The 141,943-nt window shown below is 43.7% G+C and overlaps 4 protein-coding genes and 3 long non-coding RNA genes across 22 annotated transcripts; 4 read left to right on the top strand and 3 right to left on the bottom strand.

The window, feature by feature from the left end:
• The first annotated feature begins 7,577 nt into the window (after positions 1-7,577).
• Positions 7,578-13,323, top strand: LOC128788631 (uncharacterized). Its single transcript, XR_008431151.1, has 3 exons — positions 7,578-7,836; positions 10,208-10,258; positions 12,906-13,323. It is a non-coding gene; the product is annotated as an uncharacterized LOC128788631 (long non-coding RNA).
• A 30,566-nt stretch (positions 13,324-43,889) lies between these two features.
• Positions 43,890-62,190, top strand: LOC128788305 (uncharacterized). The gene is made up of 3 exons (XR_008431021.1): positions 43,890-44,427; positions 61,168-61,276; positions 62,077-62,190. It is a non-coding gene; the product is annotated as an uncharacterized LOC128788305 (long non-coding RNA).
• A 13,017-nt stretch (positions 62,191-75,207) lies between these two features.
• LOC128788916 (uncharacterized) lies at positions 75,208-77,795 on the bottom strand. Its single transcript, XR_008431259.1, has 4 exons — positions 77,750-77,795; positions 77,387-77,536; positions 75,974-76,107; positions 75,208-75,297 (listed from the first exon to the last, which is right to left on the bottom strand). It is a non-coding gene; the product is annotated as an uncharacterized LOC128788916 (long non-coding RNA).
• Positions 77,796-78,714: 919 nt separating this feature from the next.
• Positions 78,715-81,849, bottom strand: LOC128788921 (acrosin-binding protein-like). 2 transcript variants are annotated; one of them, XR_008431260.1, is made up of 4 exons: positions 81,770-81,849; positions 80,341-80,556; positions 79,861-79,955; positions 78,715-79,304 (listed from the first exon to the last, which is right to left on the bottom strand). XR_008431260.1 is itself a non-coding variant. In XM_053944275.1 (4 exons), exons 1-4 carry the CDS (start codon positions 81,420-81,422, stop codon positions 78,885-78,887), a joined length of 765 nt encoding a protein of 254 aa, XP_053800250.1. In that variant the 5' UTR covers positions 81,423-81,497; the 3' UTR covers positions 78,715-78,884. The 2 variants fall into 2 exon arrangements, 1 of the variants encoding a protein (XP_053800250.1); XM_053944275.1 differs by lacking the exon at positions 81,770-81,849 and adding an exon at positions 81,389-81,497.
• On the top strand, positions 81,532-85,912 carry LOC128788922 (uncharacterized). Of its 5 annotated transcripts, XM_053944276.1 has the most exons (4): positions 81,867-82,131; positions 82,239-82,344; positions 83,636-83,706; positions 83,874-85,912. In XM_053944276.1, the coding sequence occupies exons 1-4, from the start codon at positions 81,867-81,869 to the stop codon at positions 84,101-84,103; spliced, it is 672 nt and encodes a 223-aa protein (XP_053800251.1). In that variant the 3' UTR covers positions 84,104-85,912. The 5 variants fall into 5 exon arrangements, 1 of the variants encoding a protein (XP_053800251.1); XR_008431262.1 differs by lacking the exon at positions 81,867-82,131 and adding an exon at positions 81,532-81,741 and having other exon boundaries at positions 83,636-85,912; XR_008431264.1 differs by lacking the exons at positions 81,867-82,131; positions 83,636-83,706; positions 83,874-85,912 and adding exons at positions 81,532-81,741; positions 83,551-83,628.
• A 134-nt stretch (positions 85,913-86,046) lies between these two features.
• Positions 86,047-102,716, top strand: DDX11 (DEAD/H-box helicase 11). 6 transcript variants are annotated; one of them, XM_053944266.1, is made up of 26 exons: positions 86,047-86,312; positions 86,403-86,618; positions 87,110-87,196; positions 88,561-88,718; positions 89,804-89,846; positions 90,387-90,494; positions 91,023-91,110; positions 91,574-91,614; positions 92,345-92,497; positions 92,600-92,646; positions 93,425-93,504; positions 94,666-94,710; positions 94,835-94,902; positions 95,289-95,327; positions 95,792-95,915; positions 96,374-96,511; positions 96,971-97,083; positions 97,432-97,504; positions 97,871-97,974; positions 98,531-98,680; positions 100,583-100,651; positions 100,823-100,923; positions 101,334-101,418; positions 101,930-102,005; positions 102,161-102,315; positions 102,427-102,716. In XM_053944266.1, the coding sequence occupies exons 1-26, from the start codon at positions 86,169-86,171 to the stop codon at positions 102,454-102,456; spliced, it is 2,535 nt and encodes an 844-aa protein (XP_053800241.1). In that variant the 5' UTR covers positions 86,047-86,168; the 3' UTR covers positions 102,457-102,716. The 6 variants fall into 6 exon arrangements, with proteins under 6 accessions (XP_053800241.1, XP_053800239.1, XP_053800237.1 ...); XM_053944264.1 differs by having other exon boundaries at positions 91,574-91,776; positions 96,377-96,511; XM_053944262.1 differs by having other exon boundaries at positions 91,574-91,776.
• On the bottom strand, positions 102,703-140,826 carry WASHC1 (WASH complex subunit 1). 6 transcript variants are annotated; one of them, XM_053944273.1, is made up of 11 exons: positions 140,761-140,826; positions 129,818-129,971; positions 113,921-114,032; positions 113,069-113,215; positions 108,440-108,576; positions 107,380-107,515; positions 106,093-106,297; positions 105,438-105,599; positions 105,071-105,229; positions 104,410-104,478; positions 102,703-103,867 (listed from the first exon to the last, which is right to left on the bottom strand). In XM_053944273.1, exons 2-11 carry the CDS (start codon positions 129,964-129,966, stop codon positions 103,716-103,718), a joined length of 1,428 nt encoding a protein of 475 aa, XP_053800248.1. In that variant the 5' UTR covers positions 129,967-129,971; positions 140,761-140,826; the 3' UTR covers positions 102,703-103,715. The 6 variants fall into 6 exon arrangements, with proteins under 6 accessions (XP_053800248.1, XP_053800245.1, XP_053800246.1 ...); XM_053944270.1 differs by lacking the exon at positions 140,761-140,826 and adding an exon at positions 140,628-140,733; XM_053944271.1 differs by lacking the exon at positions 140,761-140,826 and adding an exon at positions 140,500-140,616.
• Positions 140,827-141,943: the final 1,117 nt, after the last annotated feature.

The raw sequence follows: 141,943 nt of genomic DNA, 5'->3' as shown, positions 1-141,943 counted from the left end.
ATTAATGGTTTGCAAAGCACTTTGAAATGCTCAGTTGAAATAGGCAAAGGATAATTAACATCATGTATTTATTTAGTGAGCTTTCCTTGCCAGGCACAATCTTCCTAAAATTCCCTTTGCAATAACTGTTTGCACTGCTCTAGGAAAAACAAAGCGGTTCAGCCAGTATGTTTTCTATGGGGAGACTTTTTGCTGCATGAATCAGGTGGTTGAAACTTGAAGAGAGTGACTGCCAAAACGAGGGACAGGCAGGTTTCTGAATGGGGTGGGGAAATGAACAGATGCACAAGTGTTCATGCTCCCTCAAAGTTGCATTCATTGTACAAGGCAACTTTAGAGACACAGCTACAAGGTTGTTGTTCACTCCTGTGCCTGGACAAAACAGGCCCCCCATTCCTTTGTAGGACTCATGTCTTACTTCTGTAGCACTTCTGTCATGTGGGTCAAAGCAGACCTCAGCTAGACAGCAACGTGTTCAGAGCTGACCTATTATTTCCGAGGGAAGTTTCATACCTCTCCTTCACTGTGCTTCACAAATTTTTCTAAATATGGACTGATGGCTTCAAGATCAGGACAGGAAAAAAACCTTAAGTCTGAATCACCATTGCCATAGTGAAGCTTGGACACCTGCCCAGGAAATGTCACAGATTCAGAAAGCTGCTCCCCCACCCCAAGCCCCTCACAGCAAATGAGGCAGCACACAAGGAAACACATCCTGCTGGGAATCTGTGTGGGCTCCTGGTCTGAGTGACTTGGTACACAGGCACATAGTGATAGGACAACTGAGAACAGTCCTAAGCTAGAAGAGGAGAGACTCAGATTGGATATTAGGAAGAAATTGTTCCCTGTGAGGGTGGTGAGGCCCTGGCACAGGTTGCCCAGAGAAGCTGTGGCTGCCCCATCCCTGCAGTGTCCAAGGGCAGGTTGGATGGGACTTGGAGCAATCTCTTCTGGTGAAAGGTGGCCCTGCCCACAGCAGGGGGTGCAGATACATGGTCTCCAAGGTGCCTTCCAAACCAGGCCATTCTGTGATTCCAGCTACTTTATGTAGCTGCAGTGTTAAGAGAGAAGGCTGAGTGTTAAGAATGGCTTGAATAATAAGCAAAATGCTGGTAAGAAATTGCTTATTCTTGGAATTCCAGGCCAAAATTTGGTCTTCACCATGAAGAAGCCAGAGTCATTCACTCCAGAAAAGCATGACTGCTGTTTTCACAAAGGCCCATCGATGTTGCATCTTTGTTCGCTTCCTCACTTCTGCAGGGAGATTGGGAAGAAAAATTCAAACAGTTCCTACAACATTTCCCTGGCATTCTGAGTGAGAAAGGGGAGGTTCAGCGCAAATGGGATTTTGAGGCCTGAACCAAGCAGACTTTGCCCAGTTAGTCTGTACAATAATAAACACTGAAGGTTGCTCTTCAGGCATATTGTGAAATCCAGCCTTGCAATGGGGAGAGAGACTGAGTAAATCACAACTGCATTTCCCCAGCTGTTTGGGTTCAGGAGCTCAGTTCTGTAGGTCAGGCCTTGAAGAATGGTAAATAAACTCAAGAACTGGAAAATTAACTCAATGAGCCCTTTGTACAACTCTTTCAAAGAGATCACATCATTGAAGAAAAGCATATATTGAAAAGGCTGCTTACAGGGTGTCAGATAAATCAGAGCTATTTAATTATATTGATAATTTTTTTTTTGCTTTTGCCAGCATTGCTAACCTGAAACTTTCATAAAATGTGAGCACCCTCAAAATAAGAAAATTGGCTTAAAAGTAATGGAATTAAAAAAAAAAATTAAAAACATAAGTTGAGTTCTCACTCTCCCTTCTGATGCTGTTGAGCAGGATGGGAACAGAGAACTCCAGATCAGAAGGCAAAGAAAATGAGCTCTCTCTTTATTTCAAATGTTCTGCTCTATATATAGAGAACATTGAGAAGACTAATTTCATTGGTCTTAGAGCAAAAACATGTCACACCATTGGTGTGCAGTGAATGATGCCCAGTAGCAGAACATATTTATAAACAATGTGAATAACAAGATAGATTAGAGAATTATTTACATTCTTTCCCAACTGTTTCCCAGGATCTCGCCTGGTTAGAAAACCTTTCTCTTTCTCTCTGACTGAGCTGAGAATACCCACACCCTTCCAATGACCTTCTGACTTCCAGGTTTTTAGATCTCCTCTCCAGGTTTTTCTCTATAATCACACAGATTGAAAATATGGTTTTGATGGGATTTTAGTGGGGTTTTTTTATCAGTTCAGGCAGACATTATAACTTAATCATCTGCCTTTGTCAAAGGAAGCTGTAAGAGCACCAGATGCTGAAAGACACCAAGCCAGTGAAGCCCTGGTGAGATCTCTTCAGTGCAGGGGTACAGGGATGGGAGGCAGGATGGGAGCCCATGTCTCAGCCTCACCTCCCGGACCACTGACCTGCTTATCAAACCCCCGTCCCACCTTCCCTCACAGCAGGTCGTGCCTTACTTCAGGATCAGCTTTGAAAGGATCAAAGAGGCTGCCTGCAGAGCAAGTTATTAACCCAAGGAAGGCTGGAACAGATCTCAGGTTGCCTCTGAATTCAGACGTTTCAGCTGGGAAGGTCTGGCTTGTCCCTTTCTTTGGCCGAAACCTCACACAATGCAGAAGTGCCCTCTAATGTTGTTCATGAAAAAGAAGGCCTGCATGTTCAAGCAAAGCTCCTGATAGCTGCAGGTGTATTTTTCTTGGGAAGCTGAATTGCTAGAGAAACAAAAGTTTTGGTTAGTTTAATTTGGCAGGACAAAAATGCCATCCTAGGGGAAGACTTTATTTAGAAACTTTATTTTTCCTCTGTTAATTTAGATATTTTATTGGAAAAAAAAAACATTTAAAGGTTCAAAAGTTCACAAGAGATTCCTTTTCTGTTGTATTTAAAATATATATATATATATATATAATTTCCCAGTTGGGCAGGACTGCTGTTACAGAGCTGTTGAACCCCAAAATGACATTCCATTAGTTTTTGTGCTATAGTTTGAATTTTTTTCTGTAAAACCTGTTTGCTTCATACAATATTCTTTAGTCCCAGAGCAAAAGGAAAAGGAAACTGCTTGCTTCTAACAAAAGTTCTGTCTTCCATCCTCAGTGGAATTAGGTCTAATGATTTTAATTGCTGAAATTTCCTTATTCTACTTTAGAAATACTCTTCACCATTGGAAGCCTGATCATGACATGAATTCTTCTTCTCCAGATAAACCCAAGAATGTTCAGCCAATCCCAAGGTCAGATGCTAGGTGACAACTGGCACTTGAAATCAGAAAAAAAAAAAAAAAGTAGTATACAGACTCCATGTCTGCCCAATGGGCAATGTGTCTGCAGGCTGGTTTAGATGTGGGAAATATTTCACTATGGAGTGAAATATGAATCTGGCTTTTTTTTTTTTTTTTTTTTCTGCTCAGGCTGAATTCACAAAAGCAAAACAATGGCTGCATGCAGAGCCCTTTAATATTATACTGAAAAACAAGATTCCTCTACCAAATATAGTATATCTCACTCTGGCTTTAGGAATAGTACAACACAGGGTCTGGTAACAGAGAGATGGCCCAGAAATTACAAAAATAAGGTTCAACAATAGCCTTAGAAAAAGAAAGAAGTCATAGAGGAGCCATCATCATCTAACTACATATAACAGACAGACCTGAAAACAAACAAGGAATGAGAGCCTGGAGGGAAGATATAAGAGCATAACATAAGATAATTAACAGAAAACTCCAAACAACACACACCACTTGGGACTCCATAAATATTGCCCTGTGTGCCTACAAGAATGAATGAAAAAAATCTATTTGAGCTTGCTTCTTCTGATCTCCAGATGGTCAGCATGGAGAAGGGCAAGAGAATCCATCAGAGCATCAAAAAATACACCTGTGTATAAAAAAAAAAAACAGTGAGTACTTTAAAGAGCAGTTTTGGGGAGTCCAGGATAAGGCTCCTGGCTCATTACATGAATTGAAGGACATACCTGTCCTGCTTCCTTCTCTGATCCAGCAGAAGATATGGTTGTCACTGGGGACACCGGATTGTTACTTGGGGGAGCCTGGAGCAGCCCCACAGAGAGCCTTGACCTTTAGAGGGCAGCTGGGAAGTATTACTGTGGGTGGTTTCTTAGTTTATATTTCCTCAGAGAATCCTCAGAAACTTCAAGCAGCTACAGCCAGATTGGATGACCGGAGAGCCTTTTCAATTCCCACTGTATAGCAGGTGAAACAATAAAAAAATGTATCAAGTAAGGAACATTAATCTGTATTCAGAGTCTTTTAATAGATGATAAATAAATATATCTGCTCCATTTCTTTGAATCCTACCCACTTGTGTTTAGCTATGTGTTTTTAGTGGCAACACAGTCTCCGTGAGCTGTAGGCCCAACAAAATCATGACCTGTTTGAAAAAAAATAAAAATAATCTGAGCAGGGATTTAAAAGAGGGTGTGGTGGAATGGTGAGGGTGAAAAGTTTGACAGTGCATCAATAGGCTGTTGGGACCTCCTGGCAAGCCCCTCATTCCCCTTCAGTGAACACATGATTTTTGCAGAGACACACTTTTGTTGCCACATTTTTGCAGCTTCCCATTTCAACCCGTGTTTATGCATTCCCCAGCAAGAAATCAAAAGCTATCCCAACGCTACCTCTCATCCTCTGAACAAACTTTTTCACTTAGGAATTTTGGCCAAAGCAGATAGAAGGCCACAGAATTCTAAATTTCAAAAAATTTTAAATTTCCCCTTAGTGTTGCGTTTACCTCCTTGTGGGAGAGGGATAGAAGGATATTTCCAAAGTAGCTTCTGGCCTGTGTGAAGCACAAGCTGTAAGAGACACCATCAGGAAGAGGAGAACAGTAGAGGAGACACAAAATTATAGAAATTAAATAAAGTGAAAGAAAGCTTGAGGCAGGCATGATGGGATAGTTGAGAAAATAGAAGATAGAGTATCCAGCTGTCCATCTGATGAGGAAGAGGGAATAAGAATCACCAACCAAACCCTGAAAAAAAGCAGTCTCAAAGCATGTGTTCCTTCCAGCTCACCACAATCTGTGACTCTACAATAGATGGTCCCTTTCACTCTTTATTTTCACTGAACTCCTGTGGATAAGGAGGGGATGAGAGCTGTTAGAGTTGTAGAGGACAACACGTGTTTAGCAAACCAGAGTCACCATTCGCTTCTTTGCCCGTGGTGATTTGCAAACAGGTTTCACAGCCAACACTCTGGCACTGTCTTCTTGAGCACTGCGTTGATGTCAAAAACTCTGCAAATAAGTTCAGTAAAAATGCAGGGTCTGGTACTTTGTTTTCTTGCAGTCTCTCTTCTTTCTCCTTGTGCTTACCCATTTTTTAGTACCACTTTTCTTGGAGCTTTTTTTAAGGATGTGGCCTCATATCTAGTATACAACAGAGGAAGGAAGAGTGATTCATAGAAAGATGACATTTTATGAGTGAGAAAGAATTAAATGTTCATTTCTATTTTGTTGTTGCTGTGGGGACATATTTTTATTTCTGAAGGATTTTCTAATAAATGCAGTATTTTTGTGTTGGCTAGTGTTGGAATCAGTGAAATCCCCTGCTGTTGATTAAAATACTTCCATTATCATGTTTGGGGTTTTTTGTGAATTGGGCATCACTATAGTTTTAGGAAAAAAGCTACAGTGGTTCCAGGCAGCTATTTTTCCTGAATTCCCTGTAGTGGATTCTTTTTCTCTAGGCAGGAAACTCTAACAACTCTAGCTGAATGGGCCAAAGGAAAGCAGTGGTTTTGTACACTTCCCTAACATTCATGTGGCTTGGGCCGTTCCAGAGGCTTGGAAGTCTTGCTTGGGGACTCTGAAACTTGCACTTTCAGAGTACTCAACAGACATTTTGGATAGATGACAACTGCCTCTTTTCCCTGAAGTCCTTCATTATAACTTTTCCATTAATATTTACTTTTTCTGGTCACCACATCTCACTGAAGGGTTGGGAATTTTCATTCACTGCTAAAGCTGTCAGTCAAAATTGCTGGTTTTCTGGACTGGTTGTTTTTTGTTGGATTTTTTTTTTTTTTAAGATTTTCTCGAGACACAGAATTAAGTAATTAAAGTTAGTGACAAAGTTCACATCATTCAAACACTTTTTTTTTTAATCTATTGTCTTTCTTCTGTGCAGTGTCTCCAATACTGACATGTCCCCTTGAGGCAGTCAGATCTGTTTTACCTCACCTTCATATTTTTTCTTTGTTTCCTGCCTTCCACATCAAATTAGAGATCATTGTCTTCATTTTCATACCCCTATGACAGGTAAGTGCTAACAAACTTACACCTGGGGTGAAGAACCAAACACCAGCAGCATGTAGGAAAAGAAGATCCTGGAGTAGTGGGGCAGAAGAAAATTAAAAAGAAGTCTTGGGAACTCGTATTCAATACATCTGAATGCTATTCCAGCACTCCTTCTCCTAATGTAAAATGTAATACATTTTTTTCCCAGGTTGTCTCCTCATTCCTGTTGTCCTGAAAGCAACATTGCTTCCTTAAGAAACTGGTGATTTAAAGAAAATATGTTCTGAGAACTAATTTTTTTAAGGTTGCAAGCCAATTAAGGATGCCTTCAGGCTTTCTCTATTTTTTATTTATTGAGCTGTAGTGGCCTGAAGAATATTGCTCTCAGTTCAATTTAAGATCATAATGAGAAAAAGACCACTGAGGACTGGGCCTTCAAATAAATCAGAAACCTTTTCTTCCTCTGTAAAAAGTAAGAGCAATTTAGAAGTCTCAATTCATTAAGTCCTTCAAAAAAATGTGACTAACACACCAAAATTATTAGCCTTAATTTTGTCATGTTGCTTCACTCAACTGCACTTGTGTATGTCAGCTGGCTCAGTGTAACCTGTCTGGATCATGACCAGAAATCATTTGGGCACAACAGTCAAGTCTGTCTGGGAGGTGACCCCACCTTTGTTGAATGTGCTAATCCCAGAAAGGCCAGAGGATTGTGTAAAAGACTGGAAAATCAAGGATCATCATGAGACCAGTTCACAAAAGTTACATTTTCATTGTCCAAGAAAGGACTTATCTTCTCTCTGAACATTTTTCTAGTGCAGATGTGTGGGAATACTTAAGCCACATGTAGCATCTGGTGAAAATAAAGATTTGTTTTGGCTGAACTGGCTGTATTAGCAGATAGAGATCCGGCTTTGAACTAGATCTTAGTTCATAGCCTGCTGCTGCCTTGGGATTAATTTCAGAATTTCTGTTTGTTTTTATTATGGAGAAATTACTTGCAGCTGATTTTTTAATATCTTTGCATTCTTCAAACAGGCAAGCTACTGAAAAGAGATGGGAAAATCAGAAAAGACTGGAAGTGACAGTAACTTCAGATGTTAACTCATCACATGGAGACCAGTGATAAGTGGTGTCCTAAAGGGGTTGGTGCTGGGGCTGATACTGTTCCACAGCTCTGTCAGTGACGTGGACAATGGGATAAGTGCACCCCCAGCACGTTCTCTGATGACACCAAACTGTGTGGTGCAGTCAGCACATTGGAGGGAAGGGATGGATCCAGAGGGACCTGGACAGGCAGGGGATGTGGGTCTGTGTGAACCTCCTGTAGTTCAACAAAGTGAAATTCAAGGTCCTACACCCGGGTCAGGGCAGTCCCCAACACCGACAGGTTGGGCAGAGGAGTGATGGAGAGCAGCCCTGGGAGAAGGACCTGGGGGGTGATTGCTGATGGAAAGCTCACCATGAGCTGGCCAGAAATCAACTGTGTCCTGTGCTGAGCCCCCAGCATGGGCAGCAGAGGAGGGGAGGGCGGGATTCTGCCCCTCTGCCCTGCTCAGGTGAGACCACCCCCCACCCTACAGAGCTGCCTCCACCCCCAGGGCCAAGCACAGGAAGGACAGGGAGCTGCTGGAGCGAGGGCAGAGCAGGGACACCAAGATATTCTGAAGGATGGAGGAGCTCTGCTGCAAGGAAAGGCTGAAAGAATTGGGACTGTTCAGTCTGGAGAAGAGAAGTCTCCAGGGGGACTTCATAGCAGCCTTCTAGTATCTGAAGGGGACCTACAGGGAAGCCAAAGAGGGACTCTTCATCAGGAACTGCAGAGGTAGAATGAGGAGTAATGGATGCAAGTTGAAAGGGGGGGAAATTTAGGTTGGGTATTAGAAGTAAATTCTTTACTGTGAGGTTGGTGAGGCACTGGAACAGGCTACCCAGGGAATCTGTGGATGTCCCATCCCTGGCAGTGTTCAAAGTCAGGTTAGCTAAAGCCTTGAGCAGCCTGGTTTAGTGGGAGGTGTCCTTGCCTGTGGCAGAGAGGGCTGGGAATAGATGGTCATTAAGGCCACTTCCATTCGTTAACATTCTGTGACATCACCTACAACATTTTTGTGTCAGTTTGAAGAAAGGGAGGGTAATCCTAATCTTGTGGAAGAGCTTGTGTTGTCTTGACAGGAGCTGGAGTTCTGTGCATTTATTCTCGCCATGCCGTGCCTTCACCACAGAATGTTCTTTTGATTTGAGAACACGTTTGGACTGCACCACTGCCTTCTGCTCAGTAGTGTCACTGAAGTGCACAAACACATTTTCAGTCTGTGTCTCACTGTCTTTTACTGTGACTCTCCTTTCCCAGGGCAATCTTTGGACTTCTGGACCTTTTTTTGCCTAACTTGGGGATGCAAAGTGAATGCTTACAGAGGCAGAGAGATGGGTAGTCAGATATCTAGTGTTGCCATTGATTGCTGCTGATTTATTTCTGTTTTGAGGGTCTTTTGCTTTCAGTAGTGACATGGAAAACACAGTGGGTGGAGGAGGAGGTTAGCAGGGGGAATTTGCACATAGAGGAGGGGAGCAGAGCAGAGCTCCTTTGTTGGCACAATTCAGGCTGGCCAAGCTTCATTGATGGAGAGTGAGACTTAAAAATCTCTTGGACTCTAGTTCTCATGCAAATAGGGCTGTACTTGCCCAAGAACCTCTGTAGCACCTAGAATCATAGAACAGAATATCCTGAAGGGACCCACAACGATCATTGTAGTCCAGCTCCTGTCCCTGCACAGCACAGCCCCAAGAATCCCACCCACTTCTCACTCTGGGATATAGTTGGTTGTCTCCTCTGTGACTTTCCTGCTCCTTGTACACAAGGTTACAAAGGAAGAATCCAATCCAGCCATGTTCCCTATCCCCATGTGAAGTCTTCCTACTCCCAAATAACCCAATGCACATCCCTGGATTAAAAAGAAGCCCCAAGCTGAAAAGCTGCAAGAATGCCTTTGCATCTTTGACACAGACAGTCACAGCTTCTGCTCCTCAAGGCTACTGTCTTCCCAACACGTCCACTGTCATGCAAGGAAAACAAGATTTTTTTTTTTTTTCTACTGGCACAGAAAAAAAGGAAATAAGTTTGCCTTTCCTCCCCTGGAAGGAGGATCTTGTGGGTGGACAAATGAGGTGGGAAATGAAAGTTATTTCTATGTCTTCACTCAATGTATAATATTCACACTGCAGTTGTTTTTGTTCTGTGACTCAGGTCAAAGATTTCAAAGTAGTTTATTATGCATCCACTTCACAGCAGAATCTCTTTGGATCTAACAAACCAAGAGTATGTCACCATTTGACCTTTTAAGCAAACTACAGCTTCCTGAAGAGAGGTGGTACTCACCACTAACACTAATGCCCAGGGATGTTATTAAGACAACAAAGCTTCCTGTTGGTTCCTTCTCTTGATTAAAATGTAATATTTCAAGTATTGACCACAATTTACAACATCTTCTAATCAGAGTCCGGGATGTTACCATTTTAATTGTAATTTGTCTACCTAGTGTTGTAGATCTAGAGTTGACCTGAAGTTTTAATTGAACTAGATTTGGTTTGAATTTTCAGATATAGTTTTCTGTAGTGCATGTAGTCCCACTGAGCCCACTTCTCCACTGAAAAAGGAAAAAAAAAAAAAAAAAAAAAAAAAAAAAGCATAGAAGGAATCCTTTAAGATATATCTACATTTATGCTACAAAAAATAGTAAAGCAGTAAAATTTGACCTATACACAAACAGTTTGCTTCCAGTCCATCTCAGAGTCTACACCAGGTGATTTCACATGGAGATATGTATCATGGAGTGCTACAGCACCCCTCTGAAGGACAGGCAACATGGGAAAGGCAATGCAACCCACAACTGTTTTTTTTTACCATTTTACATACTCCTTTTAATTCCACAGCCAAAGGCAAGTGAATCTGCAGAGACATCAGTAAATTCAATACTTCAAGAAGTAAGTGAATTCTTATCCTTCTGAAAAAAATATAACTATCGTCTTTTAGACCTGAAGCCACCACAGCACAGACTCTTGTCTCCCCTTACACTCTTCTAAGGACTTATGAACTTGGTTTCTACTCTGTATTAGCTTCAAATAATTGAGAAAAGTCCTTTTCTTGCCCCAGCTGAACTCTAGCCCTGTGATTTTACCAGTCCATGCAGCCTCAGCCACCCTGTAGCATACTTCACTTTTGAGATGCATGCAGCAAGGTTGTGACTTGGGGGCTACACACAGCTGTGACAAAGTTGTCTGATCCTTTTCAGGGCATATCTTCTGAGGGGACAGAAAGGGCAAATCGATTTATTTGGAAAAGTGCGAGATAAGGGGGAATATATTCAGGCCATCATTTCAGACAATCATCTTGAAATGCTAAAACTAGACTCGGTCTTGCTAGAGAACTGACCTGCTTGTTCATCACTCCTAACTTGGCATCTTTCATCAATAAGGTATTCATAGCACACTAAAATTAAAAATACTTTAAAGAAAGAAACTGGAAACTAAAGGGAAATAAGGCTTTCTGCTATTTACATGGCACTGTAGAGACAGACAAGGTGAGGAAATGTGGGGGAGGTCAGGTTTTGGAAGGTGTGGGAAGAATGGATTCTGTTTTGCCATTTTAGATTGTTGGCTGCTTTGCTGCCTACAAATTACATCTAGATGGAGAGTAGCTTAAGTTCAGAAAGGCAGAAAGGTGCCTTATGTTATTTAAACCTAAGTATGCAAAATAAGACATCTACCATGTTCTTTTTCCCACTGAAAGAACTCTCACTAACAATTATTCAAAGCAATCAAATATACAAATTAGTCTCTTCTCAGACTTAAAATTGCAGTAGTTCATAATTCTTAAAACCAAGTAAAAAAACAGCTAAGGGATTTGACAATTTACTTTTTTTTATTCTCACTCCTAAAATGCTGAATCCATTTCAATCCCAGCTGGGGACAAGGACAGCCAACAACAACACATCACTCCTAGCAGGATACCTTTTCAGGTCCTCTTCTGGGATGCATCAAATGTTGATGACCAAATTATGACCCTTTCCACTTCCCTTACTGAAAGCATAGCATTTTTGCCAACAGTCATCAGCCAAGGTTTTGAAAAATATGAGGCACAGGACTATGCCTAAGTTACTAAAGCAGCTTCCCCACAATCAGGCAGGTAGGTTCTTAAGCAGACCTCAAAGCTGTCAGGTACCTGTTATCTTAAAAACAAGATATGACTTAGGTATTGGTACAGGTTGAGCACCTTGGTGTCACCATCGTTCTCTCCGAAAACTTCAGGCTGGTGGCCTTAGCTCAGACACCCTTGACTTCCCTTACAGAGAGGTAGTGGCTTTTTTAAACAAATGCCCCCTGCTTTCAACAGCATTTTATCTGTACAGGAGGTGTAGTGTCAAATTTTAATGTTATTGTGGTACAGAGAGAATCTGGAGCAATCCTGTCTACTTTCCAAAATCATGGTGTGCGCTCATGGCTTATCCAGTGATACACTCAATATTCCCTGAAGGAAAATGAGACAGTGTGTGTCACTAAGGCTCACATAATTTCTACTGAGCCACTGGGATCTATTTCATTCTATTCTCCTAAGTGGGCAAAGAGTGATAATGAATGACCTAACAAAGATTCATAGGTAGAGCTTAAGAACCATTGAAATACTTATTTCAACAACTTTACAGGTTATTCAAGGCTTTCAGCCTTTCTTGTTCTGCAGAATTGGGTGGGATGGTTTATGGGAGTAAACTTCCTTGTGAGGTTAAAATCAAATTCAGCAGTAGCTGCTCCAGAAAAATCATCAAACTTTCTTCATCCCTCCACTTTCCAAAATAGGCTGGACTAAGGAGCAGGTCAGAGGTGGAAGGATACAACACAAACTTTCCTGAAAAGAAAGGCACATTGGAGGTTTTTTTCAACAATCTTTGTTCTCCCACTTGTTCTGCACCAGTCAGTTGTGAGAGCATCTGTAAATCTAGTTTTGCCTTCTCAAAAAGTAAATTAAGAATTGTATTGGGAACCTGATATGTGATCACTGAAAGAGATCTTTGAAGCATCTCAGAGGAGTGCAATTTAGATCATGAGGCAAAACCTGGAGTCCAGTAAACTCAGCAGCCTCTTGACAATTATCGTTAATACAATTTCACACTGCCGACACCTTGATACATTTTCCCTTTACTTCAGACTTTCCAGAAGAAAAGCACTCCCCACCTCATGGACCTTTTCAACAGCTGCGTAGGAAGAAAATGAAACAAATGAATGTTTAGTGTCTGGGTAGTGCAAATACTATTTTTAAACAAGATGTTACTGTAGGCTGCTTTTTTCACTTTTGATGACTTCTGCATCTGAGCAAAACCAGGAACGATGATAGCAAAATTTGATCAGCCACCATCATGAGGTGAATTTCCATGAATGACACCAATGTTTTGGCTACCAAAAAGCTACTGATTAAAACGACTCATTAACGAGGCACAGAATCATTCAAAGGATTTTGGACTTATTCTTGATGAAATGGTTAATGACATTTTTTCACCCTCAGCTGCTCTGTAACAGCTCTTAGGAATCCTGAAACTGAAAAATCTGTGTCTTATTTATAAATATCTTTTTATTTCAGTGGGATATACGCGCTGCTCCAGAAATAGTGAGCTGTTCCCAGCTGCTGTGCTGTTCAAGGGCTGTTGTAACACTGTTCATGTGTGCTGCAGTAGAAGATGAGTTTGCTTTAGGGACTGGTTACATGTGCTGAGATACATGACACATTGGCTGGCACTGGTTTTGATTTTAAAATCATAACAGAGAAACCACTAACAACCTTTAGCAATGTCTCAACTATTAAGGCTGCATAATAAGGAATTATACAAAATTTGTAAACTACACAAAACCCCAGTAAAATGTCAAAATTTATTACAGCTGTGGGATGAGGAGGCAACTAGTTGAACTGAAGGCACTTAAATTAACATGTTTTAATTAAGTTCAGATAAACTAATGACTTAAAAGCAGAAATCTATGAAAATGATCCAATAAACTATCTGAAATAAATGTTGGCACAACCACCTTAAAGATATATTTTCCTTAACATTTATATCATTAGCATAAAAGACTGTGTTAAGAAATCTGAAGAGAAAGTGCAAGAATGAATGGATAACATCTTAGCTACAGTCTTGTCATTGGAGGAAGACTCACAGTTCACAGGGAAAACACTGCCCAACAGCATCCCTCATGATGCAGTTGAAAAATTAATGCCTGATTGATTGCCCTGTCAATCAGATGTCCATCACTGGGTCATCAAACCAGCTTCTTTACCAAGCACTAAACTGCTTTCTTCAAATAGATTTATTTAAAATAATTTGACCCCTCCTATCCCTGTGGCGTGTCCTCCTTTTGAGCATGGTGTGTGGTTCTTTGCTTTGCATGGTCAGACAAAATTGCTTCTTTAATAAATCCAGAGATGGCATATGGAGATTGATCTTGTTTTTACTTCAGTACACTGAAGAGGATTAAAAAGAGTGGAAAAACTGGACTGAGCTACCATCATCTTCAGTTCTGCTGCAGAGAAATAAAATATCAAACCCTTTTATGGGAATGTATGTCAGATTCAAGAAACTCAACAAACAGGCTATGGCCTAAAACTAGTGTAGTCAGCTGTAACCAGGGGATAAACACAGCATAGAGCAGTGGCTCAATCCTGGTTTTGGAGAATTTTATGGAAAACTATGGCACATTCCATTCCTTTCTCTAGGAGCTCACACAGACATAAGTAGTGAATATCTTCTGGGAAATTTTTGGACAGCTGAGCTACTTGACTCATGAAGTAAAAATTTCTGTGGCCCCCCTCCCACCCTCATCTCATCCTCTCTTCTACTCTACTTCCTCATTTTCAAAATGGCATGTTGAACCACCTTCTGAAATGAAGGGCTACCTCTTAGTGAAAGACAGCAAAAGCAGGAAAGGGCCCCGCAGAATCAGGCATACAGTAAAGTATTCCAGGCTGCTGTTGCCCAATTCATTTTGTTTGCTTAGAAGGTGGTGCAAATACTTGTAAGCTTTTCCTCAGGTGCAAACAGAAGGAAAATAACTATTCACTCAAAATCTGATTAAGGATATAAAGTCATCCAGTCATCCCACGCTAGACTGACTCAGCCTGGTCTGTAAAATCCATGTATGAGCTTAAGGAAGCCACAGACTTACTAACACCCTAGTCTAACAGCTTTATCTAAAGAGAATGTTGTTTGGGTTTTTCAAAGCTGTTTCATCTATTTTTCCTATTCCCTGTGAAGTATGAGTTTCAGAGGAGAAGGCATTTCAGGGTAAGTTCTTGATCTAAAGGCCAGACCTAAAAGGCATTTAGCCCCCTAACATGATTTTGAGTAGTTTGTTTCCACTGGGAAATTACTATTCTACATGCTCTGAGTGGCATGCCAGTAAGAATGCCAGTAGGAGAATTTCAAGTGACTTTTGTATGCACAGTTAGAACCTTGTATTGTTGTTTGTGGTTTTTGGTTTTTTGTTTTTTGCTAAGCCAATCCTCAGTAGTCAGCTTCCTTTTCTCCTAATCTGCAGCTGCTTCACTGACTATCCATCATCTTTATTGCAGTGTCATTTCTATACGTCATTCTCTTGCACTAATCAGAAGCAGACCAAGTGGGAAAGAAATTACTCCACAGGGATGAGGTCTGGTGCTGTAAACGATATGTTGAACAAGAGTGGAATTCAATGCAAGAGACACTAGGCTTGTTTACACATGTTGAACTGATATCTTTTATCTGTGGGACACATTGCAGCTCTTTGTTGCGGTCATTTGTGGCCATCCTCCAGCACCACTCTGCAGCAAGCCTGTAAGCAGTGAACAGCCCCACTGCTGCCACTATTGTCATTAAGTAGCATAAAACAAATCACCCACCATGGCATGGTGATGAACTGGGGCCCAGCAGCCTGGAAACAGAAGCTGGTCTATGAGCAGTAGGACTAATGAAATCTAAAGATTCTTATTAATACATACCCAGTATGCCCTGTAACCTCACAGTGTAGGAACCTTCCCCACTACACGGAAGAACTTTCCCAAAAGTGACAGCAACTCGTTCCACCTTTCCCAAACCACACAATCCCATGTCATCTTCATCCTGTTTCACCTCCTACATGCTTTTGGAAGCCTTGCTACCTCAGCAGGAGACAGGCAGTACGGTGAGAGTGCCGTACTATGGCTTTCCTTGTCACTTGACTGACTGCTATTTCTTATTTGTGACATTCAACAGAGGCAGTGAGTGAAGGTCGAGTCCTGCCTTTAAGGTTCTGTCAGGGTATCTTCCTTCCTCCTATCCCCAAAATATCAACTTTTTTTCCCAAGTACTAACAGCTTACTGTTCCATTATGTCTATAATGAGACCATTATCCCTCTGTCAGGTTTTTCAGCCCTGGGTTCAAAGGTTGCCAGAAAGACGCAGATGGTCCAACAGGTATGATGGGTAAAGAAGTCTGTTTCCTTAGAAAACCAGGCTAGCTCATATTCTTCAGGTAAGACAGCCTTCACTGTAGTTGCTCCACCACTTTTGCCTTCAGAGCAAACTTTGTCACCTTATCAAATGCCTGTTTTGCAAGACAGGTGTTATTCATTAAGTGCTTGAAATACATCACCACTCTGAGCAGCAATACTTGGAATCAGGAGAATTTTAAGAACACCATTTCTTCACTTTTAAGCCATGGTGTCAGTAAAAGCAGGATCAGCATGACCAGATAGGAAATTACTGAGGAACGAAAAGAAAAACCAATAAAGTTAAGGAAGTCAACTAAAAAGAAATTATAACAAATATGAACAGAAGAACAACCTTGAAATAAAGAAAAGAATTCTTTAGATTGTGGTTTCTCCTTGAGCCATTATCAGTCATCTGTCAGGTTTTAAGAATTAATCACAAGATTAAAAATAAGTAGGAGCTTAATATATATAAACACCAAATATACTCTTTGTGGTTTGAATGAAACTGCATACCAAATAAAATGGCAATGTTTTCAGTAGGTCCTTCCAATGTCTAAATGGAAGATACTCTGTATAAACTTCCAGACAGTACTGGATTTTTTATATTTTTATCAACAAGTGTGTGACTTCAAAAGTGCAGCAGTGATTATTCGAAATTCCCAGTCAAAAACGTAAACAAAGGTATGTAATTATACGTAATTATACAAGTCTAATTTATATAGTTATAGATACACATATAAACACAGATAAAATACATAAACATAATCTGCAATGCTGCTGAAAGGCATGCTATGATCTATGAATTAATTATGTGTGTTTTGCACATAATAAGGTTTGCACTACAGATGCCAAACCTTCGAAGTCTTTTCACATACTAAGGCCCTAATTATTCAGTAACTACACAGCTGTTAAATGCTGATATTGCATTCATAAAGTCCACTGGAAATTTGGATTGTTGATGCAGTTCAGAAGTTTAGTCCTGAAAAGCTGGATGCATTGGCAGTGATATCACCAAGATGTTCTCACTTAGATACAAGGCTCTGATTTTGTCAGTCAGTTGCCTAGGATAACTCTTCATAAATAGGAAGACATTGGAAAGATAAAAGAACTCAGAAACAAAAAGTACATTGCTTTTCCAGTTACCTGAAGTGACAGCTTTTTCCTTGTGTACGAGTCCCATTCAAGGTCATGTTGGGCACTTTGTCCAAAGCTATAAGGAAAGATACAGTTTGCCATTCTTTTCCAAGAGCAATAGTAGAGAAGGAAGGTGTGAGTAAAGTAAAACTCATAAAACATCTGCTGAGGGAAGGAGGCTGAGCAGCACCATGCCCTGAAGCCTGGGAGGCAGGACATTAGGCTTCTCTTGGTGAAGAGAAATGGAAATTACAGATGTGAAGCTCAATAAAGCAAACCAAGAGGAAAATAAGGGAGGATTTGCTTTCTTCCCATTTAGGTGATTCTGTCTTATTTGCATCAGAATCTGGGTAGGTTTTTAGACATCTCCAAACCTATTTTATTCCTAAACTTTGCCATCCTAGACCAGCAATTTTTAATATTGATCCTGATACATATTGTTCTGAACTATCTAAAATATATTGAAAAAGCTTAAATTCTCTTTCATAATGGAGATGAACAAAATCCCCATGATACCAGAAGCCAGAACTGTGCAGCTTGACACTTTTGTCTCTAGTACAATAGTGCTCACTCCGAATTTCATGAGTCCACAACGCACTCTCCGAAGGACCAGGCCACCTCCACAGTTCCCCTTTTCCTAGCAAAACCAGGCTGTTGTCTATGGAGCCCACATGTTTTCTTAATGGTGACTGACCAGCAGCACAAAAATCTTGCCCTCTTCTCCTCCCCACTTCCATTCCTGAATTCCTAGCGAGTGACTCGCCTGAAGAGCTGAGAGTGCTCGTCAGTCCTTGCGCTGCAGCTGCCAAGAAGCCTGTGAATGGTGCTTGTGGTTTCTGTAACGTGGACACCTGCCCCATAAAGTCTGGCCTGAGACCACCAGCTAATCCTCTGCTGGCCACCTGACAGAAACACACAGCCATTCACCCTCTTTTCAGAGCGTGTGCATGTGTGTGCCTGTGTGCGCGCGTGAAAGGCTGTTTTTCTTCTCTTTTATTGGTCTTTTTTGCACCTGCTGCCAGATAAACAGCATGGGTTAATAGTTTGCTTCATGCCTGACATAATTTTGAGTTTATTAACTTGCCATTCTTTTTACTCTTGATAGAACCTGACAGGCAAGCAGACAAATACCTAAATTAACTTCGCTCCCAACTGGCACCTAGACAGGCCAAGAATAACACAGAGACAAAATGGAGGGGCTGAGGATGGTGGTGGAGTCAAAAAGGAGAGACGTGGGGAGAGCATGAGAGAAGGGGAAAAAATGAACTTTGGACCAGAGAAGTTTAAAAAAAATAATTATTCAAAGCATAACAACATGACAGAAGGCTGCCAGAAAAACCTCATCTGTGTGAGGAGGGCAGCACATACGCAGTGGGAAAAATTCAGACACACATTTGCCTCTGGGACAACATAGATTTAATCGCAAGGCAACTTCGTAAATGGAAATGAATGCAATGACCTCAGCTCAGGTCGCAAGAGAGTAGAAGCCCACCAGGTTATGAAACTACTGCAGAAATTAGCCATGTTTGGCAGCACGAGCTTTTGGGCGAGGACCAAAGATGAGCAAGTTCTGAGGATTTGATTTCATTTCAAAGGAGGGTGGTCTTTCCATTTCAGGGTCAGCAGCAGGACAGTGCAGTGGGTGTAGAGGTGGAAAGGGAAGCACACAATTTGGCTGACTGTCATGACCTCTGGATAATTGGAGATTTAACTTTCCATGTCTCAATACTCCCTGAATCTTCCCACACAGGCCAAATCACCAAAATAATAGATGGAGGAAAATCTTCCTAGGTGGAGGAAGGTAGATAATACACGTGTTATGACATTACTCCTTGCCACATGCCCTGTCACAACAGACACTAGCTATTAATGTCTGTAATACAAGGTGGGGGACTGTTGTTCACAACTGAAGCTGTACAGAGATAACGTGTCAGACTGGAAGTACTTGGAGTGTGTGGGAAGAGGGTGCAGTGAGGTTTGGTTAGGCTTGTAAAGAACAGTGAGTTATGTCTGGAGCAAAGGGGTGTGTGCACATGCACATGTACTTGGAGCCACAAGTTGTGCTTCAAATGCATCACAACTCCTTTGCAGCAATCACTGTGACTTCATCCCATGACCTTTCATGATAAGGCAAGGCAAAAGCAGTGAGAGAAAGCAAAATCAGCTGCACAGCCATAATTACAGGGTATGTGTGCTTACATCTAAAGTAAAGAGAATTAAAAGCTTGTCATGCCGATCAGAAGCAAAACTCCCCCAAAAGCGCACAGAAGTTTGTCAAACAGGTTCAAGATTGGGATGAAAAGAAGGCTTCAGAACTGTTCTCTTTTGCTCCACAAAAATTGTAATTTGGTAAGGTGGCTAGTGAGAAGCAATAAATTTTAAAAATGCAGATATATATTAAATAAGAGGTGAAATTCTACTTCTATGAAGAATAAGAGAAAAATGTTCTGGCCAAGCTTGTGAGTTTGCATTTGCAGGAATTGTATAAAGTACTGCCACTTTAAATGTTTTCTCAGGAGAAGTAAATATTTAATGTTATATTTAAATATCCTAAGTAATTACCCCTGTTCCTCTCAAAAAGTGCCCCACAGGGTATCTCAAGACTGGTTCTTTCTGATAGACAGTAGCTCTGCAGAGAGGCAGCTCATGCTGACATCCTGTTTCAGAATCTGCCAGTGAGCTGAAGGGTGGAGCATGATTGCTACAGCAACAGCACGTCCAGCTGCAAATGTACGTGCTACCATGAGTTTAAGCAGAGGACACATAGGTAGGCAAAAATACCTGTGGTGATAAATTACGCATGAAAAAATAAGTTGCCTCCTTCCTGCGGATGCTATCAAACCTACTTTGCCTGTGCCAGGGGCATATGGGGTATTTTAACATGCACAGAAGCACAAAATTACCAGTTGGATGCATGGTGCTTGGCCTTGGTTACTTGCTGAAGTGTGGAACCAGTCTTAAAAGACTTCATTGTGCTGTGTCAGTTTCATGTCACTTGAACTGAAGAAGTGGCATCACTGCTAAGGTAGAGTTTATAAGCAAGGCATTTCCTAAAAGTATTAATCTGTTTTGCACTGACTGCATTTTTGGGCTGTTTTTTTGCCCCATCTTTTTCCTCCTTCTTTCCCTAACAAAGAAATAAAAAGAAAAATAAACTTCTAGCTCTACTCTTTGCAAACTGGTTCAGAGTAATGAAGTACAATAAAACCACCAATATTAGATGTCAGCATAGCTGGAATGATAGAATGGAATCCATAATTTAGAGTATTTGCTTGCTTCCCTCTGTCTCCCCATTCCCAGGACATGGCTGTGTCTCAGAAATAGGCTGCCCATTGGAACCATGTGGTTATTTCCTATTCTAAGCACAGTGCTCACAATATATCCCCTTCTAATTCCTCAGAAACAAATGATTTCCCCTCAAGAGAATTCCTCTCAAGTTTTCTACCAATTAAGCTCAAAGCTTGCTTGGGCAGGTCTTTGATAGTTTAATTGTTGCAGTGTAAGAAATGGTGCAGTGCAAACAAAATGTTTTAATGCTTATGATGAAGCATCCACTACTCTTTGTTTTGATTTAAAGAGCTCTAATCTACGATGAGTACAATGCAGGGGGGTTGGGGAATTTCACTTTATTCTTTAATAGCAAAATTTCTTCCTTATCCCCTTATGAAGGAGGCATCAATAAATCATCTGCTTTTCATTAGGTTCACCATCATATATAGGAGATTAGGGGGGAAAAAAGCTGATAATACTTTGCCTATTATATCAAAGGCTTTAAAACTGTTGCCTTTTTATTGTTTATATCTGGATGAATAATTCTTTAGAAACAAAACACATTTCATAGCAGCAATACATTCAGCTCCTAAAACAAGAGTACTGGATAGACAATAAATGCAGCTTTAGTTTTTAACTTCTGATCTAGACAAGAGATAAGGAAATCACACTGTTTCATCATGATGTTCCCTAATTCCTTCACTTTTCTTTCAGAGAAGGAATCAAAGAAAACAGTGTTTTAGGGAATGAGGCTTAATAGGCCTGATATAGCCCTTATTGTATCATGACATTTTACCTGATTTTAAAGACCATGAAAATTCACTTAAGGTGATCAGGGACTGGTAATGAGCTTGGCTTGGCTAAGAAATAGAGTCCAGTTGGTCAACCAGATGAGGTTTGGCCATTCAGGCATTGTCATCCTAAGGTGTTGGATCAAGGTGAGCCATGCAGCAAAGCTCTGTGTGTATCCAGGTTCCTACAACAGCTTGTTGGGACACCTAAGACCCTGTTAGGTATTGTTTTGCTTAATGGACATAGAAGCCAAAGTGTTCTTGGCACTGTAGGAATAAGGAGACATTCATTCCCCTTGCCCTCCCCAAATCCAACATCTGAGTCTGGTGTAAAGTTCCTAGGAAATTACCCCAGTATGACTGGAGACTGAATGTGCCCCCCCTAAAAAAGCCAGTGGACACAGAAACAAGCAATAAGGCTTGGCTTTTTCTTTTTTCTTATTTCTGCAACTGATATATTAAAATGTTTTGAGCAAAGCTGTGAATAGAGGTAAAGCCCATATTAAATGTGACTCTGCATCTTAGACTGAAGTGTCATCTTTTCTGTTGCTCACCTCGCTAAAACTTTTGCCCCACACTTAACAGCCACCTCAGCCATGCCCTGAAATCTTATCCCTAAATCAGGACAAATCTGTCTGAGTTTTGGATTGATCTCAAGGATTCTCAGTTTCAAGTTGAAGCAGTTGTTTTGCCATCAAGCATATCTGTAGGAACATATCTAGTTTTCTTCCTCAACAACATGTACCTTCACACTTGATTAAAACTATTACATTTTAATCACTGAAACATTTAGTAGAGCCTAGTCTGCATTTTATAGACATGGTTGGATGAGCTTACAAGTTCAGAGTACAGTCTACTAATATAACAATATAAACCTGTGTTAGAATGATACTGGCATCATTTCTCAGTTATTTCCATTAATTTACAAGAGTAAACTCCAGATGTTGACTTGCTCTGTTTCAATATAGACATATAACAAGTAAAACTTGGGACATGAAACACCTTTCTCCCCATACCTGCTGAGTTAGAGTTTAGTCCTGGACCATTCAGGCAGCCAGGGTATCACCCAGATTTGAAATTTTCCATGACTGTTCCATCTGAAGACAAGATAGAAACTTCTATAACTGAAGGAGACAAACCTATGCAATGTTCCACTTGGTAATTCTACTGACTGATCCTTCACTTGCCTTTGGTCTAGTTTTCATTGTTTATTTGCAAAAGACAATAAAAATTTCTTTCTGTTCTGTGACATTGTAAAATAGAGGAGAAACATGACACAGATAAAGCACAGTTTAGGCAGGAAGAATAAAGTATAACTTCTATGTGTTTAAAATACGTGTGTGAGTACACCAACTCTTACGTGTGAAGGTGCAGAAAAGATCCAGAATGGCTGGAGAAAGCATCAATCACTGTATGTATGAATATGCAAAAGATTTTAAACATCTCATGGTAGAACTAAGAGATGCAAATAGGCTCAACCATTTCTCTTTTTTTTTTTTTTCTCGTCATCTACCTCCCCAAATATTATGTATTTTGCATGCTGTAGGAAAAGACATCTTTTCTTCTCTTCCTTCCTTCACTCAGTGCTCACTTCCATCAGGGTGCCTGGGGAGCTCTGTTGCATCACTGTCGCTTCTGCTGGCAGTCTCCGCAGGAGAAGCTGAGAGCTCCCGCATTCCCCACTGCCTCTGGCACAGGAAACCTATGTGCCACAAACTGCTGGAGATGTGGGAGGGTATTCTGAGGAAGTGCCACTGCTTTGAGCTACTTTACTTTTTCTTTCTAGCATCCAGTGTGACTGCTGACTGAGACAAAGATAGGGAGCCAGCTGGCTGAGCTGCTGTGCCTACTCTATTGTTCATCAAACTTCACAGAGACTCTTGGTTTATTTGATATTGCATAGAGTAATGAACAAAGGGGTAGACCACCCTGGCCATCAACATATCCAGGGGTACGTATTCATGAAAAAGGACAGACATGCTTTCTGCTTGTCCCCTGAAACCATCACTGTAGAGGGACTAATAAAGGGACAACAGCAGCCATAACAGCACAGCTGGCCAGCTGAAAAGGGGCTGTGGCACGGATAGATGGATTACAAAACCCTGGGGCAAGCAGAAGAGCAATCATGCAAGGCACTTACTCCATGTCTTATGCACATTTGAAAACATTTAGATCACAGACACTTTTTTGTGTGAGGTAAGAGCTGGATACTGGCCAGTGTTTTTCCATAGATGCATTGACAGGTAAATATGCCATGTGTAAAGGCTGGATGATGAAGCAAACCTGGATGATGTAGCAATTGCACAACTGCAGGATAGTGGTCTGACTGTGAGCAAGAAAGAGGCCTTGAATCACTTTGTTTCAATGTGGACCTCCATAATTATAATAAAGGCTGTAAAAGAAGTCAGGCAATCTATTTAAACTGCCTTCATTCTGTACATTCTTCTTGAATCACTTTGTTTCAATGTGGACCTCCATAATTATAATAAAGGCTGTAAAAGAAGTCAGGCAATCTATTTAAACTGCCTTCATTCTGTACATTTAGTAATACTTTTGTCCAGAGCAGTTTGTAAATGTCATTTGAGTGGCAACAATATTTTCCTTATTTCTCGTCAGTCTTTCCCAGCTGAATTTAATCTTAATACTCCAGGGTGTAAACCCTTTAAGTAATTTCTTTCTCTTCTAGTGTTTATATTTTTCAAGCTTCTGTAGGGTTTTACTTTTTTTCCCCTGGACCCCGTCCTTCCTCTGGCTTTACTTATTACCAAGACAGGTTGCAAACAAATGGTTGGTTGAATCCCTAAAGCAAGTTATGACAGACATGCATAAACCAAACATAAGTACCCACACCCTGAACTGCCCAGAGCATAGACAGGATGCAGCCAAGGCTCAGCAATTAGTGCTTCTCACTGCTCCAAACTTTGACACATAATAAGATGTTGTGACCTAGCTGGGAGTGTCTTGCTAATCCCATAAACTTTTTAGTTTTTAAATTACACAAATGCAAGAAGCTGCCACATCTCCAGGCTGTATTAAAATCTGGAGAAAACTAACTAAATAACTAACTAACTAACTAACTAACTAATTAAAAAAAAAACCACACCAAAACAAAAAACAACCCAAAAATCTCTTAAAAATACATGTTTTGAATCTCACTGGGTCTGATTATTTCTTTGAGCAACCAGTCAGATCTATAAAGTATGGCAGAGATGTTTTTGACTTAGTATTTCCTAAAGAGATTTTTGTAAATCAGTATTGCTGACACTGACAAATGCAGGCACAGAGATATACATACACAAAGGTTTTTTAATGTTCTGCCTCTTTGACAAATACAATGTCGGGAAAGAACTGGTTGTGGACTTGGGAGACTTTTCTTTGCCTTGTTCTGCTTAATATTTTATTCATAATGGTAGTCAATTCATTTCAAGCCCAGTTTGGGGGGTTTATCACACAGAGTCACATAAATGTGCACAGATGGCCCAAAAACATTTTCAAAGATGCCCATCTATCTAAATTTCAAAGCTGACCACTTCTTAAACATCCTATACAAAATCTGGTCTGAATGTCTTTTGGGGGCATTCTCCTTTCTCCCAACTAGAAAATAGGAACCATAAATTCTTTTTTCAGAGTGTGGGGAGGGTGATGCAGTAATTAATGAGAAAGGTCACTGAGACTGGAATCAAAAAAAGAACAGCTTCTAATAATGAACTGCTATGGAGGGATCTTCATCAAAAGTATTCTCTGTCATATTGGGACATCACAGAGTGCTCTTAATATTTTCTCTTTTAATCTCCATACAGTTATGACAATGTATTCATCTTTTTAACTAAAAAGTCTCTCAGTTCTTCAGCTGCAAGAATAAATCATGTGACAGCAAAGGCCACCAGTGAAATCTGTGTACAGTGATGCACATGATGTGATGCTTTGCTGAGTCAGAAGTCCATAGGGAAGTAGTTCTGGGGCCATGCTTGTGGAATGACAAAGCATTTCTACCCATGGCCATCCTTTCTCTATGAACTGGAATTCATAGTATCCTCAGAGAACCACAGAATGGGTTGGGTTGGCAGGAACCTTAAAGATCATCCAGTTCCACCCCCTGCCATGGGCAGGACACCTTCCACTACCCCGGGCTGCTCCAAGCCCCATCCAGCCTGGCTTTGGGCACTCCCAGGGATGGGGCAGCCACAGCTTCTCTGGGAAACTTGTGCCAGGGCCTCACCACTCTCACAGGGAAGAATTTCTTCCTGATATCCAACCTAAACCTAATAACTGTCAGGTTGAAGCCATTTCCCCTTGTCCTATCTCTGTATTGAATATCCCTGCCTGATATTTTTTCTATTCATGAAACAATTTCCCTTCCTCTTTTCTGAGTCCAGTGAGGTAGCTGTCCATGTTCAAATACAAAATCAGGTTGACCTCAAACCTTTTATCCACCATGGAAAATGGCCCCTATAAGAATTAAATTATCTTAAAATTGCTAGATTGTTAAATTTCCCTCTTTGGGCCTGGCTGGCTGAGTACTGTCCTCAGGACTACCACTAGTAGTAATAGAAAACACAACTCAGAGCTTTCTTAGTAGCAAGACCTTTTAATAAATACTATTTCGCTTCTAGGTAAAAAGGAGGTTCTAGATTTCAAATTCTCACATCAAACAGATAAAGCATGGAAGCAGCAGGAATAAAACTGCTGAGTTAAGGAGGTATCTGAAGAAAGACTTAGTGCCATGGTCTGCCTGATGTGGTGTTGTTGATTCCGTGTTTCTGTGTCCTACAGAGAGTTTCTAAGGTAAACATGGCCCTGGTAAGGTTTATCAGCAAAAGTGCCATCAAACACCACTTGGGGTGAATTTAACCCACAGGCACCGTGGGTAATTCTTGCTCAGAACTTGCTCTTGAGCTGTAATGCTTTCTCTGCAGCATGACCCAATGCTTTGTGCATTCTCAGGGCACTCTGATGTGAATGTGTGTCTTGCCCAAGGCTAAATCCGCCTGTGCCCGCCCAATATACAGGGAGATGTACACAATCGTAGTTGCACGTATGCTCAAAGTGCCTCTTGCTAGAGATAACCCCTCTCTTGTGAAAAGTGGGGATAAAAGAGCATTTTTTTTTGTTGTTTTCCTAGAAAATTTTAAGATGTTTTTCAGCAAACATCCCAGAAGCCTTTGCTGAGTTACATTTTTAAAGAAATGTATTAAAAAATATTATTCTGTCTTTATGATGAACACTTATTTACTTAACATAAAGTTTTCCTTAAAATTGCTTGGGTGGAAAATATATGATTTGTTCCACTCACTGGAGGTAGAGTCTTGTGAAAATACTGACTGATCATCTGCTCTCTCCATCACCAGACAAAAAAAAAAAATCCTGTGATCAGAATTCTCCTTTTTTTTTCTCCCCCTATGCATTCTTTCCAATATTCTATCAAGACCTAGAAAAAAGCTGATGAAAATACAACATTTATTTAGACCTTATAGAAAGTGGAGTTTTGTTTTAAAGAAAAATGAAAAAGATCAGTCTTTGTTCCTCTGGAACTAAAAACTATGATTCACATAGTCTTTTACAGGTATGAAATTGACCTGCACAGTCTTTCAAAATTACCAAATCAAACTGGGGCAAAATTTACATTGAAAATTTGAGATCTGAGCATAGCTATTGACAAGAAAGGCTGAAGTCATAACAGCATCAAAGGTAATGGAACTTCTGCCACTAACTTCCCAAAGATCGAATTTAAGCTTTCTGCCCAACAGCACTACTTCTTTTTACAGACTCCGTGGGCCTTTTTTGACTGGCACCCACAAATCTGCTGCTCTGTATTTCCCCTTTTCTCCTACATCTGCAATGTCCCAGAATAATCTCTAAAAAGAAGCAGGAGGTAAACACAATATTTTAAAATTAATCTTGTTCTGTTAAATATAACAGGTGAAGAGAAAATCTGCACTGGTCAAGTTCCAACTCATTCTTTTATTATTTTTCAGATACTCATACATTTATTTTCTGAAATTGAAATTTTCAAAACCTTTACTCATGCCATAAAGAAATGTGTTTCTATTCCCTCATTCTTGCGTTCTCACACACACACACACAAAAAGGATAAAAAAGAGATTATCCTTTCTCTGTGAAGAAGTTTGAGAATGGTTGGAGTGCAAATATTCAAGGTATGTTACTTTCTAAAGTCAAGCTTTATAAATAATGCCAAATTTGAGATAATAGTTCAGTTATTATTAAATTAAGAGAATTAAATACCTACATACATAAAGACATTTCTGTTCTTTATCCTTGATGCACTTTATGAGGAAAATTAAAGGGTACAAGCATTGTACCATTTTAATTAAAGGGTACAAGCATTGAAGATTTGTTGATTTTGTTTCTTCACATAACTGTGCAGTAATTAAGACTACTCTTTCCAGACAGTCTGACTTTTAAATCTCACTAACAGTGATGAGCCAGGTAGGTCTTCAAGTTGTTCAGTTCAGTTGTTTTTGAGTTTTGCCTTTCTAAATGAGCCCATAACAGCCACAGCAAAGGAACCCACCATGAGGATACACGGATACCTGCAAAGCAAACACAGACTGGGAGTCTCACTCGGTGTCTGAGCTGCAGCTGTTCTTGTGTGCTAGAGCCTCCCACAGCTGCTTCCAAAAATTTCACACTGATGCTTTGTGGCAGTGGAGTGTCCTCACATGCTCCTTTCCCGGGAAGGTGTCACAAAAGCAGGAATTAAGAATCAGATTGAACATTAAATTATTTTCCAGATTTTTTTGCCAGTCAAGTCAATAACCAAGGAGCACTGTTTCAGTAATTCCTGCAGTATCATCCCTGGGTATGCCTTCAGGTCTCCCTTAGGCATGGATATCACCTTTGTCCAGCAGAAGCAGTTATTACATTCATGAATTCTGTTTGTGCTGTACAGCTCTGGGAATATACCCGGGTAGTTTGTCTTTTGTGCTTTACTGCCACAGTGCCTCAGGAGTGCTGTCCAAAAGTGGAACTTATTGTGCACACAGGTGGATGCTTTGTTTTTCACAGAACAGTCACAGGCATATAAAGGCACAGAAGACAGGAAAACATTTGGCATGAGGCTCGCCTCCAAACACAAGGAGACGATGGCATTCTTGGGCTATTTGTGTCTTCTCTACCAGTTTGTGTATCTGTTCTGTAAATTCTTCCATCATTTGCCTAATCCCCAGAGAATGACTTTACCTGCAACACTACCTTCCTTATATCTCCTTTACACTCACAAGGGGCATAGCATGGGACATCTGAGTTCTCTCTTGTCCACAATTTTCAAAGAAAATCTTCCCTGTCCTGCTTCAGTAAATTGTAAATTCACCGTCGCAAAAAAAAAAAAAAAAAAAAAAAAAAAAAAAAATTGCCATTTCTTTTTTTTGTAACTTATCATTCATTTTCTAACCCAAGATATAAGAAATTGTTCTTTTTTCCATTATGTTACTTAATTTTATTTTATAATCTTAAATGTGAGTTATCTATAATTTTTATATATGTCTACAGTTTCACATATGTCATTTCTATTACCTTGTTCTATTTTATTACAAAGATAAAACAGCTTTCTGTTTTATCATAAAACCATTAAAAAAAATCATTTGCAGACTCCTGGTCAATTCTGGCTGTGAACAATTTGTCTGATGAATGTGAATCTTTGAGAGTCAAATCTCTCCAAGTTCTATTGTCTTTCTCCAAATACTGATCATTGCCTTGGAGTATTATGTGTGTCACAGATCTGTTTACTGATTTTTGTGACTTCTGACAAGCTCTGCAAGACATTCTGACATAAATCCCTGTTTCAACACTCCCCCAGGCCCATTTTTTACAACTTTGGAACCTTCCTTAGAGGAGGGAAACAACAAGTTTTATAGCTTTGTTTTTAAACCCTTTTGCTTGTCCTACCCTTTCTCATAGCCTTTAATACTGTTCTGTAACAAAATAGCCAGAAACTACTGAAAACAGCAAGTACATGAAAATGATCACTTAAAAAAAAATCAGATTATCATCTGGGGGTGTCTCTGAGGTTGAGGTCTCATATATCCAGACATAATGTACTATTCCAAATATTATCTGCTGTTCTCCACACACCTAGGGGAGTTTGACTTGACCAGAGTGTTCTGCTTTTCAATTACTCTGTTAATTTTACTGGTGATATTATACATTCTACACAGCACTGAGATGTGTTTCAAGTGCTATCTTACTGGCAGCACAAAATATAACTAAAAAACATTTAGGTAGACTCTGAAAAAATGTGGATCCCTGTGGCTGATTGCTTGAATGGTGAATGTTGAAGGTTATAGCAGCAATATTGAGGAACTGTAAGAAGTTAACATTGAGAAGCCTTAAAAAGAGTAGAATTGCATTCCATGATGTCTGAGATGCCTATAGCAGAATTAAAACTGGGGAGATTTCCAAAAGGTTTGGGTAGATTTTTCAAGACACGGAATTGACGCGACTGAAATAGGGAAACAGGAGATTTTAGCCTTTGCAGCATCCATTCTGTGTCATCCTTCATTGTTTCAGCTGCCAGGGAAAAGAACAGATAGGGATAAGTCACTGTCACTCACCAGCAGAGCACTTGCCATGCCAATTCTGACTTTCCAAAGCTCAATTTGGAGGCCAAAGGAACTGACAAAGAGCTCTCCTGCCTTTGCTCTCCTCTCACTTCAGACAAACCACCATGAAATCAATAAATGGAAACAGTTTGGTAACTTGCACGCTAAACAGCTTTAGGAGAAGAAACAGTTTTGTTATGCCTTTAGAGCAGCTTGGTGTATTAAAGAGGTTGCTCTTGGGTGATTTCACCCCCTTGGGGGTATGTACTATACATGAGAAGCTCACATATTCTGTAAAGAAAATAATGAAAAAAGCCTTAATCTCACGGACTGGCTCTATGCAGGACAGAAGTTTAGGCTTCATGCAAGCTTTAAAAATGCTGTAGGAATAATTTCTTTTACCATTTGGGGAGAGAGGGAAGTGAGGAAAGATGGGTTTAAATATATAATTTACACATCTTCCAAGAAGAAATGGAGCCTTTCAGTGATGTTTGAGATGGCAACTGCTTTTTTAATGCTATAAAGGCATAGCAGTAATGGAAAATATGCCTCAGTGGGAAAAAAAAAAAAAAAAAGAGGTTTCATCATTAAAGGTGTGGCAAAAGGTTTTGTAAATTAAATCATAAATCAGTCAACTTTTAGTTCAATTAGCCCAGCCAAAAATACTCCTATTAAAAAAAAAAGTTACTTCAGAGTTTAAGGAAGGCCATAAATCATTGCCTAATCACAGTTTTTAGTACCTTAGAATAAAGTACCCTCCCAGAACTGCCCACCATGCTGGCTTGTGAGTGGAGTTAATAGGGAGCTTGCCAAAAGTTTTGAAGTGAAGACCATAGGGGTTTTACTCTTTCATTCAAAAAGCACATTAAAGACCTTGGCTATAAATCTTAGCATGACCTGTGGCACTGTTTAATCAAATTACTTCATGCCCTCAAGGGAGACGGTGTATGTCTCAGCCTGTGGTCCCTTTCTGAATATATACACAGCAGACTCCACCACCTCCCTGACAAATCTAACTGCTAATTATTGAATAAATTCACTCTAGTGTTTTAATTAAAGCAGTATTTCTTATTCTAATTAGTGACATTGTGTCAGGTTACTCAGGGCTCTGCTTATAGTGTAAGGAACATGTGGAACAAGTCAAGATGTCATGGCAGGCGGTGAGCTCTAAGAAATGAAAGTTGGTTTCCTATCCAGTTTGCAGTAATGTTGTGTACTATGGACACCAGCCTTGTGCATCTGATTTAGGGTAAAACTTACATGCCATTTTTCAGAGAAAATCATCCACCTGAGGGGAATCTGGGAAGAGAACAATGGATGCATGCCAGATAATATAAATCATCCTTTTTCCTGAATCCACCTGACCCTGAGAGCAGGAAGTCATAGAAACACTGTAGAAAAAGTGACTCTGCTGTATCCTGGACCTCTGATTAGTGACAGAGAGGAGCATTTTGAGCCTCTTACGAGCACTGTCAGCTTCTCATGCAGGGAAGGAAGCCTGACACAGCTAGAGCTGCTCCTCATCCTCCACAGCACCCAACAATTACCTGCTGCTCATTATCACTCAGCACTAAAATGCTGCTCTGCAATCACTGCACAGCTGAACCGTGGTCATGTCCACTCCAGCCTAGCACAGATGAAGGATGAGAAAGAATTGGAGTCTGTCCTAGATTGCAAGGCAATGTGTGTATTCTATTTGCCATCTGTTAGAGGTGTGGCAGTTATCTTCTGTTAATTGGGCAGCTTTCTTTATCTCTTCCACAAACCAAGCCTCCCTCCAGGGACACATCTGCTGTTAATGGGCCATTGAGTGTCACTGCATGGCTGATAAAAAATCCATCATCCCACTGGGAGATGGTCTGCCTAGGGGGAAGAACCAAGCATTCCATCCTGGATATAATCTGAGATTTTGGGACACCAGAACAGACTTTTCCACTGGATTCCTGGAGGAGCAGGTGCCTTTTCCACTGGATTCCCAGAGGAAGATCAGCCCCATCTACACCACCACTGGATCTTCAGAGGAAGGCTACACCCATTTCTGCAGGATCACTGCTGCAACAGAACCACACCTGACACTGCAGGAGGACTGCAGCCACCATTTCAATTGGACTGCTGCCAACACCCTGACCCACAGGGTGTCAGGTTGTATTCTGATTCTGTCAGTATTGTTTTCTATTACTAGATTGTTTATTTTATTTTTATTTTCTTCCCTAATAAAGAACTGTTATTCCTGCTCCTGTATCTTTGCCTGAGAGCCCCCTTAATTTCAAAATTTTAACAATTCAGAGGGAAGGGGTTTACATTTCCCATTTCAGGGGAGACTCCTGCCTTCCTTAGCAGACACCTGTCTTTTTCAAACCAAGACAGAGTGACATCATGATGTCTACATGGCTGAGATTTTCCCCAGCATTTCACACAGGGGAATAAATTTTTAATCAGGCTGATTTGAGGGTTTTTTTTAATGAGTTGTTTCTGTCTTTTCTCAGAATTATAATGAGCAAACTCTCTTTTTTTCCCCCACACCTTTGAGAACTGAAAGCATGTGTGTAATCCCATCACCCTGTTCTAAAGTTAGAGGGTGTTCCTAATGGCAGCAGTAATGCAAAGATCCATTGTTCCCTAGTATTTTCACAGCAAAGATCCACCATTCCCTACTACTTTCACAGCAAACATGAATACTTATCTATCTCTAAGCTATCAAGAGATTTAGCTGATATTCATCTGAGATCAGCAATTTTATTTGTTGAATGTGTATAGGGGAAAAGAAGCTCTTCAAAAAACTGTATCAAATTTGGTCTCAAAAATTTATGACTGTATGCAACTTTGATTTTCTTCTGAAAGCCAAATATTTCTGACACCCTTCCCCCCCCAAAAAAAAAAAAAAAAAAAACAAAGCAAAACAAATCAAATAAAACAAAACAAAAAAAAATCCATTTGCAACTGCAGAAAAAACATCTACAACCAGCCTAATGGATTCAGGATTAGTCATTATCATTCACTTCATAAATGGCAGTTCTGACTATTGTACATTTCCTATATCTAGCTATCTAATTTCCTTCAGGAAACCTATAGTTAGTTGAAAACAGAACAAATCTAAGGCCTTAGTCTTTATATTTTAGGCTTCATATTGAGTGACATTTTGTGGCCTCTTGCTGGCTGAAGATCCATGACTTATTATCTGTGGAAAGTCCAACAAGCTCCTTCTGACTTTAACAACCACTAATCTTCAAAGCCCTCCATTGTTCTGCATTCCCACCGGGCACAGAGCACTGTGGTCAGGACAAGCTCTGTGCTAGCAGAGAAGACTGCAAAGTTATTGTTTGGTTTTGGTTTAATTCCTCTTGTACGGTTTTCAGCATGCAGCCTCCCTTTTTTTTCAGCTCTAGGGTTGGGTTTTCTTTTAGTCATTAATAACTTCATTCAGTTTTCCCCATTTTTCTTATACTTTTCCCTCTTTATGATACAGTTGCCTGCTTCAAAGGGAATTTAATTTCTTTCATGGCATGTTTCTACTGCTGGATTTCTTTCATAGTATATTTTTTTAAGTTTATCAGCTATGACTTTTTATTCTTTACAGTGGTTTGAAAAATGTATTTGCTGCTCCTGAAATGTACCAGACCATGACAGCACCAGAGACAGACATTTTCTCTTTCTGCTACCCTTACAGTACCTATTTGAACTCTACGGCACAAGGCACTTCTAGAAACCTTTCCATCTTCACAAGTATCTCAAATAACATATGATCTTCCATGTGATAAAAATAAAAAAAATGTATTTTACCTTCATGAACAGAGTGTCTTGATTAAAGACAAAGAAATATTCAATGCCTGTGTATGATCATTAAAGTTTTGCTAATGCTCTCCCTGGAGAGGCAATGAAGCAGAAAGGAAAGAACTTACATGGGAAAAAGAGGCCATATCCAAGTACTTTTCTGGCAGCAAAGGGGGAACCATTGCTGTAGCCACAACGTGCGGTCAACAGGATTTGTCTTGTCTTCTCAGGTAGGCATAGAGGACAGGACTAGATATGCTTTGCCTAGTAAACAGCTCTTCTTATTTTTCCACATGTAACTTGGAAGATGTTGCCCCAGTAAGTTCTTAAATCAATGATTACAGATCTCAGGGACCAAGCTGAGAGAACTCAAGGAGAAAACAGAAAAAAGGGCCATGAGCAGTGGAACACAGCATGCTTGTGTTTGGAGACCCTCTGTCATTTTTCTGGCCAACACATGCTCCTTGTACCTGGTGTGTCATTGCTCAGCAGAAAGAGTTTTCCTTTCAGGGGGGCTGAGACCACCCAGATATTTAGGAAAGTACCTTGGGATTCATGGCCACCTCAGGCTGAACAGGAGATTCCCTACTGCTGCTGAGAATTGAGTTCATACTCATAAAAGGGTCTCCAGGCAGCCAAGATGGGGAGACAGCCTTTCCAGGAGTTTCTTAGGACTCTCTTGTATAATTCCAGTTTCTGCTTACATACCGCTGATGAGAGTAAAGAGCAGCTGCTTAATTTTTCCTCCTGTGTATGAGCAATAAAAACTCCTGATTTGCCTTGAAGCCCCTCGAATTGACTCCCCAACACTGTCAGTGAATCCCAGATAAACCTGCACTCTGCCTGCTTGAAAGTCAGCAGCAGTTTCAGGCATTGCAGGGCTTTCCAAGTCTGTGCGGTCACCCCATTCATTACTCATGAAAGAGACAGTGAAAGACCCAAATCTCAGTGGACCCTCTCATCTTTACTTTGCTCTGTTTGTTTGTTTGCTTTGCCACAACACAAGCAGTAGACCAGGCAGTCTCAGAGGAGCCCACGGCTCTTAAGACCAGGTTTTCTAGAAAGAGCATTCAACTTCTGGGTTTCCATGAGCCTTGTTTTTGAATTACTTCAGCCAAGATTTTTATCCCCTCCACCACCCCTTCTTTCTTAGCATGAAATCTAGTAAAGGCAAAGTAAAAGTGTCTCCCTTTATTTGTTTAATACATAAAAATAACAATCAATCTATACATAAATGAAAATGAAAGGTACTTCCTGTAAGTTTCTAAAAGCTCCCAAAAATAGTCTCAGGACTCAGACAAAATTAATACTGTTATGTAGCCAGAGTTTCCATGAAAGCATCTGTACCTGGGTGTCTGTACAAGTAAAATTGTGCAAATAACTACAGGCTCTTTTCTGGCCAAAATCCTTTAACTTCTCAACAAATGTAAACTCCTTTTCTTACTGGAAACACGGCAATAACTTTCTCTTTTCTCTGTTTTTCCCAAAATTCTCTTCAAAGCAGTGCTGATGTAGAGAGAAGCATGATGTTTCATTAGTGTTCTGTGACTGTCGTGGTGTCCTCGGAGCCAGCTGCCTCTGCTCAGTTATCCGAGGCACAGACTCATGTGCATCGTGGCTTTCCCGGGCTAGGGCCATCTGTCAGCATTGGCTGCCAGGCAGAGGGAGTGGTGGGACAGGACAAATGTCTCTGGCTCAGACTGTTCATCGCAGGATCCAAGTAATTCAAGCTTTCCTTCTCCTGTGTGCAATAGATTATCGGTGGAGATGATGCAAAACAACTTGTATTTGTTGTTTAATCTCTGCCACAGAGCAGCAATACCCTGTGCTGGGATAGGTCATCCATGGGAGAAGTAATATCTCAAATTGCCAGAGCTTATGCCCAAGGGAATTTTCTGTCAGTGTCCAGAGACAGATGGAATAGTAAATTATTTCAGCATGACATGAACTGCTCAAGATTCACAAACAGAGCCTGTGGCTCCCAGAACATTGAAAAAGCAGCAGTACAGCAGTGTAGCTGGTGATGTGCTTCTCTAGAATGTGCTTTCTAGTGAAAGTCCTGACACATGCTTGTTCTGCAGCCACTGTCCCCTGAAACTCCCATCCCTCATCTGAGCTACCATGGTCCCTCATCATCAAATGACTTGACATCAGATATAGCCTGTGAAAGCACATCAGCTTTCCAGGGTGCTCTCCTCTGCTGTCCTCTGCTCGGGGAGGTACTGTGTATTTCTGCTTCCAGTCTTCCCCAGGATCCTGCTAACGAACATCATGGAAGCCTGATTAAGCTTAGCTTTTGTTTTGGGGAAAAAAATACTGTGATCTCAGGGCAAAATAAGCAGAAAGGGCAGTTTGTAAAGGTAACTCACCAGAAACAAATAGTGGTGAGTAATGTTTTGCAGGGAAGTTTTGGTGTTGTCACTGATCTTTGAAAGGCTCTTTTGTTAACTTCTGTCACCAGAAGAGTGGCATTTCTTCACTTCTTTTGTACTTATTTTTATAGATATGAGCAAATAAATAAACAAATCTCTCCAGCCAAATAGAAGCTCTTCCTCCCAACTGCTTTCATAAAAAAGTTAAGTAAACAGATGGGCCTCCTAGCATGTCTGAAGGGGATGCTGGATCATATTGCAGGCCATGGCTCTCTCTATCATCCAGCCGGGATTCACAGCTTTGATGTACGGAAAACAGCATTTAAGCTAAATCTCTGGGTAGCCCTGAAATCACACACAGTTGGCTCAAAAATAGAGGCTGGGCTAACTACTTCCCCTTATACTGTACTGGCAGGTTTATATCCAGGAGCCCCTCCTCAGTTCCCTATGCATCATCCAGGTCAAGCACATCTGGCAGCATTTACTCCCCAGGAATTAGGAGCTCCAGCCACAGTGTTCAAAGACAATTGCTGCTCCTTTCCAGCTGAGAGATCAATAGATTCTTGTGCAACACTATCTCTCCCTTTACCACACAAGAAGAAAAAACCTCAGACATCCTAAAAATATCTTTGAATATCTTTTGAGAAGATCAAGCCTCTTGTGATTCACCTTTGAAGGTGCTCTCAGGCAGGCTTCAGGGCATAGGTACAGGAATGAAGGTGCCACAGCTTGTCATTGCAATTTTCCATCTAACACTGGAGACAACAATACAGACATTGGCATCATTTGCTCACCTGAAGAACTTTCCAATATATAACACAATTACCAGGCACAATTATCCTGAAAAGATATTTAGAGTAGGATACATAAGCTGGCAGCTGAAGGAAGCAGGAGAGGACACCAAGCTGTGCTTCTCTATAGAACATGTTATTTTAAAAGAACAAAGCATATGTTGGTTTGTTTTGGTTTGGTTTTTTTATCTGTCTTGCAACAGGAAGTTTCTGTTTTTGTCTGCTGGCAACTTATTTTTTTCCAAGTACAAGACAGTCTTCCTTAGGTATATCTTTTAGATGGAGTTGTTAGGCAATAGAAAGGAGAACTGCCTCTTTTCCTTGCCCTGACTGCTGGACAAGAGGGAAAGTTCTAATTGCCCCTTCCCTGGGAGAATCTGAACAGATAAATCCTGGGGTAGGGAGACAGCAAACATCAACTCTGAGCCAGGGAGAAAATCATGGGCTGCTGAGGACAGCAGGCACAGAGTCAGGACCCCCAAGTGATGGGAAGAGAGGAGCTGTTCCCAGGGACCCAGAGAAGCCTGTACAGAGCTGCTGTATCCCAGGAAGCAGATGGTGCACATCAAAATCCTGACATGCTATGAGCTAACCTGAGCAAAATTATCACCTCCTCTAATGGGCAGGGAGAATTATTGTCAAATTCCTGTATTTTCATATTTGTTAACCTTAACACCTTCATTCTCTATGTTGTAAGAAGATCCCTGTTTTAATTTAGGTTCTCATAAACCCTGGCTCTGGAGTTTTGGAATTCCTTTTGGTGTTCTAGGGGAATTCTTGCCTTAAGGAAAATATACAAGCAAGCCTCCCTCAAACTTCTGTCTGCTTCAAGGTCCTGTAATAACCATTTTAATCCCAACTTTGGTCAGGTCTAAGTCTAAAGTAAAAGACTGTGGTATTTTTTTACTAAAAGAGTGGTAAGAAATTGCTATCTTCCAAAAACACATCAGCAAAAGTATACAGCACTTTATATTGTAGCTTCAATTCCTTCTCCTTTTATGAAAGCTGTCCTGAAAATTCACTTCTCTACTTGTAACTGTTCAAAGAGAAGTCTCCTGTGTCGACCATTCCTGAAGGTAGTAAGTAGTGCTCTACAAAGATATGGAAATGAGTTATCTCTTTTTAATGTAAATTTGCAAAATTTGAAAATGGTGTGAATGAAATATACATCTAATAACAAAAAAAAAAAAAAAAAAAAAAAAAAAACCACACAAAAAAACCAAAAGCAACTAACAGAAAAGTATTTTGCTGCTGACTGAAAAACAAACAGCCTACTATCCAACTCTCAAAAACCCAAAGAAAGAAAACCAAAGCCCAAAATGAAACAACACACACACAGACACACACAGACACACACAATGATTTTGTAGCTTTGGCAATAAGAAAATGAGGCTGGCAAAAAAGGTTCCTCAGGTGCCATATTTTGTCTCTGGCAGTGAAAATTATTATCTGCTTACCAAAAAAAAAAGTATAAGAAACAGGTGCCTATTTCTTCCAGGTGTGATCTTTCCCCTTGTATGCAGTCTCATCCTCTGGAAGCCAATGGTTTGAAGAGTTCCTGATCAGAGGATGAAGTGTTGGATAAATATTAGATTCATACCATGGCTTTCTCCCAGAGTTTCAACATTTTATTCACTGTGATGCCATAATTTGTAAACAAATGCCACCAAGTACTGCTGTCTGTTCAGCCATTCAGATACTGTACCAATTTAGAAGGAAATTACTGTATCATAAAAAAAAAAAAAAAAAAAAAAAAAAAAAAAAAAAAAAAAAGGTGTGAGAAAGCTGCCATGCAGATTTGACCTCCAGAAATTATTTTGCCTGACAGAAGTGACTGCAACCTCCTTTCCCATTGGTTTTGTTATTGTTCTAATCTCAGGTTACAAATAGGTTCCTGAAATGCATCAACTTGAAGAGTCAGTGAAAGATAACTCTCTGCTGAGAGGAAATACTTCTCTGGCAGGTAAGCCAGTGACAACTGGAAAATATTTCTGGAGTATAATAGATTTGTTCCCCAAATTCCTTGGGAACTTGTAAATATGCTTTGAACACAGGAACCACAGCTATTGGGCAAAAGTATTTCACTTAACAGCAATCAGTGGTTGTGCTTCAGAGAATACAGAACATTCCCATAATGAATCTATGGAGTGGGAAATAAAAGAAAAAGGCCAACTTCTTATTTAGTTTCCTTCTTTTACCACACATGGCCTGAGTTTGTTCTGGGAGGGAAAATGGGACAGTCTGGATACTTATCTTAAAAAATAAATACAGCCAGTTTTTCTAGCATTTGTCTTAAGATTCTTAAACACATAATTAAACTTCTTTTTCCTTTACTATCTCTTATTGAACCCAAAGACCACCCCAAATTTTGTAGGAATAGCAGAAAACAGATTGCATCTTTCAGCTGCTTTCTGGGCCTGATGCTAAAAAGGGAGGTATTATAGAGTTTTGTTAAGCATATGTTTTTTAATTACTTTCTTGTTGCTATACTTGAGACAAGGAGGAAGATGAGAAAGTGGGAGATGTGCCGGACGGACTCAAGCAAGGAAGTATCGAGTGAAGAAGTGGACACCCACAGCTACAAGCCAGAAAAAGATTTGGTTCTTTTCCTGTTTCTCTGAATTTCAGTAGTAGTGTGAGGTCCTGGATTGACAAGCCCTGAGACCTGGGTCCTCTGTTTAGCCACAGAAACATTAGACTCTGGGTTAACTTTCTGGGGTATTTAAAAATAAAAATTTTTAAAAAAGCACCAAAACAGCCACAACACTAGAAAGACTTGAAAAGACTGAGTTGGGGGGAAGGGGGTGAAAGGAGGGGTGAAGAAGGAATTGTGTACCAAAAGATTAACAAGACATCATGAAGCAATGGAAACCAAAGGAGGCAAGAGGAATCTCGTGCAGTATTCCCAGCCACAGGATGAGAAAGGGGAGCAGCTGGAATGTGCTCACCAAGATGTTGAGCCGGCAGGAGGGCAGCCCAGGCTGCAGGGAGGGAGGGTGTGCTCAGGACAAGGTGGGGGTCTCTCCCAGCACTCGCTCCAGCGCTGGGTGAGACAGGTAGGAGGGAGGCAGGGGGCCTTTTCAGGAGAGTGATTTCACCTGGGGTTTTGTGGGAGAGGGAGGGAGAGACGGGTTTCTCTCTGCCCTCGGTGGTACTGCACTTTCTCAGCCCAGCTGACAGAAAGGAGCAGTTACACAGGAGACAGGCTGGTCCTTGGAGCAGAGTTACAAGTGATTAATTGTATCAAGAAAAAGAAACAGTGTCTCCTTGCTGAGCTTTGTAACGGGCTTCATATAAATTTGCGTGAAATATTATGTGGGATTACTGCAGCCAGCCAGGAGTTTGGCTGCAGGAGCCAAGAGGAGGATGGGAGCCCAGCCAACAGGAGAAGCAGGAGATGAAGTGGATCGCGTTTGCCAAGGCCAGGAGGACAGCCAAACCAGAGCTACAGTAGCATAGTAATGAGAAATGGGAATTGCATTCAGCATCAGTTCTTCTTCTTATCATGATCGTTAATGCTCTGCATCTAAGTGTCCTGCTCTCCTCCCCAGCCTTGCTGCAGACCACAGCAGAATGGGGGACAATAGAAGGTAGAGGAAACAGCATAGAGGTGTTTAAACATAATCCTGCTGGAGCCCACAGCTGGTGCTATATGAAACCATTAACCCCACCCACTAGTGCAGACCAGATGCTGTAACAGATGCTCCCTTCTTGAGCAGCAGAAAGGTGAGCAGGACAGAGGTGACACAAAATGCCATTTTCCAGGTATTTGACTCACAGCAGCATGTTAAAGACAACTAGGGAGAATTGGGACTTCAAGGTTACATTTGTCCTCCTGCTTTCTCCCACTCCTGCACAGTTTGTGCTCATTTTGCTTCCCATCTCCTTCCCATCTGGGTTCCCAATCCTCTCCAAAGCAGATCCTGTCCTTCAAAGCTGGAGAGGGCTGCAAGGCCAGCTGGACCTCTGGCTCTTGTCCTATGCCTGCACCTGGGGAGACTCTGGTTGATTAAACAGAGATGTCTCACCTGGAGCTTCACATTTATGAACACATAAATTGTGGCAAAAATTGAACTGCATATCTCACCCTTATTTCCTTTGGGGAAAGAGATTGCACTCTCACACATGAGCTTTTCTCAAGAAATCTGGTTTTGGATCCAGACTTGGCATCCTCTGTCTATAACAGCCTAAACTCAGCCTCTTTCCCCAGAAATAGTTCAGATTTTGAACAACTTTGTGCTTTGGGACTCTTCCTAGGATTCCTGATTCTGTGCAAAAATACCTTGGCCTTCATGAAACCAATAACCGGCGACGAAAGCCCCGAGCAGACTTTCCCAACATGCATATTCTCACAGCTGAGCTACACACTGAAGGTGCTCTGCAGGCAGCAGCCCCTCCTGGCAAGCCAAAGGGAAACCTTGTCATTACCTGTGCCAAATGGAGTGGCACGAAGCCTGTCTCAGCCACACCTCGTGCTCTGCCCACCTCCAAGGCCTTCACACCCAAGGATGTGCCGCTTTCCCTTGGGATCAAGATCTTCTCAGCAGGGCTGGGAAGTGGGGCATACTCAAACCATTGTGGAATAACCTACAGTCACAGTCTCTGTGTGCAGACAACCTCCAGCCTGGCTAAGGAAAGGGTGTGGTTTTTTCTCTATTTCCCTCCAGCTGGAATCAAATGTGAAATCTCATAAACGCAAACTGAGAGATTCTTGTTTTCTCGAAGGACACAGGGCAAAGACTTGAATTTCTTCTCCCAGCCAACACTGGGGGAGTTCCCCTCCTGGAGGGAGGGTGCCTGCCAGCCTCGTGGGGCACCAGAGTGTCTGGAAAAGGGCAGCGCTGACCAGGAGCACCATGTGCCTCCGACTCGGGATTCATCCCTTTGCTCTCCAGCACACGTCACTGCTGCTGCTGCTCCCCATTGTGTCACCTGGTCAATGTGGCTTCTCACCAGTCCTTACTCACGAGGAAAAGGACATCTGGTGTGTTGTGCCAACACTAGTGCTAGCTCTAGGTTTTATTTGAGATTGCCACTGTCCAGAGAAGCTTTGGAAAAGGTCATCATGCACAGCTTCCATTAAATGGTTCAGGAACCGTTACGTTCCCATGTGCATAGAAATATATATTAAAAATATCACACATGTAGTCTCACTACAAGACATAAACTAAACACCGTATGTTTAGAAGAAAAACCTACCACAAAAGTAGCTCCTCTTCAAAAAAAATATTTGAAAATGAACTGTTTTGAGGTTAAGGAAAAAAGTTCCCTGTAGAAGTAGACATCCTGAAAGAGTAGAATGTACACAGCTGGGATATCTCTCTTGTTTTGTTTTCATTTCCTTTTGCAGTCTTTTTGTATTTTAACAAGTTCATTTGGGCACTGCGAGCCAATGTTGGCTGTGCATCTATGTTCACTAGACTGCCTGGGGCTCTTCCCTTGCAGAAGTCAGGTCAGTACCAAGCTCTGTCCAGAACCACCCACAACCCCAGAGTGGTAGTTTTGCTTTGTTTTGTTGCTCATGCACTGTCCCTGTTACAGAAAACCATTTCTTAACTTGGTCTGAACTGAGACAGAGTGAAAAGTAAATTGTTTGTTCTTTCCCTTGAGGCTGAGCCCAGAGTTCTGTTTTCTTAAAGCGTTCGCATCAGCTTCAGGTTTTGTGTTGTGGCCAAATACCATGATCTGTATTTCTCTTTTTCAACAAAAGAAAATTTTTGTTCACTCCTCATACCTCTTACTTCTGCTCAAGATAAATAGATGTATTTCTGTCTCTCAGCTGATGAACTTTGTTTCCATTTCCCTGAGCACCTTCTGAGCAGCCATCCAGCCTTCCTCTCTTTTGTCATCATATTTTGCAATCACATATGTAGGGTGTCAGGCAGAAGCCAGCATCTCTAGGCTACCCAGGTCTTTTATTTCATGGCTGGAATACAAGTAATAAAGATCAACTCCCATGTGCATGGTATCCCCTCACCCTTCTAGCTTTGTCCAAGAAGCAAAACTCTTCCAACTACACCCATGAAGGCATTTGCCTACCGAGAAAAAAAAAAAAAAAAAAAAAAAAAAAAAAATAAAAAAAAAATAAAAAAAAAAATTAAGTGATCCTTTTTAGGTGATTTTGCTGCCTTTTTTCACTCTGCATAGAGTGCCCTGATAAATAAACAGACATGTACAGACTCCACACCCTAGTAGGGAGGAGAGTCTTTACTCCTGGCAGGCAACAGCCTGATACAATGTGAGATTAAGCAGCAGCAGGAACATAGCAGAGATGTGATCTGAGGTAGAGAGAATTGGAGTTGAAAGATGAGAAATAACCCAGTTTGTCTGGGCTCCTCCATAAAAGAGTTGCTGCTGTGACAGATACACAGCCTAATGGCACCTGAAGGGGTTAATACACCTGGAAAGTGAATTTTCAAATGAACTCCTTTTCCGCTTGGCCTCAGCATAAGGCAGTGCTCTATTAGACTTGACCTTTCTTAATGTGAATTAGCAGCTCAGTGGAACAGGATCCAGAAGCCAGAGTCCCTTCCCTCTTCACATCCATGCATTAATGTAACAAAAGCAAAAAGGTGTCAGGAAGGCTAAGAATAACTGAACAGATCTTGTGCCAATTTGGAATAAAATATAGGACCCTCCAGAAGTGGAAGTAACTTGGTTGCTTCTGAACTCTAGGTGAGGCAGGCATTTTAACTCCCACCTCCAAACCGCAAAAGAAAATGAAACATGGGCAAATTCAGGTACTGAATTTAAAATAAAAAATAAATAAAATAAAATGAAACTAGTCAGTTCATCATTTTGGTAGGACAAACAAGAGGAAATGCCAAATTATGTCTCTAGAATATAAATTACCTTTTCTCTCCTGAAACAGATTTGCTCAATGCCCTTCAATAAAAGTATTCCCTCGCCTCATTTCCACTGATTTCCTGGGAGGGTTTCCTCACCCATTCCCCTCGTTCAAAATGTTTCATCAATCTTGTCACCTTGGTTCTACCCTGTCTCATGAGGAAATGGATGGAGCCCAGCTAGACACTAAGATGTGCCATCCAGGAAACCAGACCAAAACTGGTATGTTTAAAAACGTGTTTGAAGAGAGCACACGATGACGGGGGGGTGGAAAGGGAGCAGGGGATGTTTTTCAGCCAGTGCTTTACTTTCCCCCTTCTTCTCACAGACACTTGCTGTTGTCCAGCAGCCCAGAGAAAGCAATAAATATTTTTTCTATTTTTTTTCTTTTTTTTTTTTGGTGGGGTTAAGAACAAGCAATGATAACCAGATCCTCATGGTACATCCGTCTTTAGGTCCCTATGGGAGCCACAGCTGTGCAAAGAGGGGAGAGTGAGGAAAAAGAGGTGGAAGGGGGTGGTGTCCAACTTCAACTTTCTAGAGATGGAGTTATTTTAAGCAATATATTTGAAACAAAAACCCGTGTGTTCTCCGTTCTGCAATGCGCTGGGCATGGCTCAAACACCGGGCTGGGTTGCCCGGGGTCGCAGGCCCCGCCAAAAAAAATAGAGCTCTGAGGTGGGTCTGAGGCAAAGCTGGTCACCGGCGAGGAGCGGCGACGCGGCCAAGCCGAGGGAGCGTGCCCTGGTTGGTAAACAGGGCCCTCAGCACTGACGGCCCCTCTGGCATTTCCCTTCCCGCGCACCGCGCGCTCGGCATGCGCCGCTGCCCGCAAACGTTCCGTGAGGCATGGCTGAGGGGTAGGGGCACACGAGCTTTGTGTGCCTTTCAGCCTTCAGGGCTTGGCTTTGGTCTCCTTCTTTCAATCCACCCCGGCCTGGCCGGACGCTGTGCCCGCAAGGGGAGCGCCACGCCGGCCTTCAGGCCCGCCCGGCCTCAGGGAGGCCGCGTCCACTCACATGCTGCTTCCCCAGCAGCAGCTCCCACCATCGCAGCTCGGCCCCCTGCACCTGTGAAATCCCACTCCCACACTCAAAGGAAAGATTTTACTCGCGCTTCCACACCGAGCTTAGGTATGGGTGTAAACTTCCTCAAAGGTGACATGTTTTGAGATGGGGAAGCGTTGGCTCAAACACATCCTCAAAAGCCAGGTGTTACGGTTAATTGAGTTTTAAAAGCTGTCTCGGATCAGAAAGGCATTCAACTCCATTTTCAGGCAGAAAAAAAACAGCTGCTTTTCCAAGGAACTCAAAGCTGTCACATTGGTTTTGACCAAGTGGAAAATCACTTTCTTCTCACATATTATGATTCTGGGTCCAAGTGCTCTGAGTTGGGCCAGTCCCTGGGGTTCAGTCCCCTGACATTATGATTAACACATGGCTTTGGAATGAGCCAGGAGATACTGCACATGGGCGTCCCAGATAAATTATCTATCTTGGGCTCGTGTTTCCCAAATCTGCCAGTAGGTTTTTGGGGTGTGCTGAAGTTTTGGGCTCCATATGAGAGAAGGGGAGATCCAAGGCCATCTTAGAGACTTGAGAAAATAATGGCAAAATCCTCACCCTATTTTCTTCCCTGGCTGCCTTCTTGGGAGCCAGACAATGACATTTTCATGGGTTGGGGGAACAATCAGAGAGGGAGAAAAGAGATAATCAGTACTTTAAAAATACTATTAAGTGTTTTAAGATACAGATCTTCAAGCATGCAGATGCTACAACAGTTAAGCTTTGTGGAATTTCTTATGATTAAGGGCAAGTTGAGGAATAAAGCTTAATTCCAATGCCTTTTGTTCACTAAATTATTATTTTCCATCTCAATTTGCTGAATGCCAACAACTCATAGTCAGTGGGGAGCAGAGGGTACTCAGCATTCCTGAGAACTAGCCCCAGGATGTATAAGTATTACATTAAGTCTCCTTAGCATTTCACAGATTTGGTTGATTTTCAAGATCTTTAAAGCATGACACCATACATTTGTCCCATTTTTTTCTCCCTTTGGTGTGGGTGTGTGCCCATGTTTGGAGTGCTGATATAAGAATTTATCTCAAAAAGCAATCTTTAAATCCAGCCTTTTGTTTTCCCAGGGGTATTTGTTTACATAAAAGGCTTTGTTGTGGCAGCAAGCACTAATGTGTTTGGAAATCTGTCACAGAGTAATTAATTTATCCTCATTGCACCAGACTGTTGGATAAGTTAGCATTATCCCCATACTGCAGCAAGAGAATCAAGAAACAGAAATTAACCCATGAGTGGCCTAAGGAGGCTGTCAGAGAGCCAGAAAAGGAGAACAAATCTTAAGAATTAACAGGCTAATGCCTTAACCACACAAATATCCTTTCTAAGGTTTGATTTGTTGCCATATCCTTTTTCTGCTTAATCACTTAGGACAAAATTATCTGTCCCCAGATAACATTTTATATGTTGGAACTAAAAATAGGAATTCTCCTCTCCTACTCTTAAATTGTACCATTGTAAGTGTACAGCATTAGAACTTGTGGGAAAAGAAAACTTCTAGGCTTCAAGAGGAAAAACAGATAAAGACCAAATGTGGGAGAAGAAGAACACTACAGAGGGAAAGAACCCTTGGTAGAGTGTGTAAGGGATTCACCTCCAAATACTTCTCACAATTTAAGGCTTTTCTTGCTGCCTCCCTCCATGCCCTTCAGACAAACAAACATGGTATTGAAGAACATTTGTTTTAATCCTCACAGGTGATGTGCATGCACGTGCAAAGGTTTGCCATGCTACTCCTTTAATAGGAATTCAGCCACCTAGTGGGAGAGGCACAGACCAAAAGCTGCAGGAAAACAATCAAATATCCTCCATTCACTTCCTTAGGTTTTTGCCCTTACCTTGAAACACAGCTTTGCATGAATTTACAAGTGACCATAGATCTGAAGAAAGCCTGAGGCTGCTGATTTTTCTGTTGTGTTTTTATTACAAGAATTACAAGATTCTTTAAACACAACACTGTCACCTCAAGTTAGTTTTCCAACAGCTTTGCAGTGCCAGTTCCAGACCTGCCAAGTCTCACAATCTCTGGTTGAAGATTCCCTCAGCTGTCTCCTGTCTCACAGTCCATCAGTGCAGGGCTGGCACTTCACTTAGCATCACATCACAGCTTCCCTCTGGCTCTGGGACCATCTCATACTGCACGGCACCAAATTGTCTGCCACCCATCCACTCTGGCACCGGGGTTTCCAGATAAGAGGTGATTCATCTACTATGTCCCGCTGAATCTGCCATCCTATTTTCTTCTGAGGAATCTGCATAGGGAAAAACCCTTTAAGTGCAGGATGTCTTTAGCCATGACAAGAATGTCCTCTCCTAGACCTCTCTTCTGTTGTGCTTTCACATTGTGGGAACCTGGGTAGTGTTTAGCTGTTTTATTAAGCATTGCTACTGCCAGTGCCTGCTTTTGTTAAATTAGAGCTCCACAGAAGAACATATTCAAGCTAGAGTTATGTTCCTTAGAAAAAAAAAAAGTAGTTCCGAGTTACCTTTGAGTCTTAAGGAAAAAACTGCTACATGCTTAGGGTGAGGGCTCCCAAAAGCACTCAGCTGTGATAGAAGAACAGGCAGCAGCTGTCACACATATGACACATAAAGCTGGAGGACACCTTTAGCTGTCCAGAGGCTAAGAACATGCCACAACTTTGGGAAGCTCAGCTCCAGAGCAAACTCCCTGCCATGTGCCACACACTTCCTCCTTCCTACCAGCATGGCTCTGGTGTAAGGCCTTTACAGAGCAGCCCCAGAGAAGCCAGAGATGTTCTGCAGCAGTGTAACTTGGGTAGAAATTTCTGAGTAGTCATGCAACCAAAAAAAGCCTCGATAAGGTTACCTCGATAAGGTCCTGTCTATGCAGCAACAGAGTCACAGAATAATTTAGGTTTGAAAAGACTTCAAAGGTTGAGTTCAACCTTTGACCAAACATCACCACATCAACTACACCAAAGCACTGAGTCCAGTCGTTTCTTGAGCACCTCCACGGATGGATTCTCCACCATGTCCCTGGGCAGCCTGTTCCAATGTTTGACAACCCTTTCCAGGAAAAAATTTCCCCTGATGTCCAACCTGAACCTCGCCTGGTGCAGCTTGATGCCATTTTCCTTTGTCCTGTTGCTGGTGGTCTGGGAGAAGAGACCAACTTGACCTGGCTGAACCTTCCTGTCAGGAGAGTGAGACGGTTCCTCCTGAATCTCCTTTTCTCCAGACTGAGCCCTCCCAACTCCCTCAGCCACTCCTCAACAGGCTTGTGCTCCAAATCATTCCTCAGCTCCATTCCCTTCTCTGGACATGCTCCAGCCCCCAATGTGCATCTTGCAGTGACAGGCCCAGAACTGGACACAGGATTTGAAGTGTGGCCTCACTAGTGCCCAGCACAGGGGGACAATCACTGTCCTAGTCCTGCTGGCCACACCATTCCTGTTCTAAGCCAGGTGCCATTGACCTTCTTGGCTATCTGACCACGTCTGGTTCATCTTCAGCCCCTGTTAACCAGCACCTCCAGGGCCTTTCCCACCAGGCACTTTCCAACCACTTTGCCCCCAGCCTGGAGCTGCAGGGGGTTGTTGTGACCAGGGTAGGTAGACAGACTTGGTGCCATCAGATGCCCAGTTTCAGCATATTGATGACTGGCAGGCAGCACACCCAGGGTGGTACCTGCGCCCTGCAGCGTAACTGAGTGCCAAAACTTCTCTTAACATCTGACCATGAGGTACAATTGCTGCCTTTGCTCAAGAAAAAACACTGTCTGTGGTTCTTGGAGGTTATTGCTGTGCTAACAGCTGTGATGTCATGGTTAAGGGTAGCTACACCGCATTTCCTCTTGAAGCCAAAGTGCTAATAAAAGTTTAAGCAGAATTAAAATAAAATGTAATTATAGGGTCGAGGTAAGCCTTTAATAGGGATGTCTACATTCATCACTAAATTCATGATAGGCCTTTCTCTACCATGCAGGAAGGAAATTGTAGAAAAATGGCTAAATAGATCATGAAAGGCATTTAGTGTCCTTTGTTAGACAGCACTGGATTTGTTATATTCAAAAATGTGGAAAATGCTCACATGGGATTCTAGTTGAACTCTTTTGGCTATGGGCAACAAGTCACTTGATTGTTATGTGTGAATATCCCAAGAAATAGCAAAGATGGGCAGGCCTTGGGTTCATGTTGTACCTGAACACTTTAAAGGAGTCCATACATGTAGGTCTATGGTCATTTGGGAGAAGCCCAGCCAAGAACTTTCTGTGTCATTAAAAACAAACCCCCATGAGCTGCAAGCAATCCGAAGGAAGCAGATAATGCTGTCCTTCAGCAGGAACATAATTAGCAAGATTGGAAAAATAGTGCATAATGAGTTTTTTGTGTCTGGGTGGATAATGAATGCTTTTTTAATGTCTACAGGGCTTTTACGGGTGAAATTCGAGCCAGCATTATGCCAAACCCAGATCAGCTACCCTCTAAAATTGGCTGCAAGGCACAATCATATTCTATGTTCCTTCTCTCCCCTTTATCTCTTAAAAGGATAATTCCTGACAATTTACATTAACAGGCAGATGTGGGTAGGGGGGTTTGCTTGCTTACTTTCTGGAAGGTGCTTAAGGTGAGATCTTCTGTCTTCTCTAAGGAGCAGTTTACTTGCACAAAGGGAGGTAGGATACAAAAGATCCTCATATTCCTTACTCTTTAATCTTCCTAAACAGGCTTAGTGCAGAGCTCAGCCCTTGCTGTGAGAGGCAGAGCTCTGTTCTGCGGGCTCACTGCTGAGCAGATGACACCATGGGCAGAGCCAGGGGTGGAAGTGGTGATGTGGAGAAAGAGGTACAGTGCTTTCCAGTGGCCCATTTCTAGCCAGGGACATTGTCAGTGCTCCTGGGTGATGTCACACTCCTGTTGTACACGCAGCCAGGAGCAATTCCTCCCTGGGGCACTCTCAGAAGAGGCTGCACACCCATGAATTAATGCATCCTGTAGGATATATATGGCATTCTAGGCAGTGCTCCTGGTGCTCCCAGGGACTTGCAGGCCCTTTAAAGAACAGACCTGGCAAGTACATATCTGGAGAAGGCACTGCTCTGTTCTTGGTTCCTCTGGGAGAGCATGTGTGAGGGTGTGAAGGAGGTATTTTCTCTTTGCCAGTGAGCAAAGAAGCCTCTTAGAAAACAACCCACTCACTGCCAGTGTTTCACAGTGAATGTTACCCACATTACACCTGGCACAGAGGCACAGCCAGCTTGGAAACAGACATTATGAAAGAAAAGTAGTGGCTCAGCATTTCAGCCCCAGCGGTACAATGGGTTTATTTTCACCACGCCATGGAATGAGCGGGAGAGCTGAGGCTGCTGAGCTGTACTTCTGGGCCTGATCTAGTATCACAGAAAGGTTTTGTGCCATGTGGATGTGCCAGCTTGACTGGAGAAGCTTGGAACCTTCTGCCCTCTGCTGCTTTACCTGCTGCCGACATCAGCATTCACATTCAGTTTTACTCAGACTCTCCTCTATACCTCTGCCTTTCCACTGTTTCATCAGAGTAGCAGCCTTCCCTGGCATAACAGGAGATGAAAAAGGGGTGTCTAGGTCTGGATTCTTTCTTTTCTACCAGTAGTTTTTACTTTTGGAAGTCTCTGTCCCAAAATTTAACCTCAGCTCCTCTTTCTTCTTTTACCAGAGGGTTTAAGCACTTCAAAGACACATTTTATGAGATGGGTGGGTTCTTTTGTCTTTTTCTGGTTTTGGAATATCATTATAAATGGGACACAGAAAATGGCTGCTTTGAGACTGTTTCATTACCAGGAAAATGAGCTGAACTTCTACCTCATGTCAAAAAGTGAATAAAACTAAGTTACTTTCTTCTTAGCTCCTTGTAGGTTTCTGTTTGTCAAAGAAATTAAACAGCTGGTAACCTCTGTGTAGGAAAGCTTCAGGCTTCAAAACCCAGGAGTTTTCTTATGCATTGGCAATGTTGAGTGCATCTCTGCACACAAACTATCCTAGGACTTTGACTAACTGTTACTCCAACCACTAATCCTTCACTTTCATGTCCTAACTAATAAAAATCAGGCGATCCTCATGCATGTCCACCTCTGGGAAGGATGCTGCCTTTGTGGTCTGAAAGACAGTCAATTTTCTGTCAATATGGAAGGCATTTTACATGGATAAAAACTCCGTTTCTGATTTCATATGCCTTGTTCGGGAAGATTTTTGAACCAAGTCCCCCAGACAACCTGAGGCAGAGCTCAGAATTAATTACCTTCTGAAGTGTGCTGTAAGAAATCTTTATTTAGCCTCATTTGTCTCGGATCTCTGCGTCTTCCTACTTGCATCATATGTTTTGGAATTTTCTTTTATTCCCAGGGTAACCAGGAGATACAGAACAAGTAAAGGAGCCAGCAAAACAGACAAACAGAAGTATCTGCTAACCTGTTGACTCACCATTTCATCAATCCTGTGGTGACTTTAGAAACCAGAGATGGAAAAGCTCCATCACATTATCTTATCTATCCCACTGCCAAAGAAGGTTCAAGTATGGGACATTATTTGCCAAGTTACTTTTCAGTTTCCACTTCTAAGTGAGTTGACCGTATCTACATCAGATGGTCTAATGTTGTAAAAGCTAAAGCATTTTCTTGGTCCTCCAGAGCCTTGTTTACTAACTCCTGGGCAGAACTGAGCAGATGGTTGTGAATGATGAGCACTGCTCTTGTAAATAAGTGGCGCCCTGGACAGTGATTATAAAATCATAGAATAGTGTGGATCAGATGGAACATTTAGAGGTCAGCTGCTCCTCCCTTCCCTGCAATGAGCAGGGACATCTTCAACCACATCAGGTTGCTTAGAGCTCCATCCAACCTGACCTTGAATTTTTCCAGGGATGAGGCATCCACCACCTCACTGGTCAACTTATTCCGATGTTACCACCTTCATTGTAAAAGATTTCTTTCTCAAATCTAATCTAAATTTACCTTCCTTCAGTTTAAAAACATCCTCCCTTGTCCTGTCGCAAAAGGCCTTGAAAAAAACTTTGCCTCTGTCTTTGTTATAGGCCCCCTTTAAGTACTGAAAAGTGCCTTGGAGCCTTTCCTTCTCCAGGCACAACAATCCCAATTCTCCCAGCTTTTCCTCACAGCAGAGCTGCTCCATCCCTCTGATCATCTTGGTGCCCCTCCTCTGGACTGGCTCCCTGTCCTTCCTGTGCTTGGCCCTGGGGTTGGAGGCAGCTCTGTAGGGTGGGGGGTGGTCTCACCTGAGCAGGGCAGAGGGGCAGAATCCCGCCCTCCTTTCCTCTCCCGTGCTGTCCACGCTGGGGGCTCAGCCCAGCACAGGGGGGTTCTGGGTCATAGAGCATGTTGCCAGCTCTCAGCTAGCAGCACCCCCAGGTCCTTCTGCCAGGGCTGCTCCATCTGCTCATCCCCAGCCTGGGTTGATCCCAGGGGTTGTCCTGACCTGGGTGCAGCACCTGCCCTTGTCCTTGTTAAACATCATGGGATTACTGGGCCACTTCTCCAGCTTGTCCAGGTGCCTCTGGATGTCCTTCAGGTGTGCCACTGCCCCATCAGCTGAGTGTCGTCTGCAAATCCGCTGAGGGTGCACTTGATCCCTTTGTCCATGCTATTAAGGAAGACATCAAACAGTACTGGTCCCAGTGTGACAGCTACTACCGGTGAGTTTTACAGATAGCTGGCTGAATATGAAAGCTGGAAATATTTTGAGAGGAGAAGCGAATAAGACACAAATACAATTTGATGACTGAGCAGAAGCCAAATAAGATACTATCAGGTTGTGCTTATTTTTCACCAGCTAACCTTTGGGTTAACCTTGTTGGCAATACCATTCCCAGAAGCTTCAAAGCAGGGAAGATCACACTGTGAAAACAATTCTGGCTCAAAGGTCTAGAGATATTCAACTTAGCAGCTTTGTCCACATCATTCTCATCAGTTTTGTTCCAATCTGGTGTTTGCCAGCAGGATCCAGTCTTTTCTGCTTGACATCAATTTTATTTCACATTAATTTAGAGCTGTTGAAAGGTGCAGGCCTTTCTGTCTTAGATGCTGGCTTCTCTGTATACCTATGAGCTAGGCAGCAGCTTGGCAAGCTTTCCCTGGTTGTCCTGCCAGGACATCCTAGTCCTGAGGACAGAATTTATTGCCCGTCTCACTCATGCTCAAGCCCCCAAGTCAAAGATATCGTTTCACAGATCCTAGATGGAAAGCACTGAAACAGTCATCTGAACATTTATTCTTGTCACTTTCCATGCAGTATTGTAGTGAAATTATAAATGGGACATGACAACATCTACACACGTAGATAGGCAGGAGTTTTCTACCCCTTCCTCAACTCTCCATTCCAGGCAGCAACAACAATTACAGTATAGTGCAATGATATAATATAAACACTACTGAGAAACTGAATATAAAATTGATTGGTCATTAAAGGAGATCACCACCAACTGTAGCCCAGTTTCATTCCAAGAGTGACAATAAGGCCATCATCAGGTACACCAGGAATGGAGACCTGACCAGGTTTTAGCCCACATAACATCTCCAGGAAGAGGAAAGCCTGTTGGGCGTAGTCTGACAGCAAATATACAGAGAACGTGTGAGAAGCCTTTGCAAGACCTGGTGCCTTTGCAGGGACACGTTTCCTCAGCGTTGGCTCTTCCAGAGGAGGATGGATGGTCCCCAAGGGAAACCTTAAAGGCTTAACTGATTACAGCAGATCATAATAAGGCAAAGCAAATGAGAAATAGGCACTCTTTGAACACCACAGGTCATTCATAAACAGAACCTCATAAGACTACACAAGTCTTCTAAGCATCCCTGGGACAGAGTGTAGAAAGCTCTGGGTGGCCTTTTAAACTCACATAGGGAAAACAATTAACATAAAAAGGTCCCTTGGCAAAAAATAGAACCTTTACACATCATGAGAACACCAGAAGGGTTGCCATATAATTAGTTGCTTACCTGTCTGTGTAGAGGTGCTTGAAATCTTCTGTGTTTCCTTCAAGACCTGTGTGATTTACCATTCTAGCTTTTCTTACAGGCTACACATGTAACTCTACTGATTTCAACAAAAAATTATTCCAAAACATTTTGATGTAGACATTAGAGCAGCCTAAGTCAGAAGCAGGCCTGGTTCTAATGGACACCCAGATTAGGCTGTAGCACATGTGGTTTACACCTCTCTGAAATGAAAAAAGTGGTCTTAATTCTAAGGGGCAAGGGGAAAAAAACCAAAACATTATGAATTGATTCTGTAAGTCCCAATGACTTGTCTTCTTTTTTATGGCAAGAAAAAATTATATCATCTACAGTGTTTCTTTGCCATTCATGTCAGTTTTCTTTTCACCCCTAGCCAGATATTATTTACATTTTTTTCTCCTTCCTTCTGTTGTATTTTGTCTTCTAGCTAGAAAAAGTTGCCACCTGAAAATACAACAGTGCTTAAAATAAATGTGCACTTAAATGAACAAACCACTTAAATTCACAAATGTGAATCAAAATATATTGTGTTCACTAACTGTTGTCACAATCCAGGAATAAGAGAGCATCTGGGATGTAACTGTCTCTCATGCACTGTTTCCAATTTTGCACCAAAGTGAGAAGCTATTTTCACTTATTTGTTTCTGAGCCTGGTCCTGGGCAACAAACTCTGTATGACTTAGGCTTTTGTGTGATGTACTGTACACTTTGATTATGGCAAATTGCAGAGGGCATCAGTCCCTCAATAGAAGCAGGTATATTAAACCCTGATAAAGGATCTCCTAGTGAGCAAAGCATCTCCTGCATAGAATTACAGACTGATACTCTGCTGAGTGGATTTTATTATTAAAAATACATGGTAAATTATAGGCCACATATGCTCCTGATTTCACTGATTTTAAAAATAGAAAGTGAAAACTCCCAGCTGGGGGCACAGCTGCTGCTGAATGCTGGTAGAAATCATAGCCAGGAGTGTCACTTGCAAATGCAGCAGCCTGAAACTGAAGCAGTGGGAGAGTTTGGTTTCTCCTCAGCCTGCAGCTGAATCTTGGGGGTGGGGTGGGCTTCCATAATGCTTGAAGGGTCGACTGCCTCTTCTCTAAGGCAGATGCAGCCAAGTATAGCTGTAAGGTTCTCAAATAGAGACAGTGCTTAGCCAACACTGTACTTCCAAGAACCTGATGTCATTGTTGCTATCTCTTTTTAAAATCATTCAAGTTTGAGCACTTAATAAAATGCATCCATATGGATTGTCAGGATAGAGCTGGGATACAGGCTTCATGACACCAGATACTGGTGAAGAAGGAGGACACCTATTGAGGACAGTTGATGGCAATTTTCATCATCTGCTGACACAGTGAAGGGAAGAACAGAAGGCAAGAGAGGAACAGAAGAGTGGCTGTGTTGTGCCTTTTGTGCCAGCATCTCCCTTAAGTAATATCCTGCTGCCTTTTAGATGGAAGGGTCTGCAGGAAGGAGGATATCATGTGCAGGTTATTGGGCTGGACAGCTGCAGAGATCAAGCCTCTCCTCTTCCAGCACTGAGTCATTGCTGCCAACATGACAGTAAAAAAACCTATCCAGTGCTTGATTGTATGTTATTTGGTTTGTTTAAAATGCACCTAGTTGTAAAGTCTTATAAATATCAGATGCAGCTTCTTTCCCATATTCAGTACAAAGCGGTAGGTTTTTTGTATAAATGGACTTTAAAATGCAAATGTAAACAGTCCTTTGGCTTCTTCCCTTTCAAAAGAAAGAAAGAATGAAACTGTGAAAAGTGGTTTTAGCCTGTTGGTGAGGCTCTCTGCAGGGTCTGTGTAATGAGAGACTCCAAGGAGAGCAGCTGCTACCTCCTGATCTTTAATGTCTGCAGTGCTCTTGACTTGTACAGCAGGGAAAATAAGTAATGCTATCTTGTTTAATCATGCTGTCTTCTACCTTGCTTAGCATTTACTAACTGGACTGGACCACCTAACTTGAAGACCTGCTTTAAAGGCAACCCTTTGATGGAAGAAACCCCAGACTGGGAAATTTTTGAAACAAGGGCACCCTCTAATGGAAACGAGAATCACAAAGCAACCACAAGCATTTAGGGTAGGGAACATACATTTTCTCTTCTCTGGGTATTTATGCTAAACTTATGCAAGAATCAATCCCTCTCCTACTCTCAAAGGAATGGCTATATATTCTGCCTTTTAAATGTAAAATGAAAAAGTTTTGGCTTTTTTCATTGCAGATCAAAGCTTACAAAAAAATAACCGCCTTCTGCACACAACCCAAAACCACTTCACCAACTTGAAGACTAAAAAGCATCTTGGCAACCGGTGGTTCAAGCTGTAAATTAACACAGGAGCTCTGGCCACTGAGGCTGAAGACCACTTTGTTTAGATTGCTTCTGTTTACGTTAACTATTTTTCCTGCTTCAAACTGCATCAGCAGCAAATGGGTTTTCCCTGAGCTACTGTTGGTATTGTAAGAGAGCAATAATTGTTCCACAGCATGGAAGGACACAGTAATTTCTATTCTGTGAGCACTTGTGTCCTGGGGCGACTTTATGATGCTTGTATCTCCATTTGTTTGTTTAGCCCAGAAATAAGTTTTGCACCTTTTAGACCGGTTCTGAGAGTGAAGTGGGGACAAGAGGCACGCAGTTTTCAGAAACTGCAGTTGCTCCCCTGCATCCTTCTCCTGGACTGTGCTGTCTGCAGCACAGACAGACAGCAGGACAGAGCTCTCCTTTGGTTTTTAGTTAGTTTTTAGCTAGCTGAGGCAGAGAAGTTCCCTGGCCTTCTTGGTTTTTTTCTTGGAACTGTTTAAACCTGCTCTGGACTGAACACCAGAAGAGCACGGGCAGCTCACACCTGTAGCCCACCAGGCCAGGCCTGGGCCATGGCATTTCCAGCACTGCAGGGACTGAGAACAGACTGGGTGAGCTGAGCTACAGCCCACCAAGGGGGTTTTCTGAGTTTGTCATCTCTTCAGATTGGCAAGAGATTTTATTGTTTAATACTGTTCAAAATTTTTGTGCTGGTGAATGCTTTGCCTGTTAAATAAACAGGTTTTTTCCACTTTTCTCCAAGGAGAATCTTTTCCCAAACCAGTTGAGGAAGGGGCTGCTTGAATCTGCTTTCTAGAGGAACTCCTTTGGATGTTTCCTCCCAAATTTGCCCTAAATCAGGACAACTTGTCCTTGCACAATTAGGCTTCAGAGTTCTTCCATATGAAGCAGTGTGAGCTGCAATCCAACGGCGAAGGCTGTGTTAGCAAACCCTCTCTTACCTATCAGCAGAAATTTTTCACAGAGGGTGAAAAGCCAAATGGGAAGGCTACATCATGCATCCAGGATGATTCCAAATTATTTTGCTGCCTGCCCCTACAAGCAAGTTCTCTCCTGATTCTCATACAGAAGATGAATGACAGTGTCCCTGGAGAGGATTAAATTCCATGAGTGCTTACCAAGTTTCTTGCCTTAGATTTGCTCCTCCTCATCCTCTGCACCATCATGTGGTTTCAGGGAGTGAACTGAGAGATGAGTTTGTCACCCAGGCTCTGATTTGTATGTTCTACTATCAGAGGACTTCTGGAGGGTGCCACTGTATTTCTTTGCCATTTAATCATCAGCCAATTTCATTTTGCCCTGAGCACCCACAAGCCTGTGTGATACAAAGGATGTGCAAGCCCTAGGAACCACATCAAACAGGAGAGGGGTGCTCTGTCCAGGCTTGCCGGCTCTACCTACTGAATGAAACATGCTCAAGCATTTCCTGAGAAAGTCTGGTGAGTCAAATCAGGCCAGCAGCACAACCCAGCTGTGTGCATCTTCTGTTTTTCTTGTGTTCCTGGTCCATAAAATAACTAACACTGATTGCCTCAGCTTCAAAACTTGCGTGTGTAAATCAATGCTATGTCTGTACCATAGCACCCACATGGCTGTTGACATAGTATTGTAGTTAAGGCCTCAAAACAGTTTTTTTTCCAAGTCCAGTGTTTTCCCTTGCTCCTGAGTTTCTGAAAGGTTCTACTTTCTAGGCTGAAATTTTCCATCATTATGTTCAGCCAATGGCTTCTGGGAGAAAGTCTGAGGAAAATCCATTTGACCATTCTGTGAAACTGGAAAACAAAATAAAACTTCTCTGGAAAATTATTTAGGAATATATTAACTTGCACATCCAGTGAGAAAAACACAAGCAGAAAACTCAGCTGGGCTTTGAAAGGGAAGCTGATTAGAATTTTTTAAAGATGTGATTCCCTGTAGATTTACTCTGATGCATCTCTCCTGATTTCACCCTTTGCTTGTACTGAGTTAGGTGACAATGGAGTTAGATAGCATTTTACCACAGCACTAGTTATCTTTTGGAATGTGATGGGAATGAGAGTGTGTTGTTACTCAGAGGAATGTGAGTGTCACCACTGCGTAAGCAACACGTACAGTCCCTACCCTGTGGCCTGTGCCATGAGGGGCAGGAGCTGCCCCACATCAGGACAGACACCACAGCTCTGCTGTACAAACTGTCCTCTTGCAAATGGCATTGAAAACATAGAAATCCAGACACAAGGGGAAAGAAAAAAATTAATTCACCTTGGGTGAATTATATCCACTGCAGTGTTCTCACATGTGACTAAGTAAATATCATTTAGTATGTAACATTGTTGACATTTCTGTATGTTGTTGACATTTCTTGTATGTGCTTTTATTTTTTCTAGTAGTGTGGGACACAAAAGGCAAAAAGATATTCCTACAGGATAATACTATTATCAACACATTTCTACAAATCTCAGTAACAGGCATACACACATATCCCCTACTTTGTATCTGATTCCAAGCAAAAATTTAATCTTCAGATGACCCTAAGCATACAGGATGAGTTTCTCCCACTTTTGTTTTGCACACAGTGCCTCTCTGGTTACCCACAAAACAAGGCCAGCAAGTGGCCATGGATCAGGTCCTCGGTGAAACTTGACAGGGTAATGCTGATGAATTGCATCAGCTGGAAGTCTGGCTTGCTGGTGTTTGGGAACTGTGGTGAAGCTGGTGACTAATATTTTGCAGTGTTTCTTAAGCTTTGAAGCTGAACATCCTGAGGAAACTCTGATCTCAGAGCAAACCTTAAGGAAGTGCCTTGTGTATGTTGTGGGAGAGGAAGGCTAGGAGGATGGATGAGAAGGAAAGGATTTTTAGGGGATTTCTAATGCTCAAGACTTGGCAAAACCAGACCTTGGGACAAGCTCACATTAATAAATTGAGCTTGTTTTGCTGTGTCTAGAGAAAAACTGACTTAGTGAGAAAGAAATGGAAAAGACCTTGTGATAGAAGTTTTAAGATGTGCTAGAAATTTTCATACAGAAAAAGAAGCGGGAAAAAATGTAGAAGTTCACATTTCTGCATCTCTTTTTTTCTGCTCTTCTAGCCTTTTCCAAAGAAGGCATTTAGTGTTTGCATCTTTAGACAGGAAATTGTTTCATTAAACCAGTCTGAGGAGCTAAACCTTTCTGTGAGGATCCTGGGCCAGAACCTTTGTCGTAGCTGAGCTCTCTAACCCCATGGGCAAACTGAACAGACCAGTGAGTTGTAGCATTCCTGGAACTCCTTCCTGATTCATTCAGCTGCTTCAGAGTAATCCAGATAGGTTAGTCCTATCTGATAAGAAGACCAGGAAGATAAAGCAATTGCATTTGGTTAAGCTGGAGCAAAGAAATTGCTTCAGCCAATGAAAGTGAATTAGGCAAATTCATTTTACAGGCCTCCATCATGTGGTTCTTTAAGGATATCATCCAACTTACCACACCAGGAGTTTAAGTTTGGAAATATTAGGAAATTATGAAGGCCAGGGGAACAGTGATATAACGGGACAGACATCGAGGGTGACCTTCAGTGTAACATAACTTGGTCATAGCAGCCACTGTGAGTGGCTCAAAGTACAACTGTTTGTTCCCTGGTATGTGTGAGCCAGACCTCCCTAGTGCTGAAGGGAGGAGTGAAGGGAAAAAAAGCCCTTTGCATGCACTGCCAAAGTGCTCCTCTCTGGAAACTTTAAGCATGGGAGCCCTCCTGTGGCAGTTCTTCAGAAGCATGGTTTTTGTCAGAATGAAACTGTCACCAGGGAAGTGCTGAAGTACGAGCAGAGAGAAACATAGCTATAAGAGAAATCTGTACCCGTGCATAGTGGGTGTGACTGTGGGTGTACAGAGCTACTAAATGTGAGTGGCCAAGCCAACCACAGGCTGCTTGTGTCAGGCAGATCACAAAACTTAACCTGACCAATGACAACCAGCAAATTAAGACTAGCCTTGAACACTGAAATTGTTTGCATCTGTGAGAGCCTGACAGGCTGCCTGCAAGCACAGAGCCTCTGCCCTTGTTCATTTGGGAGCTTTGAGGGTAAGGTGTATCCTCTGTGCATCCAGAGTGCCAAGGTGAGCCAGCCTGCAGAAGAAGGCGGAATGCTACACACAAAATTCCCTTCTCACAGCAGTGTGGCCTGGAGGTGATGGGTGACTTACAGGACTTATTTAAAGCCTCTAAGAGATACAGATGGCCTGGCTGAGCCTGAAGCCATCCCACACTGCTGGTCATGAGCTTGTAGATGAGGCTGAGCACCCAGGGCATCTGTCCAGCAGGTCCCTGCCACGGGATGCCCATGCAGGGAGGCTCACGTGGTAACACATAACAAAGGACAGAAAAGGTCTCTCTGGGGTTCAGGGATCATCACCCACCCACACCCAGTTCACTCAGTACCCACGGGATTTCCAGCTGGGATAAGTACCCACGAGGGATCCAGCGGGTGCTCATGGGAGTTTCATTCTCTGCTGACCCCACAGTGGCTGTTTCTGTCACAGCCCCTGGTGTTCTGAGCTGCCTTAGGGTCTTACAGGCCAGTCCCAGCAGATCACATTAGTCCACAGAGGATGAGGAAAGAAATGCCAAAATGAGGACTCTTTTCTCAGTGTTTGTGAGTAGAGGGAGGGCAGGGCTAACCCTTTTGGGAGCATCACACACTTAAAACCACATCAGATGGTCATAAATTCACTCTTAAAGGGTGGTGGCTTCATGCCTGCCTTGGTATGCAGTCATTGCTATAGTGGCTGTACCCTGTTAACAGAAATGCTCAAACTGAAAAAGACATTTATTAATTATTGGCATTTCACTAAGAGGAAGACTTCACAAGCATTTCCCTGATGTCAGAAGACAGTAAATTTGCATAATTTTATTCAAAAGTACAAAACTATGGAGCTTAATTGACAAACAAAAAGCCTTTTAAACAGAAGTAACACATGTTGCCACGTACTGCAAACTGTACCCCTGGCTAACCAGCACCTACTCTTATGCAGGTTCCAGACCACGTTCTGAACCTCACTTGGTTAAACTAGTGCTTAAACAAACTTCAGCTTGCTTATTCAAAGTAGCAGCATCCAAAGACTAAACCTCAGTGTAATTATTGTGTAAGAGGTGGTGTCCAGTAATTTTAATGCAAAGCACCTGCTTTTATCTTACGTGCTAGAATGTAATGCTGGTGTGCAGTACTAGAAGGTAAGTAGGTTGAACAATTTCTCAAATCTTAAGGGCTATTTTAAAGGCTATAGATTTTAATTCAGCCATAGAGAAATGTTTTTAGAATATATTTTAATCTCACTGGATTAATGAATTTTAATATTTGGTAATTGTGAAAGTCAGTGAAGTTAAGAAGGTAACATTGTTGGGGATAAACACATGCATAGATATGTTTGTACAAATACATAAATAGAAATCTCTCTAATGCTGTTTCTTTTTAATTATATTTTAATTTCATTTCTTTACGTGTCTCTTTGCTGTTTGGCTAAACTGTCTGGAAGAGAAGAACACATGGAAAAGGCCCAGAGATCACTGATGTCAGAGGCTCAGTGCGACCTAACGAACACTTGAGTGCCCACTGCTGGGGAATGACTGACCCATAGTGAACTAATATGGTAAGTCTTGGTATTTTGATACTGGCAAGTTAACAGTCACCTACTGTGCAAGCCCAGGACGTTTTTTTCCCAAGCAAAGTTTCACAGGGCTTCCTATTGTGAATTCACACATGCTAATAATGCAATCGCGTGTCTTGTTTGTTGCTCCTGCCTAATTATAAAACATATTTTTTTCCTCTCCTAATAGAAGAGGAAGTATAAATATTTTTATAAACATAAATCTTAATTATGGAGGTGGATATTTATAAAACTAAAGCTCATCTGCCCTTGTGGAAGGACAATTTTCCATCACAAAACAAGCAGTAAACTAAAGTGGAAGTTTGGGATGTGCAGTAACACTATAAAAGTTAAGGAAATCCTTTGAGGACACCACTGATTCTGAATGGGTTTGGCACAAGTCTAACCAGGAGTGGTCCTGATTCCCTGGTCCAGAGAATTTTTTTTCTGGAAAGGATTTTTGCTGTATAAGCTGGTTATAAAATTCTTCTTAAACTGGCTATAAAATTCTTCTTAAACTGATCTTGGGTTTTGAGGGCTTTGTTTGTTAGTTTTGGTGGAGTTTTTTTTTTTTTTGTTTCAAAATTAAATCAAATTTTAAAATAAAAAGCATAAGTCTTTAAAAGAGTCTAAGCCAGTTTTCCCTTTCACACAATATGTTGTAGTGATTGACATTTGACAAATGCTCTTTCTTTGATGTTTATACATCACCTTCTTCGCTCTGTTCATGAATAATTGTAAAATGAAGCCTTGCCTTATAATTTTATGAGGGAATAATTACTTTATTGCTCTACTGTAACCAGATATCATCTTGTCAACTGCAGAATAAAACCAGAAAAAGTCATCTGGCTTCCAGGAGAAGAAGTTGTGTCACTCATGCAAGTATCTTTAATATTTACTCAGAAATGTATATACTGGCAAAGAAAAATGTAAAATGTTTTCCTTTCTGCATGTTTGTCCCAGCATGAAAGTCCCTTTTTAATTACGTGCTACAGCTGCCAGTAAATGGTGGGGAGGGCAGGGGAGCAGGCACACAAGGAAGAGCTATTTTAAGAAGCAAGGGAAGGTTTTCAGGGCTCTTTTCCTATTATTGTTCTGCTGTGATTTTGCTCCTTGAGAGATTTTTAGGTTGGATGGGCTCTTTGCTGTTCTGTGTGAGTTGGGTTTGTGCAGCAAGGAAGAGTCTCAGCCCAGCTTTAGCCTTGTGTTTCCTTCTCTTTCCTTGCTCCTGGAGACTCCAGAAGCCTCTCTAAGTCTTGCCAGGTCTATCTCCTACATCCTGTGCTAAATTACCAAGGCTGGGCAGATCCTGCAAAGCCCCTCAGTGCCACCAAAACTGCAGGGTCATGGGGCTCCTTGGATCTTTCAGAGTTTCAGTAACACTCTGTTCCCTTTAACATGGCTTTGACAGGCTGTCTCTTGCTTATTTTTGCACAACCTGTACTTTTAGAAGTAGTTAGGTATTTGTGGGTGTCTGGTGAAGGGATCTCAAAATCCCAGCCAGAATGTAAACAAAATACAGCTCTTCCATAAAATTCAATAAATATTGGCCAATATAAACCTGCAAAAAAAAAAAAAAAATCAGACTGTTCCATGCAACATTAAACCTTGCGAGCTGCTGAAATCCCTCACCTTGAGCCTTTTTTCAAAAGCACCAGTAAAAGTATGGTCTAATGTACATAAATACACAGGGACCATGTTAGGATGGTATGTAGAGGCCAGTTTGTGTATTTACTCCATATATTAGGAAGCAGCTTTTGAATGTCTCTGTGCATTCAGAAGATCCAGTCTGTAAACTCCAATTCTATTGTCAACAGTATTTTCTTTGGAAAATAAACTGCCTTGGCGAAATTTGGACCTGCTCCCAAATCCAACTTAGTGCTCACTTCCTGATAAATGGCAGTAGAAAATTTAGACCAGCTAACATAAGCATTAGCATACTTCCATAGAGAGGAAGTACGTATAATAATAGTGGGTGGGTGGACATCACTCAATAGTTCTGTAGGCCACTTAAATACTAGAATCCACTGGTCTTTATTTATACAGCTCTGAAAGATGGCTCATATGAAAAATCCAGCTAGGCTATAGAGCTGTGCTGCTCCAGTGGTACTTGCCTAATTCCAGACCAAAAATATATTTTTCCCTATGGAGGCCTTAAAAATGTGGTCCATCCAAAATTCCTGTTGGAAGACCTGCACTTCCAGTGATATTCTTTTTTTTTTTTTTTTAAGGAGCAGCTTGTGGTGCACAGGTGGGGTCCCAAGCTGGGGGGAAGGTACAAAGATTCAGACAGAGGCAGGGACAACACCAAGAAAGCTTTAACAACAGCTACTGGATACTGAAAGGATTACCCATCAGATAATGCCCCCCTGATGCTGAGGAGTTTGCTAGAGTGAAATGTAGGCCAGAATATCAGAGCTGAAGTTCAAGTCCCCAAAGCAAATATAGCCAGTTAATCCACATTGACTTCAAACTGAAATAATGAGGTGACTAAGTACCATAGACCCATATCTGGGCTCTAATGTTTATTATTTGCATTTCTTTAACAATTGTATCTTTTTTATAAAATTGAATTCTAAGAGAATTAAAAGAAAAAAGCAACTTATTCTCTATTTATTTTTCTTTTTTCTTTTATCATTCCCTGTTTATAACTAAGCAGACATTTTGTCTGTTTTGTTTTTTTAAGGAAGGGTCCACACATAAAAATTACTTGGGCAGATATTCTTTTATATTTCTCTGCAGACAGATTTTTCTTCCCTTTCCCACAACCTTCTCATGCATTTAAAGCAGCAACAGTGATACAATGCAGGACTCTGCTAAACAAAGGTGAAGATAAAATTCACTGGTGTCTCAGCTCACTGTTCTCATTCACTTACTGGTGTTTGGATATGCAAATCAAAGATGGCTTCAAGCAAATGTCTTGGTGTCAGAGTCCAGGACATCCCTCTGGCTGCCCTGGCTGTCTCAAGACCCTGGCAGGGGGCTCGGAGACCTTGGCATGAAGTCAAAAACACCTGTGGCTTCGATTTTAGCCCATGGAAAAAACTGCCAACTTTGTATGAGGAATTACAGGTCACAAGGGTTTGAGTGGTGTGATAGTTGAATTAACACAGGGTGAAAAAGTAGAATTTTGGGACTTTTTAGAATGGGGTTCAAGGGGACAAGATGGAGGGATTTAGGCATGTCCTGACCTTCTTCTCCTTCTTCTTATGCTCCATGTCTTGGTGTGATGGTGACACTTTTCTATTGGTTTAAGGTAGAGACACACTGTCTGACATAGATGATAGGTCTTGGCACAGTATTGTAAACATGGAACATGTAGGTTTTGGTATAAAATGTAAACACCACCCTAGAGAGCAGACAGAATGCCATGGACAACTTGCTAGATGGAGCTCAGCAGATCAGAGAAAGAATGTTATAGATAAGGAAAAATAAACAACTATCTTGGGGTCACCTCGACACCCCAGACCCCGAGATCAATCAAGTTACCACCTCTCAGATAATCAATTTGCAGTCCATCAGGGGAGAGAGGAGTCCCTCTTGTACCATAGTCCTCCACAGGAAACATAGTTGAAACCTCTTATGTTTCCATGTCACACATGGCACCGCCCAGAGAAAGTCTGCCATTGTGACATCCCCCTTCCATGTACAGTGCTCTCACCACCGTGCATGGACTGAAACTGCTCACAGGGTTCCACTTAAGGATGCTTTGCCAAAGACCAAAAAACAACAATTTCTCATTCTGGGACAAAAGTTTCTCCCCATTTTCTCCTCCCCTGGGGCTGAGGGTCTCAAGAACAGAGATCTTCTTCCCTGAAGACAGAGGGCATCACCACACCCTCCTCATTTTTCTCTGTTCACTCCACTCCTGCACATACAATCACTGCAGCCGGTCACTCTCTTGGCTCAAACCATTGCGTCCCCCTACATGCAGTCTCTGTGTTACAGGAAAATTGGTTCAGTCTATGGCTACACAAGAAAAAGTCCAGCCAAAAGCCACTCCATCATCTCCTCCCACCTAGGATTCTCTCCCATCTTCTTCTAACATGTCAGGCCCCAGGCCGTCTCTCTTCTCTTTCAGATCAAGGAGGATTCATGTTTCGCAAAGCTTTCTTTGTCCAAGAAGGGGTTAAAGTCTCAGCCTCTGCTGACCTCAAGACGACTGAAATCTCACAGCAGGCTGCCCAGGACTCCCACAGCTGGGCACCTTCCACCCCTTCTCCTTCTCCTCTGCCGACATAGTGCCGGCGCACGATATCAAATTTCCAGGTGGCACAGGCTCTCTCTCTCTCTCTCCCCCTCTGCGGGGGGACAACAAAAGACATCTCAGTGTTTCTCTAGCCTTCAGTCCTGTAGGGGGGGCTGACCCGGTTCCATTCCCTTCATGCCCCCTTCTCTGTCCAGGGCTCCTGGCCTACCTCAGCCACAGGCCGCTCGGCTTCCCCTCCTGCACCCAGCCTGTGGCTGGGCAGGGGAGAGTCTGCACTCTTCACTGACCAGAACAAGAGAGTTCCCCTGGATGTTCTCTGTTTTTAACCCCTCTGTGTTCTCAGAAGCGTGTCCATGTCTTCAGTGTCTACACCAGGTGTCAATATTGAAATGTGACCACTGATTGGCTTGACTGTAACTTCCCCAGAAAACTCACTTCCTTGTCAACCTATGACAATTCTGCTCCTGGATGTTAACATGCTGAATGTAGCAAGGAATTGGTTTACAGAAGTCCTTGTAGAGAGGGCAATGATATTACAAGCATCTGTTACACTTTCAGAAGCTTTATGCTGGCTTTTCTTTTAGGAGTTATTACTATAAGCAATCACCGCACATGAAAAAGCCAAAAGCCATTGGAAATAAAGCTGGAAGAATTAAAAGAAAGGTGCACAGTGCTTAGAAATTCTTTGAAAATCTCTGTACTTATGCAGAAAGTTTCTTCAGAAAGTCGCAAAACTACAAGGGAAATTCTACATATTCTGTAGATGGTATTACTCAATCTCTGGGCTATAGCCTTTTATTTCTTTATATGAATTGGAGGAACTCAAGCCTTCAACTTTTCTCTGCTGGGATCTTCACAAATGTAGAAGAGAAGGAAACAAGGACCCCAAGAAAGCACAATCCAAGAAACATGCAGAAATAAATCAGCATGGCAGGGGCAGCAATGAGTTAGGTTCTCTTACTAGAGGGTCTTCCAAGAGAGCACAAGTCAAGTACTATTTTCTAGCTCATCCTACCAAAAAAAATCTCCAATTCAATACAGTTATGATCAAGTAACTTATAAAAAGCTTTTTGGCTTAAAGGAAGGCTCATCTGTGTGTCATTAATACCCCTTATCCTGTATGTATGCCTGCATGTTTCTGTATGATAGCGATTTTTTTTTCTAAGGTTGATTCCTGCAATAAAGATACCTGGAGTTTCCAATAAAGATAGCTGGAATTGCCAGTGATAGCAGATAGTTATCACTATTGCCAGTGATAGCTTGCAGTTAGTATACTACAAAGTAGTTGAATAGTACGTGTGATAAACATCTTTGCACAGAAGAGAAAGGATTTTGAAAATCTGCTTGCTGCAGTTAGGGGTAGTTTTAGAACCCCTTATGTAGTGGATCATTTATTGTACCGAACCAAGCCTTTTTATACTCTAAACTTAACCAAAAACTTACCTGAAGCAAGCACACACTGGCTGCCTGCCAGTGCAGTGCCACTGTTCACGCATTCCTTTACCCAATTAACTCTCTCCTCATGTGATGTCCACACATCTCCCTGACCAATCACTGCCTCATGGATGATGTTGTAGATGTCGGCGAACCCAGTGGGAAGAAATGATGATGTCTGACTTAGTTCAGAAGGCTGAATGATTTCTTTATTATAATTATGCTGTAATACATTAATATACTATATAAAAGTGGATACTAAAAAGTACATGCTACTTTCTCTATCATCTCTAACTCACAACTCGTGACCCTCTCTCGAGAGTCCAGACACAGGTGGATCTGATTGGCCACCAGGCCCAAACATTCCACCATAATCCAACCAAGCATTCACTCCAGGTAAACAATTCTCCAAACACATTCCACAAGAGAAAATCAAGGAGAAGAAATAGAAATTGTTTTCTCTTTCATTTCTCTCTGTGCACCTTTATAAAAAATCCTGACAGAGAGAGAAATGTGCTTGCCACAGAATGAGGCAACTATCAACCCACTCTCCGGCCATCTGACCCGCAGCTGAACCCTTCCCAGAGTGCTTTTTAGTGAACAAAACGCAACAGAAGTGAAGAGGATTTAACAAAGGTGGAAAAGGTCCTTATTCTGTAAGGCTTTTCTTGTTTCCCACATCTCGCTCTGTGATATTCACATTCTCTGGACAGAGAGATGTAATTCTGTCTCTCACGAGAAGCACAGAGAGAAGAAGATAAAACAATCTTTATCTCTGCTCCTTTGTTTTCTCCATGTGGAATTTGATATGGAGATTGTTTACCTGACGTGATTGCTGGGTTGGATTCTGGTGAAGGTTGTTTGGGTTCAATGACCAGTCGGATCCAGCTGTGTCTCCGACTCTCAGCAGAGAGTCACGAGTTTGTTAGATAGGTATGTAAGAAGTATGTAGGTAGGATAGGATAGTACCTCTTTAAATAGTATATTAATGTAATACAGTATACTATTAATAAAGCTATCCTTCAGCCTTCTGATCTGGAGCCAGACATCATCATTTCTTCCCATCGGGGGTTACATTTTTTTACTATAAGTGCTGAACCCTGACATCGGCTGAAGAACCAGGACCTGGATGGATCTGATCAGGTCCACAGCCAAGAATGAACATGAGAGGATCTGCTGAACCCTCTCAGAAGGCGTGTTCGGAGACCCTTCGAGGGATTGGGATGACAGACACAGCAGGGACCCTCCCTAGGACCCCACAGAGCCCCAAGCAACTTGCTTGCAACCGGACACCGCTGCTTTCCCTGGAAAGGTACTGATACCTTTCCACCATCTCCCTAGAGAGAAGACCTGGTCTCTTCTGACCGTGTTTTGGGGTGGGGAAAGCTCTCCTGACAATAGCACTGCCCCTGACCTGGGGTGGACTTAGCTTTGGGAAGAGATGTCTGCAGATTTGAGCACTCGATTTTCTTCGGGAGACCTCTTCATTTTGGACTTGTGGAGAGCTCTGGCTCAAGCACATGGAATTTTTATCTCTGACAATGATTTATATGACTTTTTCGAATGGGCAAAGGCTCATGCCATGGGCTTGGCTTCCACCCTGGATCCGGAGACCTGGGATTACCTGGGTCTCGCCCTCGTGAAGTGCATCAGGTGAAATGTGAGAGTGTCTCTACACCTGCTGGTTTTTGTGATGCTTTTCCAAATTGCCCGGGGGAAGACCCCACGGGAAAGCGTGTCCGATTTGGTCGGCACGTTCGCCTCGGACGTGGGGAGCTGCCTTGCGCTGGGCGGGGGGCCATCAGCTCCCCTGCCGCGACCGGACAGGAATTAAATCGTCCAAGGACAGAAACTGCTGGCTCCCATCCCCCGCCCCGTAGGATAGGTCCGCTTTGCCCACGCCCCGACCAGAGCAGTTTTCCCGGAGGAGAGACTCCCTGGAGCATGTGCAGGAGGGGCCATCTCCACCCTCTCCTCCTCTTTCCCCCTGTGCAGCGTGTGGGTCCGCCCCGCCCCTGGATTCACCCTTCCCTCCACTCCGAGAGGGCGCGGGGCAGCTCCTGCCCCCGGCAAGGGTGGCAGCCCCACCTCCCGTGCCGCGCTGCCTCTGGCTCTCCCCACGGCTGCCCCTGCCGCTCCCGGCGGCAGTCCCAACATTCCGCCTTCGGCTCCCCCTGCCAGTCCGCCTGCCGGTCCCGCCCGTCACTGCTCCGGCAGCGGCACAGACACCGCCTCCTCCTCCGCCCCCACCGGAGCCAAAAGAAAGGCTCGCCGCTCCGGCAGCAGCCGTGCCCCTTGTGCCGCCCCCGGCGCCCGCTGCCGATCCCACCGCGCCGCTCTCCTCGCACGCCGCGCCACGGAGGGCGAGTGCCTGTGATCTGCGGCGGCTGCAACCTCCGCTCCGCGACCTGCCTCTGCAGCGGCTTCGTTCTGCTCCCCACCACCTTCAGAAGCCATTCCCCCTGCGCCGCAGCCGGCAATCGATCCGCCGGCGGCAATGCCCGAGGACCTCCCCTCGCCGGCTCCGCTGCCCCGAGCTGATTGTGTCGGGTCGCCAGGCCCTGCAAGCAGCGAGCACCAACAGCCTGGCTCCGGGCAGGGCTGTGCACCCCTGGCTGAACGCCGATCATGCTGTAGAATCGGAAGATTCCTCTGGGGATAACACCTTCCCTGCCGTGCCCTGCGCGTCCCGCTCCCATTCAGGGGCAGGAGCGGCGGCGCCCCGAGAGGCTGTGGCTTCAGCCACGCCCGGGTGGGGCGGGGGGAAGGCAAAATGCTGGAGGAGTTGCCGTGACACCGGACATTTCCATAGTGTTATATGTAACAGGTATAATTCGCGCCATTTTTTTTTTTTGCATGATATATATAATATTAAATAGTTGTTAGAATGTACCCTTTGGCATTAGAAGCCCTCCCCCCTTCTCAGGCAAAACCAGGTGTGTGTTAAAACCCGATTTACAAGCAAAGGGATGTGGCTCGGCAGGAGATGGGCCTTATCTGAGGCGATATGGAGACACCCAGGCGCTGATCATGGCGTGAACGACCCGAGATGGACATCAGGAACATCCCCCGAGCCGAGACATGCGAATACCGTGTTACCGTAAATTTCATCAAGAGTTTCAACGACACCGGACTTCGAATTGCTCTGCCTTGTCGCCGAGAAGGAAATCTCATCAACTTATGGGACTTCGAATGAAACAAAGGACTGAATGCCGAAATCCTGGCTTCAGGCAAAATTTTCCCTATAAAAATCGCTTGTACCAGGATGGTGGTGTGGGAGCATAGGGGGAAACCTCTGCTGAGGCTGACCTCTGTGTCTCGCACCCAGCGCCGATCCTGGGCTCGGCACTGTCCTTTTCCTTGTGGCTGGCTAAGTTAGATCTCTATTGCTAAAATAAATTATTTTTATTTTTTTTAATTTGGCTGGATCATTTTTCATTTATAACACATAGCCCTTTTAACAGATCCTTTACCAGTACCGGAGGTCTGGGACGAGCGTTCATATCAAAAGACTGTAGTCTTTCACTTGCCGTTTGGCCAGCCTCATCTCAGTTTAAGAACTGAAAACATACAAGGCTTTTGCTAATCTGTCATGTAGGCACCCCAACTCCCCTTTTTTGTTTTTCGAGCATGGTTTTCATGGTTTCCAATTCCTAATAATAACAAAACAGCATCAAATTCCTACCAACATCATCAATCGCCATCATCACACAAAACAAATGAGTTACTCTCATCGCACAACAGACCCATATCAAAAATCTAATTCACCCTAAAATCTTAAAAATAATTACAAATTAACCTAAAATTAAAAACCTTACTCTCACTAACAAAAAAAAAAAAAGCCAAAACCAATTAACACAAACTAAAAAAACCTCCACCATACAACCAACTACCAGCAAAAAATACCACACTACACTCTTTTCACTAACAGTTCTTGTCATATCATAAAAATGAAACAAAAATAAAAAATAATCATATAGAACCCCACACAACAAATCACAAGAACTACTAAAATAAAATCAACCCAACTTACTAAACTCAAAATCATTCAAGTAACCCTAAACATTGCTAAACAAAAAATAACCAAAACTGTACCTATACACTAATTAATAAATAATAACCAGTACTCTCTAAAATTAACTAAAAAATACCCAAAGTAATTAACAACATAAAAAAACCCAATCTAAACTAAAGAATAAAAAACATCACTACCCAAATAAAAACTATCTTTAGAAAACCATTGTATATTCATGTTTTCCCAAAAATAAAACTATTAAAAACACCAAAACAAACAAATAAATCAACCTGCAAAAATAAAAATATCACAAATAAATTAACAACACCAAAAATATTATTCCTAAATAAACTCATAATGCTTCAAACCATCTAAACAAAAATACCACCTCTATATAAATACAAAACCAAAAAATAAATTTAACCATAAACAATATATCCCAAATTATCCAGAACTATAAAACATATAATACAAACAAACAAATGAAATAAATAAACCCCCTATAATATAATAAACAATAATCCAAATATAAATATAAAAACTGAACAAATTAACTACATCACACTAACTCAAACCCAGTAAAACAAACACTACATACAATAATAAAAGCCACCACTAAATAATTAAAAACCTATCCTATACCTCACACTTTTGCCAATAACATCCTAAATCTTAAAAACCAAATCCTTAAAAAACATAATATCCCCCAAAAATTAAATCCAACAACAAAACTCCTTTTAAAAACAACCTTATCAACACCTACACCAAAAACCATAACATTAAATAAATATACCATATCCCTTATCATACACCAACTACAAACAAAAATGATACAATAAATTATTAAAAACCACCTTAAAACCACTAAATAAAAAAAAAATCTTTCAAAAATTAAAAACAGCATCTAACTAACAAAAGCCACCTAATTAACACCCAATCCCAAACCCTACCCAATCTGAACCTCTACACACACTAAACAAAAACAAAATCCCAATAATACTTACCAAAAGTCTATTTAAAATATGGTTGAAATTAATTCTACCTCAAATCCTCACCTGCCATCCATAAAACTATCTTGACTTAAGAAACAAATTACACATAGTAAATACTACCAAAAAATAAAACAACACACTATATATCACAAAAAAAATCTAATATTGAATTAAAACCATATATCAATGCACTATTTACTAAATATCACTACCACTAGGTAAATTTAACTGTATATATAAATGTATAGATATATAATTAAAATATATTAATTTGAGTATTAAGACGATGATATAAATAAAAAATAAAATGTCCTAAAATTATATTATAATACAATATCCCCTATCATCTACTTTATGCCCAAACACAAATTCTATAACTTTAAAATTAAAAAAAAATAAAATTATTTCAACACAATTTATATACAATACTCACATCCTCCCACAAATTCTCTCTCAGCTATATTGTCTAACACCAACAAAAAAAAAAATCCATGTTTTACTTTTTTAAACTAACTTTTCATTTATTAGCTAAAATAAAAAAAATTCCCAAAACTGTAACTTCTTCTTCTAAAACCATTCAACTTTACTCCAATCCAAAAAACCAAAACACCCCATGCTGCAGCCCAAGAAAACCTATGCCACAACCCAATTCTAAAAAAAATCCAAACCACACCTGCAAAAAAAACCTCTGCATCAACTGATTTTTTCACCTCAACAAAAGAATTTATTATCTAATATTATTAATTTTTTTCTCTTGCCTACATACACCCTACTTATTAAATAAACAATTCTTTTCACTTTTTCTCCAAAAATTTTCCTTTAAAGCATATTTAAAAAGTGACTGAAATCTGCCTTCTATTAAGAAACACATTAATTTCAAAACATTTCACAGAATTCACTGAATGACCAGGTTGGAAGAGACCTTCAAGATCATCAAGTCCAACCCATGCCCCAACACCTCAACTAAACCATGGCACCGAGAGCCACATCCAGTCCTTTTTTAAACACATCCAGGGATGGTGACTCCACCACCTCCCTGGGCAGACCATTCCAGTACTTTATCACTACTTCCCTGAAAAACTTTTTCCTAATATCCAACCTATATTTCCCTTGGTGCAGTCCTCTTATTCTGTCAGTGCTGCCTGGAGAAAGAGACCAACCCCACCTGACTACAACCACCCTTTAGGAAGTTGTGGAGAGTGATAAGGTCACCTCTGAGTCTCCTTTTCTCCAGGCTGAGCACCCCCAGCTCCCTCAGTGGTTCCTCACAGGGTTTGTGTTCCCAGCCCCTCACCAGCCTCGTTGCCTCCTCTGGATGTGCTCAAGTGTCTCGACGTCCTTCCCAAACCGAGGGGCCAGAACTGGACAGAGCACTCCAGGTGTGGCCTCACCAGTGCTGAGTACAGGGGGAGAATGACTTCCCTGCTCCTGCTGGCCACACCATTCCTGATCCAGGCCAGGAGCCATTGGCTTTCTTGGCCACCAAGGCACACTGCTGGCTCATGTTCAGGCGGCTGTCAACCAGTACCCCCAGGTCCCTTTCTGCCTGGGCACTGCCAGCCACACCATCCCCAGCCTATAATGCTGCAGGGGGTTATTCTGGCCAAAATGCAGGACTGGGCACTTGGACTTGTTAAACTTCATCCTACTGGACTCTGCCCAGCCATCCAACCATTCCAAGTCTCTCTGCAGAGCCCTTCTCCCTTCCAGTAGATCGACACACGCTCCCAACTTAGCGTCATCTGCAAATTTACCAATGAAACACTCAATCCCCTCATCCATGTCATCAATAAAGATATTGAACAGAACAGGCCTCAGCACAGAGCCCTGAGGGACACCACTGGTGACTGGCTGCCAGCTGGATGCACCACCCTTCACCACGACTCTCTGGGCTCGGCCATCCAGCCACTTCTTAACCCAGCAAAGAGCGTTCCTGTCCAAGCCATGGGCTGACAGCTTTTCCAGGAGTGTGCTGTGGGAGACAGCATACTCCTGGACAGACTGTGCCACGCCCTCAGAGACACACCACACCCCTGTTTGTCCACTCCTGTTTGCCATGCTCCAGGTCACCCCAGAGGCCTCTTAATCAGCCCACTACTCAACGACAGAGGAAGCCGTGCCCTGTCCCTGCGTGACTCACAAGTGCAATGAATGCACCTGCTCAGCGTTCTCTTATCAGCTACTCAACTGGAGGACAGCTACTCAGCGAAGTAGCTTATGAGTAGCTTATATCAGCTACTCAATGGAGGACACTGCACCCCGTCCCTGCGTGACTCACAAGTTTCCTCCCAGTTTGTCTCAAACTGAAATACTTCCTAAGCTTTGGATCCCGTTCCAGTGCACCAGAACCAAATCAATCTGCTCTGGCTCTGAAAACATCAGTGACACCAAACTCAGCTGCCAGCACGAAGCACCTCGCTGTTCCTATCCCCCTGTCCCTCACTCCCTGCTCTGTCATGTCCTACGCTACCGTGCTACAGACGGCTGGGAGCGAGATTCCTCCCTGAGAACCGTCACACCGATGTACTCGGACATTCCGACTTTAGTGGGGATACTGCAGGAACCTCCTGCATTCCATTCCCTAGTGCAGCAACAAGACAAAGTCCTCCCCCAGCCTGTGTCTTCATAAAATCATGTACAAGGTTTAAACAAGCCCCGAGGTCTGAGGGGCACCATTTGCCCAAAAAAGCCCAACTCTGCACCCAGAGGAAATGAACACCACAAGCAGATCAGTGAAAGCCAGATGAATGGGACACTGACAGCTTGCACCTGCAATTAACTCAGCACTGAGGAAATCTGAGTCCAAAAGTCTCACAAGAGAGTGGAAAATGTATTGAACACTGTTTCTAGAAGGTGCCCATGTCATTCCTTAATGGTGTGGCTCAATTAAGGAGCAGTACCAATAAAGCCCACAGATTTTTGCTTTTGTCTTTTCCTTTAAAAAAACTCAACTATCTAAAGCATGGTTTAGTACATCCAGTGAATTCAGCCTGCCACATTCTGTTGAAAAAGGATCAACTAAGTTAATGCTCTAAGATATAAAGAGCAATTCAATGTCTGAAGGAGGTGAGAGACACAGTATCATTTTTCCACTGAACCTCGGCCACAGGAGAAGCTTCTCTCTGCCCCAGGAGCTGCAAGGAATTTGGGCAGGTGAAATGACATCTGAGAATCACTGTAAATTCAGAGGCAGAAAGAGAAGATCTACCATTAAAAGGCAGAAAAAAAGAAGAGGTTTCAGAAAACATCTCTGCACTCTAATTAATAATTATTTTCAATTCCCCAGTGAGAAGAAAGAACCCTGCAGCAATTAAGGCCACACAGTCCACAGCTGCAAGAGCTCAGCACACATCCAGAGAGTCAGTTCCAGCATCTAAAATAAAATAAAAAAAAAAAGAATAAAATGTTGATTTATTTTGTTATAAAGTTACTTGAAGTTCTTAAAACCAAACCAACCTTTGCTCCTGATTTTGGCTCACTGACACACTCACAGGAAGCCAAGGGTCACACAGGCCCTGCTTGCAGAATTCCTGATCCAAACCCTCACCTTTCCCACCCAGCACTGAGGAAAATCTGACAGAGTTTTAATAAAGAACCTTTGCTGAGAGCAGTCATCACCCCAGGCCTTCAGGCTTGGCAAGATTTTGTAGTGAATGGACCCAAATTCAGCTCCTCCATCTAAATCTCTGACAAGCCTCATCAGAATGATACTGGACAGTCACTCAGAGTGCAGAATTAAAAGACTGCACAAGGAAGAAGAGAAGCTTTGCCATGAATTGCACAAATTCCTTTTTCCCCCCTCATCAGTCTGGGACTGTAGGACCCGATATTTGCAACCTAAGCAGACCTAAGGCACTGGTTCCAGCAGCAGCTGCAGTTCCAAGTTTCCTGTTCCCTGGATCACTCACTAAGCACTCGTAGCAATCTCACCAGTGCCTCTCTGTCCTCAGAGGGAACACAACCTGATGGGACACAGCTCTGGCACCACATTTCCTCTTCCCCTCTCCCCTTTTCCAGCAGACCAAGCTGCAAGAAATGGTATTCCTTACAGGGTTCATCACAGCAGAGAGGAGAAGAGGAACCTGTGACAGACCCACACCATGGGCAGGACCAGGCTGGGTTTGGCTGCTCAAACAACAAAGCTCTTGGCAAGGATGAGACAAGTTCAGTGGTTCTTCCTGTCCTGAAAGAGAGGAGAAAAGGGAAGTTCAGCCCACTGTGGAATCAAACACTCCTGCATTTCATCTTTTGGCTTGAATTGTTCATCATAGAGTTTTAGCCATAAATAGGAGAGGTGGCACCAAATCAAGTAGAAAAGTGCCCTTTCCCAGTGTTTTTATTCCAGGCATTCAAAGGAAGCTCATTTTTCTTCTAGCATTGTTTCCCTAATTTTAGCAGAACCATTCTCATCCCAGACCCCACTCATCAGTTGATCAATGCTTTGGCACTGGATCTGGACAAAGGAAGGGACACGCCCAGATCACAGGAAAGCACAGAGAGAAAGCCCTCCCGAAACCAGACAGAAAAAAACCGACAGGAAATGCAGGAAGACAGAGCCTTTCTTTGCATGCCTGCATTCCTTTTCTAAAGGAATTCCTTTTCTCTACAGCTGGATGCTCTTTACACTTGGCTTCCTTAAAATGAATGGATTTGCTGCTAAACACATCTCAGACCCAGATGTGACCAGGAGAAGGTGGGATGGAGATGAAGAGTCAGACAGGGAATAGCTAAGGAGATGCAGGGCCTGGGAACACTGAGGATGGGGAAGAAAAGGAACAGGGATTGTTCTCCTTGTTTAGATCCATCAGGGCTGGGAGCTTAGAAAACACAGGGTAGTTAGGCAGGAGCAGGATAACTCTGGGATAAGGGCAAGCTGCTCCCACTCCAGGGCTGTGCTGGGGAAGGAGGGTAATTTTTTCCTTTCCCCTTTCCAGTGGGATACAGGTACCACCCCCCCACAGAGGCAGGAAAACAGCCTTGCAATCCAGTACAAAACCTGCCTGGTGAGCAGAGGATGCCAGGAGCCAGCAGCCACTTCTGAATTTCCTGCTCACAGGCATTTTAAGACTGCTTTGCCTCACAGGCACCTTTCTGCCAAGGGCATTCCCATCTTTTTTGGATCCTGAACAAACGTTTGGAAAGCTGAGTTTCATGAGAACTGCTTCCTGTTTTGAGTAGTCTTAACTTGGAGTTTCCCTTGGCACCAAAATCAGGGGGGAAACCCAACATGGCCTCGAAGGGCCATAAGATTCCCAGCTTGCAAGTTGCCAGTTCCCTCAGGATTGGTTTGTTGAACCTTTTCAGAGTTAATTTAGCAAACTTAAGGGTTTGGCCATGTCAGGATCAAAACAAGAAGAAACCTGTGAAAAAGAAACTGAACTAAAGCCAGCTAAAAGCAGTCCCTGCTGATGACTCATTCAAACAACTCCTTCCAAAGGAGGCAGGATTGATTCAATACTTACCAACCCATCTGGCCAAGGTCAGAGTTCTCTGCCCACCAAGGCTGGGACACAGCAACCAGCAGGGACCTTTCTCCCATTCTCCAGCATTGACCTCCTCCCTGCACATGCAGGGAACTGCAGCCACTCAGGGAACACCAATTTAGTCCTGGGCTGGCAACAGGAGAGGCACAAGGAATATTTGGAACTCATTCCAACCTCAACGCTATCCAGGCCCAGGAGAAAGTGCTTCCCACATCACTCTTGGAATTGTCTTGCCTATCCCTTCCAGTTTCAGAAGGTTTCCATGGTAGCCAGGATTACTGGTGTGGTTCAAAAGCTGCACATGCCTAAAGCATTCCCTTGGGAATATGGAGCTCCCCTCACCTTTCATTTCTTTATCCCAAGCAGTCTCCCCTACAATCTCCAGTCTAGAAAGAAAAAAGGGAAAAGAAGGAAGACCTATTAATCCTGACATAAGGAATGTTGATTATTCCAACACACTTCCAGGCAAAAAACCCTGGAATATTTGGAACTCATTCCAACCTCAACGCTATCCAGACCCAGGAGAAAGTGCTGTGAAGCACCCCTTATTCTCTTCCCCTCTGATTTTTCCACACCCTCCCCAGTCCCCAACTTGGAGTGGTATTGACTGCGTCACCCTGGACCCTCCTTTCCAAGATGGCGACAGCCATGCCACTTGGAACCTCTTTTCCTTCTCTTTACCTTCTCTTCCCTCCACCTATCCTGCCTCTGGCTCCACCTCCTCCCCCAAATGCTCCACCTCTGGAGGTTGTGACCGCTCCATCATAGGACACACCTCCTCTAGGGAAGATGGAACCAGAAACCCCACTCTGGAAACTGTCATTTTGAGTGGAGATTCAGAGAACCACAGCTGGTTCTTGGAGAGTTCCCACTCTGCTTTTAGCAGCAAGTGCAGACTCCAGATGGCTTCACACAGTTTTACTTACAGGCATGTTCGGTGTTTAGAAAAGAAACAGCACTTCAGCCAAAGTTCCAAGAATCAGATTCTCTGATTTTTTGTGAGAGACAAGAGGAGGCTCTTAATATGAATATTTATCCTGTGTGTTTCATAACGACATTTCAGAAGTAGATGTCAACCATGTGCAAACCCCAGTACAATGAGAGCGCGGGACCAGCAGTTCCCTTGCAGGATAAAGCCTTCCTGCACTTGTAGAGCACCCCGTGTATATCTGCGTATGTATATTCACATACATATTTTCAAAGAAGGTTCTTCTCTTAATGCTTTTGAGCAGGAACACCTACATTTAATGAAGAAAAGCCATCATTCTCCCATGGCATCCCTTGAATGACACAACAAACACCATTGATGCTGAGCAGTTTTTACAGGAGAGAATGGTATCTTTTTAATACATTTACTTCCAAGAGGATACAATCTTTTTCTCTGAATCCTGAGCAATAGCATTTCCCATGGCTCTGTTTCCCCACGCATTTGGAAGAGATGGCTTTTCCCCTGTGTTTACCACACTTTTGAGCTGTATCAGTTGGTTGGTGACTGAGACACATTTGCGTTGTTCAGGGCCACCAGCAGGCTCGTGGCAGCCTTCTGCAACTCCTCCTCCTTCACTGCATTCCCAACAGACATCAACAACTTCATTGTCTGCAGCGAAGTCTGCACCTGGCTGTCCAGTATCCTCAGGAGGAGATCCTCGATGTCACTGTTGGGCAGATGTCCTTGCTGCTGGCCACTGGCTGTCACCTCTGTGGCTTGTGGGCCGGAAGGATTTGGTTGTGTGCTCACAGGTAAGGAGGTGGGGATCACAGCTGCCTCTGTGTCAGGTCTGGAGTGAGACGTGGGAGACATGAGGGGAACTGGCTGGGGAGCAAAGCTGCTGGATGACGTGGCATCACTGCTCATGATGCGTTGCTTCACTCTGCTGTGTCCTGGGCACATGGTCCTCTGTGGAGGAGAAAACATTCCTCTGGAGAGCCTTAGGAGGAGGCACCTATGCACAGCCCTGTTCTGTGGGTTTAGCTCTCACTGCACAATCTCACCTTTCCCATTTCCTACTAAGATGAGCCCAGGAAAGCAAAATAAACCTTCATATCCTTTCCTTGTCAAGTCTTCCCATAAATCTCTCTTGGGATTCGCAGCTCTCTTTGCTCTCTTCTTCTGGCCTACATGAATCCCCCTTTCTTCTGGAGAAACCTAGACTGTGTAACTTGGTTGGGAATGAGAGCTGGGGAAGAGGGCTGAGGTGGTTCTCAAAGGTTCATTTCCTTGAAGAATGCCTTCTGCAAAGTCTCCTTTTTGGCAAGATGCTGCAGGTGCCATCTGTGTTAGTTAATCAGCTTGGTGTGAGTGCCCCTGGATGATGGGCTGCCCATGGTTCTCTTCTACCTTCCCTGTCTTTTAGCTTTCTGTCTTCCCACTTACTCATATTCAGGGCTCTCTCTTTTGCTTATTAATTGCCCAGAGCACACCATAGTCTTCAGGAAACAGCTAAATAACTCACCTTAAGGAAATACTTTTTCATAATACAGCGATAAAGAGAAAAGGTGCAGAAGTTGTGGAAAAAAGGATTTCCTGGCAGTTCAGAGCATATGGGCCCTAGAAAGAGGCAAATAAAGACACAGACCCAGTGACAGACTCCAGTGCTGGCATTCCCCTTAGCAATAACCTCCCTGTGGAGTGACATCCCTCCATGAAAACCCCTGTTTCATATGGGGACCTTTTGAGAAACTCCACTGCTTCTTGGTCATCTCCATGACCCAAGGAGTGAGAGGAGGCTGGTCCCAGGACCACATGTGGATCCAATGAAATGTGAGAGAGGATGCCCATGAGCACATGCCTTCTCCTCACTCCAGTATTGCTACCCACCTCTCTCCCCCACCCCTTCTCCTCCCCAGATCCTGAGTATTTCCTCTCCCAGTGATCAGGGCCATGCAGGACTCCTGTCCAACTGCCTGCCCTTGGGAATCATGGTTGGCTTTACCTGCAGGGATGACTCCGTGGTTTTCATACTCATCCAGTCTCTGGATGAGTGAGTTCTTGCAGCCGTACAGCTCACGAAGGTGGCAGGCAGTGCTGGCTTGGATGGTGATCCGCAGGAACTTGAAGAACTGGTGATATTCGTGGTCAGAGAGTGGTGTTCCTGGCTGCTGTCCCTTTGTGCCCCGAGGGCCAGCTATGCAGCCCCAGCCCAAGAGCACTGGTGGAAAATAGAGTGCAGGGAGTCAGAGGGAGAAGGAAATGCTAACCACGACATGTTTGGAAGAACTGGAGGACTAAATCCAGATCTCTGTTGCCTTTTCTGGGTGCAGGATCCAGCACATGGAAAATGCATTTACAAGCTAGAGATGGAAGGCCCAGACCTGTGGAAAACTTGCTTCGCCCATGTTGAAAGGAGTGACAGTATGTGGCTGAGGGACCTTCACCAAAGCTCTGGAGATTCAAATCTTGAACTGGGAGAAATGTCTTAGAAGTCATGGCTGAAACTGAGAATATTGCTCTGTTGCTAGGGCTGCAGCAAGTAGACTGTTTCCTTCCAAGATTTTTAGCCTCTGCAAACTCTCTTCCTCTGGCTAAATAGGTCTTTAACCAAGGTCCTCTCTCAGACCTCTTTCTCCTGCTTCCCCTGTTGCTTTACTGGGCCAACTCTTCCCTCTTAGCTTTGTGGGTTAACTCCACACCTGTGCCTTAGCACTTGTGTCTGGTTCAATGCACCCAGCTGCCCCTGTCACGGTATCTCCAGTCTCCACCTCTGCTCCTGCCTGTGCCCACTGCATCCAGATCTGACTCCTGTCTGGCTCTTAGGTCACTCTGCGGCCCTCCTTGATGAATAAAATACCAACTCCAGTGGTGAAAATTGCCAAAATTATAAGCACTGGGATCTTTGCACCTGAGGCATTGGAGGGTGCTTCATCCGTTCCTTTTGCCTCCAAACTGCCCAAGCTGAGGAGCGATGGAGAGAGATTGCAGAGCAGCTGGGTTGGCTGCCCTTCCTCACAACTGGGTTTGGAAGAGGGACGTTTCTTACTCACCAGACAAAGCCAGATAAGCCCACAAGGCCGTCATGACACTGGGAGCAGTGCCTATGACAGTTGGGGCCCACTTGCACTGCTGGAGCTGTCAGCTCTGCTGCTCTGCCACTGATGTCACAGACACCTGCATTCCAAACACTCTATCCTCCACTGCTCCTGCTTCCTCCTTGCTGCCCCCCATCCTGCTGCTCCCTCCCGCAGTCAGTGTTTGTGCATGAACAGGCGTGTGTGACTCTTTCTTTCTGCTCGCTGCCAGCCCTATAAAATCCATCTGGAAAGAGGCAGTCAAAAGGCCATTTTTCTGGAGCACAGGACAGGAAATTCTGCCTTTGGGCTGCTGCTGTTGATAATGTGTGAGCAGATCAAAATCTTGTCTCTTACCCAGATCTGTGCATGCTTGGCTGATCCATTAAGACAGAATCCACAAAGCACTAAACAGGGCTCCAGACCATGGCAGAAAACACTAGGAAGAAAGGCGATGGAGAGAAAATGGTTTGAGGAATTGATAGTTTTCTTACACAAAACTCATCAGGAGGCATTTTTGGTCTGGAAGTGCAGCAGGAAGAACATTCAGACACCTGTGAGAAGGCAGCGAGCTGTCAGGCAGCTCTCTGGACAACTGGTTGACCTGTGTGTGCAACCTGAGCTGGCCCTGGTTATTGGACCTGAACAGTGGTGTCACAGTGTGCATGGCAGGACAGACAGCAACCCTGAGTCATGTTTCTGGGCATCATTTTCCTATGGTCTAAGTTACTTTCAGCTCCTAAATACTTATCTTCCTGTAATCCCACCCTACAGCACTGCTACCATGATAGGTATTTATTATGTCTGTTTTCCTTCCTCTGATCAGGACCTGCAGTCCCTAGCTTGGCTTTAACCTTTTGGATAAATGAAGAGAAGCAGGTTTTTGACCAGAAGCAGCCCAACATTGAACCAGCAGAGAGACTGCTCACAAGGTGAGAAATCGCACGGAACATGTCTGGGAAGGGAAGAGCTGAATGCTGAAAATTTGGGGTGTACCATGCTGCACACTCCACACTCACCATGCCCCTTCTGCTTCCAGGAAGATCTGTAGGCAGAGTATGGCAAAGTCCTGTGGTATCTAATATCCTTTCAAAAAGACCCTGTCCAAAATGAAATCAATCTTGTGTATATTTCAGCAAAGAATATGCTTAGAATGTTAAAAGACATAAACCAAAGTATGGCTTTTTCTTCTTTTTGTGCTGACAATATTTGGGTCAGTTTGCTGCTCTGAGGTGCTTTTGAGTACATTTGTTTGTACTGCAAATGTTTTTCAGCCCTGAGTGTTGTAAACAAAACTCTGGGGATTGGTATAACCAGTGTAGAGGTGTCTTCCAAAATCTACAGATCAGCTGAAACAAAACTGAGGGGTTTAATCTGCTGCATCATGTCCTGTTCCGTGACTGAACAGGATGATGTTCAGTCTGTAAGCAGTGCTGTCCAGCCCATCATACCTCACACTATAGCATGAATTTCCAATGTGTCTCCAAATGAGTATAACCTATGAAAAACCAGGAACCTCCAAATGTTTCAGTCTAAAGGTTAATAAACTAGTTTATCATTCCACTCAGTTGTCTACCTGTTCTGTAGATGAAATGTAGATACAATTTGCTGCAGAGCTTTCTTTTTAAGGAAAAGGACTATGACTGGAAGGAAGGAAGAAAGGAAACAAATAGTCTGCTGGGTAGGGGTGGATGTTTTGGTGCTGTAGGCTGATTTCTTCCATGATCAAGCATGGGAATATTGGCTGAAGAGCAGTGATGCACAGGCAGCAGGAGGAGAAGTAGCTACAGTGGGAATTATTAGGGAAAGCAGTCATGATGTTCTTCTAACCTTGCTAGACATGGGAACTTTGAAGGCAAGCAAGTGATGGGTCTTGCCCTTTAGGGCTGTAACTTTGACAGAGGATCCCCTTGCAGTCTGTGCCACAGTGGCCTCCCATCCTTGAGTCACATTCCCTTCCCACTCATCTCAGTCTCCACGCCCTTACTGTGCCCTGAGAAGATACCAAGGGGCTGTCTTCTGTGCTGTCAGCTCATGGTGGGTGACATGCAGCAGGTCTTGGCGGTCTCCCTGTGTGGACTTCCACCTCAGAGAAGCAGGCAGTTACTCATTGCTAGTGCCTGTGTTCACTACTGCAGGTGACAGGACCATGGGTGACACACAGAAGGGCAGCCTTCATCAGAAGAGTTCAATGAGAGCTGAACTCCATCTGTTCCCCTCCAGGAAGCTCACAGGAGATTCCCTCCAGGAGGCAAATCACAGACAGGACCACAAGCAGGAGCTGGAAATAGAAAGTGAGAGGGAGATGTGTTTTCCGAAGAGACAGGGAATGGTACCTCCTTATGGGATGGAAGTCTGGGAGTGCAAGGACAGTGGTAAAGCCCACATCAGCAAGGCTATCCTTGCTGAGGATGAGTCAGACCTGCCCATGTGTGGGAACAGTGTCATTTGGATTCAGCAGGTGGGGGAGAAAACCTAAAAGTGTCCAGAGTGTGGGAAGAGCTTCAACTGGAGTTCATACCTGAGCCAGCACGAGAGGATCCACTTGGCAGAGAAACCCTTCAGCTGCTCCGAGTGTGGAAAGAGTTCCACCCACAATTCGGACATGATCACCAGCGGATCCACACAGGGGAGAAGCCCTACCAGTGCAGCAAGTGCAAAAAAAGACCTTCAGCCAGAGGTTTAATGTGATCAGGCACCAGTGCACCCACACAGGAGAGAGACACTACCTGTGCAACAAATGTGGGAAGAGCTTCAGCCAAGTCGCATCTCATCGTCCACCAGCGAAACCACAAGGGTGAGAAACCCTTTAATTGCCCACGGTGTGAGGAAAGCTTCAGCAACCGCCTCTCCCTCATCATACATCAGAGGGTCCACACTGGAGAGAAGCCCCACCAGTGCCAGGAGTGTGGGAAGCATTTCTGGGACAGCTCAGCCATCATTCGGCATCAGAGGGTTCACATCAGAGAGAAACCCTACGAGTGCCCAGTGTGGGAAGACCTTCTGGCACAGCTCCTTGCTGGCAACACACATGCGAACGCACACGGGTGAGAGGCCCTACAAGTGCCCCGTGTGCAGGAAGGGCTTCAGCCAGAGCTCGGTGGTCACCACTCACCGCCGGATCCTTGGGGGAAAGGCCTTGCCCGTGTGTCACGGTGGCCTCCTGCCCAGCCCCTTCCAGTGCATCAGGTGTGGCCAGAGGTGCAGCAACCACGCCACTCTGGCCAAGCACCGAGCCTGCACACCGAGGAGCAGCCCTACATCTGTGTGGAGTGCGAGGACAGCTTCTGCTGGAGCTCAGCTCTCAACATGCACCTGAGGATCCACGGTGGCGAGAGACCCTACAAGTGTAAGGAGTGTAGGAAAATGGTCTGGCACAGCTCAGCCCTCGGTGCCCACCTGAGGATCCACGCAGGAGCCAAGCCCTACAAGTGTGTCGAGTGTGGGAAAACCTTCCCGAAAAGCTCAACACTTAAAGTGCATTTGAAAATCCACACAGCCAAGAAACCTTATAAATGTCTGGTGGGTAGAAGAATCCTCACCTCTTGCTCACTTCTGCCATAAACCTGGAGTGGATGTTCAGAGCAGGAACAGAAAGTAATTTTTGGGGGTACCTGAATGCATGGTGAGAACCACGGTGGGAAGAGACTGACTGGAGACATGGTATATCTGGTGTAAGGGCCTGGTGCTTAACCCCAGAGGCACAAAATATTTCGGGAGATATGGAAACAGGGAATTAGTCCTAAGAATTGAGTGCTGGGGGTTTAGGAAGAGTGCCAAGAGCCTGAGGAATGAGCACGAGCTTCAGGGTAAGTGGGGACTGTGAATACATGCTAGAATAATAACTGGGAGAATTGGGCTTGTAAAATACAGCTAAGGTGAAGATCAAAATAAAGCGTTCCAGGTTGGCTCTCACTCAAAACTTCGGCTTGTTAGATGCCGTAATAGTCTTAGGAACTCTTCTTTCTATTACCTTCCCTTATTTTTCATGAACGGAGTAAGTTTACACAGTGTTTGACAAGGCATTTCCAGATCTTTTCATAGTGAGACCTTGAAGCTGAACTTAAATCTGTTTGTCTTTTCTTTCTATTTTCCAAATCTTACATGGGACATAGAATTCCTACTTCATGATAGCTAGGTAACACAAAACTAATGGCTGTTCCCAGAAAACCTGTATACAGAAGTGCTTCCAGTTGAAAGGCAGTCTATAGCTTCTCCCAGATTTGTTGTTGCCGATTTGAAACTCTTTCCAACGTGGGACATCAACAAAACATGTACAAAAATGTGGCCTTATATTATTTAACCCAAAAAGAAAGGATTTGCCCCCAGATGGCCTAGTCTGAACTAGTACACGATGACTTCTCACTGCTGGTCCAGAGACTGATTGCAATAGACTTGTTCTTTTTATGCCATTCTTCTTCGGTCGCTGTTGTTTCCCGAGTATTAACAAATACAGTTCGGCATTTAAGGACTGCGTATTATATAAACCCCTTCTATATTGCAGCGTTTTATTACTGTGCGTTTCCGTCCTAAATAAAACCTTTTTTTTTTTTTTTTTTTTTTCCTCTGTAATCTAATTTTCTGTCACAGCGTGTGATGGGAGGGAATGGGGAAGGGGGTGAGCGGCGGGGCAGAATTGGGAGCTCGGGCAGGGAGGGTCTGTGCGTAGAGGGCAGCGCGGGGCGGCCCTTCCGCCGCGTCACGGGAAGGGGAAGGGGCCGGGGTGGCTGCGGCGCCCGGTTCGAAGCGGGGCGGGATGGAGAGCGGGGCGGCGGGCGCTGTGCCGGGCCGGTTCCCGTTCCCCTACACTCCGTACCGCATCCAGGAGCAGTTCATGGAGGCGCTGTACGGCGCGCTGGAGGCCGGCCGGGTTGGCATCTTCGAGAGCCCCACGGGCACGGTGAGGCGGCGGGGCCGAGCCGCGGTTGTGGCCGAGCGGGGCCGCGGCGGTGGCGGCGGCGCTCCTCACCTTGTTGGCTCTCCGTGACAGGGAAAATCGCTGAGCCTCATCTGCGGGGCCCTGTCTTGGCTCCGGGACTGGGAGGAGAAGCGGCGGCAGGAGGAGGCGCAGCTGCTGGCGCTCGGGGCCGGCGGGCAGGACGGGCTGACCCCGCAGCAGGCACGGCCGGACACGGCCGGGCAGCCGGACTGGGTCACGGCCTTTGTGCAGAAGAAAGAGGAGCGGGACATGGTGAACAGGCTGAAGGTGGGGAAGCGCTCGTGTGTAGAGGACGGGTGAAATAACGAGGAAAGGATCGGGAGGGTTGATATCACATAGTCACAGAATGGCTGGGGCTGGAAGGGACCCCTGGGCCCCTGGCAGGGAGCTAAAACAGCCTCTGCTCGAGCAGAGTCCCTGGAGCGCAGTGCCCAGTACCCTGGTGGCTTTTTAGCATCTCCCGGGAAGGGAACTCCACCACTTCTCTGGGCAAACTTCCTATATCCTGGATGATGAGCGGTGAACACGTGAGGCAAATTTGGTAGTGGTGTATCTGTGCCTTCAGGTTGTCCGAGACAGGAAACTATACTGCTTTGAGCAGAGTAGCACTCAGTAGGTGAGCACTCCGGGAGAATGGCAGCCTGTACCAGCAATTTTGTTTCTGTTAATCTTTTTTCTATGCCCAGAGCATAAGTAGTGATACCAAGGGTTGAGGACTAAATCCACTTCATCCTGCCTACACTCTCCCATTTTTGTAGGAAGAGCAGATCAGAAGGAAAAAGCGAGAAGATCGTCTTGAGAAAATTCAGCGCAACGTGCAGTTAAAATACGCAGCAAAGAGGAAGGTGAGTTATTCCACAGAGATGAAAACTTTCTGTTTTGGTTACCTTCAGCATTGTTCATATTTGCTTATGTGTGACTTCACACTGACTTTTCCAGCCCACCTATTTGAGGAGCTCTTTGTATGAGATTTCTGAAATTCGTCATCCAAAATGATTTTTTAAATTTTCTTTTAAAAGCACAGATGTAAAAACCAATTTGTGCATTGATAATTTCCCGTGACAGTTTTTGTGTGTGGGCAGAAATGATGTTTGTTCTGATTGCCTTCTGGCTTTCCTCTGCTTTTCTTTTAAAAGCTTTAATACTTTTTTTGGAAAGATCTCTGTTTTATGAACATGTGTAAGTAGTCTATATTTCTCAAATAAAAATGGTATTAAAGTTCACAGATACATATTTCCTCTCATTTAGGTGCATGAACTGGCCTCAATGCTCTTGATGGTTTTTGATTATATGAGTTATACTTCCCAGAAATACTCAGTTCAGGTCCCCAAACAGATTTATTAGGCTGCCAGGCTATTTATTTCTAGTGTGCTCTATCTCAAATACTGTGTAATGTTTTGGTCAACTCCTGTCAAAAGGATATGACAGAAATAGTAAAGAATGGCAAATAAAAAACAAATGGAACAAAGAACTTGTCTCTTAAAAGAGAATGAAGAGCATGTGAAATGAGAAGCATGATGAAAAGCAAGAAAGCAACTGAGAGAAATATTATGGAGATTTAGAAAAGTGAGTGATTCATCTTTTCTGTAGTGCTTACTAACTGCATTTTCTGTATCATTCCATGGTAATAAAACACTCATTGACATTGGAACATACAGTTTTGAGATGGAAAAAATGAACTTTTCATTGTTGCGACACAAAAGTTAATCAGAAAACTGTTATTCAGTAGTTCAACCTAATTTTTGTAGAGAGGTAGACTTGTGTTACAGTCATACAACTGGAGAAAAACCAGCAAGAGAAATCTTGTTCTAAACCAGATGCTGAGCTGATTCTAGCTTTGAGTTAAATGTGCACAGAGTGTTTGATTGTGTCCTTACATGTTTTTTTGTTCAGGTTTATTTACACACTATTTTCTCTCAGGCAGACATCTTTTATGGGCCACTTTAAGCAACTAATACTGGATTATGTGAACATTTCATTGAGGGTCTATTAGTTCAACAGCCCTTTTGCAGAGAAGGTCCTTTATGTTTCCCCTTCATAACTGTCTGTGTGGGCAAGTCTTTGGTTGTTGGTAACAGCTGCCTTCTGTAGGGCTGAACAGCTTCAGCCTTCTGTGAGGGACTGTGCTGTCTTCTGACCTGTTCATGCCATAAAGCAGCCCCTGTGCTACTCTCATTTTATTAATACTGTGTCTTTGTATTCCTTCTAGAGATGCGAGGAGGATGAGGCGAAGCGCCTTCTTCAGCTCAGCAAGGAGGCTCTTTCACAGGGAGCTGGAGAGGGTGCTCTAGACCTGCCAGATCACAATGAGGACGAGCTGATTCTTGCTGAATATGAGAGTGATGATGAAAAGAAAGTGGTAGCTGGGTAAGGAGAGGGACTGAGGGGATTCCATGCTAAGGAAACATTTTCTGTCTGATTTTTGTCTTGCTGTGATTAAAGAAGGTGTGCAGATTTTATTAAAAAGTGTTTCTCACCTTTTCAAACAGAGTAAGGTGGTGGTTGTTTGGGGGGGGGTTAGTTTGGTTTGTTTTGGTTTTTTTAAACTTTTGTTAGACCGATCTGAGTGACTTGAAGTGCTTTCTGAGAAAGTGCATCTTAATATTTGTAGCAATGTCTTGCCTTTATCCATGCCCAGCTTCCCAAAGAATGCCTCTGGATGTTGAGTTAATGACTCGAGATCAAGTTCCTTGCATTAGAAAAGCAGAGTGGAATTAAGGAAATCAGAGGAAGCTGTCAGTTCTCCAGATTAGCACTGGCATATTTTGATATTCTAAAGGCAGAGATGTTCACATTTCTGAAGACAGGGCTTTGGCGTGAAAATCCCATGCACACTTTTCTCTTTCATGCATTTGCTTTATGCAGAAAGCCAGAAGCCATACTTCACAAAAAATCAAACACATTTAAACTACAGTTTTACTAATTAGTGTCTAGACAGATCCTTCTGCCTTAAAAATTGAACACTTAACTACTTTTATATGTAGGTAGGTTATCAAACATTGAACTGCTGTTGCCTTTGAGGAGCTCTATGGCAGTTCAATGCTTTCCTGAAGCCCTTCTTTATGCAATATCTGGAGGGTGGTAAATTGCTTCTAATGGGAAAGCTTTACAAAAATAAATAAATAAGGTCACTAAAGAATAGTATAGCATTGATTAGCTTATGCCTGAGGCTTAGAGGCCCCTGAATCCAAAGAAAAAAAAAATTCTTGAACTTGGAAAAAAGGCACAGCCCAGGAGAGATTTTTCCTTTAAAGAGAAAGGCTTGACTTGATTATGCATACTTACACTGTTCTTAAAAAGTTAAATTTTCTTTCGCCACCTGAGATGAGTTCTGAGGCTCCTTTCGACTTAATCATCTTTCTTGAGACCCCACTCTTGTGGTGGAGCATCATTTGATTCTTACTGTCGGTGATCTGCTGAAAGGAAACTCTTTGAGCTTTCTTTTTTCCTAGGCTGGAAGAAGATGATGATTTGGAAGAGGAGCATGTGACTAAGGTGAGATGAGGAATTAAATAATGCCACTTCGTAGAATAGTGTAGGAGTAAGCAGAATTATGGCTTCCTTGCACCTTTCCAACAGTCAGGCAGCACAGAAGGATTTAGGAACTGGCTTCCAAAACCTGCCAGGTTTGTTGATAAAGACAGCTAGTTCTGCTGCACTCATCTACTTCTGGACTACACCGCCTGCCTAAGCAGCTTGCTGTGCTAGCACTGCTTAGTTTTTGCTGTGGCTTGCTGTAAAAGCACACAGCAATAAACAGTTTTTTATTACTCTCCCATGGTGAGTCCCTGTTTTATAGAGATCTTGGAAAATTAAATGGAAACAAAAGCAAATGCAGAGGAGAAAACAAAGATGGGGCTTTTGGCCTCAGCAGTTTTAAGGTGACACTCAAATATGTGCCTTCCCTTGTGATTTTGAAGGCTTGAGCAAGGTGAGCCTTGCTGAAGTGCTTAGCTGCTTCCTTATAGGATTGGTCATAGGTAGGGATTGGCTTCCATATTCTTCTTGTCTGCTCTTTGTTCTTCCTTATTGCAGATCTACTACTGCAGCCGCACTCACTCCCAGCTGTCCCAGTTTGTGCACGAGGTGCAGAAAAGTCCTTTTGGCAAAAACATACGTCTGGTCTCCTTGGGATCCAGGCAGGTACGTGGTGGTTCTCAGGGACCCAGAACACATTGCCAGGAGCTGTGTGGATCTGGTGCCACAGAAGTCACCTTGGGGACTGGCTGAGTCTCCTGTTGAAAAAACTAAGGCAGCCATGGGTCACAACACAGATCTGTGTGATGTACGTTTTATTGTGAACTCTTTTCATAATTTATCCTTTGATGTAAATACAAGAATATGTTTTACCTTTTCTAATATGGATGACTACAGATGTCTGAGTCACTGAGGTGCTCCTCTTAGTAGATTAGTACTTCTGGCAACATTTTTTAGAAGCCATTGTGTAGCAGTGAGCCCTCTTTTTTTCATTTTTTTCTCCTAAGTTTCTGTGAGTTTTGAGCATGTTTGTAGCAGTTAGTATGTACAATGTCTAACTGGTAAACTTTCCATTTTTGGAATCTGGCCTGCGATTGCTTTAAAGAAAATCTTTCGTTTTACAGCAGGGGGTGCACATAGGGACAGTCAGCTGTGAATTGATTCTCTTCCTCTTCCTCTCTTTGCACTTGCCAGAATCTGTGTGTGAATGAGGAGGTGCGACGCCTGGGCACTCTCCAGCTCATCAACGACCGCTGCATGGAGATGCAAAAGAACAAACATGGTAAGAATGCTCCCAGTTTGGGGAAGCAATTCCTAATAAAGGTGTCATGAGAGCGTGGAGACAGTGGCCACTCCCAGTCAGTTCTAGCAAGAGTGGTAGAAGCTTGAAAATGACAGGTTGGAGGAACAGGAATCCTTGGTGCTTTTCTTGATCTCCAGGCTATGCTGACATCAAGATAAATTTTCTGAGTGTCTTAAGCTGGTCAGGACTTCTGCACAGAAAGATACTTGTGTCTGTTAACTCAGTGCTAGAAATGTTGGAAGATGTCACATGCTAAATCTAACTGGCAAGAGTAGTGTCCGCTGTGGAGATGGAAAGGTTACTGCTCAATAATTTTAAAATAGGTGATAGGTCAGGAATACACAGGACAAAGCTTGCTTTGAAATCCATGAGGTTCTGCAAAGTGGTTATTCTAGGCTATTGTATGTGTTGCTCATAGCTTTCTTTTGATTTCTGCTGTTAGAGAAGAAGAGCAATGAAGAGAACGAGGGGAAGAAGAGACGTGTGAGTCACACCATATGCCCATTTTATTCCTTTGAGCAAATGCAGTTTCTCCGTGATGAAGTTCTAGTGGAAGTGAAGGATATTGAGCAGTTGGTGTCCTTGGGAAGGGAGACTAAAGCCTGCCCATATTATGGGAGTCGATTCGCTATCCCTGCTGCTCAGGTAAGGCGTAACAGTTTTAGTGGCATTAATGCCAGGCACTCTATGAATGAACTGATGGCCTGCTCCCTCTAGTACTGTTACTTAGACTGGGGGAGTCTGTAAACTGGCTGTGTTTCTGTCAGCTGTAGTTTTGCTCAGAAAGCAAAGGAAAATGAGAATTCCCATCAGAAGTTCATAAGGATGCTATATGTCTTAGCATTTTGAAATACTTGAACAGTTCAGCAAGTGTGAGGCAATACTGACAATACAGGTGTACTCTCAGCCCTTACACCACTCTTCTTCCTTGCTGGGTTCTCTCTGAAGACATGCTTTCAGTGCTCCGAAGGAGATTTAGAAGGTAATCTGAGCCCATATGCAATTGTAGCATAATTTCTCTTCAGCTTACATCCCAGTGCCTCTCTCAAGCATGTGCTCCTGGTTTTGTTCTTACTTTTCCCATAAAAAGAGTAAGTCACTTGGCTGAATTCTGCATGGCCCTCTGATAAGGGCTGTTAATGAGTGGTTGTAGAATGCCTTAAGTTTGTAAGGATGACAGCTGGAATCAGGGCAGTGTGTGCTTCTCCTGTAGCTGGTGGTGCTGCCCTATCAGATGCTTTTGCATGAGCCTACCAGGAACGCTGCTGGGATCAAGCTGAAAGACCAGGTTGTGATCATTGACGAGGCCCACAACCTCACAGACACCATCACCTGCATCCATAGTGCCGAGGTCAGCGGCTCTCAGGTGAGTCACAGCCTGGCCTGCTAATGGAGAGGGAGGTCTGCTTCCAGCAGTGCTCTTTCTTATCTCCTTTATAACAACAGCTTCTGCTTTCTGTTTGTGTAGCTGTGCTGTGCCCACTCTCAGCTGTCGCAGTACATGGAGCGATACAGGTGAGGATCTTGAGGAAAAACAGCTCAGCAGAGGCAAGGTCTGTGGATGCCTTGGCTTGCCCCATGTCTGCAGGGTCTTTCTTGCTTTTCCTGAGTCGAAAGTTACTGCATTAAGTGTTCTGCAGATGAAAAGACACTTGCTTCATTATCTCTGTCTATAATCTGTCTAAGTCAGACTCCTGGGGCTGGTATTAAGCAGCGAGAAGGGGATACACTGAGGATTCTGTTTTCCCCTTAGACACTCACTGCCTTTCCCAATATCTCCCTCTAATCACTTCTACTTTGTGATGCAGAGTTTCAAAAGATTCAGTCTTTCATGTCTCTCCCTTAGTCTTCCATTGTGCTGACTGGCATTAAGGTAGAAGCAGGAAGCTCTGAGGAGGAGGAAGCTGTATGTGGGTTTTGGCTCTGCATCTTGCCATCCCTGCAGTGGCTGATTGTTGTGTTCAGTGATAATAACTCTGAATGTTTGGAGCATTATTGCAACAGGGTCTTGAGGCATCACTGCCATTGTAATAAACCAACTATAATTAATATGCAAGGAGAAGTGCAATGGTAGGAACAGTGGGGGGAGCATGGGTAAATGCTTTGGGATTACCTTGGGCAGGATATCCAGATGACAGTGCCCTGTCACAAACAGGGAGAGTGAACTTGGAAGAAATCTTAGTTCCTGACTCTCCAAAATGAAGAAGAGTTAATGTACCTGTTTCTGTAGCTCATCTGCTTCAGTTAGTTCCCGAAGAGGTTTTGGGGCCTAAAAGCATCTCATTTTTCATAGGAAACATTTGAAGGCAAAGAACTTGATGTACATTAAGCAGATCCTGTATTTACTGGAGCAGTTTGTGGCTATGCTGGGAGGTAAGGAAACCTTTTGTGTCTCCAGGGATACTGATAAACTCTGAGCTAGTTAGTACTTCCTCAGAACACTGTCCCCCTTCCTCCTCTGCAGAGACTGCAGGGAGGTGTTCCTTATGTCTGTATAGGTTCAGTTGCCAGTAGTTTTATTTCGCAGGCTGGTTTGTACATGGGGAAGTTGACTGATGTCTACTGGAACCCTTCTCTTTGTTTCACTAGCTTAGGAGCAGCAGATGACATTGTAAGTTGGTAGAGGCAGTTTCCTTTTCTGTGTGGTTTTGAGATCCAGTTGGAGTGGGGATGATGTAAGATGCTAAGTGAGCTAAGCGAGGAATACAGCAGATGTATAACAGTGTAGCACAAGAACTGCATGAAATAAATCTCTAGGTCATCTGGTAGCAGGGCCCCTATGTGTGTCAACATGCATCTGCAGAATGAATCTTTCTTGAGTGGTGCCCTTCTTTTGTGAGAAAATATTTTACTTTGATTTTAGGTCCAGAGGAATTTGCAGGCCTCGCTCCTTTTCGCCAATGATCTGTTTGCTAGACCTTAGTGTGTCTTGGGGAGGGCACATCCTAAGTTCATATAGAACTGCCTCCATGCCAGGGGAAATGCAGCCCTTTGGGGCAGGGGCTGCAAAAGTGAGATGTGAGGTTGGTGTTAAACCCTAGGACATAAAATGCAGTGAGTGGCAGCAGTTAATATTGTTCTGGCTGTCGGGCTCTGGGCATATAGGTGTCCTTAGGTTTTTTCCCCTCCTCCCAGTTGCCTGCCAGCCTCTGTGCTTCCCAGCTCCCTGCTGCTGCATTGAGGAGGGCTGAGGGATGCATTGCAGTCCCTTCCCTTTGTCTTTGCAGCATGATGACTACATAGGGTGTGAGCATTTCTGATCACCCACCTTACCTGCTGCTTCCTGCTACAGAAGGAATGTAGGTGGTGTTCCTTAGGATGCAGCAGCACACTTGTTCTACAATGTTGGGCTACTCTACAGGGCAAATTAAAACTGAGTGGGAGCTGGTGTTTTGTCTGTATAGCTACATTTTGCAGATGTGTAGTTATTTCTCGGGTTTTTTGTGCACTGTACCCATCAAGCTCAGTCTTTAGTTTCCTGCTTAATTTTGAGATAGATTCAAGCCTTCTTTGAATTGGTTTCATGCTTTACAGGTAATGTGAACCAGAATCCTGGATGTCAGGCAGTTTCCCAAACAGGTAAGACTGGAGGGAACTCCTGTGGTATGGAGCTATCAGTCAGGGACATGGGTGTGGGCAGTAAGGGGTGCAGGCCCAGCAGCAGCCAATAATTTCTTTTCCCCTTCTCTCTCTTTCCTTTCAGGGACAGTACTAAAATCCATCAATGACTTTCTATTTCAGAGCCAGATTGACAATATCAACCTCTTCAAGGTAATGCAAACATTGTCTGTTAGGGCACAGGTGGTGGTGACTTGTTTGAGATTATTGTGTGAAAGTTGGAAGTAGAGCCAAAGCTCATGCTTTATAGCTGTCTGTAAGGCAAAACTACACTGTAAAGGCTGTGGATGGAGAAATTTTGCTACTCCAGTAACCTAAGTCCCCCCCTTGAACCTCCAAACACAGCACCTTAACACTGTGTGTTTCCACTCCGGAATGCCTTTGTAATAAACGCTTCTCTGGCTGGTGGTGCCCACGAAGAGCTGTGCACCTTTCCCCAAAAGCACAGCAAGTGACAGCCGTGCTGGGCAGGGATCAAGGACATCAGGATGGGAGAAGGGTGCTGAATGCCTGTTCATTTTCCTGTCTTCCTCCAACAGATTCAGCGGTACTGTGAGAAGAGCCTTATCAGCAGGAAGGTACTTGCCCTGAGGTTTCATGGTCAGCAGTGTTCCAATGCTGTTTCACACCTGCAGTTTGAGATGGAAGATGCAGCAGCTGGTGGGAGCTTGTCTTCTCCATCCTGTTCTGCAAACAAACTGGTTCCTATAAAAAGTACTATATGGGCAGATTAACTCTTGCTTATCCAGAAAAGAAAAATACAGTGTGGTTTACCACAGTATTCCAGTGTGTGTTCTGTGCTGCTTGGCCTCAAATTTGCCAGCCAAGTAGGCTGCATTGCAGTGGAAGAACAGACATCAGAAACTTGTTTTGCTTTTGATTCAGTGGGTGTAGGAAGGTAATGGGAGCTGATACATTCCGATTAGGCTGGTTTGTGAACATCTACTGAGGAACTTAATTTGTGGCAGGCCAGCAAACCTGCCTTTATCTTCTCTGATTCCTGCTTTTGGTAGTCTTAGTCTTTCTGGCTTTTGTTTGGCAGCTTCTTGGGTTTGTGGAGCGATATGGGGGCCCTGCCTCAGCTGTGAAGACCAGCAAGGAGAACCAGAAGCTGGCTGGTTTGCAGGACTTTCTTCTGACCCTTCAGCAGGGATCTGATAAGGAGGGTGAGTTCAGGCATCCTCTCCTTGTGCATCTGTGGGCAGAATGAGAGACTGAAGAAGGTGTCCTGCATGGGTGTTTTTTAACAGGTCTCACTAGCTGACCTAGGCAACTGTACATTGGATTAGTGAGGTCACTTTCAAGCTGAATGATGCAATTCCATGTTCACACCACATGCACTCAGGCTTTTCACTTCTGTGACCTTCTGCCTCTGGAACCTGACCTACTGTGTGTAGTAGCTTTGCTTAGTGGTGCCATCCACAAAAATCAGATTTTTTTTTTTTTAAATTTTTTTAATTTAGCAGTGAGACAGAATTTGGGTTTTCCCCTTTAATGGGTATTTATTCTCTGCCTGCATATGTAGGCCAGGTATTGTGTTCCTGTAGAGCATGTTTTGTGCTTAACCCCTGTCTTTGGAAGTGTAGCCTAAGTTGCCTGCCTCTCCTTTCTTTTTTTGGGCCAGCAGGTACCCCCCAGAGCCCTCCTGTGGAGGGTGAGCACGACCAGCTCCGAACTTCCTCTCCACTGATGCAGATTGAAGGATTTCTCTCGGCCCTCACAAATGCAAACCAAGATGGCAGAATAATTCTCAACAGGCAAGGTACTGGAAAGGGTGAGCTGGGGAGAGGTGGCATGAGTCAGTCACAAGCAGGGTGCTTCACTGGCACTCAGGGAGGAGATATGAGAGTCTGTGGGGAACTTGCATTTGTGCCATCTGTGATGTAGGCTGGCAGGCTTGGTCTGTCTGAGGATGCTTATGACCCCAAGGGAATTTTTAATCAAGGGCATTGGGGCCAGGGTTTGCAGAGGTCTGCTCCCACTTTGGATGTCAAGTTTTGTCCTGCAATTTACTGCGCTTGTTGTACAGCTCCGGGGAGATTAGGAAGCAGAAGGTAACTTCCAGGTTGGCATTATCTGCTGCTGCCTCTGTGTTGAACAGCAAGTCCTTACTTTGAGAGGTGGGTACCTGCCAGAGTGCCCAGGTCAGGAGGGAGAATCTCTCATATCCCTGAGTATGTGTCACAGCTAGCTCCTGAATGATCTTCTCTCCTTTTCCCAGGCACAGTTGGTCAGAGCAGCCTCAAATTCCTCTTGCTGAATCCAGCTGTCCACTTTGCCAAGGTTGTGGAAGAATGCCGTGCTGTCATCATTGCTGGAGGCACCATGCAACCGGTAAGGGAACGAGGATGCTGTGCTGGGGTCTCAGGAGGTCGGTGGTGCTATCTGCAAGCCGGGATGGAAATAGAGCAGCCTGGCTGAGCTCGTGGTAGGTTGGAACTAGTACGGGGAGCAGTGGGAGGACCTCGTGATGGCATCTGTCGCTCTGCAGGGCCAGGGATCCCACAGGGACCACGCCACGGGGGTCTCTGCGCAGTCAGTGCCGCTGTGTGCGGGCAGAGGGCGCTGCCGCTCCTCTGCTGGGCCCGGCGGGGGCTGCCCTTGACCAGCAGTGCTGGTGCTGCTGGCGTAGAGTTTTTTGGGACACTGGTACGTTACTTGACTTTGTTCTGTGGATCTTAGGTGGCTGATTTCCGAGAGCAGCTGCTGTACCGTGCTGGTGTGGACCCTGCCCGTATCGTGGAGTTCTCCTGTGGTAAGTGGGCCGAGCTGGCAGGGAGGGCTCAGCAGCTGCAAGGGCTGCAGTTTGCCTTTAATACTATTCTGTCAGCACTCAAAGCAATGTGGCATCTTTCCTAAAAATCAGGGCAGCAAAGGGGTGTGAGTTCCCTTTCACTCTGAGCTTCCCCTGTGGTCTTGACTGGTATTAGCAGGCAGTGTGCCATGCTTTCCTCCCAGGGGCTGAGGGGATGGAAGTTGGAGCAGCTGAGTGACTTAGGCACTTTGGCTTAGCCAGGCAAACATTTGCCTCTGTCACTAGAATGCAATTAAAGTTCTTCAGCTCATGGGGTTTGTGCTAACAGCAGTAATGTTGACTCTCCCTACTTGTTTTTGTCCCCAGGTCATGTGATTCCTCCAGAAAATATTTTACCCATCATCCTCTGCAGTGGTCCTTCCAACCAGCAGCTGGAGTTCACTTACGAGACCAGAGATCTGCCTCAGATGGTCAGTTTATCCTTTGTTCCCTTCCTTGGGATCTCTTTTTTGCTTCACATGCTTATATTTCAGAGCAGGGTACACTCTGTGTTTTAAGAGGTGGGCTGAGCAAAAGCCCTGGCAAAGGAAATCCTAAACCACAGAAGCAGCTGCAGGTGTTTTGGCACATCTTCCTTCTTCCTGTGCCAGGCCAGTAAGCACCCAAGGCTAGACACTAGGTCTGCTCTGCCCCTGCTGAATCTCAAGCAGATGTGCTAACCAGCTCTCAGTATCTGTTCTAATGGGACAACTTCCATCCACTGAGGCAAACCTTCCTTTCCTGAATGACCACGGCTCCACAGCCATAAGAGAAACCCTGGGCTAGGGAAAAAGGCCAAACAGTGAAGAGCTTTTTAGTGATGCCCAGCTCCCCATGGAAGTTCTCACAGACCTGGCATATTTCCCACATTTTTTGCTCCCCTAAGGCATGTCATAAGGAAGGTGTGATCCTGGGATTGAACAGAGAATTGGAGCGGCATTAGCTGGGGCTCCTGTTAGCTGCAATATGCTCTAATCTCTCTTGCAGATGGATGAGACAGGTCGAATCCTTTACAACCTGTGCAATGTGATTCCAGGAGGTGTGGTGTGCTTCTTCCCCTCCTACGAATATGAGAAGCGGGTGTATGGACACTGGGAGAAGACAGGGCTGCTCTCCCGCCTGGCAGCCAAGAAGAAGGTGATTGTGCAGCCAGGGCAGTTGGTACTTTCCATGGAGGTGTCAGAAACCAAACAATCCCATATGCCTTAAGGACCTCTCTCTGAGTTGTTCCCGTAGAGCAGAATGGATGTTTATCCAGCTAATCCCTCCAGTAATGAATAAATTACACTTCCTGGGCGGCTGAGCACTGAGCTGCAATCTAAATGAGATTGATTGCAGCTATACATTTTTGAAGTACACACTCTCTAGTGGCCATGGGGGCAGACAGTCTTTGCTATCCATAGCCAGCAGGCTTGTTCTCTTGTGGCTGGGAGGGGCTGTTCAGGTTGAGCTCCTACAGGGAATTTGTTTCTCCCAGGCTCATCTGTGTGTCTCTTGAGCACAGACCAAGGTCTAAGCAGAGTGAGACAACAGTGCAATTCATAAGACAAATGGCATTTTGCTATCTGCCAGAAGTAGAGATGAGAACTGGAAGACTAGCAGTGGTGACTCCTGTTGAAGGAGCAATGAGAAACATTAAATAGAGAAATATCTGCAAATAGAGAAATCACTGCAAATATGAAGTCTTTGCAATGACTCTCACAGGTATTTGAAAGCTGAGTATTGAAAGTCAGGCAGTTCAGGTTACGGTGCACGGATCTTGGATCATGTCAAGGGAAAGAAAAATTACATATACCCTGTCTGTGACTTCAGTGTACCAAAAGCTAAACAACTTACCACAGTCCCAGGTATTTCACAGCCTTGGTAATTCTTGGCATTCTGGCACATGGGGCAGCCTGTAGGTTTTTGGGTGGAAGCATTGTGCTTCATTTTCTCTGTGTTTGTAGAGTTACCACTCTGAGTGCCTTTCAGGTGTGTCCTGTCAGGGTTCCAATGCTCTGCCTGGTTCCTCCAAGGCCTTGGGCCACATACAGTTTGTTCCAAATTTCAACTTCGATTTGTTCTTGTTTTGCCTTTGTAGTCTCCAACAAATTGGATGTGCACTAGCAAGGCAATTGGGGATAAGTGCAGCAAGTATAACTTTCAACTGCTCGCACACAAGAACAAATCTTAGCAGGGGAAGGTTCAAGGCTTTCTTGAGGTGGTTGTGGTGAGATCACACTGAGATTATATACAAATTACACAGGGAAAGTTAATTTAAATTAGAAGCTTAAATAGCTACTTTTCAGTTAATTTAACTTTTCAAATTAGTTTTGGCTTTTATTTGTAAATGCCAGTTCTTTTTCTACTGCAAGACTGATTTTGACTGGTAAAATTTTATATTACTTCTTGTTAACCAAAGGAAAACACATTCTGTAGGTTCTTTACTGTTACAGAGAAGATAGATGTTGGACCTCTTGTTTACTAGGAAAACTACTTGTGTTTTAGGCCAAGGTACAGCACCTATAAAAATACAGCTTAATTAACTGCAGAGGTTTTCAGTAACTAATTAGATGTGCTAGAATAACATAAAGAAATACTACTTTGTTTATGCTTTGCATGAAAAGCTAATTTATTCACTTCACAAACAGCAGCCTCTGCTTGGAATTAACTGATGATTCAAATGTATTGGTCCTGTCCCTGTCCTCCAAGATCTTGCAGCTGTAGAGTCTCCTGACCCCAGAGTCTTGATACATAGGTGCAAGAGGTGCACATTGCTTTTTTGCCTCTCTGCTCTCGGATGACTTGTAACTTCTTGCAGTATTGAACAAGTCTCCCAGAGCTGAATGTTGGAGGGGCAGGAGCAGCTGCTGCTCCCTTCAGAGCCCAGCTGTAGTGCATTTTCAGGGTGGAGGAAAGCTATTAGTTAAGTTAGTTTTTCAGGCAATTTTCCCTTCCATTACCTCAGTTCCCTGTATGTTAATGGCATGGGACTAAAATTATTTGCTTTCTTTAAACTGTTTGCTTCCTGTTGCTGTACTGATGAACTGTGCCTGACAGATCTTTCAGGAGCCTAAGAAAGCCAACCAGGTGGAGCAAGTGCTAGTGGAATATGCCAAGTGCATAAAGGTAAGCTGAGCAGGCAGTCTGGTGGGAGTGTGGCAGCCCAGCAGGTATGGGAATGCTGCAAAGGAGGGCACTTTTAACAAGAAAAGAGGGCTGTAGCCTAGGTGTGGGAATGTTTCTGAAGCACAGAAATCTTCCCTGCTCTGGATTAAGTTGCTGATCCCTCTCCTGCAGCGCTGCAGCCAGACAGGAGGACAGATGACAGGGGCCCTGCTGCTTTCTGTAGTTGGAGGCAAAATGAGTGAAGGGATAAATTTCTCTGATGACCTGGGAAGGTAAGGTGACTGCTCCTTGGAAAGCCAGCTCTGGCTTGTGGTGTAGTGACTCCAGGCATGATGGGCACATTCAGTACATGCATGGATAGAAAATCCTGAGGAACGTGTGACTTAGCTGATGCTTAAAGCAACAGGAGGGTCTGCTGGGTGGTGTAAAACCCACCTGTCCAGGCCACTCTTCCTGTGAATAATGCAGTTAGGCTTGCTGTGCTAGATAATCCCTTGTTCTGGCACCCTGAATCCCTCTGCAGCTCTGTTCAGCATGTGCTTGTCAGACTGCTGTGCTTTATTGTTGCCTTTGGTTTGCAGGGCTGGCTGTCTTTCAGGGGTGCAGTGACCTCTAATTTATCAGTCTATTGGCAAAGTGCTCTAGGATGAGACATTAAGAATAATGCAGTCCTCCCCTGCAGGTGTGTAATTATGGTGGGAATGCCTTACCCCAACATTAGATCTCCAGAACTCCAGGAAAAAATGACTTGGCTTGACAAAACAATGGTAAGAGCCATTACACCTCTGTCTCTTTCAATTCTGCTTTACAATACTAACTTCCCAGCACATGAGTCCCAGAGCTGCCTTCAGAGGTTTTATTTTCCTTAAGTTTGCCCTCATTTCCCAGATGGTGTGGTACTGAGAGCACAGCCTTCTCCAGGCTGCTCCTGAACAGGTGGCCCTAAACACAGAGGAAGTTCGGTGAAGGAAAATGCCACCAGGACTTATTGGCAGCTCTGAGTTCCAAGGGAAGCAAGGACCTTTCAACCCAGAGGGGGTGGCAGGGTGGTAGAAGCTGCTTGCCAGGATTGTTTGTCCCTTCTGATTGCTCACTGGAGGTGCTGTTCCTGGGGACAAGATTTCTGCCTTCAAGGGCACCTTGGGTTGGCGCTTTGTGAATGCTCAACACAGTTTTCGGAGTGCAGGGGTAAAAGTATTTACCTTACTTTGTCAGTAAGACTCCCCAGTTTGACTTACATCTGCCTTGTGTTAAGGCTTGCTTATTTCTTCTTTCCAGCCCAGAGCTGCTGGCCAGGCACCAAGCAGAGTGCTGATTGAAAACCTGTGCATGAAGGCAGTAAACCAGTCAATAGGTAATTCATCCTTCCTTGGACAGGCTGGGGGATATGAAATACACTGAACGAGGAGGGTAGGAAAAAGCATGCATTACAGATGATGGGAACGTGATCTTCCTTGTCTGAGAACAAACAATTGACTGGGCCATTCTTTGTTTTTATCCTCTGTACAGGCAGAGCCATTCGCCATCAGAAGGACTTTGCAAGCATCCTGCTCCTGGACCACAGGTACACACGCCCTGCCATCTTTAACAAACTGCCCCAGTGGATCAGGGAGAGGACCCAGGTGAAACCTGCCTTTGGATCAGCATTTGCTGAGTTAAGAAAGGTCAGAACTCATCGTATCTTATGTCCTGCTACCAACACTGTTCCCCACTGTCCTCATCTAGACCTTTTTAGTAAGACCAAGGACAAACTGCCTGGTTTTATGTGTTCCCAGTTCCATCGAGGCAAGTTGGATGCTTTGTGATGTGGAGCAGAGAAGAGATTGCATTTGTCATTATGACTTACACCTCTGAAGACTAGGTAAAGTAACATAAGTTGTTGCTTTTCTGTACCATGGACTTTGTAAAATCTCTGCCTTCTGCCTCCTTTGTGGATATTTGCTGTTCAGTATCTGAGTGCTGTGATGGTGAGATAGCCTTCAGCACCACAGTCAGGCAGGAAACTGGTTGTAGGTCTGAGGCAGGTGAAGAGAGTAGCAGCAGGCACCTACTTGTTTACAGCTCTTAAGGTTTTATTTAAATTGATTAAATACTTTCAATAAAAACACTCAAGTATGGCAAGTATTATTTAAGTACACTTAAGTATGGGGAGTAATTATTTTGACTGAACACATATGGTTTTTTCCCATCAACCACCAAGTGTAGGAGGCCTGACTGAACAATACCATCATTGAGCTTTTCACAGGAATTGTAAACTAGCAGGCCATTAATTTATGTCATATTGGAATAACACAGAGTGGTAATGGAGCAGCTGTGGGTAACATTTTTTCTCACCCTCTTTCTACCTTGCTGCAAGCAGCCAATAGATTGAAGCAGTTCATTCTTACAAGAGAAATAAAGATATGGTGCCAATACAACACTTCTCCTTTGATCGTGTTTAAGCACAGGATTGCTCTGCTCTTTTTAACCCCTAAGTTTCTGAATTCAAAGTAACTTCTTAAATTTAACTTTCCTGGAGTTCTTCCCAGGGCTATGGGTCAGTGCTGGAGGGCAGCAATAACACCAAGGACAGCCACATAATCCCTCAGCTGTTCCCAGCTACCTCTGTCATCCTGAGCAAGTCTCATCCCAGGAGCCTTGTTTGCTTCTTTTCCAGTTTCAGCAGCTGGATGCTACCTCTCCAGGCTCTTCACAAGGCAGAAAGTACTTAATGGCAGAGAGCTGTTACCTGCTCCCTGTATGTTAATTAGCCCCACAGGGAAAGAAACAGCTGCCTCTGAGAAACTTCCATTGTGAGGCACCTGTCCTTTGAGTAGGTCCAAACCCTGTGGTCTGCACAAGCTCTGCCTACAGGGAGGGGAGCACCTGCTTCTAGCAGCTGGTGCCCTCCAGCCTGCAGTGCTGGGGCTGAAAGGCTGGACAGCTAGGCTTTCCCTTTACACACTCTTAATTAATGACATTTCCCACTTTTACCAAAGTGAAGGCAGTAAGGACCTGCTTCCTTCAACTTAATGGAAATTTTTCAGACAGCAATAGTTTCACACTAATACTCAGTGGATCCCATCTATGACTCCCAGTCATCTTCATCCTCTTCACCTACAGGCTGCTGCGGGGGTGGGAGGGGTGGTATTGAGTCCGACATACGAGCAAAGGCACCAGCAGGACTGCCAGGAGCATCAGTGTTCCCAGAGGCTCCTGGTCCTTTCCCTGAAATACCTGTGAGGGAAGGAAATCACCAGTGATTGACACCTGGGGACTAGAGATTCAGCAAAGGGGAGGAGGAAAGCCATGCTCTCACCACCCAGGTAACCAGGTAAACCAACATGTTTAATGCTGCCATAGACTTATGCCAAGGCTTAACTACAGCTCCTCCTGAGCAAGTCCCTACTGTCATCTGCCCAGCGCTGAGGTGTGACCTTTGATCTAAATGCCCCAGAGACCTGACATGGCATCTCAAGTGCCCATATGAGCAGTGGGCCCAGCACTGGATTAGAAAAGACACTGCTGTCCCTTCTGCACAGGTAGCTTTCAGGGTCCATCCTCTGAAACATACAAACCCCTCCAGTGCCTCCAGCTGGACTTGAGGTGGAGATTCCTCTGCTCATTCTCTGTAAAGACACTCCCAGCTATACTGTGGTACACTGCCCAGGAAAATCTCTGTTCCCGTTTCCAAGGCTGTGGCTGCCACAACTTGGGTACCAGGGAGTGCTTTCCCTCTTTCCTAGGGGAAAGGAGCAGCCCACATTGCAGGACAGTACCTTTGCGCCTCAGCACCAGCTTGTTGAAGAGGTCTGACATCAAATCTCCACCTTGTCCCGTAGCTCTCACTGAAACAGAGCAAAAAAAGTCAGTGAAGAAAGATTAGTCTGAGCTAAGCACTATGGCAAAAGCATTTCCCTGCAATACTGCGTTCAGATTAAAGAAAAAACTCCAAGCCTCTGATTTTGTATGACACCCCAAAACTACAGTCCATTTTCAGGTGAAGAAAACACTAGGCACAGCAGGATTAATGGCATCTTCTGGGGAAAACCAAGACTGGAATTCATTGAGGAGCTGTGCATTTGCAGTCTCATTCTGCCAAAGCAGCTCCACCAATCCCCTCCCCCACTACCTCAACCAAGGTGCTTAAACTGGTTTAGTCCTGTCCCCCAGGGTTTTATTTGTGTGCCTGGTCCTGTGCATCAGATGTGAAATTTCTCCACAAGCCCTGACACAGATACCCTTTGGGCCAGTGAGGTTTAGCAAGTTCACAGAGCTCTGGCTGAGTGGTGAACACCTGAGACCTACATCAGCCTGTGAGGAGACAACTCCTTTCTGCTCTGTGAGTTCACTGTGCTCTTGACTTGCCTGCCTGCCCCCAGACCCAAGACCTCCCCAGCCTGGGCAAGGAAAAGAAGTTCTGCCAAAGAGTCTCAGCACCTTGTTCTTGTTCCTTCTGCTTCTTCTTCTCCAGCTTCCTCTCCTTGACACTGCGAAGGTTGGCCTTCCCAATGCCCCCAGCCTGGCGGATGGACTCCAAGAGACTGGCACGCCCGGTAGAGGGGTTTACCACCTCCTTTGGGGCTCCTTGGACTGAAGCTGTAGGGTCAGGAAGGACAGGCAGCAGACATGGATCAGTGCATCAGCTACAGGCCCAGCCAAATTCCCATGGGAAGGGCTACTCCAATACCTTGACAGCATCTCGTTCCACTGCACCTCCTCCCTTGTTGGAAGGCTGGGAAAGCCCCCAAGGACACAGGCTGAAATCAAGGAGGCTGGTGCAGCTGTGGAGGAGCCCAGGCCTTACCTGCAGGCACTGTGTTGCTGCTCTCCTCGACTGACTGAGCCGGTTCCAAGGGTGCTGTGGGCTGGGGCAAGGGCGGTGGAGGAGGCACTGGAGCTGGCATAACAGGAGGCGGTGGGGGAGGTGGAGGGGGAGGAGGTGGCAGTAGCTTAGCATCTTGAAGATCTGAAATATGAAAGAAGTTGTATCTGAAGAGTCCCAGCGGATGGCACATTGAGTTTCAGCTCAGAGCTTCACACACCTCAGCAGCAACAGAGTCCTCAACACCTGCAGTAGAGCACTCCTGCCCTGTGCACCAACTCTTAACAGCAGGCAGGGCCAAGGCAAGAGCCTGAGATTCCCCTACTCTCCCTCCCCAGCTGCATCCCACTTGCACACGGGCATCCCACCAGGCTGACACACACCCAGTCCTTGCACACTGTGCTCCCTCCTCCCTAGCTATACAGAGAGAGGGGGAGGGAGATGAAGGGGCTGCAGTCAGGTCAGAACTTCAGCAGCTTGCAGCTCTCCTTCAGACCTAGGCCAGAGGTACAACATCCATCATCCATCCAACATCCATCTTAAAATTTCTACCAAGGGACTTTCTGCCTCATCTCCACTTTCAAGCAATCCCTGCCTTCCTCCTTCATAGGGTCCTGGGATCAGAGATTGAAAATACCTGGTTGCAAAGGCTCCACCGACTCAGTGTTGAAAGTGGGCAGCTCTGGAATAGCACTGCTGGGGGCAGAGGGTGCAATGCCAGGGCCCAGGTCAGCGCTGTACATGAGATCTGCAGCAATGCCAGGCAGGTCTGGCAGGTAGGAGGGCACATCAATTTCAGGGACCTGACCCAGATCTGGCACATAGAAGTAATTTTCAGCGACCTAAAGAAACCCAAACCAACAAGGTAAGGCAGTGACTATGTGCTTGCTGCAAACAGGGGCAGGGAACAATCTGGGCAGCAGTCAGAGCTGGGCTGGTGTACCTTGGTACATCAGCTAGCCCTACACCTCTGTGCTTAGAAGCTACCTCCTGCAGGCCAGACTTGGGAAAGGTAGACTGCAGGAGTAGGAAGTGCAGGACTCTTCTTAGTTTCATAGTAGCAAGTGAACTCTGAAGGGTTCATGGGCTAACTGCTGCAGCCTAAATAAACCAGTCCCTTCTCCTCCAGAAGAGGATACTGTCTGAACCATTTCAAAGATTAAAATGCAGAAGCACAACCCAGTAGTTACAGGGGTTTGCTTTTGTGTTCAACAAACAGGCAACACAGCAGTGACAGTGCGCTGCGAATAAAGAGTTTGTTCATATATACATTATATCCTCCACTCCAACATGATGAGCAAATTATTCCCAGGCTCCTTTTCCCAGTCCCAAATGACACTCCAGCAAAGCTGGTACAGCCCAGTTATAGCCTTTATAAGGTGTCAGGTACTAGTCACATGTTGGGGCAACTGGGTTGGTGCACTGCCTGCCCCATGTATACACCAAGCACAGCCCTTTGCTCAGTCTGGCTGGCCCTCCTGTTTGCACCAGGAGGCACCCCTTCCTAGCAGGAATTATGGGGATCACACTTCACCCCAAGGACCTTCTAGCAGTGGCATCTCACCCTCACACTCTGAGGCTCAGGAGTTGGCACAATGGAGCTGATCAAGTGAAAGATCTTCCAAACCTCCCTACAGCCCTGAGGTCAAGCAGCGAGGTGAGTCGATATCCCATTACTCTCCTTTCACCACTCACCAAAGGCTTGAGCAGAGAGAAACGCCTGCCAAGATGAGTGAGGCTTTTGTCTCACTCATCAAGCTCACACCAGGACCTCAAGCACAAAACCAGGCAAGGTCCTGATATATGAGGTACTCTGCAGGCCTGTAAGGGGCTATTTTCCTACCTCCTCACCACCCTATCAAAGTCCTTCTCTTATCAGAGAGCTGAGTACAACCCTCTGAAATGTAAGCAGCTGCGTTCTCACCTGTCGGTCTAGCTGTCCCCTTTTGGTGATGGAGAGAGGTGCATCAAAGAGCTTCTCTTCTGTCTCTGTTTCTAGAGCCACATGGGTCTTGGTCACTGCTCCAGCCAGAGGATCCAGGAACACATACTTCTTGTATCTAAAGGCAGAAAACAAGCATTTTAGTGATGCTGCCTTGAGAGCCAAGGCCAGAAGAAACAGTGTACACAAGAGGGCCTTGGAGGCAGAGACCTGACTTCACTCATAAAGATGGAACATGTTGGGCCTTCCAGGTTCCTTCTTTTAGCTCCACTTTTCTGCCTTTCCCCTCCACAACCAGAAGGCAAGCAGCTCCCCACCTTGCCAGTGCAGCCTCCAGACTAATTCTAAAGCAAAGCCCCACTGTAATGCCACCATGACCAAGCTCTCCCCTTTCCACCACCTGGCCTGAAACCAACCAGTCTGCAGCAGGACACCAGTGACTTGTTACTCAAGGTTCAGGAGGACAGACAAAAAGGAGAAATGATCCATGGCTCAGGAGAAGAAAGACAAGGTCCAGCAGCTGAAAGCTCAAGAAGAGCTTAAAGTAGCTCTTCAATAAGAGCAGAGAGAAGAACCATGACACAAGCCCAGTGGGAAAGGAAACTGCAGTGAGGGAGGTGGTGGAGACATTAAAGCAGCAAAAGCAGTAAAGTAATGCTGTGAGGAATTGTCAGGAGAAGAAGCAGTACCTAAGCTGGCAGGTACACAGGGCAGAGAAGGGCAGGAGTGACTGCATATCTCAAGGCTGGAAAGAAATTAGATGAACAATAGGAAGAACTAAGCAAAAGAAAGTGCAAAATTGGGTTGAATCAGGTGAGTAGAGGATCAGGTGCAGACAAAATAACTGCTTCCACCCAAGGCAAAGAGCAGGGAAGGTTCCCAGCTGGAAACCAGCAGAGAGGTATCAAACCCTGTCCTATCAAGAGCCTGACAGGTAACATCCCCAGGAAAGCAAAAAGTCACTGCTACGCCTGAGGAAGGGAAAGCTCCTCTGAGGACAAGCAGGGGCAGGTGAGCAGCACAGCACTGCTCCAGCTCTCACAGGTTCTCGGTGGTATTGAAGAGTAGCAGGGAGCTGAGGGAGCTGATGTTCCTGGGAAGGCTGCCAAGGCCTTCTTCTGCATCATCCTCCTGGTGAATTTTGGTGCTCACGCACACAGGGAAATACTTGAGCTTTTCCTGCAAGAAGACAGATAAAAGGTGATAAGACACTAGAACCATGGCTGCTGAGGCAGTTCTCCCCAGCCACCACAACCCACACTGCTGGATGCACTGTATGATCTGGGAACCCTGCTGCTCCCTCTATCTCCCTTTGAGCTAGGAAGTATGTGGACAACACTGCAACCCCACTGTCATGACAAGTGTTGGCAGTTCAGACTGGTGTCAAGTGGCTTTGGTGCCGTGGATGGGTCATACTGAACTTGTGTTACTCTGACAAGTATCCACCAGAATAAAACCACCACTGGCTCTATAATTGGAGGCAGGGGTCAAGCACTACAGCCTAAAAGGCTTTTATTACAGTGTCTCCAATTACGACACATTTTCATGTGTTCCCCACACATCTCTATTACCTCCCCTCTGTTGCCTTCACTTGATGTTTTAAGAGCTGTGATTGCACTGGTGGGGTAGGCAGGGAAGGCAAAGGAAAAAGAGGTTAGGAAAGAACAGAGTGCCTGCACTAGGCAAGAGATCATGCAGAAAGGAGTGCACAGGGTGGAACGTGTGCCAGATGGTTTTGCAAAGCCTGAGGGATTTGCAGGAGTTTTCAACTCTAATGAACTGAAATCTCTCTCTCAGTTCTGAAACTTCATGCATAATATATAGAGCTCCCTTTCGAAAAGGACTTATTACATCTGAACTGCCTGACTTTTACAGAGCACAGGAGTTACCATCCCACATCAGACCAGTGTTTCAGCTGGTGTGACAGTGCCCGCTGCCACATGCTCTGGGGGATGAAGCTCAGTGCCCACAGCACTCTGCTCTAGAGGGAGGAAAGGCATCAGTTCCTGAACAGAGACAGTTTGGGATGAACAAACCTCTACCTCAGACCCCTCTGTAGACCCCTCCTCAGCCCCTTCACAACTCTTCACAGCTCAGGCAAGTGGCAGCTACAAGGCAGTAAATGTTCATACCAGAAGAAGCCAGAGCACTTTGTCAGGTTAAGTAACTCGTCACACCTGTAGTTTTCTTCTGCCACCAGAAGATGACCACTCCAAATACTCTCCACAGCTTCCTACTGCCTCACTACTTCCAGCATCCCTGCACCACCCCATTCTCTGAGTCCCTCTTCCCTCCTTGTACTTGTATGGGAGAAATGGAGACCACTGGTGGTTCAGTTTTAAGACCACATCTCAGCAACACAAGCAGTTCTTGCTGATTGAAAATTCAGTCTTGAATTTGGTAGCCAGAAATCCAAAGAAATGGCTTAGTCACAGTTCAGTTAATCCACTAAGAGTTTACATGATGCTCTGAGACTATAAAATGCTATTAAGAAAGGACCCGTAAGGTTTTGATTTAATTGAGGTTCCAACTTGTGAAAAATACATTGAAGTTAACACCATCTATTTTTTAATGGAAGCAAATAGGCAAAAATATACAAATTATTATTTAGAGATTGTAGAAGCAGAGACTCAAAAATAAAAGTTCTTTTGATCATTAATATTCATGTCCCAATGTTTAATTTTTTAAGCATGAGGGAGTACTGACTTTTTTGCTAGAACTGTTCAGACACACTTAGCCCTCAAGTCATTTATATATATTTTTAATTCTCTCTTTGTATATTTCAGTTAGCACTGGAAGACTGTGCATCACTTTAAGGGTGTAGTGAGAAAACAACCATTACCTACATTTACTTATAAACCTCATCCAAAGAAGTTATAAAAGCACTAAGCATGAGTATTCTGAAACGTGAAATATAATCCATTTAATTTAAATGCCACCAAAGTGCTACTCTTACTCAAGTGCCTAGATATGTTCTGAAATTTGGAACTTCCACACACTGTCAAAAATATCATGCAACTGTAAATTCCACAAGTTAAGGTGCCATTTAAAAATTAGTTTTCTTATAAGATCATTAAGTTCTTAAGCGAAAGTTTGACAACCTTGACATACTGAAGTCATGGGAGTTGCTAGAATGTTCAAACACCCCAGCCTGGGGTCTGGCACCTGGCATGATAACAGCCCCGAGGACACTGCATTTTCAGGCATTTTTCTTCCAAAGAGCCTACAGTTAAAAATGTATAAAGTCACTCTGGTTCTTCAGTTTAATTAAACACACACTATTACAAATGGAATTGGTGTGATGTATCAGAAATCCTACTCCCCCCCACACCAATGGAGGCCAGCTGGGAAAGTATTTCAAGATGAGCAAGTGACAAATCCTGGTTTAGCCTCCACATGCCTATGGTAGGCTCTGGGAGAGGCAGAATTCACAAGGCCATGCCAAGTTACTGACACTTTTGAAGCCTAACAAGGTTACTCCAGCACTGGATGGTAACTTTTGCTTGGACTTCTTCCAAAGCCCAGGCAGGCCACATCTCCCACCCTGTTTGCCAGTCTCCTGAGTGGCATGTGCAGCACCCAGACACAGCTCCCACCACAAAGGCAGTGCCCAGTGCCTGGGAAGCCCCACAGGGCTGCAGCCAGCCCCCTGCTGAACCCTGCCTTGCTGCTACCACTGCAGTGTGCAAAGCAAAAGGCTTTCCAGGCTTACCACAAGCACTGTGTTTCTGGCATTCTCACCCATCAGTGCTTACCTTACCAACCTAAACAGCATCCTCAAAACAGCTGAGCTTTCCCTTGCTTGGGGTTGAGGGGGCAAGAAGAAATTCCAAGGGGGAAACATTTAAAATCAACTGTAGAACCAGACATTTCCAACTCAGTTGCTTACCCCCCAGAGCAAAAACCCTAAAGGCTGAGCATAGGCTGCCACCACTTCCCCTCAAACTGACATTAGCAGACTTTGCTTTCCTGATGAGGTGTTGTGTGTGCCCGTATGCAAATAGAGTTTAGCAAAGGCCACTGCGACTGCTCGCAGCAAACAGGCTCTCATTAGAAGTGAAAACAGGCAGTGAACCTCTGCTGAAAGCCCTGAATAATTGAGGAAAGCATAAATGCAAACATTAGACTTCTCCCTGTCACTGCAAGGCACGTCCAGCTCTGTGCTCAGCTATGGCCGAGAAGGGCCTGTCCCCCTGGAATGTGGTCGGAGCTTGGCCACACTGAGCCCCATGCAGCACATCAACCCCTCCACCCTTCACCAGCTGACAGCAGCATCCCCCCACCCCACGGAGGAGCTACAGGAGCTCGGCAAGAGTGACAACTGCTGCATGAGGCACTCAGCAAAGCCAGGGAAAGATCAACAGTCACAAAAGAGGATCAAAAGATGGGTTGCAGGAGGGGAGCAACAAACATCCCCCAGGGCCTGAAACAAAGCCCCTGTGGTGAGGGCAGCTTTAGTCACAAAGGGCAGAACATGGCAATGGTACAGAGACTGACTGGGACTGAAGAGATGGCATCCCAGACACATGGCTGTGGGAGATGGCACATGGAGCCTACTGGAGCCAGCTGCCAGATGAACAGGCACACCATTTGCTCTTTGTGGGATACTGCTTTTGAACAGCTGATGTTCTTCTCAATCCCTTCCCTGTGCAAGGGGCTGTACTTCAGCACCAGCCCTTCAGGGTGGGAACCCATCTCCCTGTCTGCTCCCTGCCTACCTCTGCTCCCCCCCAACTCCAGTGGGATGGAGCCACCAGCTAGACAGCAGCACTCACTGGCCTCTCTGCCAGACACCAGCACGTCCCATGCAGCTCTGCCTGTGCAACTGCCAGGACTGGAAGGAAGCAGGAACCCTGCTCAAGTTTGCCAGCCCTCCATTTTGCCAGCAATCCTGCTTCCTTGGCCTGGCTGAAATATTCATAACTACCTCTCTGTGTGAAGTCTCAACTCCGTTAACACTCGGGGAAGTTTAGCATGATAAATTATTCAGTGGCAGCTTTATTTTTGGCCAAGTCACACAAGGATGAGGAAGGAAGTCTCTTTAGGGGTGGAGAGCAGGGAAGTTGTCAAATTGATCCTTAACCTGCTAGGAACAGCACATCTGCTACTCCTGACACAGCACATACACAGCAACTTTTAAACTTTAAGCACGGCAACTCTTCCTCCTGTCCTTCCAACCCAGGGACAATGCCCAAGTGCAACTATTTTCTGGGGCAGAAAAATGCTCTAATGAATGACTCCTTTTTCTCCTGACACACTCACAAGCGTTCTTACCTTCCCCCTCTCACCTGAAGTTTCACCTGAAACTATTTCTGAAACAACTATGAGCTTGATCCCAGCTGCCTCACTATGCACAGCCAAAGCCTTAAGCCCAGGCAGCAGCACCCACCAACACTGCTGCAGGAAACAGCAGCGTTTCAGGAAATTGAACTGCTCCAGAGACTTGGCAATTGAAGCCACCCAGACAAGTTCTTGTACTGACATGGCCCTCTCCAAGTGGCATCTCCATAAGCTTCCCAGTCTGACCTCACACCCTCCCCACTGACAGGCCAAATGAAAATATGTTCTACTCCTAGCCTATGTCCCAAAGCCCTGGCCCACTTTATCAAAGAGATTAACAGCCTCCAGGTTCTCTTTGCTTGTCCTTCCTGAGGTCTGTTCTCCTCCTTACCTGCAGAGCTTTTTCATCCAGCATTTGGTGTTTGCTCTGAATCTTGTGTCTTGGCCATTTCTGTTTAGCTGGGTCTTCTGCACCGGCAAAAATTGAACTGTACTCCTGCAGCCGTTCAGGGGCTGGATACTTGGCACTGGAAAATACCTATGGAGAAACAAGGAGGGACTAAAAAATCTCAACAACTAGGCAATCCTACAATGCAGAAACACATGGAGAGGAATAAACATGCAATCTGTGCTGCCAGTGGGAATGGACAGCCTTGGAGTCAACAGGCTCCTAAGGGCTATGTGCACAGACCCAAATATGAATGGGCTGCCACTTCTGAAACTGGAACTGCCAGAGCTTTTCTCGCTCTTTAAAAGGACTAGGAGATCACTGGCAAAAAGGCTTCTACCGGCAGGAAAGGAGCTGGAAATACTGTATAAAATGGAGCAAGAATGGGGAAAGAAGGATTTTCACCAGTTTTACATGGCTCAATGGGATTAAGATGCACTAAAGGGAGACTCTCTGAAAGCAGCTTTTATTCAAATAAGTGTCTCTGAGCCTGAAGTGAAGGTGTTAGTTAAGCTTAGCTCAGCACATGCCTTTTCTCTTTCTCAGGAAGCAGCTGGGACAGAAACATATAAAGGCCAAATAAAGCCTGGAGCTGTGTGGCTCATGGGTCTAAAATTCATCCATTGGCCAAGTCAGGAATGAGATTCTCACCACAATCCTGCTCAGCAGTAAGGCATGGAGAGGTGAGTGGGCAGCAGCTGTAGGAGCTGAGCAACTTTTCTTCTCCAGAGCTTATGTCAGGAGTAAAGAAATAAGGAAGAAAAGAGGCCGTGCAGCCTTCACTGAAGTCACTACCTTAATAGCCTTCTTGCTGCCCTTTATCTTCTCAATCTTTGCCTGGGCGAGTGTGACTCTCTCCCCAATTGCCTGGAGCTGTGCCCGGCTGGCCTCCACCCGCTGAGAGATCCTAGGAGGCAAGAACACTTCTTAAGCTGGTTCTTTTCAAAACAGCCAGTTCCCAGCCCCTCAGAGAAGGATGTGAATCTCAGGGGAGCAGGGTTGTTTCGCAGGGAAAAACAGTGCTGGTTGAGCCACGCTTACATCCTATTGAGAGCTTTAGGTACTCCAACATGAAGTAGGATTAATCCATGACTCATAGCATGATGTTCCTGTGGCTGTTTGAGACACAGAAAGATGGAAAACTATCAACAGACATAGTGTTGATAACACAGGGATGATTTAATTACTGCTCAGCAGAGCTTAGACAGAGGCCTTTTCTGCTTCTCACCCCACCACAAGGAATTGGGAGGGGACACAGCCAGGACACCTGATCCCAACTGACCCAAGGGATGTTCCAGACCATATGGCATCATGCTCAGCATATAAACTAGGGAGAAAGTTGGCTGGGGTCCACTGCTCGTGGACTGGACAAGCTTCATCAAGTTGGTGATGAGCAATTGTTTTTATTTGCATCACTTGTCTTTGTGTTGTATTTCTCTTCTTTGTTATTTTCCTTTACATTACATTATTATTATTATATTTCAATAATTTCACTGGTTTTATCTCAACCCATTAATTTTCTCACTTTTACCCTTTTAGTTGTCCTTCCCCCACCCTGCAGGGAGTAGGGTGAGCAAAGGGTTGTGTGGTGCTAAAGTTGCCAGCTGCAGATAAACCATACCACTATGGTATCAGAATGCTGTGGGACTGAGGTGAAAAGCACTCCATGGCAGCAGTGGAGAGCAGTCAGTGGTTAAATACCTCTGCATTCACATTGTGGGCATATTTCTTTCCCACCTGGCAGCCAGGGGCACAACTGAAACAGCCTCCATGCCGTGCAGAGTGGCTGCCGTGCTGCTGGAACTGTCACACAGGTCCAGCCAGAGGTTAGGAGGGATGCTGGGAGCAGGCATCAGCTACAGCTAATGATGGAGTCATCTTCTCAAAGAGGCCTCCATCCCCATGCATAACCAGCAGATTCTCCCCAGCTACAAGGTCAAAAGCTGAAAAATCTTCTGAACTTTCACCCCAGTTCCACTGGATCATTCTGTGCCGGTAAAAAGCAATCTCAAGTATTGCCTTTAAATTTCACCAAGAGTCTCTCTTTGCTTTTGAGGAGAAAGCTCTCATGCTCTTTTTCTGCCTCTGTCTAATTCCCTTCAGTAATGAATTTGAGATCATCAGTGATCCATGATTCCCAATTTCAAACTGTACCAAATCCATCTTTTCCAGTATTTTCACTTTCTCTATTATAGTATAGAAATATAAAGCCCCCCCCTCAATGCAGATGGTGAAAAACAGCAAGAACAAGCAGCCTATTCTCCTTGTACCATTCTGAAAAAAACCTCACTTTCTTTATACTTCAAGTATTTTTGTTTGTTTATAGCCATGCTCTCCTCTTCCTGGAGGCATGAAAAATTCTTCCTTATGCATATGGCATGATAGCACACAACCTGTTTCTACCTTATTCTGCTTGGAGTGGGAGATGAGCAAAATTGAACCTCATGAGATTCTCTCTCTCAGAACTATTCTCCACTACCCCATTTTATTTTAAACACAGTCTAACAGCTTGTATTTTGTACCAACACTGAGTACAAATCTGTTCATGATTTCCTTCTTACACCCTCCCTCTGCCTCAGTGCAGTAAGTTCTTATCACTTCTACACTTCATAGGTTCTCAAAGTAGTTTCTGTTGTTCCTTTCAGTGTGCATTTCCTAGCACCTATCTGCAGCAAATTTCATGTGTCATAGGGCTGTCCCATTGCCTTGTTTTGTTCAAGTGTGAGATGCCTCTGAAGGACCTAAATCCTTCCTAACTGCTCTCACCAGCAAATTTTCCCACCTCACAGTTCACCTCTTTTCTAGAGGTTTCATAATTGTATTGATTGACACTATTTCCAGTACTGCTCCCTAGGGGCATCTAACTATTTTTACTTCCTTCAAAGCTGAAAAAATCTAGTCATTTATTTCTGCTTTGCTGCTCTCCCTCAAATCAATGATGCAATTTTCTCTCTCACCTGAGAGTAGACCTCTCTCCTAGGAGAACTCCACAAAGCTTTCCTGAAGCTCCAAATAAAAGCGAGGTATCAATTGCCTTTTAGCCAGTACCCTGCTGACTTCCAGACACAATTTTCAGGATCTGACAAGGCACATGTTTCTCTCCCAGAAGGGAGTGCTAAGCAAATAGTTATGCAAGCTCAGGCCTGGAAACCAGTAAGTGTTCTCGTCCCTTTTACTTCATGAATGTGAGTGGGCCCAGTGAGGCAGTCAAACACCTCCTTCACTCCCTTTCCTGCCCTACAGTATCCCCAGTGCTTCACCAGGTACCAACCTCTTCCCCTCCCTTCCCTCAGTCAGAGGAAAAAAAAAAAAAAAAAGAGGGGAGACATTCAACCCCACTGCCCACCAAATATCATCAGTGAAAGGAGACCGTATCAGGCAGACAGCCTGCTCCCAGCACAAGCTGAGGAAGTTGTCCAGTGCCAGCTCAGGTGTTTCAAACCATGATGGATCTTCTCTGAGGCTCTCTGTACATTCTCCTGTTATCTCCTGCTTTAGGATTTGACAGGCCAAATCCCACTGACCTTATAAGATCTGCAAAAAACCTTCACCTGACGTGGTACAGATGCAGGCCCACAACACAGAAGGAATACATATCAGTCTACAGAATTAATTTATTTGTTGCTGAACAAGGTAACTTTGAAATAAAAATTAAACTCCCCTCAATCCATCCAATCCAAATTCCACCATGTGTACAGGCTCCTAGAAGTGCATGACTGTTAGCATGAACAGTTCAAGATACAGCTGCATGTGTTATTTAGAAGACATAAAACACCATATATCTTGCCAGAAAAAATACATGGAGAAAAAGCCCTCATGTATGATCAACTATTTCTACTGCTGTGGAAGCTGAACTTACTCAAAGGACTCAACCAGTTTTTGTACAGAAAGGAAACAGGAAGGAAGGGATGGAGGGATATGGCCAAGGATTTCAGGGGCAGTGCTGGAGGAAAGGTGGCATTCAGACCTTAACTTCCATTAAAGGGAAGACAAGGACAATTAGGACAAGAGGGATTAAGTGTAAATAAAATTGCCCAATACTGCCTCTCAGAACCAATTGCTCAGGCAGACAAAAACACCATGAACCTACCCCATGCCTGTATTCTTAGTCATTGCTGTGTTATTTTGCTCTCGGTGCTTTTTTCTGCTTGAGAAACGCCTTTAGTTAAATTCAATATGACATTGGAGCTGCAAAGGAGCAGGAGGCTACAGTGACAGCCCCTCCCTTTCAGCAGGATGTGCTTCATTCAATGAAAGGGGGGGTCTGTGAAAAAAGGAGACTACATCACCTACCTTCAAATGCTAGGCACTGAGCCAAATCAATCTTCCCCTCCCAGTGCTTTTCTTTGGGGAAGCAATACATGTGGCAGATTAAATCTATCTAGTGGATTATCTCTTAATCCATACAAACTTTTATTTTTTGATCTAAGCAGATATTAAAGCCAACCTTTCAGCTGCTTTGATTCAAGCTTTCACTTTCTCTTGTCCCTCTGAAATATTTTTGCCCTCAAGCCCTCTGCACTTCACCCCAACTTAGCTCTTGTTTCTCCTTTGTCCTAAAGTCCTCATCCTGCTGCATTTAAGCCACTCTCCATTTTACAGGCAATTTTCTTGGTAAGGATCAGACAGCAACAGAAAAAAAAGTTTAAAATCAGTGAAGGTTTAAAGATAGACCGACAGATTCCAAGACCGGTGTCTGAGAAAGACAGAATTCAGCTGTAAGGAAGCATCACAGCAGCCAGAGACTCTTTGCTATGTTGAACATCCACATCACCCAAAATTGACAGGGATGACAAAACTTCTGAAATAGGAGAGGATAGGCAAGCTGCACACCAAGGTGAACGAGAAAGGTTAGGCAACAGAGGCTGGAGCAAACATCTCTAGAATACCAAAGAACTTAATTTTCATGTCTGAAGTATAAAAGTAAGCGATCAACCAAGGAGAAAGAACATTACAGAGCAGAATGAGAAATGAAGTTGCCCAGGAGGATAAGGCAGATGAAGTATTAAATTACTTTTTCCTTAAATGAGGACTGTACACATCACAGAAAATCAGGCTTCTCGTCACCTCCCAGCCCAGGCTCTCAGCCTTAGAGATAGCAGGGGGATGCTTGGCATTGCTGTTCTAAACTTCAGGGTACATATAGTAAATTTATTCTATAAAACCTTGGCTTCTTGCCTAAAAGTCAAGCTACTTTTTTTTTTTTTTTTTTTTGGCTAAATGACATATTCTTTTAGTAAATTTCTCCTTTACTGCAGGAGGCATGAATAAGAAAGGATTGAGTTTATGGTTGTTGTATTTAATTTTATTCTCAGATGCTCCAAGCAGCTGGTACTGGAGCAGGGTAACAAGGAAAGAAAGTGTCAAAATGAACACTGTGAGAAGCCCACTTCCCACTCCAGCTCAGTGCTTCTGCCCCTGCAGCTGGCAACATCTCAGGATCAAGATGGGGAGAGCGAAGGGAAGTCTGCTAAGACTTATGGTTTACAGTGATCCAGGCAAGCATTCAAAATCAGCTCACAAAGGCAATTCATCTCAAAAGTTTGAAAGGCAAAAAGTAAAAATACATACTCTTATGAAGAGCCAAACACATTCAACCACTCACTGAAAGATCAACTTGTTTGCTTTCTGCTCTTCTCTCTCCATATTTAAGCAGTTTTTAAAGTCTTCTTATCTGAGTAAGTGTAATCAGAAACTGTCATCATACACCATCTCTGACAGAAAGAAGTCCCAAGTGAGGCTGTGTAATCAACGTTCCTTCCTCCATTAAGGGTTTGGGTATTATACTAATTAATGTTTATCTCACTCTGATTGCTCCTCGAGCCTGATTTGCAGGTGTTTCAGCATTTGCATATTGCCCTGTTCCTGTGATGCCGAATGGTCTTGCAGATTTGAGAGTGATCAAGGTTGCCAGGTTATCCTCAGCAGGATCCAGCATATATCACTCTCCATAGGTCATGTTCTCCCACAAAAACCATTTCATTTTGATTTTTAATCTCTCATTTCAGAAGGCACCCCCACCACTGTGAATTAAGTTTATGTAAAAACTGGAAACTTAGAATTTTGACCTACCATTACAGCACCCTTTTCCCTCTTCCCCTGCAGCTTGCTCTCCTCTCCAGAAAAGTAGTTTCCCTTTTTTTTCTTCATAGAATAAGGTCACAAACAAGTTCCTCTTTAACCTTCAAGTTTTTTACTTGTCTCATACCACTGACTGGTCTGAAAGCAGATGCACTTTCATTTTTTTAGAAGAAATATATACTAAATAGAAAGTCAGTGTATACTATGCAGAAAGCCTGTGTTTGCAAATAAAGTACACCATTAGATCTTTAAACTATACAGGCTACTTTTGGTCAATCTACTTCTCCATTAACAGTGTTAACATATATATATATGTATTTTATATATATATATATATAATATATATATATATACATACACACACACATATATATATATATATATATATATATATATATATATAAAAAATATACATAGGTTCTACCATACATAGAACATAGGTTCTACCATCACAGTGACAACTTTTGGGAAAGATGACTTTAAGAACTCCATTACTTCTAAAAGAAGCAATGGAAAAAAACTGGTTCTTTACCAATACTGCTGGAGTCTTCATTATATTTAGTCTGAATCTACCCTCTTAATTTAAAACCAGTACTCCTTGTCCTATCACAACAGGCTAAGAAGTTTGTCCTCATCTTTCTTATAAGCCCCTTAGGTACCGACAGCCTGCAATGAGGTCTTCTCCAAGTCTTCTCTTCCCCAGGCTGATCAACCCCAACTGCCTCAGCCCTCCCTCAGAGGAGAGGAGTTGTAGTAACTGATACTGGTACTGTAACCAGTAAAAGTTACTAGTGAAGTATAGTTTGTTATCTTTAGAGTTTCCACTCATCCTTGAAAAAATTTCTTAAGTATTTACTCATTGAAGCTTAATCTTTTGTAGTAATAACCCTAAGTGTTTTCAGTTTTGTTCTTCTTTTTTTTCATCATTTGTCAAAGGAGGGCTAATCCTGTTTGGACAGAATTTTACAAGACTGTCAAAAATAAATTTTGTTTCCATGTTGCTTGAAGTAATAGATCTTACTTGGCAGATAGCTTGAGAACGTACTTTGGCACCTTGTAACCTTAAATTAATCAACTGTGTGTACACAAAGATTAGGTTTCTCATTCTCCCATCAAAGCTCCATTCTCAGGCTAGCCAAAGATCTTCCTCCCTGTTCCCATTGAAAAGAAAATGTGTATCATCACTACAGAGTCACAGGAAACATAAGCAGTGGAGAAATGCCCAAGTGACCCTGTTGTGAACTGTATCTGGGGTAGGGAGAGCTAATGCCTTTAAGAAGATCTGAGATTCCTCAGATGTCTGATTCTACACAGACAGTATTTCTGTTACACAGCTCACTCTTATTTGACATTATGCTCCTGGTTTCCCTACCAGCAACAGTTACAGGAGGCAGATCAAGTGTCTGATTTGTGCCTTCTCTCAGGTGGGGCTGCAAGAGAAATTCATAAGCCACCAGCCAGAAATACTGTTTCTTCTGAGCTTCACCTGAAGGTAGCAACAGCAGGAGAGGAGCACTGACAAGCAGCCGCCCCAGCCTTTTTAGGCTGTGCCTCACTTGACCAAAGATACATCGCCATGATCATGTGGGAGGAATGACATTTGCAGAGCCTTCCTCCCCCCTGGCCAGGCAGTCAGGAAGTTTATCTTTATTCCTAGCTTTCTCCCATACCTTCCAAACTGTTTTAAATCAGTTTTCTTGACCAAGGTAAGTAGTACTCAATTATACACGTGTAACAAAACACAATAAAGTGATCATCTCTAAAGGTCTTGCCCTGATGTAAGGCTGAAAATATGATGAAAGCTGAGCTCCCACTCCTTTACTGGGATGGAGGTTTTTCATACTATGACAGCACACAGCACAAACATTGCTCTTAGTCTGTTGATCTCACCAAAACAAGCCACTGTCATCAAGAATAAGAATGCTGAGCAAAACACACCTGCCTCCAGAGCAGAAAATGATTCCTGGTGATAGCAGTTCACATTCTCATCGTTCTCCAAGAAAAGCACTGCTTTTCTTTGCATTTAATCAAATATCCTCAGAACTTCATAGCTTTTGACCCAAAGATCTCCAAGCAATTTCCAAGTGTTAATTAAGTCTTGGTTGCTTGTGAAACCAAGAGTGGAATCATTTGTTCCCTGGAACAAAGAAAACCTAGGCAAATTCACAGTACAGTCTCAGCAGATCAGATTTTCAGTCCATTATTCACTAACTTGAGCAATTTTGCATTAGTTCACAGGACTTACCACATACCTTTCAGTAGCTGCTTAATTTTCCATTTTGCTGAGTTTAAGGCCACCTGTGCAAATTCATCTGCCGTTTCCAACGTCTTGTCATTGCCAAATCCATCCCACTGATGCTCACCAGAATAAACTACAGCCAGCAAGAACCAACACAATTCACTGACAATTCTTTCACCACCACTTCTTTCTTGTGATCCAAAATGTAGCCTTTACACACATTTAAGACACGTGTTTACATATAAAGATTTTTGCATTGACTTGACATTTTCTCCACTTCCAAGTAGCTGATGGCAATTACATTAAATTTTACTTGCAGGTCACAAGTTGAACCCTTCAGTCTCCTTTTCAATAAAACATATCTAAAAGCTATCATTTACAAGCTAGTGCTTACTCTATAAAAACTGCTGTCTTGCACAACTGGACTTGAATATTCCGGAGAAGGAAAGCCCAACCAAGAAAAAAGACTTGCTACCATAAAATGTCTGTTTAAAGACAACTACACTTCATGTCTTCTCAGAACTCTTACTTCCTTTCTGACTTTGATCACATAATAAGGGCCTCTGTGGTCTTCCCTCACTGTGCTGACCTGTTCAAGTGGTAATCAGATACTTGGTAAACGACCAAACTGGCCTTTGAAGCATGACTTGGAGTATTCAGATCATTATTCTCTTTTGCACTCAGTACTATGTTTCTGCTTATCATGTTTGTTGCAGTGATCCCTGTACTTTTCAACAGCTTACATCTCAGTGAAAATTCTTCTATTTCCTTACACTCACAGCTTCTGCTTACAAGGACTTTCTTCAGCATCCTGTGAGAACTAGTGCGGACTCCCAAGATCCACCCAAAATTTTGCTACAATTAAAACAAGCCCAACTACATAACATAGACTTCCTCAGAAACAGTTACCAGCCCTTTGCCAGTTACAAAACCTCCTTGCTAACTTAGCTTTTCCCTTTCTCACCTTTACTTTCAAACTGAAGTTCTCTTAACAGTTCTTTCCAAACATGCCTCCTTCCCTTAAAGGAAAGATTTCTTCACATATCTATTTTTTGCAAATGAAGTTTTTAATTTAATAATATTTACTCTTCAGAAACAGAAGTTGTTTAGTGTTACTTCTTCATTTTCCTACAATCAATTGCAGTCACACTCAAATCTCAAAAGCCACCTTCTGTGATATGCCCATCAACAGGCTAATTTGAGTGTGCTTCTTTAACAAATTAGAACAACTCTTTATGGCACTCTATCCATCTAACACCTTTCCTGAGTGATTACAGCACTTTCTTACTTTCTTGAGGGATTTCTAGTTACTCTTCCCCTGAAAACTTTGGGCCACAGTCAGAGATATTCCTAACAGCATCAAAAAGCAGGTATCTCTCTGCTTGCACTGACAGCTTCTCTGTCATTTCAATGGAACAGTCTGAGGCACATCAGTGATCAGACACCTTTAGAACTGGTCTAGACACATGATATTATTCCCCTCATTGTCATTTTAAAAATCATCTTTTCCATGCACTAACTCACAGTTAGTCATTAAGAATGGAAACACTATCTTCACAGTCATACCAGAACAAATTTGTACAGTGTACCTTCCAAATCTCCTTCCCCACTCCAAAACTGCCAGAACTGTAAATTCATGCACTTCAGTAGCTTAACCACTACCCCTGTGACACACACATGAAATGTTCTTATGATAAATGCTTTGACAGCAGCTAAACCCCTCATCTCAGCTAAAAGTAAGCATGAAGTGTAATGAAGGGCATGGTTTTGGCTGTGCTGCTGTTTGTTCCCCATCCCCTTAATTGCCTGGGTGTTAGAAAAATGACAGAAAACCCTGCCTGGTGCTCAGTTGTGAGCTTCTCACCCACCCTTCCTCAAAAGGAAAAAAAAAAAAAATCACACTGAGTCTGAATTCACTCTGGAATTAACAAAATCCAGGATGTCACTCTCAAGAGTATTGTTGAAGCAAAACCAAACTAAAAAACAACAGAGAGACAAAACAACAGAGAGAACTGCACTATGGAGACCGTGAACTTCCTTGCTTTTTGGTACTGAGTTACTGGAATGTTATATATATATTGGAATGTTCTATATATGTCACGGATAACCCAAAGGCTATTCCTACTGCTCACAGAGCAGAAATGCAACAGCTTTTCCTTCCTCTTCTAAAAGGAATGTCTTGTTATGCCTCTTAGGCGTATCAAGCATGTATTCAGATTCAGCTTTGCTGGTCAATCTAAAACAAGAGTCCTAGAAGTAAATTAAAATGCAAATACCTGGTTTTATAATGCACATTAATCCAAAATAAGGATCATATTCTTGGATAAATTAAGAAAGGAATCCAATTCACCATGCTGGGCCAGAGACAGTAGGGGATAAACATTATTAATGGCACAGCATGGTGAATTCCTTCAATAAAATGTTTGTCTGGTGGATTTCGCGGAGGGGATGAAAGTTTCTGAAGCCTGAATTAAAGAATTTGGATGGTGTAGTGTGTTACAGAGAAACCCCAGGTGGGTAATTTAGGTTCTGGAAGATGTAGATGGAAGAAAACCAGAACTGCTGGTAGGAAGAAAACTGCTTCATTAGCACATACAAATAGGCCTCCTGTCTCCAAAAGCACTGCTCTGTCTCAGCTGTCAGTTGCATTTACACCTAAACCCTTACAACCTTCCCCATTTGCAAAACCCGACAGCACCACAGCAAGACAGAAAGAAGCACCATGGAAAGGGAATTTAATGCACCAGTCAAGTGTGAAGAACAGACCTTTGGCACTGGTGTTCCTCCCCAACTCTCCCCTCAGTGTGCAACCCCCATAGGAACAAGCCTGTAATACACATTTCAAGCCACTCAGTGTTATTTTCCAGACAGTTTTCTCCATGCTGGATCCCTAATGGAAGTCATGCCTGTAAAACAAAATTACTTGTTTGAAGCTCTTCCTCCAGGGCTGACTGAGTACACAAAAGTCATCCACAGGAACAGAAAATTACTCCAACACATGTGAATCTCCAGTGTCTGAAGCTGGTTGAGAAGGCAGAGCTATCACTTTGTGTAATAAAGGAATGACATGGCAGATGTTATTGTACCAAGAACAGTGGGAGTGGGAGAATGCAATAGTATTGCCAAAACCATGGGCTAAGAAATAAGGGAACACTTCTGCTGTGAGGCACACACTGCCTCACATTGCTGTTATGACATGTTTCTCCTTGCCTATTTCCAGAGAATAACAGCTACAGCCACTTGCAGTCAGGGACTGAGGGGTAAAGGAATTACTCTCTGGATGGGGAAGTTCATAAGATCTTTGCCAAAATCCTTTTAATTAATAGAGACTTATTTCTGGGCAAAATTACCTCACAAGAACTTGAAGGCTGCTACTCAATATTGAATTTTCTCCAACAAGGAACAGAGTACAAACAAGAGACTTCCCAGTCAGCATTGAAAAAAAAAAACCATGAACTAAAATAAATCAACAATTCATATGTACTGAAATTACCTTAGTTTCTCCTTACTGTTTGCCTTTCCTATTGCACATGCCATCTGTTTTAAAGCAAACTGTCTCATACTTCCACAAGATATTCCACTACTGCTGTTAGAGTAGAAAGAATCTTCTCAAGAGCTCCTTAAAGTCTGAAATTGTTGTGTGCCTCCTTTTGCTTAGAAGGTTTGAGACTAATTCCAGAAATAGGAGAACACCTCTCCTACAATTTTGCACAGATCAGATTCAGGAAGACCTTAAGCTATGGGATTTTAGCAGCATCCAAAAAGAGTTATGACCTGGTCTCTTGCAGAACAGTCACACTCCCTTTGCTTCTTCATGGGGGTGCAGGATGCCTGCTAGTACCAGCTGTTCCCAGCCTTCCAAGCATGCTGATCACACCCTCGTGTCACCTCCTAAAGTCTTCTTTCCATAGTCTAGGAACCTATCTGAAGCTACATCTTCATAAGCTGTCAAAGTTAGCTTCAAGATGATCATGGCAGCCATAACAAATGAATGGTGCCTTACAAAGCGTGTGCTACACTTAAGAGGAAAATAAATCCACATTACTTGGACATCTATCTACAAGAAAAACAACCAGCTACAGGCAAAATGTCCCCGTTCTCCATTTCCTCATGTCTGCAGGACACTCCATTCACTCTTTACCTCACTGCTTCTGCTTCATCTTCCTGGCAGCAAATGACTGCTCCTACAGCCTCTCAAGAGAGGTACCTGAAACAAAACTAGACCTAGCATGCTCTTTCAGATGACCTCTGGGACAACGTCAAAGTACCATGAGGCACCTAGTTGTTAAACAAGAGTCACAACACTCTCAAATGAACTGGAGAAAAATTGATTCCCTGGGCTACAGCACGTCTCTTGGTGTAAACTCTCCTGCTCTCTTCCTAGAAAGATCAACCCTTGCAGCCAGCAGAGGAACACACACAATGCAGTGTCCAAGCTCCAAGCTGCATCCCAGAGCCCCTCTGCATAACAAAGAACACAGTACAGCTTGCAGCAAGAACCTTCTTGGCAAGTTTCCATTCCACAGACCTCCTAAATTAAATACATTTACACTGATGTACTAGTCCCCACTTCCATTATTGATGATCATGACTAATCACAGTAGTAGGTTTAAAACAAGGAGGTCTTTAAAACACACAAATGTACCTCACAATTAAGATTTTCTTGGTATTTTCAATTTCAGAACTATTCACATCTCAGCTCTGCTCCTGTCATAAACATCCCTTAAGGCTCTGCTGCCCAGCCAGCTACTCCTTACCTTCCTTATCACAGCCTTACCAGATTTCTTTCCCACCCTGAACAGCATTTCCACAGTGCTTTTGTTTTCCAGCTATGGTTTTTAGAAGTGCAGCTCTCAGTTAAACTTTTGCATAATATTAAAGCCCTTTTCAAATATGTAATATGAAATTAGTTCAAATCCAGCTGGGGAGGAAAGAGGATACACTGCTTTAGCAAAGTATTATTCCAGACAAGCAAAAGACACTGAATAAAGATTTTAAAAAATAACAACCAGAAATTTTTCCATAAACTGAAAAAAAAAGAAATATAAGGATGGGAAATTTTGTACACAGGAGAACTTGGGGTTGGATTACAGGCAAATCCTGGACCTTAATAACAACCTTACAATCCCAAGCATTTGATTTCTTTCTACTACAGTAACATTCCATGAGATAACTTGCAAAAACAACTTTCCACACATCTATTTACTCAAAAGTGAACATTTTTAATAGCAAACAAACAACTTTAGAGATTATTAATATTTCTTGCCAGCACAAGCTCCTCAGAAACTGAGAAATCCTGAAGGACTAGCCTACCTAATTAGGAGGGAATATCAGGAAATCTAAACTCATCACTTATTTTAAGTACTTATCCCAACAACCTTCCTGTAAAATACTCCAAAGTACATGATTCCAACACAATCTCCCACCCAGAAAACACCAGTAATGAGAAAAAAAATAGATGAAAGACTACTGTTAATTAAGGGTTTAAACTGGTCATCCCACTTCCTGTGACCTGTATCAAAAACTCTTCCTAAAAACCCATGAGTTAAATTCAAACAGATATCATGTCAGATTGGCTATGTTAGAATATTTATGTTTTAAGCAGTATTAATATCTAAGTAACTACAGGCAATGAATGTGATCTTTGCAGCTTCCACAACAGATTAATGACTTGGATTCAATTAACACACACAAGCTTAAAACTTCCATTACTTCAAAGCATAAACTTGAGAAGGACATGCAGCCTCTTGGTCTCGTCATAGCACTGATATCAGCCCCAAGAGGACAGGATTTCCTCAGAGGAAAGCACTGCTGGACAGCACTGGCCTAAGACATCAATCTCTATTGCCCAGCAAGCAAGAGCTTTGATGCTCCCCATGTGAAAAAAAGTCAGGTGGGTCTCTGCTCCTGAGAGTTAGGGTTATGATGGAGAGGGATGCTGAGCTGATGTATCCTGCTCTAAATAATTCCTGATTGCAGTCCAAGCCTGTTCTCCAAGGCTGGGCCCAGTGGGGATGCTCTAGGTCTCAGCCATAGTTTACTTGTGGTTTTGCACACACACATCCCTTGATTGTCTATGAACTAATGAACTCTGCAGTCTCATTCACCAAGTACCTTGCCATAGTTAATAGCAAGTAAGCTTCTTTGAGAATGATTGGAAAGAAGAGATGGCAGAGGCTTGTCACATGGGCTATTTCCCAAATTGCCCAAAAAGGGGGGAAGCGGAAGACAGCTCCCTGTATTTTCTTCTAATTCCCTAAATGGAAAGGTATCTTTCTTGTGTCATCTTGACATGTTCATTTGAAGAGTTCATACTCAATCGTCATGTCAGCAACAATTCTGAGCGGAAACTTTGAGTAGCTAAAATGGAAACAAAGATCTGGTTGTGGAAATATTCCTTTTTTCATATAGAGTAGGAGACACTTTCACTCCATCTTCAACAAAGTATACCTACAGCAAAGTATACCAACAGGTGGATTGATACAGTGCTTTTGAGAGGCTTGCCACTCTCAAAAGCACTGTACCAATCCTCCTATTCCCACAAAACAACCTCAGAACATCTGCATCTCTGTAGTACTGAAGTAACGAGTTGGACACACTCAGCCAAGTCTCCCACAGTGAACAAGTTTCCTCTCCATCAACACTGCAAGCTGCTGTTCTGCAGATCAAAACAGCCAGCTTCCCCAGGTAAGACAGCTCCTTCCTGGAAATGGAAGACAGAGCTGCCTTATCTCAGGAAAGGGAAGATAGAAGGTCACTAAGTGGCAAAGTTCTCACCTTGAAAGCTCTGCCCCTTGATTGACATGGAACAACCAAGGTCATGGAACTTCCAATCAGATGCCTGCATAATTACTAAATCACTCTTAATTATATCAGAGAGCCAAGACCTCACTGGAAAGGCAAAGCAAACAAAGAAGCCAATGAAGCCTCCTCTGTTGTTGGAGAAAATTGGCAATTAAAAGTCATGAGTGCACCAAAGAGTGAGGGAACAGCATCACAGTCACTGCTCACTGTCACTGCTCAGTACTCAGAAGTGACTTGCATACAAAGCAGCAGGCTTATCTCCCTAGGGAAATTACAGGGTACTGTGTTAGACAGCAGTGTGGAGAGAAAAAACAGTGAAAAATAGACAGAGAAAGAGCAACTCCTGTACTATCAAGAGCTTCATTTACCCCACAGAGAGGGACAGCATTGCCAACCAGGCCCAAGTCTGAGAAATGCTTTCCATGTTTATGGCAGCTCTAGAAAGCCTTCTGCCAGCCTTAGATCATGAAGTGTTCCCCTACTTTGAAGAGCACAAATGAAGTAGACCTTGTGTTCAATCTAATCCAGCCCACACACAGCCCTTGCCCAAACAAACACTATTCCAGTGGAAAACCTTTTTAACCTCAATAACCTGAGCTCAGCCTTAGAGACTGCTCCTTCAAAATATCATTATCAGAAACCACAGAACTTCAATCTACCCTTAGAAAAACCTTTCAAAACTCAAAAAAAAAGACAGAACATCATATGACCCTGCTTACACCAAAATAAATTAAACTAGATAGTCACGGGATCTGCTGAAACCAAATCGTGCTTTTACAGATTAGACTATGAGAAGATAAATGCTGATCTGTTTCCTTCCCAATGATAGTCCACACCATCTCAGAGCACTGAGATGTCAAAGATGGCACTGGACAGAAAAAGGCACCACATTATCTACCATCATTTGCAAGCAAACACAAGAATCTCTCTGATCTGCTATATAGACAGTCTTAAATATCTAATCCTAAAGATGATCATATGCAAGAGGTGCTAAATCTGGACCAAATCCTTGAAGAGATGGACTTCAATGGATTATGATACTGTGGCAAGAAATCCACACTCAGCCCTTCCAACACACAAAAAGGGAGGCCCAAAGAACAGTTTGTACATTGCAGAGATCAGAACAAAGAGACATTTTCTACTTCACCGCTTCAAGTACAATGACTCAAAAAGACACATCTTCAAGATACTCTAAATTACAATGCATCCCCTTCAAAACATGAGCAAGAAGGAATAAAGGATAAGTGCAGCAGAAGTAGTAAGCAGCAATGCAATTTGTGGAATAAAAAATTAATAATTTTATTCATTAATAAAAACGAATTAAAAATTAATAACCAACAATCTCTGGCTATCAGCAATCTCTGCAGCCATTTCATTATGCTTAACTTTGACAGACTCAAATTTAATAACTCATATTGAAGTGCATCTGGTCCTTTTTCATCTCTTTTCTGAACTTCCATTGCTTACCAATGCAAAGCCCTTTCCCCTTCACTGCTGCAACCTAATTACAGCCCTCTGTTTTGTAATGCTGAATGCTGAGCACCCAACCCTCCAGGAGAGCACTTTACCTGTTGAAGATATCACCTGACACCTTTTGCAGATAGTGAAGTGCATCTGCCACTTGCTGCACAGCCTCCTCCCTGCGTAGGTCTGGCTGGATCAGGGGCACTGAGTATGTCTGCCCTTCCAAAAAGTGCTTCTGGGCTACTGTGGCCATTGTACCTAAGGGAAAGAACAAATAGGTCATTACACATTAAACACACTGCCACTTTATCACAGCAGTTATTCAGGGACTTCTACTTTCTGCTCCACTAATTATTTTAGGAAAGCATTTGCAACAGAATTGGTAAGCTGAGGAGAAAGGCACAAGTAGTAAGGCTGACATACTGGATTTTTAATACATTCAAGGCAGCTACAGTGAGGTGAGACTCTCTTGCTTATCTGAATGTTCTCGGAAACCATAATTTTATTTTAGCATGCCACTTAACAAATCTCTGCTCAGTATTGTGCTGAAAACAAAGACCAGAGTTAGAAGCAAAGTCGGTTCAGAGTGGCAATAAGACTCATCACAAATCACCCTGCCCCCTCTTCCCTTTTCCTCATATTCCACATGGATATATTTCAGGTCATCCAACCATATTAGCAAAGGCACTATTTCATCTTACACTTCTGCTCCAAGAAACACACCATCAGGCCCTTCCAGGAACAGAAGCCATGAAATTACAAGGCATGCATGGGCACACACCCCCTTCTTGCTCCAAGTAGGTTAATGAGAGTTCTTCCATTCTGAGACACCCAGGAGCTCTTTGTTGCTTCTGGACTGGATTTTTCCTTAGTAACTATCTTGAAAGAAGCCTCCTTAGTTTAGAATCTTTTCATATCTCAAGCCTAACCAGTCACCAAAATGTTTCAGCCGTGTGCCACACACCAGAGCTGTATGCACACTTTTGGAAGCAGCTGGGCCAATACCACTGGTCTATAGCTCAGCCAGGAGAAATGTCACCCACTGCCCATGTTTCCATCCTTGGCTCACCTCTCCCTCAGCAGTTTCCAAAAAGTTCACCTCCCATGTCTTTACTCACAAAAATAACAAACAAGTTCCTGGGACTTGGAAGAACATAAAGAGAAAAAAATCAATTTCTCTAAGCACATTAGAAATTGCATTAGAAATTACAAACTACAAACACATTACTATTAGGACATTCTAAAGAATGAACAGAGTAGAGTATCCATACAGTTTTCTAACCCAAACTCTACTGCTAGGTCTACACAACTCCCTCCAAACTTGTTTTGTCCATGTCTCTACTCATTCAGGCTGTAAAAAACAGTTAGTTTACAGGTGCTCATTACAGGGTTTCATCACACAGAGCTCCGTACATCTGTATAAGAAAATATTCATTAAGCTGAGGAGAAGCAAAACAAAGGAGGATGAAAAACCAAGGTATCAGAAACAGACAGGGTTATCTCAGGATGCACCACATTCCCTGTGTGGTACTTGGATGTCTGCAGGAGCTAGTTCAAGAGAGCTGTGCTGTGTGCAACCTGCATTCCTGGCTCTATAGCAGCGCAGGCTGAGAATGACATAGAAACACAGCCCATACTGGAGAAATTCACAAATCAAGAGCCTGAAGAGAGACAGCCACAACATAAAAAAACAGTTTAATATGTGAAAATTAGAGGGGTCTTCACACATTCCTTCAATTCCCTATCTTGCTTCAGAAAACAAAGAGATAACAGATTAGACTTGCCTGCAGCCATTTCTGTATATTTAAAAAACACCACCCTCCCCAAATTTTTCCTTTAAGATGATACCATGAGTAGGAAAAGCTTTCTGTAAATGTGATGTGGCTGTTATTTAAGGGTATTCTTTCGGGATGTGGGGTTTGCTGAGCGGTTTTGGGGTTCTTTTGGTGGGGGTGTTTTGTAATGAATCATATGAGATGTAAGGGTAGGTAGAAGCCTTTCCACAGTTAACAAATTTGCAAGATCAAGCCCAGCCATTAGAAAGCTGGCTCTGCTGCCAGTCTAGGAAGCCTAGACCTACTCTGTTTCATTTCATGCATCACTGGCAGCAAGACTCTGTATCTGCACTCTTTAGCAGCAATGTTTGCACACTGATTAGTCTTCTTGACTGGGCCTACTCTGCAGACAGGAAATTATTATTTAGAGCTGTAAAGCATACAAGCTAATCTGAGATGAGTACAGCTAATTTTGAGACAGCAGTTTCTGATCTGCTGACCACAATCAAGCTTCAATACTTTTCCTTTCAAATCTACTATTTGACTGTCACTACAGAATAAAGTGACTAGATAACACAGCCAGGATGTGGTTATGAGTTACTCTGGCCCTAGCAGTAAAAGGTGTTTATAATCCTCCCTGACACTGGTCAAAACTCTGCCCTTGCATCAGAGCTCCTGATGTTTGGGATGTCTATTTTTAACTCGAATCAGTTCAATGACCCAATTTACTGCAGCCAGATAAACAGCTGTAATTGTCCAGTCATGAAACATAGTGGGAAGCAGGGGCAAGAAGGAAACTTTTGAAACTTGTTTCATTATCAAAACCATTCCTGTGTAAAGGTAATCCTAAGAAAGCCCAGATTTTCACCTCTTGAGGCCAGATAAGATTATGCAGCCCCAGTATGATCTCTCAGACTCTCACCAATCCTAATTCTAGTGTCCTTCCTAAAACCAGGCTCAGTTTGGCTGCTGACTGCCAGATGCTCCCACTTGGGAGCAGCACTCCTCTAGCTACTCCCAAAACATTTCTTTCCCTACAGTCAGAAGCTACAGACTCTCCTTCAGGTCCCACTGCTCCCTTGCAAAGAGAGGAGCACCCAGTACTGGGCAAAGCAGGAAAATCCCTGGGTGCTCCTGCTCACACTGTCACAGTTTGTCTGTCAGTAAATATCACCTTCAAAGGTTCTCCATGAAGACTCTCAAAGGAGCTTCAGACTCTCACCTTTCCTAAAACAAATAGTGGAAAAATATGGCAGACTCTGGAAATTACTGCCAGAGACAGATACAAGAGACAATTCTTTCTGTGCAAGAGAACAAGTTCTATAGCAAGGAGGAGGGAAAACAGCAACAATTAAATGACTAGACTTGGGCAAAATCCCATGCTACAGCTGCTACTTGTTACCTCCTAGGACCAAACTAATTGGAGAAATAAGACAGTTTTACAAACAATTTGAATAAGGGCCACCACGTGGTTAGAATAAAAGGAGAATTGCTTCACTTAACAGAGAGAGACTGCAGGAATAAGGAATATTTTAAAAGGGAAAGTTTAAAATATTCCCAGCAGAAGTCAGGAAGGAAAGCAAAGACTGAACATCACTCAGTAAGACTGGCTCTTTCTTCATCTCAGACCCCAGTGCACTGAGAAGGAAGCAGCACATTTTCTTCCCATGTTCCACTAAAGAAGTGAGTGCTGGGTGTTAAAATATGTCAACTCTTCTAACCTATCCAATGGGTGCCAAGCCTTCATGTAACATGCACACAAAGGTGCAAATAAACTGCTTCTATCTTACATATAGAAGGGACTTCCAGCAAAGCAACAAACTGGTTCCAGTATCACTGCAGTATCTTACAGAGGGTGTGTTTCTCTAGGAAGTACAGCAATGCTGGAATTATGACAACTGACATGAAATACTCTGATGCTACAATGAGAAATGGACACGTGCCCAAAGAAAGTGGGCAGATGTCAGATCACTCAAGAGATTTAATCATTAGTGGTGTGACCACCAATGGGTCACACAAAGTAGAAGAAACAGCAACACAGAGATTTTTTTTTTTTTTTTGTCATCAAAGAGGCTCTGGAAAAGAGCAAAAGAGCTGCAGCATCTGGGGGCTCCAGCCATTTTTTATTCAATTGTTTTTTCTATGTCAACTTTCATGATCAAGACAAATATGCTCTGGTGTTATATAATAACCTCATTTACCTTATTAAAGTGAAAACAAAGAGAAAAAGGTTGTTTTCTCACTGCATCACCTACTTCCAAGTGCTATGTTCTGTTTTGGAAGTTCTGACTAAAGCTACTGACTGCTTAGATTTGCACTTCTGCCTTAAGCTGTGCCTTTCACCTCAGGCAAGCTGGTCCAAAACTCCTCAGGGCTAGTGGCCATTCCTCCACACTCAAAGCTGTTCTCTCCCTCTCAGTTTCAACACTCACACTTGCAAAAACTGAGAGAAACAGCAGGAGTGGGAAACAGAATCAGTCTCTACCAGACTGTCTCACCTCTCTGGAAGACATAAACTAGGACAGATACAGGCTGAGCACTCCAGGGTTTCCAGGCATTTGGAACCAACAACTGGGCCTACTCTTCACTCACCACAGCTAAGTCTAATACTTGGAGGGACATGTGGAGCTCTGCCCCTGGAAAAGAAAGTATATAATTCACTGCTCTGGATAGGTAGAGAAACACTCCACCTGATTTCCTCACCTCTCTCCATAAGAATAAAATTTCTTATGTTAAGGCAAGCCCAAAAGAACTTGTTACAGAGCAAACAGAGTTTGTAAAAGAAGCAGCACTTCCATAAGTTCATTAGAAAATACTGCTCTGTGGAGGATTGACCACTGGGATGATTGAAGTAAAACAACCCCACAACCTTAAAATATTTTAGTTTTTCAAAGGAATATAAACAAAGGCAATATTAAAAATATAGCCTAGCTGCCCTTAACACAGGGAGAATGTAAAGCTGTACACAAGCACTTACCAGACGTGTACTTTGCTATGAAAATAAAGGGAGAATAAGGCAAGCCATCAACAATACCTGCTTCCTTAACATGTTTAAAGAAGCTGAAAAGAGCAGGCTCAGGGGAGAAGAGAGACTAAATACTTTGAAAAAAATCAGCAGGTATACTTCAAAGCTACAATGGCTGCTTCAGCAATTACTGTGCTGCTGCTTCTGTCACTGCACTGGAAAGGCAGCAAAAACTAGAGGCCTTTAATTCCCTCAGGCAGTAACATCTCCAAAAAGAAGTGGCAGGCTATCTCTAACCCTCTTTTGTAGGATCCTAAAAAAAGATCAATGCCTTGTAGCCACCTGTGAGGACACAGGGATCAGCAATACGCAATAAAACACGTCTGCATATCCCTCACCACACACCACTATCACCAGTATGGTTCCAAAGTGGGAACAGACCAAACCACAAATGAGCTACAGTTTAAGGTCAAACACACTCAAAAGATGGAGCAGACAGGCTCTGGGCATAGTTTATCAGAAAGTGCTGTCTCCTCTGACAGAGGAAAGTCACATCCTTTACTTGGTTAACCATGAGAAGTCATTCCAAATTCCTCCCTGAGAGTAATTTCTTACATGTAATATTTCTACCATGTTTACCTGGACAAACATTTTCCCATGGTCAAATCTGCTAGCATATTCAAGTCATACCTTGATTGTTCTGGAGGCTTGCCTATAGGCTATCCCAACAAAATACCAGACTTAAATCCTCTAAGGAAAAAATAAGAACAATATAAAAAGTTAATTATACCACCTTGCCCTCCACAGATAAAGCACACTCCTGTGAGTTTACCAGCTGCAAAAAACAGAGAAAAGTATTTAAAAAAGAGACTTGGAAAAGCAAAATATGCCATTGCATATGAAATGCTGTTCAGGGGCAGGGTAAGGCAGTGTGTTCACACACACTCACACAGATGTAGACACTGAAACAAAAGCTAGAAATTGCTCAAATGCAGCACAGGAGCCTACATACAAGACCTATTATTATGCAGCATATAATCATTCTGCCCTGTGCTGACATTCATGAGAGGGGATGAAATTTAGTCCTCCAGCAGAGCACACAAGAGGTAACTATCCTGGATAGGATAGCAGGATGCATTTCCAGCAGTGAGATGAGAGGTTCACCACAGTCCCTGTGCTAATCCAACTTTACTCTTTTTTTTGGGAAGCAAGGTGGGGGCAGGAGAGAAGCACTTTGGTAAGTTAAGAGGATGAAAGGTCTATTTATATTTTTTAATTAACCATCTTCTACAATGTTATTAAGCAGCAATCAAAGATGCAGATGCTACTGATTTGATTGGCAAGAAGTACACTGTGCTGTATATTAAAGAACTCTGCCCCTATAAATAGGTCTAATCACCATCTGAAGGCTGGAAGGCAGTGATGAAAGAAAGCATTAATAAGACCCTAATTAGGCCCCGTAGCAGGCTGTACTCCACCAGGGTGCTCATGTTACTAGATGTCTCTTATAGTAGCACCCTCAAACTCCTTTGTAGATGTTACTGCTTTGGTCTTAAGACCTCTAGTAGCTATTTTAGACAACAGTGGAGTTTCTCCATCTTTGGAGTGCTTGGCATTGGCTGCGATTTTGCCTCCCAGGGCTATTTCTGGAACTCAATGACTCTGTCCATTCCACTGTCCCACCCTGCCCATTATCAAGGAGTGAATTAAACAGAGGAGCTGGAGTTCCCCAGACACAGAAACTGGCAGGTGTAGGAAAGTGAAAAGCTTGAGAAACCATCATCCTCCCTCCCTCTCAGCAGCAGGAGCACACCACAGCCCAATCAACATCACAAGGTTACTTTAGCCACAGCTGTAAAAGCCATTTCTGCTCCTCTCCTCCAGCTTTAGAGGATACTTACTCAACCTCAAGCTTTCAGCCTATCCTTACAGTATAGCATTATCTCAGAAGAACACCAGCAACAAAAACTCTCTGTAAAAAATGAATCCTACAGGGCATCTCCTGCTCCCACAAATGCTCATTGATATGGGATGACCTGAACAGCCAAACCCTTTTTGAAAGGAGTCAGCCTCACATCACACCATGGCCCTGCAGAAGCAGCAGAGCACTGAGGTGCCTCACAGTCAGCTGGACTACCTGAGGGAAAGCACGGGCCTGTCAAAAATCTGCTTCTAAAAGCACAAGCCCAGCATTTAAGGCACCTCCTTCTCAAGAAGCCAGAGCCTGTTAAAAACACCTTTGGCTCACACACTTTGCTTTGAAAGAAATAGCTGTGGCGGCTACTAGAGGTGAAATCTGGAGACTCCTGCTCACCCAAAAAACTACTCAGAGCCACTTAGATTTGTTGGTTTGTCACTACTGGTGTATTCCACTTAGGCTTAAGAGAAAGAAACAAAATTTGAGATCTCAGAGCCCAGCTTTAGAAAAGCATGCGGCAACTCCTTAGTAAAATACCTGACATTTAAAGATGGATTAGATACAAAAAATTACATTGACTCTCCAGAGAGAGAATGCTATTACATTTTTTTTTAAGAGAATCTGAAAAGTAGAGACTTAAAAGAATTTAGAAGTGCACTTCAATCCTGCCAACTCCATAAGCTAAGACCCCCTCTCAGCCACTACTGTCTTCAGGACAATCTTTCCCCTCAACACAGAGCTCTGTTTTGTGAAGCATAGGCAGCCTCCCTCACTGCATCACCTGGCTGAGAAAGCCCTGTCCTCTAAGCACAGGCTGAAATTCATTTCCTCCAGCTGGATACATAATGCTCCTTTTGACAGACAGATGTTGATATCTAAAGTTAATCAGATAACCCCCTCTTTTACTGCCACCTTTGGCTCTCATCAGTAATGGAGACAAACAGATGCTGTAATGAACAATTGATCTGATTCCAGGGCAGCACATACAACTGACCACAAACATTCTGCTAATTGCCTGCCTTACCTTCCTATCACTATTTATTATAAAGGAAGGCTAAACAAATAGCTTAGCAACACCTACTATGCAAACACCATTGCTAAAGTTGAAAATCCCATCCCAAACGTCCAGACACAGCTCCTCCTTTGATTTCCTAAATGGGGGCACTTTGGTTTTGTATGCCTGAGGTACACAGAAGCCCCTGGCTATGCAAAGTCCTCTAGAGAGCCATTTCTCTGCAGCAAGTTCTCTTAAACAATGGAACAATGGAACTCCAAAACCAGGTTAAGCAGAATGCTGCTGTAGAGCTTCCTGCAAAATGTCTGGAGCTTCTCATTCTCACTATCAGACCACAGCAATACTTACTTCCAAAAAAAAAAAAAAAAGAAGAAGAAAGAAAAAAAAATCCAGCTAGTTTTCCCCTCTAATTTTCTGATGCAAAATCAGCTCCACCCTTCTGCAGAGGGACCTCAGCTGCAGATCTAACCACTGTCACAAACCATAACTCGCAATGCCCTGGTTTTCACCTCCACATTCCGAAGTCCTGGAGTTTTACAGCCCCCAGGCTCCACGTGCAGTATTACAACAAAGCCTTAGACATTCAGTTAAGGAAACAACTAAACCAAACCAGCGACCAGATCAGTTCCTTCCTGTTTTATACATTCAAAAGCAACGCCAATGCTTGCATTTCTAGAAGATGACAGGAGAACTCACTAAATAAGGAATGTCTTCAAGTCTGTTCGCATTTGCTAGAAGGAATACCCCTATAGAGTGGCCTGATTGACAGGAGCTGATGAAAAGCTGGGTCAAAAAAAAATGATACCTGGATGAACTATTTTCTGGGAAAGGTTATCTCGTGAGGGAGTATAAGCAGAACTGATTAACTATAGAAATTGCTTTTCTGAGTGATAAAAATGATTCCCTTCAATCTCTTAAACCACATCCATGGGAAACATAACAATTTCAGACATAATCCTCTTCTTCCTCTGCACATTACTTTTAATCTAAAAAAATGTTATAAAAAAAAAAAATCTGCCTTGCTTTCAGGATTACCTCAACACTATTTTTCCCCAGCCCTCAATTTCTACCCTTCCCTTTCACTCCTCAAACTGAGCTTGATGTAACCACAGTCACCTGGTATTCCCAGAAACCAGATTGCAGAGTAGTTCCCAGGAATTATCAGCTTTCAGTCTTCTGGCCCAAGAACTCCTGACCTGAGAGAACAGCACTTTGTATCTGAAGGAATGAAGACTTAAAACTCAGTTTAAATATCTGGAGTGATAGAAGAAGGACAGATTCTAAGAATAGCAGCCTGTGCTGCTCTAGGAGTACCTCAGGCACTCTTCTGCCTCAGGGCTCTGGAAGTGTGGCTGTTTCCCCCCAAAGCATCCCAGGAATACAGAGATAGATCAGGCAGCTACTACATCCTAGCTTTACTACTCAGACAAGACAAACATAATGAAATATCAGGAGAACTTATTAGCCAACCTTCCTAAAATAAAGTCTAAGCAAGGGCAAGTTGACTGGAGCACCTCCGATTCCCAGAAAACTGTCATGCAGAAAAGTCCCTACAAGGACATGCCAAAGCCACTTTGCTTCCAGGCCTTGCCTCTGGCAAGAGCAGCACTCTTTGCTCCGCTTCCTTTCATTGCTCCAGGAAGGCTCTGTCTTTCAGGGAACTGCCAAGGAATGGGAGCAGTTCCAACTTCTACCTCCAGGACAGGTGAGCCCAGTCTGCACATCACAGCAGCAACACCCGCCATGCAACGTCCACGAAATAAAGAAATCATTCCAAGCAAACTCCCAGCTGACATTTGCCTCAATCACGTGAAATGCCACAACCACATTCAGCACTATCCCACACTCCTCGTTGGAAGCTGCACTGTGACTTGCACAGAGTCAAGAATTAGCCTCCTCTGCAGAGGGATGAAGAGCCTCCTCTTTGGAAAGAGGTCTTTGGGAAAATCCAGGTGCTATTAATCCATTCAATATCTGAACCACATTTAACAACCAAAAAAGAAAAGAACCAAACAAAACACAAAACCTCCACAAGCAAACCAGAAAAAAAAAAAAAAAAAAAAAAAAAAAGGAAACCTTATCACAGGATTTCCTGCTGATTACTAAAATAAATACTGTCAATGACCATCACTGCTGGATGTGAATTCACAATGTTCCCTGCATCCATCAGCATCCTTTCTTCATGTGCACAGCTAGGTCTAGTAGTCCTATGGTCTCCTTGTCGCTGGCCAACTCATTCTTTACTTTGAACATAGAAAAAGAATAATTGCATCAGCAAATTGGGTTCACTTGCAAACACTGACAATATGGTTTTATTTGACAAATAAATCAACACAACTACTGGCCTAGGAATAGTACAAAGTGCTATTTGTACTACAAATAGTACAACTACTTGGAATAGTACAAAACACCCAAACCCTACCACAAGCCAGTAGTCGACTTTCTGAGGAAAAATCACATAACACACAGCACAGAACCCCGTGTCTCTCTCAGACACCTCCTCCTCTTTTTTTGTTCCTCCCTTCAGGCTGCAGCATCACCCGTGTGTCCCTACAGGGTACCTGATCTACACTGAAAGGAGGCGTTGCCCTTGCCATTCCCTGAAACCCTGTGTGCAGCTCAGGAGTCCTGTACATCACCGCCAACTTGAGAATTCCATGCTCCATGCCTGCCTGGAAGATCTCCCAGTCCATGTCATGGCTCAGCACCCAAGCACCAAGTAACAATCACAGAATGGCTCCGGCTGGAAGGGACCTCGGTGGGTCATCCAGTCCAACCCCTTGCTCAAGCAGCCATCCTAGAGCACCTGGCACAGGATTGCGCCCAAATGGTCCTTGAATATCCAGTGAGGGAGACTCCACAACCTGTCTGGAAAATCTTTTTTCTAGGCTGAACAGACCCAGCTCCCTCAGCCTGCCCTCACAAGAGAGATGCTCCAGTCCCTTAACCGGCTTCGCCGCTCCCTGCTGGAGCTCCATGTGTCACACGCCCTGAGGAGTCCAGAACGGGACACAGCACTCCCGCGCCAACACTGCGCAGCGGGGCAGGATCCCCTCCCTCGACCTGCAGGCAATGCTCTTCCTAACGCACCCGGGACAAGAAGTGCAACGAACCATATTCCAGCCCTGCTGTCCCTCCCTAACCAGGCGCTGCTGGGCTCTTCCGGGCCTGTGGCCCCCAAACGTGACAGGCCACGGCCCTCCGCGGAGGCCCCGCTCGGGCCCGGCGGAAGGGCACCCACCGGAGCCGCGGCTGCTCCCCGGAGCCGCTCCCGGAGCCGCTGCCCTGCCCCGCCGGCCACGCCCGGCTCCCCGCGGCCCTCCCGGGGCTATGTGGGGCCCGGGCTCGGCCCCGCCCCCGCGCGCGCTCCTCACCTGCCGCCCGCGGGCCCGCGCCGCTTCCGCCCTCACGCGCGCGTCACTTCCGCCCGGCCAGGGCGCCCCTGCGGAGCCGCGGCCCGAGAGGAAGTGAGGGAATGGCGGGATGTGCTCGGCCGGGAGGCGCCGCCGGGGATCGCCGAGTCCAGCTCCTGGCCCTGCGCAGGACATTCCCACAGTCACTCCGTGTGCCCCAGAGCCTTGTCCAAACGCTCCTTGAGCTCTGGCAGGCCGGTGCTGTGCCCACTGCCCTGGGGAGCTGCTCCAGTGCCCAACCACCCTCTGGGGGAAAAGCCTTTTCCTGATACCCAACCTAAACCTGCCCTGGCACAGCTCCAGGCCATTCCCTCGGGTCCTGTCACTGTCACCACGGAGAAAAAGATCAGTGTCTGACCCCCTCTTCCCCTCTCAGGAGAGCTGAACATCACTGTGAGGTCTCCCCTCAGTCTCCTCCAGCTGAACAGACCAAGCGCCCTCAGCTGCTCCTCACAGGCTTCCACTCCTGACCCTTCACCATCCTCTTGCCCCTCCTTTGGACACTCTCTAATAGTTCCAGCCCGACTTCTGCACCTGGCTGCTTTGCTTCCATGTTATCTGGTATAGAGCATGGCAAGCAAAAAGGGGAATCTCTGTCTCACACTCCACTGCTCATGTTTAGAGTTGGGCAATTTAAAAGCTGATTTAACAAATACAGAATTTTTAAGAACGTTGCCCTAATTTGTTATTGTGTTGCTTTCATGCTTCCCTTTGTGCACACATTCCAGCAACCAAGGTCTCCCAGCACAAACACGCTCGTGAAAAATGAATTGCGAGACCTCATCTGTAAACATTAAACCCACACTTTAAAGGGCTGCGTGCTGCACATGACAGAGGTATTTGAATGCTTTTCCACTTCAGGATCAGAAACAATTTCTCAAAACTTAGGTAAACAGTTGCAACTTCACACCATTTGAATAGCAAATAGCAGCTTTTGGATGCACCAGGGAACACTTGTGATTGATATGAAGCATTAAAAGCAGTGCACAGGGGAAAAAAATAAGGCAAGCCTCTTCAAACAGGGAACACACTTGAAGACATCAGCACGCACTCATGCATATTAGCTCAAGGGAAAAGGGTAAATTCATTACATAAATTACCTGTTGCAGATTGTTTGCTCAGTTCCACTTCCTTTGCAGTGGGA

The sequence above is a fragment of the Vidua chalybeata genome, chromosome 5, assembly GCF_026979565.1.
Source record: "Vidua chalybeata isolate OUT-0048 chromosome 5, bVidCha1 merged haplotype, whole genome shotgun sequence".
Classification (NCBI taxonomy): Eukaryota; Metazoa; Chordata; class Aves; order Passeriformes; family Viduidae; genus Vidua; species Vidua chalybeata.
The sequence above is the reverse complement of the archived record's forward strand: the minus strand, read 5'-3'. Positions and strand labels throughout refer to the sequence as shown.

Coding starts and splice junctions, on each gene's coding strand:
- LOC128788921 (XM_053944275.1), bottom strand. CDS start 81,422: ATGACGGCCTTGTGGGCTTATCTGGCTTTGTCTG. Junction 80,557..81,388: donor GGCTTATCTGGCTTTGTCTG/GTGAGTAAGAAA, acceptor ATTTTCCACCAG/TGCTCTTGGGCTGGGGCTGC. Junction 79,305..79,860: donor TGAAAAAGTATTTCCTTAAG/GTGAGTTATTTA, acceptor TCTCCTCCACAG/AGGACCATGTGCCCAGGACA.
- LOC128788922 (XM_053944276.1), top strand. CDS start 81,867: ATGGAGAGAAAATGGTTTGAGGAATTGATAGTTTTCTTACACAAAACT. Junction 82,132..82,238: donor CTGGGCATCATTTTCCTATG/GTCTAAGTTACT, acceptor TCCTCTGATCAG/GACCTGCAGTCCCTAGCTTG. Junction 83,707..83,873: donor GCAGGAGCTGGAAATAGAAA/GTGAGAGGGAGA, acceptor TGGATTCAGCAG/GTGGGGGAGAAAACCTAAAA.
- DDX11 (XM_053944262.1), top strand. CDS start 86,169: ATGGAGAGCGGGGCGGCGGGCGCTGTGCCGGGCCGGTTCCCGTTCCCC. Junction 94,711..94,834: donor TCAGGCAGTTTCCCAAACAG/GTAAGACTGGAG, acceptor CTTTCCTTTCAG/GGACAGTACTAAAATCCATC. Junction 100,924..101,333: donor TTCTCTGATGACCTGGGAAG/GTAAGGTGACTG, acceptor CCTCCCCTGCAG/GTGTGTAATTATGGTGGGAA.
- WASHC1 (XM_053944269.1), bottom strand. CDS start 129,996: ATGACCTATTTGTTCTTTCCCTTAGGTACAATGGCCACAGTAGCCCAG. Junction 107,516..108,439: donor TTCAATACCACCGAGAACCT/GTGAGAGCTGGA, acceptor TTCTGCCTTTAG/ATACAAGAAGTATGTGTTCC. Junction 103,868..104,409: donor GCTGGTGCTGAGGCGCAAAG/GTACTGTCCTGC, acceptor CTTCCCTCACAG/GTATTTCAGGGAAAGGACCA.